We start from the raw sequence: 120,057 nt of genomic DNA, 5'->3' as shown, positions 1-120,057 counted from the left end.
GTGTCATGGCCCTGCCCCCACCCCAGCTTCAGGGCAAACTCATGCTATGCCCACACCTCAGTGGGAAGGTCACTTCCCCCAGGAAGCCCGCCCTGACCCTAGGTTTGCTGCCGTTGTTTTGTCTCCCACAGCTTCTAACCTGTCCCGCTTCTAAAGATGAGTCTAAACATGCATATCTTTAGATCCAATTCTGCAAGAAGGATTGCACCAAGATTATCACCTCTGAGTCCCTGGCACCGCCCTCCAATGCCAGCACATGGAGTGGATGCTGTTAAAATTGCCTGTGGGATTGCCTAGTGACAAAAGGAATGACATACAGCCTCCACTGTCCTAATCTGTAAAATGGGTGAATACCACCTCCCACAATGAGAATAATGACTGGCAAGTTAAGAGCTCAAACAGAAGAAATCCTTCTCCTGAGGCCTTGGGCGGATCTGAGGGCAGGCAGCCAGGCATTATCACCCGGTTCCTCCGCCATGGCACAGACTCACCTCAACAAGGGCAGGGGCGGGGGGGTGGCGGCTGGACTGGCCATGCAGGGTCCAGACCTCAGGGCACCTCACCCATCTGAGCTGCCTGCTAGGCCAGCATGCACCTTCTCAGAACTAGCATTTACATAGGATGTACAGAGAGGGGGAAATCCAAGTGCCTCAAAGCACTCCACAGAGGAGCTGCTGCTAAGTCACATCAGTTGTGTCTGACTCTGTGTGACCCCATAGATGGCAGCCCACCAGGCTCCCGTCCCTGGGATTCTCCAGGCAAGAATGCTGGAATGGGTTGCCATTTCCTTCTCCAGTGCATGAAAGTGAAAAGTGAAGTCACTCAGCAGTGTCCGACTCTTCGCAACCCCATGGATTGTAGCCTACCAGGCTCCTCCATCCATGGGATTTCCCAGGCAAGAGTACTAGAGTGGGTTGCCATTGCCTTCTCCACCACAGAGGAGAGGGGACCACAAAGCCCTGAGGATCTAGCAGGGGCTCCAGTAGTCAGCCCTGAGCTGACACCAGGACTCACCAAGATGACCCAGCTCCCGCTGAGCTCCTGAGCTGGTGGCGGAGGCCAGGTCCTACACACGTGACTGTCCTAAACATCACAGCCCTACTAGGAGGAACTCGAGGCATTTCTCACTGGACACAGAGAAAGTGAGCCTCACAATGATGAGGGAGCAGAACTGGGATTCCCACCCAACCTGCCTCCAGATGAGCCTTGAGCACTGAGAATCTGGGGAAAATGGACACACAGGACCTGTCAAGTCCCCAAGTTCTACCCCACTCAGCCCTGAGAGTGGGACTGGAGAGCTGGGAAGCAGGCACGGGGAGCGCAGGTGCACAGCTCAGAGACAGACATCAGAGGTGCAGGTCCCTAAATGCCCATCACAACTCTGCACAAAAATACACGCCCTTCTCCCTGCAGGGCAGTCAGCCTGAGGACCCCGGGGAAAATGGCAGCCACTTTGCAGCCACCAGCCCTGCACGTCCAGGGTTCCCGTCTGAGGGGACGACACCAAGGAAACATCAATATTTCATGGGCTGCTCCCTCCTGGCCTCCAACTGTGTTTTCAATTGTCATGAAACAATTCAGAATTTCCAACTCAGGGCTAATGGGCTGCCGTCAGCCACTCAGCCAGAGCAAGCTGGGGTAATTATTTTAAAAGCTTCCGACAGGGCTGCTCACCATGCAAGTTCCCCAAGTTGTCTGTCTGCAATAGTGGCCATGCCCTTTCGGACGCTCAGAGCCCTGTCTCCCCACGCAGCAGCAGACACCTAGAAGGCTCCCAAGGCAAAAGCCTGTGAGGATGAGTGAGACAGAGCAGGCCCACAGAGGGGTAAGCAGAGGGCCTCTAAGGGGCAGCTCCAGAAAGGAGGGGCCTCAGCATCTCACCTTCCTATTTCCTATGCCAGGCTGTAGCCTCCTGTGCTCCAGATGGATGGAGAGACAGACAAACCAAGGAAAAGATGGGTGAAACAGCTGAGTGAATGCTGTCGCAATATTCCACCCCTGTGTCACCTCCTCGGCTCCATCCTCCACTACCCAGACAGAGTAAGCTTTCTAGTATAAATCCCACCAGATCTCTCATTGTTTCGTGCTCCTCTTTGCCTTCAGGGGAACATCCTATCCTCCCAACAAGGACTATGAAGTCCTGTGGTGTCTGGTTCCCACTTAATTCTACAACTTCCTCTTCCTCCATTTCTATGTCTTACCACCTGTTCCTGTGCTATTCCGGGGCAGGGGTGGGTGGGGGGAGAGCTGTTCTAGGCAAACTCAATGCCTGTATGTCATTCAAGGCCCTTCAATACCAAAGCAGACTTCCTCTCCAGCCCCGTGCTCCAAATATGGGTGGCTGTGTCTGCCTTCCTATTAAAGTCACTCAGTCGTGTCTGATTCTTTGTGACCCCATGGACTGTAGCCCACCAGGCTTCTCTGTCCATGGGACTCTCCAGGCAAGAATACTGGAGTGGGTCGCCATTCCCTTCTTCAGGTATCTTCCCAACCCAGGGATCGGACCTGGGTCTCCAGCATTGTGGGCAGATTCTTTACTGTCTCAGCCACCAGGGAAGCCTCCTCGGCTCAACCCAAATGAGTAGGAGACATCTGTCTTTGTATCTCTGCAATCACAGGCACAGAATACATGCTTTCTAAACTGACATGACAGAGGCCTGTCCAGGAAGGTTCCAGGTCAGGGTTCTTTCCATTTTTCCATGGAAATGCTGATAGGTGTGCAATTAAAAAAATACTTGAGATGCCCAAATGGTTTCTAGTTTTGCTTTGGCTGCCAGAAAGCTCAAAGTTGCAATATAATAATGCTCAAAGAAATGAATATCTCATCTGAGCTTAGGGATTCCTCTCTAGAGGAATTAGAGCCTCTAATTCCCTCTTCACAGATGAAGAAGGGAGTTCAAATAAATGCACTCCCTTGATCTAAAGATCCATCCCGGTATGTGAGTCAGTAGATGCTGAGCCTCACCCCAGTCTTTTCACCTCTTCCCACAATGAATTCAGGAACAATCCTGATGGACTTCAGACTCTCTCAACAGAGCCAGCGCCTCCGCACTACTTTGGAATGAACGTCTTACCAACACCATCAGCAGCCCTCTGAGAACCTTCACAGGGCAGGGACTTCTTTGGGAACTAACCCACTTCCTGCCTCTTACAGCTTGAGAAGCTGTTGCAGGATGGCGGCCAGCCCTTTGGGGGGACTATGGTGAGTGTTCCCTAACGTGATGATGCTCCTCGTCCCATCCTCCAGGGGTGGGGCCTGTGACCCTAGCCTGGTTAATCACGATCCTGAACCACTCTTCCCCATGAAGTGATGGGTTCAGTGGTGGGCATATGAGCCACACTCAGCCAATCAACATAGCCAAATTTTTTCACCCACCCTCAGGAGGGTCCTGTGGTTGGCAAGAGCAGTTCAGCCTTGCTCTCAAAAAGCTTACACGTGGTAGGGGCACTAGGTTCCAATCAATCATTACATAAATACCAATTTCAACACTAATGAAACAAGGGCTACGAAGGGAAAGGACATGTTCTCCGCTTTTCTGGGTATTGATATAAGACACGCTGCTTGAAGAATTGTTATGCCTCTTTGTGTAACTGTGGTGGAGGACATTTGCCCACTATGTTGAGTGTGAATTAATGTGACAAATTCAGCTCAGAGTTCTGTACTAGGGAGAAAAACTTTTGACTAGAAGAAGCGTGTCGATTTGAAAAGAAAGACAAAGTTAATGCATCAGACAATTCTGCTGATGGTTTTTGGCTAGGTACCTGGAAACTAAAAGCTAAACTGATACTCAGGTACAAGGACTATGTCATTTCTGTTCTTCGTGGATCCAACTCTAAGCTTTTCCTCTCTGATACCTGATTCCTCTGCCTTCAAAGTGGAAATGTGTATGCCCCAAGATGTCAAAACCTAAAGGGAAAATGTGAAAAATTCTTTTTGGAAGAAGTGAAAATAAGATCATAAAAAGCATTTTGGGGCTACCTCAATTCGCCAAGGACTTCCAGGTTTTCAGGCCCTGGTCCCACTCCAACCCACCTCCCCTGTCTGGCCAGCCTCCCTGATCCAAAACCTCCAAGCAGCTAAGCAGGGAATGAGGGGCAGGTCTACTAAATCAGAGAATGAGCCTGCTCTTGTCTGACTCAACCAACATGACCATCGTGGGGAAAGACGGAAACAAAAATGAGAGCAAACTCTTCTAAAGAGCAAAGCTGCCTGGCAGGAATCACCACTTTGAGCCTGCTGCCCACCCCCAAACCAAGCCACACCCCTCACCTCCACCATCTCCTAGACTTCTCAGTGAGATAAAAATTCTATTCTCCCATTTCACAGGGAGGGAAGCTGAAGATGGGAGACATTATATGATTTACCCAAGGCCACACAGCTAGTAAAAGACAGACAAGACTCCAACTCTGAGGACTGGGTCTCAGAGGCAGCTTTTCGGGACCACAGGTTCTGCCTGGGAACAAGGGCAGACAGAGAAGCACATATGTGTACCACATCACCACTGAGAACAAAACTCAGAAAATTGCTGTTGTGCAGAGGTAGAAAGGTTTGATTTTCCAGCACAAGCACCAGACTGAATGCCACTGCAGCTAGACAAACGTCTGGCCCTCCATACATAGTAAAGGACCAGCAGTCACATTTATGCCCAAAGATGCCCAGGATGTGGGAGGAGGCTGCCTAGGACAAGGTCGGTAGCATCTTAGCTTAGTAGCCCATGGGCCCAGACTAGCCAGCAAACCAGTTTCAAACACAAAACAGCCAAACTATAAGCAGAGGCTAGAATTCCCGAAAGGCAGGGTCCCAGCAGACTGGAGACTGCGTTCTAAATCTGAAATCACAGGCATCAGGGACTCAGCTCTTAACCCTTAAGATCCAGTGCGCACCGAGTCCAACACACCCACCAAAGAGGTGTTCCTGTTGTTAAGTGTTGAGGGGAGGCTGTGGATTCCCTCAACAGCAGGACATGGTGCAGGGGCCGCCTTGAGGGCCTGAGTGCCGCGCAGTCTGTGAGGCTTGGTCGGGCAGGCTTCCTGCTTTAGGGGTTAGGAGGGAATCTGGGGTCTCCACGTTTCCAGCCAGATAGCCTTAGAGGTGGGGACCAGAGGGCGCCAGGGCGGGCAAGGGGCCGTGGCCTCTCCTGAAGCAGCTGTTGGAGTGAACCAGGCAGGGAGGCGCCGGCGGGTGATGGCACCTCATGAAACATTGATGCCCGGCCGCCACACTGCCATCTCCCGGCACCTAGAGCCAAAGCGGCAACTCTGAGTCCCTCGGCCGTCGGGGCAGGCTCAGCCGCTCTGGTCACGGGGGTAGTCCCAGACGGACTGCCCACCCGACTCTGCGTCCCATCCCAGGGCCCCAGCAGCAGCAGGCTCAGCCTGGGCGCTTAGGGGAGACAGGAAACCTGTTTGCCCAACTGCTTTCCCAACACAGGGCTTCACTCGGGATATCTGGCAATGGCTGACAGAACTCAGCTCCCCTTAGTCTGACTTATCTCCCAGTAGCCACCAGCCAGGGACAGGCCAACCTGGCCACATAGGTTGAGTCCTCTCCTGTGAAGGGGCCGAGCAGGACGACTGCTGTAGGATGTGCAGGCAAGGGGCTGGGCAAGGGGCCTCAGCAGTCTGTCCTCGTGGGATGGGTCTCCCCTTTCCTCATCAGCCCAGCCCCTGAGGAGAATGGCGGGGGGTGGGGTGGGGAATCCTCCAAGCAGAACAGATCGGGCGGTTGTCCCTCCCTTGCAAGCGCCCCTCCACCCTCCACAACCATACACAGAGACTGACTCTAGGGTCCGTCCACAAACCTCCCTTGGCTGCCAAGCTCTGCGCGGCGGACTCCCCTGGCCAATATGCAAGACCAGCTCCCTCCCGCAGGCTGAGCAGAAAGGGGGAAAAGTCGACTCTCAAAATCCCGGCTCAAACCTTCACCTGGCGGGACCCGGGGAAACTCCGACCAGACCCCGACTAAACCGAGATCAGGCCCAGCCCTTCGAGTGTCAGGTGGGAAACTGAGCCCGGGAAAAGAAGGCGCGTCGGGGCCAGGCCGGGACCCTCAGAGACTCCGTCCGCATGCGGCCAGGCCCCTCCTCCGCGCGCGCAGTCCCGAGGAGCGCTCTACGGCCTCGGGCCCCGGCCACGAGCCGCGCCGACCCCTGCCTGCGCCCCGAGGGAGGCCGGGACCCCTAGCCCGCGGGACTGCGCGCCGCCCCCTCCCCGCCGGTCCCGACGAGCGCCTCGCTTCCCCTCCCCCCTTCCCGCCTCCCCAGTCAGTGTCCCCGCCTTCCCCGCGGGCGACGGGCGGCGGCGGCAGCAGGAGGAGCGGGCCAAGCCGCGGCAGCCCGGTCCTTGCGCGCTGGGATGTAGCGAACCAGAAGGGGCAGAAGCTGCGCGCAGAGCCAGAGACACAGCTGGATCCGGGGCTCCAGTCGGAGTGAAAATCTAAGCCAGAGTCCGTGGCGAGCGAGCCCGGAGCCGAGGAGCCGCACGCGCCGCGCAGCCCGGGTCGGGTAAGAGTCTTTGAGCTAGGGGCGCTGGGTCCCTGCGGTGTTGGGGCGCAAGGAGGTGGTGGCCGAGTTGCGCGCTGTTCGCTCCGGGAGTAGGTGGGGTCCAGCCGGTGGCACCGGACTGAGCGCATCGCGAAGGCCAGGCGCCATCGAGGCAGCTCCAGGAGCTCGTTCCTGCGCCCAGCGCACAATCACAGCTGCCATCGTCAGGCACTACCTCACCTAACCGGCGGACCCACGCCACGCTGTAGCCCTGGGCACCCTAAAAGAGCAACAGTTTCGGGGGTGCGGGCCCCAGCCCTGCAAGGGCACAGCCCTGGACGCCCTTCGCAGCCCTTCGTGGTGGCGCGGACCGCCGGGGACCTCTGGGAGAACCGGCAAGCGAGAGGGCCGCCCGCCGCTCTCCGCTGCACCCAGGAATGGGGGCCCCAGAACGAGCGGAAGCGCTGGCCCCTCTTCACGCACGGGGAACTTTGGCCTTACTTCGCGTCAAGAGGGTATTTTTCCTAAACGAAACCGCTTCATTCGTTCGGTTGTTCGTTTGTTCGGGCAGCTATGATGTAGAAAAGCAACAGACATCGGCCAGAGCCCCGGCTCTCTTCGCGGCGCACCCCGAAGTCCCGCCGCAGTGCTTGGAGGCGCCCCCAGCCCAAAGCGGCCTGCCCTAGCCGCCACCGTCAGGCTTTTCCTTACCCTAAGAGAAACCCCAAGTGCTCTTCGCAAAATCCAATAAAGATATTCCCGCAGCTTCTCCAGGGTTTGGTTGTTGACGCAGGGTTCCCGAGCACGCAGCCGCTTCTCTAGAACCGGGTCTCGGAATTCTCAAATTGACCAGTCTCCTAAATCTGAGCTGATTCCGCCGTGGTTAAGCAGGGCCCCCGGCGGCCCGGATCGCAGAAATGGGAACCAACAGCGAATCTTGGTTCCAATGTTTTCTAATTTAGGAATTCCCTTAATCAAAATATTTGAATCCACTTTTCTGAGAAACCAGGGCTCGGGTATTCTCTTGGCAGCCCAGTGGCCTCTGACAGCCACGGGGGCCGGAGGGTGGCAACCCCAGGTTGCTGTCCACTTGGCAGAGGATACAGGTCAAGAATAATGACAAAAGCTACAGGCAGCGGGGGGCAGCCCAAGAGGTGGACTCACTGGCCTCCAGCCTTTTCCTCAGACTGCTGTGGAAGCCCTCACCTCTGTTGAAAAAGGAAAAGAAGTTGTCTGGGGTGTATAGACCCGGTGCCCAACTCTAGGATGTTGAGGTGGCTTTTGTTGACCTTCAGGCCAGGCTCAGCGTGCCCTTCCATTAGGAAGGCAGCTGCTGGGAAGAGGAGACTGTGAACAGCAAAAGCTGACCCTCTGCTTCCCAGCTGTGTGACCAGCCACTGCCACTTTCCCAGCCTGCTCGTCCCCTGGCTCAGCCATTCTCAGAAACTACAGAGTGACCAGTGGGCTTGGGTGAGCTGTGAGCCTGGAGAGCGATGGGCTCTACCAGCTGCTTTCAGCGAGTTCTGAGTTTCGTGCTCCCAGTACACCTCAGCTGTTCTCACTGGGACAGGCTGGGGAACCCCAACTGAAAGGAGGTTGCAGGCTGGGGACCTGAAAGCTGAAAGGATCATTCCCAGCCACCTACCTGAGCGCCCCTTTCCCATCACCCAGAAACTGCTTTCAGTCAAAGAAACAATGATTTTTATTGGGGAGGGGGTGTTAGATCTGGCAGAAGGAGGTAGGTGGTCCCGGCTGCACTCCCAAAACTGGGTTTTCTAGTTTGAACTTCTCCACGGCCTAAGAGGCTTAGGGCTGGAATGTCCCAGAGAGTCACGGATGGCCCCGGAGGCAAGCCATGGCACATTCCTTTCCTTTTCCTAAAATCCCTTGATTCTGGTGCAAAGATTAGGACAAGGTACCCCTGTGAGTGGGTGGAAGGATGCCCTCCATGAGGACCCTCCAATCACCCTTCCCAAATAAAATGACTAAGCCATTCTTGGGCAGAGTCTGTTTTCTGTAAGCTCAGCCTCAGGAAGGGTCCCTGTGGTGATTATTTCAACCCAACAAGAGCCCAGGCTTCTCTGCTGAACCCAGCCAGGACTCTAAGCCCCAAATTTCCTGAAAGTCACAGAATCATTGCTAGCTCTGTGTGGCCTGGAGGGTTGTTTCCAACCCCAGTAAGCCCCCTTCCCTTCTTTCCTCATGTCCCATCATCTGGTGAGGTGGAGGCTGAAGCAGCAGTCAGGGATCACTGTGTCATGTCAGACTTGGGAGCTGTAGCACAGTGTAGGTCAAGCCTTGCCCAAGGTCACACAGCAAAGCCAAGGGAATATTGAGTCCCTGCTCTTACTCCTGAAAGAGAGCTGCCTCCTGTCTCGTGTGTGTGTGTGTGTGTGTGTGTGTGTGTGTGTGTGTGTGTGTGTGTGTGTGTGTTGCATCTGTGAGTGTGTGCAAGAAGCCCCTATTCTGCCCGGGATAGTGGCCAGGGGAGAGAGCGGCTGAGGAAGAAGACAGAGCACCCCAGGTCCCTTCTCCAGCCAGCACCCGAGATCAGGCCAGGGCCTCCTCTGGATCAGTTCCTCACCCCTACTCCTTCAGTGCTGACTGGGTCCAGTGGAGAAGACACCCCTGGGCAACCCCCACTAGTCTCAGCCCCTCCCTAGGGCTCAGGGCCCCGGGATATGGAGCTTCACCCGCAATAGTCTGAGGACCTTTCAGTCCACACAGCAGGCATCAAGATTTCCAAATATAGGGATTATTGTGACCGCTTGGAGCACTGCCAGAGGCTTGGATCTGGAGGGGCACACAGCAGGTGCTCAATAACTGCATTAAATGCATCAACAGTGAGGGACACAAGTCCCTCAGACTGAGTAGCTAGAGCTGCAGAGTCACAAAACAGTCCCCATCCACGGAACGCCTGACTCTTTAGACCCTCTGGGGAGTGTGAGCTGTGATGGCCAGCCTCTGGACGCCCAAAGGCAGACCATTCATTTCACGACCCCTCCCAGAGGAGCACTGTGCTTCCCACCTTGGCCTGACACTTGGTGGGCTTAGAACACACCCCTCTCAGCCAGATTTCGTGCCAGACAGCATCAGAGTTCTGGAGCTCAGAGGCCTGGTTGTGTGTACATGTATGTGACTGTATTCAGCACTCCCATGTGTGGGCACAGTATGTGTGTGTGTATGTGTGCACAGCACACCTGTACAGGTTCGCAGTACATATAAGTATGTGCATGCTTCTGTGACCCTGGCAGGCTGGGTGGCTCACTGTCCTATCGAAGTAAGGCAGCTACCAGGAAGGTAGCATGCGGAGGGGCACTCACTGGCATGGCATAACACCTAAATACATCCTGGAAAGGAGGTATTGCTCCTTCAGGAGAGTCAACTGAAAACTGTGGTCAAAGATGGGGCTGAGGCCAAATGCTCAGCAACCACTGTTCCCTGTGTCCATGAGCCCCTCCCCATCCCCTACACACCAAATCTGCTTTCTCCCTGGGGGTCTCAGCCTACAGAAAATTCCCTTTGGAGAAGTTGGAGCCACTCCCCCAGCCCAAACTCCTGGATGCATTCTCCTCTGGCCCCAGCCTCAGAGTTTGCCCGCTGTGGTCACAGGCACCCAGGGAGAATGGGCCGGCCCTAACGAACTGTGCTTACTCCCCAGGACCCAGAGCTGGGGGCCTTGGGCTGGGGCCAAGGGAGTGAGAGGCAGGCCTGGTTCTACCCTGCCCATGCCCTTGCCCCCACAATCCTCACCAAAGAGCTCAGCCTGGGGTAGAGACAGGTGACTGCCAGGGTGATAGGGAGCCAGGTGAGGGCAGGGACTGCTGAGGGTCCCAGACCCTGACAGCCTGCACAGTTAGCCCCAGGCAGAGATCCCAGGAGAACATTAGGATGCCCTGGGCCCAAGCGTGAGGCACTGGGCCTGGAGATGACCACAGTGCTTCTCCGGGCCTCACACCCCACCCCCACCACCATCCTGCCCAGTGCTGCTTCTGTCTAGTGGGGCACACAGAAGAGGGGCAAAGGGCACCCTGGGGTCCACCTGTGGCTAGAGGAACAGGTCAGGGCTGCACCCTACCATCCCAGCTGTCACCGATTTGCTCAAGACTCTGACATCTCAGGACCAGTTAACAATTGTTAAGCAAAATCCTTCAACAAACTTCAGTGAAGGAGGAGGGTTCAAGGAGGGACTCATTCTAAGGGATGGAAAGGGGAACGTGTTTGTGCTCGTGGAGAGCCCACTGGTGCTGCAGCTTAGCTACCGTTGTAGCTAAGAGAAGCTCCAAGACTGTCCTAGGCTTCCTGGCCTGCTGGCCTAGGTTTAGAAACTGCAGTCACCTGGCCTGTCGGGCCTGTGCCTGCCACACTTGAGAAGCCAAAGTGAGGCCCTGCGAACCTGCCAGGAAGAGGGCAGAGAGAGGCCCACCTTGTGGTGGCCAAGGCCGGGACCTGGCGGATTTGGCCAGACCGTTGAAGGTGCAAAACAAGGGGAGAGAAGAGGCTGTGGGGGCCTGGCAGGGCACTTGGGGTCTCCTGCTGCACTCGACAGCGGCCTGGAGCCAACAGAAACGTTTCGTCTGATTAGAAGCCATCGGTTCTATCCCAATCCCGGAAAATTGACTGCGGTGCAGAGGGGGTAGGCCTGAGAAGCAGCCTTGGGGGAGAGGGTCCAAGCTAATTAGGAGGCAGCATCCGGGGGCCCATTAGAGCGCAGGCTGCTGTCACTCAGCCTGGCTCGGGTCCCGGGAGAAGAGGCCGGGGAAGGAGGGGCCGCGGCCCCTCGACGAGGACGCCTTTGGGAGCTGCCGGAACGAGCCCCGGGCTCTGCCCCCGCCCTGGCGCTGACTCGCAGGCGCCCGGTCGGTTGGATCCTGCTCGGTGAACGTTCACTCATCCCGGGCTGTTCTCGCCGGGGGCTCGGAACTCCGAGGCGGCCCAGACAGGAGTTGATTTCTGAGCGAAACAAGTCATTTGGGGCTTGAGGTGGGCACGAGCCGCGCGGGACTTGCAAGCCAGATGCGTTTCTTTTGTGCGGCCGAGGGAGAACTCAGTGTGCCACCGGGGAAGGAGGGTGAGGCGCGGCGAGGCCGCGGGAGGGGGGAGGCGGCGGGAAGGTGGCTGCGGAGGGGGAGGGCGCGGGCGAGGCAGGCCGAGAGGGAGGGAGGGCGGCAGAGAGGGCGCGGCGGCGCGGGCGGCTCGGGGCTGGATTCCGCCCGCGCTCCCTCGCTCGCTCGCTCTCTCCCTCCCTCCCAGCCCCCTCCCACCCAGGCCCACCCCACCCACCACCCCTGGCGCAGGGACTGCTGGAACCTGGCGGTGCGCGCTGTCGCTTTAAGACAGACTCTGCCGGCGCCGTCCGGAGCCTTAGAAACCGGCCCCGGATCGGGAGCCGGAGCCGGGGCCGGGCGGGCGGCTGAGGCCCGAGCGGCGGGAGCGCAGCGCGGAGCGCGAAGCCGGGCCCCCGGGTCGCGAGAAACCGCTGCCGCTGCCGCCCGCCTGGCCCCGCAGCCCCGGGCGGCCCATGGGGCGAGCGCGGCGTCGTTGCGGGCGCGGGCAGCCCTGGGGGGCAGCCGCTTAGGGGCTGCGCTCTTGTCCTCGCAGGTCGCCGCCGGGGCGGCCGGGCGCGCCCAGCCCCGGCCCCCGGAGCGCCCGCCTCGGTCCCCGCCTTCATGGACGCCTTCAAGGGGGGCATGAGCCTGGAGCGGCTGCCAGAGGGACTCCGGCCGCCACCGCCGCAGCCGCACGACATGGGGCCCGCCTTCCACCTAGCCCGCACGGCCGACCCCCGCGAGCCTCTCGAAAACTCCGCCAGCGAGTCGTCCGACACGGAGCTACCAGGTAAGAGCGGCTCCCCGCGAGGCGCGCGCGGAACCACCCGGGCGAGCAGGGCCGCGCCCCGCAGTCGGGCTCGCTCTACGCTCCAGGAGCGTCAGGACCTTGCCTTTTCCCATTCTCCATCTGACGATGAACGTGGACATGGACGCTCTTTATGAAACGGAAATTTTAGTGCTTTCCCAAGGCGCTTCCACGCGGTCCCGTCGCTCCAACTGACCGGCCGACGCACGAACCTACAACCGGAAGGTCGAAATGACAGCCTCTCTCGATCAGGAGCAAATAGAGCGGGGAAAAAAGTTAGGTTTGCGCAACTGGTTGTCCAGGGGCCGCTGGAACCGAAGGAGAGGAGCAGATCAGAGAGGAATGGGCGGGTGGGCGAGAGAAAGTGCCCAGAGAAACAGAGTACAGACACCCCGACAGACTGGGCGACTGACTTGAGAGGGGCAAAGCGGGGAGAAGGTATGGCGGGCGAAATCAGAAAAGCAAACTGGGGGGCAAAAAAACAACAACCTTAAGTAAAAGGAAAAGAGAGGACAGCGAGGGCAGGCGGGCCAAGAGGCGCCGCCCGGCTCGGATATAGGACCCCTCAAAAGAAGGATCCCCGCCGCACGTGCGCCGCGGGAGCCGGGAGCCGCCAGGCCGCCTATCCAGGGCTCCAACTCGGCTCAGGCACGTCTCCTTCCGCGCTGCGTTTTTGTCCGAGCTCAAGCTTTTTTTTTCCCCCAGCAACCGCTGGGCCGGCGGGTGGGCGGCGCGGGCAGCAACGAGGCTAACCCCCCGCCCTGTTCGGGCTCCCGGGTCTCCGAACGGCTCCGGCGCTCTCGGTCCTAATTCGGCGGCGCCGCCGAGCTCCCCACTCCCCGGGCCTTGGGCGCCTCTTCTGCGTTCACTTCTTAATCCTCCGCTGAGTGTTTCTCTACGCGTTTGTAATCTCTATTTGTTTCTGTTTTGCATCCCTAAGTGACTTTCTCTGAGAGGTTCTGTTTGGTTGGTTAAAAAACAATCAACGCAGGACGGTACTTTTGTTTTCAAAAGTTTTAACCGTGGCCTTTGGTTGGTTTTTATTTTTAAAAGCCCGGAGAAATATATAATTACAGTTGCTCTTTTAAAAAAAAAAAAGTCTATGAGAATAGATTTAAATTTTTAACTGTATATTTCGATGTAGAAAGAACTGCTATTCTAGGTACATTTTCAAATTAAAATTTCTACATTTTACAAGAGATTTTACTTATTTACAATAATATAAGAGATTTTAAAAAGTCAATCCAAAATGGCGCGTTTCTCCGGGGTTTTCTCAAAATCCACTTACAGTGGTGTTACTTGCGGAATTTGTTACCTAACTACAGTGTTGTATTTCCCTGGGATTTAAAAATTACCTGGGGAAGGGCATTATCCAGAAGGGGTTAAAAAAAAAATCTATCTACAACACTACGTTGATGTTTTAAAAACCCCGGATAAATAAATGCCTGTGCCTGCCTGGAGCTTATAAACGTACAGCACTGTATTTAGTTAGTGTTTGCATGGAGGTTTCTGACTTCTTAATTTGCGTTTGCTGTGTTTCTATCTGCCTATTTTTAAGAGTTTGTGACCCTTTCTGTGTTTTTACCCATAGAGCTGTTAGCTTTTCTGGGATTCAGTATTTTGGTTTTAAATCCTTTTTCTTTATGTTTCAGTGTTTCTATGACTGTGTTTTGTGTAGCTTGAGAGAGGGAGCGAGACTAGAGCTCCCAGGTCACCTAGACAGAGCCTGTGGGTCTGGGCTGCCTGGCAGCCGCCAGAGGGATTTTCTGGGCCTTGGGACTTGAGGCCTGGAGCTAAGGCGAGAAACCGGCTGTGCTGTGCCTGCCCGGCTCAGTGGGGCTCCGGCTCCGGCCCGGGGAGAAGAACTTGCAGGCCACCGCCTGGCTCTGGCTCCACGGATCCCCTAGCTTCAAGCTAGAAAAGTCTGATCCTAGTTCAGAAAAGCAGAGATCTCCGATTTAGAACCCCCAAGAGCCCTAAAAACTGTACATTTTCGGGTGGCATCAACGTAGGGCTCCAGCGTGTGCCGACCGGTGAGAGCAGGCCCTGCCCAGCTGGGAACCTTGGTCCGCGGCTCCAACTCCTGGGCTTTGCTCCCAGACGAGCCTGACCAGAAGGTGACTACTGACCCACCAGGCACAGACGGGCTCTTTCCAGCGGGGACAATTCCAGGGCCCCTGGCGGGAGGGCGGACGGCCAGCGCTGACCGCGGGCGCTTCGGTGGAGCCGGGACGGGGTGCAACAGGGCAAAAGCCCGAGGTGACCGGCGCCCCACCCTGCCTGCTTCAGAAAAGGAGCGCGGCGGGGAACCCAAGGGGCCCGAGGACAGCGGTGCCGGCGGCGCGGGCTGCGGCGGTGCCGAGGACCCCGCCAAGAAGAAGAAGCAGCGGCGGCAACGCACGCACTTCACAAGCCAGCAACTGCAAGAGCTGGAGGCCACGTTCCAGAGGAACCGCTACCCGGACATGAGCATGCGGGAGGAGATCGCCGTGTGGACCAACCTCACCGAGCCACGCGTGAGGGTGAGCGCGGGGTGTGCGCCTAAGGGGACCCGCGCAGAAGGCTGCCAGCCGGCCCAGCGCAGACCTTGAAAGCTTAGACGCGCGCCTAGACTAACACTCTTTCCAACACTCAGACCTTCTTCCTCCCTCCACCGGAGGAGATTCCACCTTAGGCCCAGTCTACCCAGCTGCTGCTGAGCCGTTTGGTGCTAGCGCCCATCGGCTTTTGTCTCCTGGGATCTTTCTGACCCACATCCTACCTGACCCTCTGGCTTCACCGCAGCCCCCATCCAAAGGCCTGTGGCCCCAAGGGACGTTCCCCTGCCCAGTAGAGCCTAGAGCCCGCCCGGACTTAACCACCCTAATCTGTGCAGAGGATTCCCCGCCGCTGGGGACGTGGGGCCGCTAGTGCCTTCCTGCAAAAACGAAACGGAAAGGCAGATCCTGCCTGGCAGTCTTAGAGAGGGCTGGGAAGAGCCTAGGCTTGGGGTCTCAAAACTTCCTGGGTCAGTGGCTCCATCCGCAGTTGGCTAGTTCACAATCTCAGGATACTCTCCACCTGACTCTTTGTCAGTCATCAGCCAACCTGTAGCTGAACCCTTTCCATAATGACCTTTCCTGTAGGGCTGGGGTCAGGTGGGAGGTGGGGGACAAATCTGGTGGACAAGTGAGCTTCAGGAGGAATCCCTTTGGAGATCTAAGGTCTCCAACCCAAGATGAGACTGCACACTTGCTCTTCTCACCCCTCGCTTCCCAGTGAATACATGGCTTTTCTGCCAGAGCAGCAAGAGAGTAGTTTCTTCTCTGGGTACTGCAAACATTTAATCAGATATTGGGAGCACGTCCCAAACTAAACCAAAGTCCCACCAGGGCCACAGACTCCCTGCTATAACCTCAGCTCTCACCCCGCCCGAGTCAGGCTGGCCAGCCCAGTGGGGTAGGGAGAGAAGACAGCACTCAGTAATCCAGAACTCACTAATCCTGCCCCCCGGTTTACGGTGGTAGGGGTGGGGTGGGGGGAGGAATCAGGCAATGTTAGTGCTTGGGATGGAGAAGGCTGACATGCACGGATCTGGCAAGAAAGGTCGGGGGAACAGCCCAGGGCAAGAACTGGGATTTGGGAATAAAAGAGGTTCTTAACTGAATTTTGTGGGGAAAAGTAGAGGGGGAAAGCAGAGAGAAACTAGTAAGAAGTGAAAGGAAATTAAATATTTGCAGAAAAACATATCTGGCATATATTTAGGTGGCAGGAAATAAATAAGGGAGAAGCAAAAGGATCAAGTATTTGAGAAAAATAAAGAATCGACTATTTAAGAGAAAATAGTGAGGGTCAAGATATTTGGAAAGAAGGAAAAAACTAAATATTTGGAGAAGAATCAAAAGGATCAAAAATGGGGGATAACACAGAAAAATGGCCTGAGGGAGAAAAAAGTGGTTCAGATAGCGGGGTGGACCCAATGAAAATAAACATCTGGGACAGAAATGAGAATGTCAAATATTACCAATAAAGATGGAAACAGACTGAGGAATGAAAAATAGACTGAGGAGTCGCAAGATACTATATTTGAGGTTAGAAAACTACCTTTAGTGTTGGAGAGGAAAATGGACGGAGTATTTAGGAGATAGGGAACCGTTTGCGGGAAAAGGCACAAGATAACCTGGTTGAGAGAGGAAGAAAGAAAACAAATATTTGTTATTAAAAAAACAAAACGAGGATCCGCCTTAGGAGAAGAAACCGGATTTAATTAGGGGAAGAGGATAAAGATCAGAAAAAAGAAAAGACTAGTAATATTTTCTGGGGACAGGAAAGGAACCATTGTGGGGAGAAGGCAGGGGCGCAAACATGGAAGAAAAGAAACGGTATTGGGGAGAAGGAAGCGGGTTGAGGCCTCGGGGTGGGGCGGGGGCGGTGGGGGCGCCTTCCCGCCCGGCAGCCCTGACCCTTCTCCGGTCCCCCTCGCCTAGGTCTGGTTCAAGAACCGGCGAGCCAAGTGGCGGAAGCGCGAGCGTAACCAGCAGCTGGACCTGTGCAAGGGCGGCTACGTGCCGCAGTTCAGCGGCTTGGTGCAGCCCTACGACGACGTGTACGCCGCGGGGTACTCCTACAACAACTGGGCCGCCAAGAGCCTGGCGCCAGCGCCTCTCTCCACCAAGAGCTTCACCTTCTTCAACTCCATGAGCCCGCTGTCGTCGCAGTCCATGTTCTCGGCCCCCAGCTCCATCTCCTCCATGACCATGCCTTCGAGCATGGGCCCGGGCGCCGTGCCCGGCATGCCCAACTCGGGCCTCAACAACATCAACAACCTCACCGGCTCCTCGCTTAACTCGGCCATGTCGCCGGGCGCCTGCCCGTATGGCACACCCGCCTCGCCCTACAGCGTCTACCGGGACACGTGCAACTCGAGCCTGGCCAGCCTGCGGCTCAAGTCTAAGCAGCACTCGTCTTTCGGCTACGGCGGCCTGCAGGGCCCGGCCTCGGGCCTCAACGCGTGCCAGTACAACAGCTGACCGCCCGGCCGGGCCACGCGGGCCGGCGGCCGGAACGGCGCCGGGGTCGGGGCCGGGGCCGGGGCGGGCGCGGAGGACCTGGCTCCTGAGCCGCCCCCTCCTCCCCACCTCCCCACCTCCGGCTTGATTTTGTGTTTGCTTCCCTGGACCTCACTCTACCCTCCAAAACGAGACAAAACAAAAAAGACGTCGGAGAAAAGTGCCGCGAAAAAAAAACGGATGAGTTGCAATTTCCCTCGGGATGGCGCGGGTGGTGCACGTTCGCTCGCTTGGGGCCCGGGTGGGCCACTCCGCGGAGGGGACGCGCGCGGCGCGGGAGGCGAGTGCCCAGGCCGGCGGCCCGGAGGAGACGCCCCCCGTAGCCCGCGTTCCCGCCGCGCTGGACCCAGACTGAGCAGCCGCGCCTGTGAACTGGAGCGCGGAGCCCAGGCAAACCTGGGCCCCGGCCAGGTGGGAACCAAGACGCCCCCTCCTAGCTAGGCCCGGCTGAGCATACCTTATAGCTCGATCCGGATCCAAGTTGGAGCGGGCGTTGCGCCGGGGATGATGGTACCCAGCCCAGGGTCGGGAACTCGCCGCGGAGCCGTACTAATGGCCCCGGCGCGCCTCGAGGAGCCCTCGCCTGCCCCGTGCCCCGGAGTCCTATTTTAAGGCCAAGGAACGGCAGCTGGCGGTGCGGTCGAGGCGGGAGCATGCTGAGTGCTTGTCTCCAAGCATCCCAGCCCCTAAGCTTCGCCGCAGACCCAGGCCCTCCGCTCGGCTCCCCCCGGGCCTAGGAGAGGGCCCCCCCCCTTTCCCGGCGAAGAGCCCCCTCTTCACCGCCCGCCGTGCAAGAGTCGAGCCGGGAGAGCTCGGGGCGCGGCCAGGGCCCCAGCCGCGCCCACTTTGCACACCCGCTCTCCGGCCCGCGCCCCTGTTTACAGCGTCCCTGTGTATGTCGGACTGACTGTATAGAATTATAAATCTGTCTATATCGACTTGTCCATGTACGTCTATTAAAAACCATAGTACGAGCGTGCTAACCGCTGCCGAGCCCTGACTGCTTCATTCGGCGAGAAGGAAGGTGGGTAGAAAGGGAAATAGGTCCCCGTGGGCTCTGCTCGTAGGAGGGAAGAGCCGAGGCCGACCCCGCCAGAGGACCCTACCCCTACGTCCCCGCCACCATTCCTGGCCTGTTCAGCCCAGCTCCCTTGAGGGCGCGGTTGGGCGCTACCAACTCCCTCTCCAAGCGCGCGCGCGCCCCCCCCAAGCAATCGACTGAGCCGCTCAGCCTCCGGCGCTGCGCGGGCTGCCCCAGCCTAGACCGCCCGATTCTGCAGGTTCTTCTCAGGCTGGGCCTGAATGGCCCTCCAGCCTCTCAGGGTGGTGCGCAGCCTTTGTCTGCCGGGAACCTTGGGGTGGGAGCCGCTAAAAGTTTCTTTAGGCCCGGGGTTGCCTTTTCTCTCATAGGCCCGGTGCCGCACCGTGAGCCCTGCTCTTGCTGTTAAGGAGGACCGAGGGTACTGGATCCGCCAGAGTCTAGCCAGGGCCTCCCTCTGCCTTTCCACATCGAAATCCCACCCAGGGGCATATGGCTATTCCGGTGAAAGTGTCCACTACGCAGAACTCATTTCTCACTTCCCTTCCATCCCAACGTATCTGTGGCTCCCAGCGCCACCACCCTCCCCCACTTGGGAAACTACTGAACAAGACCAGCCTGTAAACTGCCTGTAAAATTCTGCTTCCCTTAAGTAAGTCATTTCTAATGGCAAAACAAAATGTTTGCAGCTGCAGCGGGTGAGGAAGGAGGGGTTAGTATTCTGCTTTAGAGTCACCTTGTGATGGGCAATGCCCTGGGGCTGGGCCCAGGCAGGCCCTAGCTGGGATGCGGTATGGCCATGGGCTTAGTCATGGGTTAATAGCTGGAGAGCCCTGTGCACACATTCCCAGACCGGGTCAGTACTGACTCTGAGGTCAGGAGTGTTGGCCCTACTATACAGATGATGGAACTAGGGCTCCATCACACTATGCAGTGGGCCAAGGTCACACGAATTCCAAAGTCAAGCATCTTTCCATGGTCTTCTCACCTTCAGAGGAGGAGTAAGGAGGGGTCCTTCCTGCGGGATGGCTCAGCCTGATTCTGTAGGACTTGGAGTGCCGGGATCTGAGAAGGACAGGGCCAGATACACAGGCTGGGGAGGGAGGTGGGGGAAGGGAAGGTTGGGGCAGGGGGGCTGGAGCCAGACCACCCCTCCCCCAACGGCTCCAGTCCAGAGCTCCGACCCCTCACTCTCTGGAAACATAAACACAATCACATCTGGACTCAGAGTGCCTCCCCGACTCACACATCTGCCAAGGCCAGGGGGCCCTGGGCTCAGCTGAGGGCAGGAGGCAGGGGAGACCTAGAAGGAGGTGGGACTAGAGGGAAGTGGGAGGCAGAGAGGCCTCTCTGAATGTCAGGCTCAGCCTCAGGTGAGAGGAGGGCCGAAGAGGGGTTCTGGTGGAGACTTAATGTGGCTGTGGGGCCACAGGGCAAAGAACTGCAGCCGGTAGGAGAGGCAAAAGCTGAATGACCCCACTGTCCCATCAGGGACCATGGCCGAGGTGAGTGCAGGACCCAGCCTTGGGTCCCACCCAGCTATTCTGACCTAGGGAACTCTGTGGCTGCAGAGAGTAGCCAGCTCTCCCCAGCTACACCAGCTGCAGGGTCATCTCTGGAGGGGGTGCTAAGGAATATGCGGGGCTTTAAGAGCCAAGCCCTCTGAGAAATGGCAGAAAGTGCTAGTCCTGCTCTGTCTGAAGAGGACTGGGGAGGTTCATTCAACATTTACTGCACTCCTGCCCCTGGTGCTGGGGATGGAGAAGTAGGAAACAGACACAGTCCCTGCTCTCGTGGACAAGTAAACAAACACGTATAATTACAAACTGGGCTGAGTGCTTTTGAAGAAAAAGAACAGGGTGTTGTGAGTAAGAAGAGAAAAAAAAAAGTCCTGCCTCAAACAGGATAGCCAGGCAAGGCTTTTCAGTGGAGGTGGCGCCATCTCTGTCTTTAGTGGCAAGTGTCATCATTTACTGAGCCCTTCAGGAACTAGAGCCCCCTGCACTTCTCATAGATAAGCACCCTTACCTGCACAGCAGCCCTGCAAGAAGGATCCTCATTGTCCCCTTTCCCTGATGAGGCCCCAGAGGCTTAAAGAACTCATAGAGTAGGAGTGATGGAGTGGATTCAAACCCTGTCACTCCCCACTCTGCACAAGGCTACCACATGCCAATTACCATGGACAACTTCAGGGGTAGGGGGCGCTGTCTGATCTTAAAGAGATCATAATTTCTGCTGGCAACATAGGACTTGTTCAGTTGTTAAGTGTCCAGCTCTTTGTGACCCCATGGATTGCAGCATGCCAGGCTCCCCTGTCCTTCACTGTCTCCCAGAATTTGTTCCAATTAATGTCCATTGAGTCGGTGATGCTATATCTAACCATCTCATCGTCTGCCAGCCCCTTCTTCTTTTGCCTTCAATCTTTCCCAGCATCAGGATCTGTTCCAATGAGTCAGCTTCTCGCATCAGGTGGCCAAAGTAACATAGGACTGCCCCTCAGAAAACACAGGCAGACTTGTTCTTACCTGATCCTGACAAAGTGAGCCCTAAAGGGCTGCTACAGGCTTAGAGAGGCCACAAATGAGGGTTGGGGGACAAGAGGCTGGTGCCCAGCACTGCCTTGAAGGCACAGTGGGCACCAATGGAGAGTGGGGTGAGCCCCCATGTGCACCCCTCATAATGCCTGGTCATTGCAGGAAAGGAACGGAATTGCTCCCCTGGCTTCATGGCCACAGTCAGGCTGCAGGCCTCCGTCTGGGCCCCTGAGTCACCTGGAGCTCGAAGGGATCACAGCTGGAAAGGCTGCCTTGCCAGGGGGCACTGCCTGAGGAGTCCCTGGGGTGGCTCTGGGTGGCCCTCTCTCCACATGCCTCAGCCTGCTGCTGCTCCCTGGTAGGATAGTAACAGGGCCTCAGTCACCTTCTGCCCAGGGACCTCCCCTTCTCCTGGGGTGCTTACTTGGCTCTGGCATCCATGGGAACTTTTGCTGTGGTCTTTGAAAGCAAGAGTTTGAGTTCTGCCTCTACCTCTGAGTTGCCTTGGGCAAGAGAGTTAAGGTCTCTGAGGCTGTTTCCTCTTTAGTGAAAGGGAATAACAACAATCACTTAACACAGTTGTCTAAAAGGAGTAAATGACATCACGCACATAAAGTGTTAGCTGTGGTGCTGGCATACAGTAAGTGCTCAATAATTTGTTGCTTTTGATGGAACTGTGATTGTAGATGCTATTGTTATTATTAACGTGAGCTGTCCTGCCTCTTCTCCTGAGGGCCCTGTCCCCCACTTTCCACATTAATGAGGCTCCTGTAAGTTTCTCAACAGGTTATTTCTGAAAATGTCATTTAGGACTCACCTTGGTTTTCCCTCAGGCTTTGCTGAATGCCATGAACGTGAGTCATGATTGACAGTCCTTTGATTCCCCTACCCGCCCCACTCCATCCCACCCCCAGGAGCCCAGCCTGTTGTCCTGTGGTCCAGTCCTCCCACCACACTCCATGGGCAGACCCTGGGAGACCCAGAGGAACCAAGCCCACTTCCTGCTGTCCATTGTGTGTGGAGGAGAACATGGGCCGGGCCAGTCAGCACTCTGAGAGGTGAGCCTCGGGAACAGAGGGCACATGCCCAAAGTTCTGCCTGAAGGGCTCCCTGCAACGTGGGGTGAAGACGCCCAAACACTTCTTGTTGTGTTACTTCATTTTCCCGACAGCCAACATTAGGCCCTTTCTGAGTGCTGCGTCCCCATGCCAGCACTGTGTAAGAATTAGGCAGTATATAAGCATTCGCTCCTCACAGCGGGGAAGGGCTTGCTAGTCTCTCACTGGAAGAAACCGAAACTCGGAGAGAACTGAAAGCTCATCCAAGATGGCCCAGCTCATGGAGAAAAGGGCCAGGACCTGCACTCCAGCCCTCTGCCCAGGGTCCAGGTGCCACCCCCACTGCACTGTACACCCTCCGACTGGAAGCGCATTTGTACTGTGCTGGGGGTGGGGGGTGGGCTGCGGAGGAGAGAAACAATTATAATTCAGGTCCAGAGGACTCAGCTGTCCTCTGGGAGAGAGGAAAAGATCCCAGGTCTTGCCTTCACCGAGCTCACTCGGCTGTGTGGGAGAGAAGCGGGGGACCAGGTGACAGCCGGGACTGAGGAAGCCCTGGGGTGGGCAGGCAGGACACAGAGAAGCTGCCTGGCAAAGGCAGGGCCCTGGGATATCAACCATTAAATCCAAACTCCCATTCGGTGTTATGAGTTTCTCATTTCCTATATGGGTGCTGCCAGTCTGCCTCCCTCTGGGAGCTCTCCCAGGCTTCCTCCCACAGCCCGTGCTGACCCGCCTCCTTGCCCCTCTCCCCACAGGAGCTCCAGTCTTCACACTCCTGTGCTGTCTCTTCACCGGGCCTGGCCCTTGCCTCCCAGTTGACGGTGTAGCCCAGAGCTGGTGTCCACTGACAGAGAGGCTGCAGGGCCCCTAGGAGGCACAGCCCCAGAGCCCAGCCATGGGCTGGTGAGCCTGCGGGCCTGCGAATCAGGACGCTGGAGGGGAGCAGGTCTAGGGACAGGAGGCTGCCTGTGAAGCAGGGTGAAGGCTGAGGGCAGATGAAAGCTGCGCTGGGTGACTGGTCACATGGCCCCACGCCTCCCTCTGCACCGTCCCCTGCTATGGGCTGTACATGTTTTATTTATCTTGTGAGCCTCATTTTTAGATGAGGAAGCCGAGACTCGGGGTGTCCAGCTTGAGAGCCTTGGATCCCAGCCTGTCCTACTGCAGACAGAGTCCACAGCTTAACCTCTGTGAGTACCGCCTCCTGGAAGCAGGGCACTAGCAGCAGGGTCTCTTCAGCCCCTGAGACCCAGGATGTATTGGCAAATAGGTGTGGACAGTGACGTGTGGAGAAATGTCTGCACACAGTTGGTGCTGAAGAAGGATTTGCTAAATAAAAGAAGCGGAGGGCTGTCTTCCTTTATGCCTTCCTCCACTTGACATGTCCTGGCCTCCAGCCTCTCCCCAGTCCTTTCTCTCTTCTCTTGCTTCTTTCCTTATTCCTCTCACCATTCAACTCCCCACCATTCAGCACAAGCACTGCTTTTAAAAGTGTATCTGAACAACAACAGTTCAAACATGGGCAAAGCACTTGAATAGACATTTCTCCAAATAAGACATACAAATGGCCAATAAGCACATGAAAAGATGCTCAACATCACTAGTCATTGCTGCTGCTGCTGCTAAGTTGCTTCAGTCGTGTCCAACTCTGTGCAACTGCATGGACGGCAGCCTACCAGGCTCCTCCGTCCATGGGATTTTCCAGGCAAGAGTACTGGAGTGGGGTGCCATTGCCTTCTCCATCACTAGTTGTTCAGTTCAGTTCAGTTCAGTCGCTCAGTCATGTCCGACTCTGTGACCCCATGAATCGCAGCACACCAGACCTCCCTGTCCATCACCATCTCCCGGAGTTCACTCAAACTCATGTCCATCAAGTCAGTGATGCCATCCAGCCATCTCATCCTCTGTTGTCCTCTTCTCCTCCTGCCCCAATCCCTCCTAGCATCAGGGTCTTTTCCAGTAAGTCAACCCTTCGCATGAGGTGGTCAAAGTATTGGAGTTTCAGCCTCAGCATCTTTTCTTCCAATCAACACCCAGGACTGATCTCCTTTAGGATGGACTCGTTGGATCTTCTTGCATTCCAAGGGACTCACAAGAGTCTTCTCCAGCACCACAGTTCAAAAGCATCAATTCTTCGGCGCTCAGCTTTCTTCACAGTCCAACTCTCACATCCATACATGACCACTGGAAAAACCATAGCCTTGACTAGACGGACGTTTGTTGGCAATGTAATATCTCTGCTTTTGAATATGCCATCTAGGTTAGTCATAACTTTCCTTCCAAGGAGTAAGCGTCTTTTAATTTCATGGCTGCAATCACCATCTGTAGTGATTTTGGAGCCCAGAAAAATAAAGTCTGACACTGTTTCCACTGTTTCCCCATCTATTTCCCATGAAGTGATGGGACCAGATGCCATGATCTTCGTCTTCTGAATGTTGAGCTTTAAGCCAATTTTCTCACTCTCCACTTTCACTTTCATCAAGAGGCTTTTTAGTTCCTCTTCACTTTCTGCCATAAGGGTGGTGTCCATCTGCATATTTGAGGTTATTGATTATTTCTCCCGGCAATCTTGATTCCAGCTTGTGCTTCCTCCAGCCCAGCGTTTCTCATGATGTACTCTGCATATAAGTTAAATAAGCAGGGTGACAATATACAGCCTTGACGTACTCCTTTTCCTATTTGGAACCAGTCTGTTGTTCCATGTCCAGTTCAAACTGTTGCTTCCTGACCTGCATATAGGTTTCTCAAGAGGCAGGTCAGGGGGTCTGGTATTCCCATCTCTTGAAGAATTTTCCACAGTTTATTGTGATCCACACAGTCAAAGGCTTTGGCATAGTCAATAAAGCAGAAATAGATGGTTTTCTGGAACTCTCTTGCTTTTTCGATGATCCAGCGGATGTTGGCAATTTGATCTCTGGTTCCTCTGTCTTTTCTAAAACCAGCTTGAACATCTGGAAGTTCATGGTTCACGTATTGCTGAAGCCTGGCTTGGAGAATTTTGAGTATCGCTTTACTCGAGTGTGAGATGAGTGCAATTGTGCGGTAGTTTGAGCATTCTTTGGCATTGCCTTTCTTTGGGATTGGAATGAAAACTGACCTTTTCCAGTCCTGTGGCCACGGCTGAGTTTTCCAAATTTGCTGGCATATTGAGTGCAGCACTTTCACAGCATCATCTTTCAGGATTTGAAATAGCTCAACTGGAATTCCATCACCTCCACTAGCTTTGTTCATAGTGATGCTTCCTAAGGCCCACTTGACTTCACATTCCAGGATGTCTGGCTCTAGGTCAGTGATCACACCATTGTGATTATCTTGGTCGTGAAGATCTTTTTTGTACAGTTCTTCTGTGTATTCTTGCCACCTCTTCTTAATATCTTCTGCTTCTGTTAGGTCCATACAATTTCTGTCCTTTATCGAGCCCATCTTTGCATGAAATGTTCCCTTGGTATCTCTAATTTTCTTGAAGAGATCTCTAGTCTTCCCCATTCTGTTGATTTCCTCTATTTCCTTGCATTGATCGCTGAGGAAGGCTTTCTTATCTCTCCTTGCTATTCTTTGGAACTCTGCATTCAAATAGGAATATCTTTCCTTTTCTCCTTTGCTTTTCACTTCTCTTCTTTTCACAGCTATTTGTGAGGCCTCCTCAGATAGCCATTTTGCTTTTTTGCATGTCTTTTCCATGGGGATGGTCTTGATCCCTGTCTCCTGTACAGTGTCATGAACCTCCATCCATTGTTTATAAGGCACTCTATCAGATGTAGTCCCTGAAATCTATTTCTCACTTCCACTGTATAATCATAAGGGATTTGATTTAGGTCATACCTGAATGGTCTAGTGGTTTTCCCTACTTTCTTCCATTTAAGTCTGAATTTGGCAATAAGGAGTTCATGATCTGAGCCACAGTCAGCTCCCGGTCTTGTTTTTGCTGACTGTATAGAGCTTCTCCATCTTTGGCTGCAAAGAATATAATCAATCTGATTTCGGTGTTGACCATCTGGTGATGTACAAGTGTAGAGTCTTCTCTTGTGTTGTTGGAAGAGGATGTTTGCTATGACCAGTGCATTTTCTTGGCAAAACTCTATTAGTCTTTGCCCTGCTTCATTCCGTATTCCAAGGCCAAATTTGCCTGTTACTCCAGGTGTTTCTTGACTTTCTACTTTTGCATTCCAGTCCCCTATAATGAAAAGGACATCTTTTTGGGGTATTAGTTCTAAAAGGTCTTGTAGGTCTTCATAGAACCGTTCAACTTCAGCTTCTTCAGCGTTACTGGTTGGGGCATAGACTTGGATTACTGTGATATTGAATGGTTTGCCTTGGAAACGAAGAGAGATCGTTCTTTCATTTTTGAGATTGCATACAAGTACTGCATTTCTGACTCTTTTGTTGACCGTGATGGCTACTCCATTTCTTCTAAGGGACTGCTGCCCGCAGTAGTAGATATAATGGTCATCTGAGTTAAATTCACCCATTCCAGTCCATTTCAGTTCGCTGATTCCTAGAATGTCGACATTCACTCTTGCCATCTCGTTTGACCACTTCCAATTGGCCTTGATTCATGGACCTGACGTTCTAGGTTCCTATGCAGTATTGCTCTTTACAGCATCGGACCTTGCTTCTATCACCAGTCACATCCACAGCTGGGTATTGTTTTTGCTTTGGCTCCATCCCTTCGTTAGGGAGATAAAAATCAAAACCACTAGGAGATACCACTAGTGTATTATGATGGCTCTTACCAAAAAGGCAGAAAATAACAAGTGTCAGGGAGGATGTGGAAAAAGTGAAACCTTTGTGCATTGCTGGTAGAAATGTAAAATGGTGCTGCTGTGGAAAAGAGCACAACGATTTCTTAAAAAAAACAAAACGAAACATAGAATTACTATATGACCCAGATATTTCACTTCTGGGTATATACAAAAGAGAAACAAAAGCAGAGACTCAAACAGATATTTATACACCCACGTTCATAGCAGCATTATTAACAATAGCCTAAAAATGGAGCAACCCACGTCCATCAACAGATGAATAAACAAAATGTAGGATACTACTCGGCTTTGAAACAGCCGGAAACTCTGACAGACGCTACAACATGAATGAACCTTGAAGACACTGTGCTAAGTAAAATAAGCCAATCACAAAACAACAGCCGCTGTATGATTCCACCTGTATGAGCTACCCGGAGTAGGCAAACTCATCCAGACAGACAGGAAGATGGTGGTTGCCAGGGGCAGGGAGGAAAGGGGAGGGGGAGTTCGTGTTTAATGCGTAGAGAGCTTCATTTGGGGATGATGAAAAATTCTGAGAGATGGTGGTGATGGTTACAGTAAGTATGATATGAATGTACTTAATGTCACTGAATTCTGTTCTTTAAAAAAGGCTAAAATGGCAAATTTCACACTATGTGCATTTTCAACTTTTTTTTTTTTTAAGTGTATCTGTGTGTATGCCTCTGCCTACCCAGACAGGCATTCAGAGGGTGGTACCCAGGACTTCTGGAGGCTGAACCCACTACCAGAACCAGTCTGCTGCTTGCTGGAAGAACTTTCCCTGCAACCCTCTTCAGCAGGTACCCTTTGAGGCCCCAGTTACAGCTGAGCCCCATGTGGGCCCACCCCATCCTCCATCCCTCTGTGCAGCAGAGCACTAAGACCTCATTAAAGTCCCTACTAAGTGTCTGCTATATGGCCAAGAGAAAGTAAGTGGGGCTGATGACTTTGCTGTAAGTTTAGCATAAAATTAAATAATAGATTTGCCACTGCCTTTTCTTTTTAAACTGAGCTTCTCTGCCAAAACACTAAACAAGACAATCTACAGAACACTACATATGTACGGTACCATTTTTATTTTTATACACACACAGAGAAATTTCTGGATGTGCACAGTGTTAGCAGCAGCTACCTTTGGGTGGTAGGAAACAGGATTTTTGTTTCATTTTTCCTTTCCAAGTTTTTTTGCACTGAGCATGTTTATTACTTTAGTCATGACAGGATGAATCAAATATTATTTTTTAAATGCAAGAAACTGCGATCTGCAGGGCAGCGAGTGGCCTTCTGCCTACAGGTCCCTGTCCTTACCCTAGAGGGGTCAGTCACCACCTCCCCCAGATGAAGTGTCAACACCCAGGATTCAGTCTCACACATGGAGGGGGAACAGGCCAGTAATGACAGGTGGTGTCAAGTAAATCTTTACAGATTTTGACAGAAATGAAAATTTTTGTTTTCAAATACTTTCTTCTTTAAACAGATGTCAAATTAGTCGGTGCCAAGAGGAGTGTTCAGAGAGAAGAATTTGTAATGAGCTTGTGTTGTGAAGCAGAGAGAACTCAGTTTAAAAAGGCTCTCATGAGCGGGGCGCCCACCCCTGTCCCCTTTGTCCCCTCACCCTCTCAGTCCTCCAACTCAGCAGCCTATTTACACTCTCACCTTGCCTGCACACATACACGTGCACACACACACACACACACACACACACACCACGTGTGCCTGCCAGCCAGCATGATCATGGAATCTTTATTAAAGAGGTCCAAATTACCAAGGTTTTACTGCACTACTAAAAATAGTCATGCTTACTTAGCCTGTTTAATAAGCACACCATTTCTAATTTTTCTGCCTGAGTAAACTGAAACATCATTCCAGAAATACATTTTTACTGAAACAAGAAGGCTTGTTTTTTCCGTCTTCGTTCATACCCTCTTCTCCCTCTTTCCCCTTCTGCCTCTTCTCTCTGTCCCCTGTGTCCCCCTCAGCCCCCCACCCTTCTCTTTGTGAAATTTCAAAACACAAAGGGGAAAGGAACAGTAATTTGGACTTGGCTTTTACGCAAAATGGACCAATTTTTTTTAAGTGTTGGTAATTTGTCCCGAAAATGGATATAGGGAGTTGGGCTGGAAAGGCTTTGAAGAATGGGCTTTTATGAGTGGAAAATGAGGCCTGAGTGTGCGGGAATGTGAGCTCTGCCTCCCTGCGTGCCTGGGACGGTGCAGCACGTGTGATGACCGCGGCTGAGAGCGCCATTACCACCATTATCACATTATATGATTAGCATTCAGCAGAATCAGACAAAGCGTATTAACCCATTTAATTGAACCAAGGGCTTAACGTCCCAGTGACTTCACGGAAAGTGCTTGGCAAACCCTCCAAGACATTGCAGCCACAAAGCAGCCGGCCACTTTGCTGCTTGCCAGGCTGTGGCGGGGCCTGTGAGGGTTTCCCCAAACTGTTCCCTCCTGTGGCCTCTCTGGGAACTTTCCAGGACACACTGGGATGGATGCTGATCCCCACCCTTACTCTAGCCTTTTCACGCACACTCCTCTCTCTTCCTTTGGGCAAATCTGATCTAATAAAGGATATATTTAGACAAAACACACACATAGAGGACAGTGTGGCAAAGGACCCCTCCTGCATCTCCCAAACTAGCACTCCTGTTGAGTCACAGAGGCTGGTCCCTGAGTACAGGCACACCACTCATGGCTCCCCTGAGCCTGGTGTCCACACCTCCAAAGCTACTGCTTCTTCCCTGGTCTCTGGCTGAGGCCACTCCAGGGAAGTCCCCTAGGCTCGCAGAGACTGGCCCAACCCATCAAGGCAAAAATGCCCACTGAGCCCAAAGTTGGGGGAGGTGCCTGGGGGAGGGCTGGGACCCTCTGGATTCTAGCCCCTGGCCTGGGCTCCTTGTCCCTTCCTGGAGCCCAGCTTTCCTCTTCTGCCAGTGGGCACTGGACCTTCCTGCCTGCTTCCTGGAGTCTGCTGGCAGGGTTTGAAGGAACCATGGATGTGACCAGTACGTAAGGCTTTCGGTTGGGCTATTGCTTAAATTGTCCTTTATCATTTCACCAACTTCCTACCACTGGAGAATCTCTGAGTGGGAAAGCTCTTTCCTGGTCAACATGCCTAGCCTCCTCCCCATTAGATTCTTACCCAGTGCTCCTGCCAGCTGGCCGCATAGGGAAATATCTCACTTGATTTCACTGGGGACGATGGCCAGCAGGCCTCAGCAGGTATGCTGCACTGCCCCCACATCCTCCACCAGGATAGGAGCTACCACTTGAGTGAGACTACATCACCTTCTCACCCTGAAGTCCATTTCCGTGAGGTCTGGGCAGCAAGGCACAGCGAGATCCCATCACAGGCCCAGCCCAGCCAACCTCCAGGGGGTGAGAGCCAGAGACTAGTAGGGTAAGAGTGTGGACTTTGGAGTTAGACAGAACCTGGGTTTGTCTATACCCAAGTGCAACACTACCACTTACTGCCACATAACCTCTGTAAGCCTCAGTTTCCTCATCTGCTCAATGGGAATAAATGTGAAAAGCTATGTGTAGTGTCTGGCACTGTGCCTGTGACATGCCAGGCTCAAAACACCTCCTGGGTCTCTGCTGCCTGCTTTCTCCCTCCACACTGGGACTCTGAAGCTGACTGATGTCAGCTGGTCTATCACTGGCATCCAGGCAACCTCCAGCGTAACTTCTCAGTTCACAGCCCTCCTCACCTGGTCCTAGAGGAATTAAGGTCTGATCAAAGGACAGGTATGAAAGTTCAAGGGTGAGAGGATGAAAAAGGAGCTATCAAGGCAACCAGAGCAATCTGGGAAGGCTTCCTCTTAAAGGGGACCTGATGCTGAGTCATGATGGACAGGGCGATGGGAATGGGTGTGCAGGAGTGAAGGTGGGGAGAGGAAGCAGAGACAGAAGAGAGGAAATTTAAGTGCTAGGTACAGGGCAGCAGGCTGTTCTCAGAGAGGAAGCAGGGATCACAACAGGCTGGGTCACTGGCCTGCTTCCAGACTGCCACGCCCAGGTCCCTAGGATCCTGCTAGTATACGTGCCCAGTCTCCCCTGCCCTTGCTCGCACTGCGGGTGGCAGCCACACCAGCTTCTTTCCTGTGTGTCTGCAGTTCCTTCTGCCTGGAATGCCCTTCCATCTACCACAGGCATAGTTGTGCATGCATACACATGCACACTCACACACATGCACACTGTTTAACCTTTTTTGTTTTTTTGCTTATACCATGCATCATGTAGGATCTTAGTTTCCCGACCAGGGATTGAACCTGGGCCCTTGGCAGTGAGAGCATGGAACCCTAACTGCTGGACCACCAGGGAATTCCCAGAACATTTTTCAAGATGAAAACTGTTGTTTTTTCTGATTACAAAGACATATTGATTCTTAAAATTCAAAAGGTTCAGAAAAGAGTGAGGACAAAGTCAAGACCACCGTCCCAGCACTAAAATGATTGTTCTTCCAGACATCACTCAGCATACACACGTGTGCATGTACATGTGTTACCCACTCTCACTCACTGTTACATAAAAGACGTATCACAGGTAGCTTTAGAAGCCACTTTTTCAATCATATAATATCAGGAACATCTATTCTTATCAACAAATCATTGTTTTAAGGGCCGTATGTATGGACTCATACTAATTCGACCAGTCTCCCCACCAATGGGAGTTGATTTCTTTCGCTGTGTTTCCATCACATCTCGGTGCATTTGTCATTTGGCTCTTCAGGATAATTTCATAAGCAGAACTGCTGGCCCATGGGAACACACAAGTAAAATCTCATGCACATTGCCTTCTGAGAAAGCCACACCTCTTTGCACTGCCAAAAGTGGACAGGGTGCCACCTCATGCCCTGGCCAAGGCTAGGTTTTGTCAATCATATTTGCCACTTGAAAGGGAATATCTCACTGCCAGTGTGTGTGTGGTTTTATTTCTCCCTTTCCAAATGGTGCACGTATGCACAGTTCTGCACCTGGGTTTTTCCACCTGACACTTCTTTCACACCTTTTCCACTTGCTCATTTGTGAATCAGGTAAAAAGTCACTGACGCAGGTCAAGAACCTCCCAAAGCACCCCCTGAATGCCCACAGCTTCTCCCCTTGCTGATGAGGTGTCAGAAGGCACAGGAGCAGGCAGAGGGCCAGAAAGGACTGACCACAGCATCACCACCTAGGACGCAGCCTCCTGGGCCCGGGGCCGCTCTGCACAGCCCTGTCTGACAAGGCCGGCTCATCCTGCCTGCTGAGCTCATGCCTGCTCGGAGCGTCCCGTCAGCCCAGCCAAGCCTCCCAGGGCCTGCTTGACTGGAACCCAGGGAAGGGTGATTTCTAAGCCAAACCCCTCTTCTGCCCAGGCTATAATTTCCTGATTAGGCACCACAGTCACCACCCATCTGCACACACTGATTGCTTCCTGCTACCGTCTCCATCCCTGGAGCTCCCAGGGCTGCTAAGTCAGGACCCACTGGGCCAGCAGACTTCAGAGCCTCCACGAGGCAACAAGAAGGGGCCAGGAAACTGGCTAAATGAGGCTGGTCTGAGGGACCACCCCTTCTCCTCCCAGAGGCAGGCCCTGCTCAGGAGGGAATCATGGTTTGATTTTTAGAGTTCAAAAAATCGCTTTGATAAGAAAGAACAAGGCTGCTGTGAGACCACAGCGGGGGCCATGTATGGTCTGCGTTCAGATACTGACTCTGCCCTCCAATGATGATCTCACCAAGTAACAGTCTTTCTGAGTGTTGTCTGCCCACTTGTAAGATGAGGATAACATTTCCCTAGAGGATTGTTGCACAGTATCATAGCAGAGTGGTTAGAGCCAGAAATGCTTGGTTCTTCCCTCTTAGTTATACAGCCTTGGGTACATTGCCTCTGTGAACCTCAGTTTTGCCACCTGTTTAATGGGAATAATGAAAGTACCTAAGTGTTGTTATGAGATTCAAATCATGTATGTCAAAGTATTTGAAACAGAACTACTGATAAAACAGAAGGTGGTATTTTCCACAGTCAACAAAAAGAATAGGTCATACCTCTGGAGCCTCGGCTGGACCGCTGCTTGGACTCTTCCCTCGCTGGTCCAGCAGCATGTTTTGAAGAGTCTTTTCACCTCACGCCCCAATCCTAGACATCAAGGCCCCAGTGGGGAAGGAGGAAGTCAAGGGGCAGTTGTGCTCTCAGGATCCTGAACTGGGGCAGTGGGGGGCCTCTGCTGAGAGAGGCCATTGTCCCATTACCAGATTACAAAAGTTGGGGGTCAACCTAAGAATTTTACAGCAGACTTTTCATCCCCCATTGGCCTCTTCACACCTCCTGTTGAGACCTCAGTTTCACTTTGCAGAAAGCCAGTCACACTTAGTGCCATTGCCCTCAGGAGTACTGCATCTAGAGGCCTCAAATCGCAGCTGGGGGCTCAGTGGTGGTTTTTAAAGCCCTCTCAACGTATCCCAATTTTAGCCTAGGAGGTCCCTATGACAAATGGCCATCTTATAACATAGATCCCACATAATCAGATCTCTTCATGGGGCTCCGTTTTCAAAAGACAAGGTTCAGCAACCAGAAATCATCCCTCAATAAGTCCCATCATTAATGGCCTCTCTCCAGGAGTGTCACTGGGGATCCGGTTCTCACCCAACAAGGATGCCTGTCCCCACCTGTCCCCTTTCCATTCTCGCCCTCCAGCTGGGACAGAGTCTCGGTTCAGAGCCTCTGACTCGTGGCCTCAGATTTTACTTCCTTCTTCCTCCCTGTCCCAGCTCCTATCCTATAGGTCTAGTGAGCCTCTCCCATTATGCTGCTTCTCCGCCATGGAGGAGAAGCCAGGAGCCGACCAAGAAAGCACCAACGCTTCCCTTTCCTTCCGGCTCTCCAGCCCTGCCTCCCCCATATCCCCAGGGCTGCAATGCACCAAACCTCAGGTGAAATCAGAGCAAGAACTCGGAGAGGTACAGCACGTGGCCAACCACGCACAGAGGACATTCTTGGTGCAGAGTGTAGGGCAGAGTGTGGTGCACGCATGTTGGTAAATCTTACCCCGTTACACTGAGTGCCTTTCTCCCTCATTTCCCAACCCCTGTAACTAGAATCAACAATGATTACCTCTCCTTCCTGAGTAGCCTAGTTAGGAATTCAGATCCATCTTCTCCTGACCTGGTGAAGGGCAGTTTGTTATAGGTGTCCCGTCTGACCCACCATTTGGGGAAAATTTCAAGGTGTGCAGTCTCCAGCATCTCAGTATTGAGTTTTTAGGGACTGTTGGAATAAAGAGGAGCACTTATAGTCTCAGTCACTGCCTGGATTTCCATATTACAGAGACTGCTTCCTGCTGGTGGAATCAACAAGCAGTTAAAAAAAAAAAAAAAACAATCCGGCCACCTTCCAAATACCTCTAGCCTTGGATTCCATATTCCTTCCTACAAGAGCTGGGGGAGGGCCTGGGAGTGACCAGAAGACTTGAGCCCAGGTCCTGGGTATCCCACTGCAGCCCCAAACTACCCAGCTGGCAGGATGGAGATAGGCAAGCCATCTGGGGACAGCTCTGCCGGATCCCCGGGTAGGGGGGCGGTGGGTAGGAGGAGGGTCCTGCTTTCCACAGCCAGGCCTGGGCAAGCAGAGCCACTTGTGCCCGAAGCAAATCAACTGAAAGCCTTGGCCAAGCCTGTTTGAGTTGGTGAGAGCCCAAGTGGGAATTCCAATCTGCCAGTGTTTGCTCTGCAGGCAAATAGAGCCAAACAGAATGCTGCTTGGGGACTTTACGCCAAATATCCACTGGCTTGAGCTGCCAGCAGTGCTGAGCCAGCCCTCTGCACATCACCCTCTCCCAGTTCCTGCTCTGTGAAGGCCTTCTGCTTGCGCCCTGCCAGGCAGAGTGCCCTTCTACACCGCAGCCCTGCGGCCCATGCCTGGGCTTCCCTCCTGGGCCCCAGGCCCTGCAGGCCCAACGGGTCATCTGGCCACCCTGCACCAGCTCCACCTGGATGCCCATTCTCCCCGACTCCCAGGTTCCCGACCTCAGCTTCTTGCTCTCAGCTCCGTACTTTCCACCCCTGGTACTGTGTCATTGGCCCGGTCCCTCTCAGCCCCTGGCCAGGCCAGCCCGCTGCAGCTGGCCACATAGCAGAGGCAGAGCTGACAACCAGGAAGCGCGGACCACAGTTGATCGTGTCTTTTCTTTTTTTAAACACCCTCAGGTTTTTTTAAACACTCATCATCAAATAAAATGATCCTTATAGTGAGACGTGAGTTCAGTCCCTGGGTCAGGAAGACCCCCTGGAGGATGAAATTGCTACCCATTATTGTATTCTTCGGAGAAGGCAATGGCACCCCACTCCAGTACTTTTGCCTAGAAAATCCCATGGACGGAGGAGCCTGGTAGGCTGCAGTCCATGGGGTCGCTAAAGTCGGACACGACTGAGCGACTTCACTTTCACTTTTCACTTTCATGCATTGGAGAAGGAAATGGCAACCCACTCCAGTGTTCTTGCCTGGAGAATCCCAGGGACGGGAAGCCTGGTGGGCTGCCGTCTATGGGTCACACAGAGTCGGACACGACTGAAGCGACTTAGCAGCAGCAGCAGCATTGTATTCTTGCCCGGAAAACCCCATGGACAGAGGAGCCTTGTGGGCTACAGTCCATGGGGTCACAAAGAGTCAGACATGACTGAGCAACTAACACTATAGCTGGACAGTTTTATCAGCCCATTTCTCAGACGAAATAGCTAAGGTTTCAAAAGACCAGACACCTTGCCCAAGGCCACCTGATTAAGAAATCCATGCCTCCTGACTCTAAAACTGTGGTACTCACAAACTTGCCTCCCTGAGGAATTTTTAAAACCTTTTGTTCACCCACAGAGGCCTAGGCCAGTTCCCGCATGTTTCCTAGTGAAAGCAGGGGAGGTATTTTCACATTCCCCCAAGCAACCCTGGCACATCCAGAGTGGACAGTTGGCAACATCTGCCTTGTCCCAGCCCTAAATCAGAGCCACTGCCTGAGGCTGGCACGCTGGGCTGTCTGGGCTGTACACACTAGAGCCCCCCTAGAAGCCCCCAACCTGGAGTCACCCCCTTCACTGCTAGGCACTGGAGGCATCCCTCGCTTACTTCAGGGCCCCTCCAGGGCACAGAGTTCTCTCCAGTCCAGGAAGGGGCAAGGCCATGCTTCCTACCCTTGGAGGACTCCCCAGGGCATGGCGACGGGTCTCATGCTCTAGAGCAGTCCTTCTCGGTAGTTTCGCACGATGCTCAATTTGGTCCTGAGTGTGAACATTTGCAAATGGAAATGATTTGAGAATCTCGGAGGACACATGCTCTCTACAGTCAGGCAATTACTGTCACTTCCTCAGGGACATTTCTTCTCAGCCATTCTAGGCAACCATGGGAACGAAAAGGGCCAGGAGGAGACTGTGGCTTTCTCATCACGGAACCCCCAGCACAACTCAGGAAAGAGCAGTAAAGGCTTCCGCAGGCCCTTATCTTCCTCTGGCTTCAGGGGTGCCGTCATCCAGGCCTGGAGCTCACGGACCCCCATGGGGCCTTGTCCAGCCATTCTCAATTCTATGTGTTTTTCTACTTATCATCCTTCCCAGGGTGGGCCTGGCCTTTCTGTGCCCAGCGATAGAAGCTGGTCTCCCACCCCAGCCTAACCCAGAACTCAGCACTTGTCCAAGAAGAGGGCCCTGCCAAGATGACAGGCCTCAAGAACACTCCCCAGAAACAAGAGCAGAGCAGGCACTGATGGGCCTCTGGTTTGGCCAGATGCGAGCAAGGGGTGCCAGCCACCCCCAGCCACCACCACCTGGGCCTTCAGATGGCTCCAACACTGGTGGGCCAGGGCCTTGCTGACTGTGGGAGTCATCTGGCCGGGGATGACGTAGAAAAGGCTGCCTTTTGAGTAAAGGGCTCTAACTAAGGGAAGGGAGCAGCCCAAATGCCTGGTGCTGTCACCCTTCTGGGGCACCACTATCACCGTGAGCCTCAGGAAAAGCAGAGAAGAATTCCAGAGAGAGACCTCCATGGCACTGTGTGCAGAGAGAGAGCTGTGACCCTGCCAGCATGGGGGCCCACACAGGCGAGCCAGCAGAGCTTCCTAGGCCAGTGGGGCCATACCAGATCACAGGAGCCATGCCCTCTCATGGGACTGTGGGAGGCCCTTCTTGGTCCAGGGTCCAGGTGGCTTTCCCAGGAGCCCAGTGGGACCTGGCTGCGGGGGTCGAGGGAAGGGAAAGCCAGCGTGGCCCCCAGGTGCGGCCTCTGGCCAGGGTGAGCCTTGAGCTCCTCTCTCCCCACTCCCCATTCCCAAGGTCTCGCTGTGTCATGTGAAGAGGAATCAGACTTCATGGGCACCAACTCGGGTCAGCTCCCAAAGGTGGACAGATGTCATGATCACAGCAACAGCCGCACAGAGGTCAACCCAGAAAACAAGTGTTCAACGGGGGGCGGTGCGGTCGGGTCACAGCCCCCGCGGTCCACAGTGGCTGGGTGCCCACATCCAGCTACTTCTCGTCGACCTTCTCCGAGGACTTGGACTGCTTCTTCTGGGGCAAGTCTTCAAGCATGAGGCTCAGCACGTGCACAATCTCGTAGTACAGCTCCTGAAGCCTGGGAGTGGAGGAGGAGGGCCTTAGCTCACAGTGAGCTCCGCTCCACCTGGCCCTGCCCACTGCACGCTCGCACCTGCATGTCCACCACACCTGGCAGGTGTGGGGCAGGAAAGAGCACGGACCTGAGAACCAGACTGGGCTGGGTGGGAAGGCCAGGTCGGCCAGGCTCCCTGGGCTCTGGGAGGAAGTTCTCTCACTGCCCATGTTAGGTTGGAGACAGCAGACTCCTGGGCTCTGAGTTGAGGTGACTGCCTGAGGGCGGCCTGGACACTGCCAGATCCACTCTTGGGCCAACGCTGGGCATTCCTAGACCCCCTCCAGTGTACAAAGCCCTCCAGGGGGCTTTTGCTGAGACATCAGGCTAATTGTGCCCCTTTTCTTCCTGCAGTAGTGGCCAGTGTGACCCCAGCTAACTCACACTGAGCACAGCCCCGAGCTTTACACACACTGCTTTCCTAGTGTCAGTCCTTCCTGTGACAGGCGGGAAAGGGACAAAGACTTGGCCAGAGTCACACAGGAAGCAGTAACAGAACCAGGTCAGGAGCTTCAGCTTCTGACTTGCAGCCAGAGGTCTTTCCTCTGCCCCACTGAGAAGGGCTTGGTGAGGTGCTCTTGGAGAATCAAAGGAAGCAATGTTTAAAAACAGGTCAGTTTTTTAAACTGAGGAGGGCCAGTGGGCAGTGCTCCCCCCACCAGCAACAGGCCTGCCCATACAGCAGCCCAGCCCCTACACACCCCCCAGGAAGGACCTGGCTCTGCCTTCCCTGCACATCAGCCAGCACCCCACCAGGACCCGTGGGCCAGGGTCAGGGGGGCTGGGACTGACTTGTAGATGGTAGCATCCTGGTTGTCCAGGGTGGACAAGTAGATGTCAATGAAGGGCAGGCTAGTGCCAAAATCATCCAAGACCATGGGGTCAGTGTGCCGCAAAGTCTTCTTAAACTTCTCCACCAGTTCAGTGAAACTCTTGTGGTCAAGATCTTTCTAGAGAGAGGAGCATAAACAGAGCAGCACGACGAGAGTCTTGCTACACAAAGACCTGGGGCCCTCCACGAGGAGCACAGGCAGAGGCCTGACCCTGGCCCCCAGGTGAGTCCTGAGTACAAGCACAGGCCACCCCAACCCCTTCTGGGCCTGGACTCCCCTGCCTGGGGCCACCTGGTGAGCCACTACACCTGACGTGAGGACAACTGACCTGGCATGAGGACCGGTGACATGGAAGGAACTGGGATAGCCTGAGCACGGCTCAGCGTTTCACCCTGTTGTGGACAAGTCTCAGACACACAAAACAGGAGGACGTCTCCACCTCGGAGAGGAGGCTGAGGAGAGGGGCACTGGCCTCACGGGGAGAGAGGGGCAGTGGTTCAGGACCTGGCGGGGCACTCCAGGCAGCTCAGAGGGCTTCAGCCCTCACAGTGGTATCATGCTTGACAGAAAATCTCCAGCCCATTGAGCTCATTCTTGTTCCAGTTTAGAAAAACTGAGGTTAGTAACACCTGTCAGTAACACCCTGTGACCTCCCCCACTCAGCGACCGGGAATGGAGCCTGCTTGGCACCCAATGAATCCTCGGGAACAAGACTGCTCAAGGCCAAGGGCCCAGCAATGGAGTGTTGCCCATGAAGGAGGGAAATGTTAGCGCTTCCCTCGTGGCTCAGATGGTAAAGAATCTGCCTGCAATGCAGGAGACCTGGGTTCAATCCCTGGGTCAGGAAGATTCCCTGGAAAAGGAAATGGCAACCCACTCCAGTATGCTTGCCTGGGAAATCCCATGGACAGAGGAGCTGGGTGGGCTATAGTCCATGGCCCAGCAATGGAGTGTTGCCTATGAAGGAGGGAAATAGTATAATCACAACACTCAACACTTAAAGAGGTCCAGAGAAAATACAAAAAGGTAGAGAACACAGTCTGACTCTGAAAACTAGACAGAGGTGGGCAGCCGACTCTCCAAATGCACAGATGCCTAAGGCCCCCCACCTTCCACCCCGGCCCCCAGGCCCGTCTTCCTGACCATCCCTTCAGCCCTGACTGTCCCTCTGCTTGTCTGCCTGCCCACGGAGACAGCCTACCTGGGTCTGCATCAGCTTGCTGACCTCTTCTTGCTGCCGCTTCAAAATCACCTGCTTCTCTTCCATGAGGTTCATGCGTCTCTCCAGCATCAGCTCCCGCTCAAACTTTTTGATGGAGTCCTAGAGGGCAGGAGGATGGAGGTAAGATGCAGGGCTCTCCCTGTGCACCATCCCCACCTCCCCTCTTCCCCAGTCTCCCACTGCCACTCAGGCCCCTCAGCAGGAGGACCCCCTCACAGGGCCAGCCCCCAACTCAAGCTGCCCGCTGCAGCTGCAATGACCTCCCAAGTACCTGTCCTGCTGGCCACCATCATGAGGGGGGCTCAGGGAGAAGGGTTGCGCCGGCATAGAGATGGGCCCACCTGGTCCCCTCCCTTCCAATTCCAGAGCGAGACGGCTCAGAGATGATCCACCTGCCACACTTAACCAACACCACCCGCCCCCGCCCCACCAATCCTTACAAGCGCCACCTCACCTCAGTGTGGATGATCATCACACCCACAAACATGCTGAGGAAGACAAAGGAGGCAAGCAAGATAAAGATGATGGTGAATGAACGGCTCAGAATCAAATTCCGGGCATCCAGCTGCTCCTGCAGGTCTGTCCAGCCATCGACCTACTCAGGCAGGGCAAGTGCCAAGGCTCAGGGGGGCAGGCCTCCTGCTCACCTGCCCTAGGGGAGCCCTGGCCCTACTGAGGAGCAGGCTGGCTCTTCTTCCACATCAGCCCCTCCACATCACACCCCCTAATCCACCGACTCCAGTGCATACAGGCTGGCAGAGATGCAGGGCACCACTGGGTGTGGGCACTTATGTCCAATGTGCCCTAAGGGCTCTTCTCCAAAAGGCCTTCCAGCTTTCCCCAAGAGACACTGCCCCTCTGCCAGGCCCTCCTTTGGAAAAGACCTCAATCTTGCCAGAACCCAGTAGAATCTAGACTTTGAGACAGGTTTTGCAGACTTATTCTGCATGGATTTGTGACAGCCTATTCCCCAAAAGGCTTTGTGATGTGGGTTTTCCTCCTAAATTACACTTCAATTAGGATGAATTATCTTTTGAGAACTTTTGAAAAGTTTTACCACCCCATGGGGCAAATAGGAATGCTGTAGGGAGTCACAAGATTAGAGTCAGTGATGGACTCTTGGCCAGGGTGCTAGCCTGTGCCTTGTCCTGGGAGACCATTCCTCAGCTTCCCCCCAACCCCAGCTAAGTGTCTGAGTGTGGGAAAGACCCCAAGTGAGGCCCAGCATGTCCACACACTTGCACCAGCTGCCAGTCCCCTTTCAAGGCCCCTGCCTGAACCCCACCCCCACCACTGTTCCCAAACATGGTACCGTGGCCAAGCTGAAGAGAGTGAAGAAGGCCAAAGCCAGGTTCCCCCAGTTATTCATGTCACCCCCTTCTGGAAGTCCAAACAGGCAGAAGCCCAGGATGGCAAAGATGTACATCAGGACGAAGAATAGGATGAGCACGGAGGCCACGGTGTAGGCTGTCTGCCCCATGGCAGTGATGAGTGTCTGCAAGGCAGAAGCACAAGGGCTAGGTCAGGCTGCCGGCCGGGCTGGGCTCAGAGGACAGCGGTTCAGCCTGTCCCAACCATAGCTGCCCCGGTATCTGGTGCCTTGCCTAGCACATGGTAGATGCTCCATAAATGGTTGAATGAACGAATGGGAGCAGTGTCCAGATTGAGGGCTGGAGCAATCTAACAGTGGTTCACCAGTGCACGGCCTCCATGCTCAGTCACCCATGGGGGGATTGCCCGTGCTGCCCCAGGGCTGGAGTAGTTGCCCCATCAGCACCCCTGAGCACTCTACTTGAATCCAGCCTGCCTCTGTTCATCCCAGGGTGTCCTGTTTCTGCTCCTCAGCTGAGGGCCAGCCCTGAATGCTCTTCCAGGTCCAGGAGGAGCAGGGGAGCCACCTTGGAAACAGGAATGAAGAGGGCTCAGAGGAGTGGGGCTTCCCAGGTTTTCTGGGCCCCATCTCCCAGGCAGGTCCTCATCTTGTGATCTCAGTCTTCGTCCATGACATGGGTGTTGGTCTTATCTCCCACGCCTCATCGTTCATTCTCCCTGCCCTGGAGTCTTGCATATACGTGTTCAGCTACCTAGATCTGTCCCTGATACCTTGTCAAGGTAGGGAGATGCTCCTATTTCAAGATGCAGGATCAGAAGCTCAGAGAAGCAAAACGCCTCGTCCACAGTCACATTGTGATACACCAGCAGGGCTGGAACCCACTCTCTAGCCCCTTGCATTGTGCCACCATTGTCAACTGCAAAAAATCTTTTTTCTAAGCTGAGAAACTATTAACATAGAAAAGGAGGTACTGGTAGAGCTGGGACCCAGGACGGTGAAGTTCTGACAGTTCGAGGTAAAGTGTGAAGCAGAGAGACAGCCAAGGAGCACTGGGGCTGCCCTGCCTGCAGACCAGTCTGGCAGCTGCCTGCAGGAATAAATGCCCACCCCACACCTCCCTCCTCTCCTTGGAGAAAGAAAACCAGTGTTTGGGGATTCATTCCAAAAGAACTGAGATGCTAAGAAAAAAAAAAAAAAAGCTGCCTCCACTCCTGCAAGAGAAACAGAACTTCTTTCCCAAGATTGCCAAGACTAAAGAGGTAAGAACTCATGAAGAACGTGGCAGTGGGACGCAGTGTGCAGGTGAGGTCTGCATGGTCAATAGGCCCAAACAAGCCCCTTCCCGGAGAAGCGTGGGCCTGAGCAGAGCCCGGGCAAACACACTGGGCCCAGGATGAGCGCCTGAGGGTGTGCTTGGGCCACCTCTGACGTGTGCTCTGACACCACTGAGCCAAGTAAAGACCGGCCACCATGTGTCCCCCAGCAGGAGCAGGACTTCCAGAGCTTCCTGAACAAGTCATGAGACCCTCCCCTCAAGAGAAGCTGCAGACTTTTAGTTTTCTGGGGGAAGACGTGAGTGGCCAGACCCATCAAAGAGCTGGAGGCTCCTGGGCACATACTCCAAAGGGTCTGGACCATAAGAAAATCAGTCACTCTGCAGCACGGGAGAGAGGGCAAGATGAGATGGACTCGAGTCAGAACAACTTTCAAAGGTCAGCTCCAGTATCTAACTGCTGAGTGACTGTGGGTCTCAGTTTCTTCATCTGTAAAATGGAGCTAACACCTTTCCTAGAATCATTTAAGGGTGAAATGAGATAAAACAGGTAAAGATCAACCTCCCACACAAGAGGACTCAATCACCGTAGGAGAGAAACAGAAGTACCATTTCATCGGGGGCCCAATCGCCCGCACATGCACAGCCACAGCACTCCAGGCCACTCACCCGGATGCCGCGGCTGTAGGTGATAAGCTTGAGGATGCGCAGGGACTGCACACCGTCGGCGATGTTGAGGTAGGGGTAGTGCTTGCCCTTGATCTTGCGGAGACTGTAGGGGATGAAGATGATGATGATAATCACCACATCGAGCAGGTTGTAGCCATCCTTCCAGTAGCTGATGGGGTCCACATAGAGTTTCATGCAGAACTCAGAGCTATAGATGGACACAAAGATGAGCTCTGAGACCTGCAGGGGTGGCGAAAGTGGCAGGGTCAGACCAAGCTGCACACCTTCCCCTGCCTGGGCCACCCGATGAGGGGTGTGTGTTGGCAGGGGGAGGATGCTCCTAAGTCAGCCACAGGACAGAGAAACCCAGGCAGAGTCCCGGGCACACAGTGGACACAGCGTGCCTGATTCCCTTCTCCTTCGGAGTCTTCCCCTACCCTGTGGCCCTGACCCAGAGAACTTGGGAATGATTGACCATCAGAATGACTATCGAGGTCCAGTGGGAAGTATACATCAGGCAACACAGAAGGAAGGTTCCCAAAGAGAAGATTCCAAGAGCCTTCTGGCCAACTTTAATACCCAGATGAACAGAGATGAACTATTCACACATCTACTTATATTTACTCTATTATCACACCCACTTAAAATCAGTTAACTAATCTGCTTCTGAAGAATGTTCTGCTTATTTTCAACTGTTACACCTTATGAAACAACCTTATTCAAATTCTTCTTATGTATGAACAATTCCAGGGGATTTTATTTTACCAAAACACACTTTTTGAGGCATCTAAGTTTTTGCTTATCATCAATGCATTCATTCATTGAGGAAGTGTTGATTAAGCCTCTACCACATGCCAAGCGCTGTTTCAGGTATAAAGAAACACAACAGTGAATGAGACAGAGAATGTCCAGCCCCCATGAAACTGACAGTCTAGTTGGAGAGACAGAAATGAAGGTTTAGACAAATACATATATCCCATCACACAGGAAGGAAAGTGGAATGGCCACAAGGGAGAAAGGGACTGGTCAGGTGGGGAAGGGCGGTCATGACAGCTACTTAGAAAAGGTGCAGAGCGGAGGCCTTGCTAAAGCCAGGAATGCAGCCATAACAAAATCTAGGAGAGTACTTCCCAGGGGTGTGCACAAGCGTCCTAAAGTGAGAAAGGAACAGCAGAGCCAGGGTGGCTAGAACAGAAAGGGGCGAGCAGAGCAGGAGATGAAGGTGGAGAGGCCAGCTGTGTAGGGAGGGCCTGGCAGGCCTGGGGAAGGCTGTGAACTTTAACCTCAGCCTTGGAGCTGGAGCAAGGAAGTGAAGTGAACTGATTTACATTTTTAAGAGATCTCCATGGAAATGACCTAGTAGGGAAACTGGCGGGAATAGCGACTGGGAGACAAGTTAGGAAGGAGGTGAGAGACAGTAGAAGAATTAATTCTAGCATCACTCAGGCAAGAGACTGGGTTAGATTGCATTGGACTGGGGAACAGTGTGGGGCTGAAGAGAAGAGGACAGATTCCAGATGTATTCTGTTAGCAGTGATGACAGGACTTTCTGAGGGACTCAGGGATGTACAGAAGGCAAGGAAGATTCCTCACACAGAGCAACCAGGTAAATGCTGATGCCTTTAACGGAGATGAGTTTGGGGTGGGTTGAAGAGGGGAGCTAGCAAGAGTTTCTAGAGGGAAATAGAAAAGGTTTTGAGATACACCACCTTTTAAATATGTCAGATGCTATCACTGGAAATTATAGCTCAAGCCACAACTATCCATTTGGATTACATTAGGGCCTCTGGTGGTGTTATTTGTCCTGTACACTTCTATTTGTGGTCTCCACATGGCAACCATTTATATACACTTTTATGTTTGTTAACTACAGTGAAACATTTAGATACACAAAAAGACGTAAAAGAATAATATAATGAACAACCATATACTATTATACCATTTAGCTTAAGAAATAAAATATTACCATTACAGACAGAACCTCACATTGATCAAATCCCCTTCCCTTTCCACAAAAGCAAGCCTATTTCAAATCTGGAGTATGCCTTGCTCTTATATTTTATACTTTTACCACATATGTATCCCCAAAAGTGCATGGTATGGTTCTGCATCTTTCATATACTACATAAATTGCATATACACTAAAGCATCCTTTGGGAAATTTTTTTATTTAAAATTATAAGATTCATCCATGTTGATCTATGTAAACCTAGTTTAGAGTTTCCCCACTATTTAGCAATTCCACTTATGAAAATATTAAAATTTTTTAAATCTAGATACCCATTGGGTGATATTCAGCTTCTTTGTAATTTTTTACCTATAAAAGCACAAAAAGTTTGAGCAAAAATACAGGGCCATTTAAAAAGCAGACTTGAGGTCCTGTGCCCCTGGGCCCTCCTCTCAGCCAGAGCATAGGTAAGATGCCTGGGAGTACAGTATCCTTGAACCTATGAATAGATCCTCCATGCCCCCAGGGACTCCTGCCCACACCACAGCCAGTTCTGAGCACCCCTTGGGCTCCCAGCTGCTGGAGCACCCAAAAGGGAATTCTCCTATTTGCTAAGATTCTACTGTGCCTGGTGATTCTGATCTGCCTCAATCGGTGATTGAATGATATTTTCTAGTATCTTATTTATCATCTATGTGTATTACCTGTACATCAAGATAGAGATTACCAACTGGCCTTGGAGTGATTTCTTCCAGACCCTCATAGTAGTCACCCTCTACCTGATCACCCGTCTTGTTGTCCTTGTTGAGAGAGGAAATCACTCCAAAATCATCACGGGGTAACTGGGTCTAATCGTGGGTGACTATGTGGCTCTAACAGCCATGTGACCTTCCCCTTGTGACAGTAAAGACACAGCGGCCCCACTAACCCTGTAGAATGCCGGGTGTAGGTGAATTTCTTTCATTTATCTCTGAAACCTGCAAATAACACCTCCACCGAAATAACTGCCTGCCCCTACGACACCCCCAGCCAACTCGCAGCCCCATGCTTTATTGTACACACATTGTCCTCTGTTACAACATAGGAATAGAATTACCTGATTGTAAAATATGAGCATCTTCAGCTTCACTGAATATTGCCAAATTGTATTCTGAAGCGGTTGTACCAACTTACTTTAATAGCAACAATGGTTCTTTTTTTTACATCCTCACCAACACTTCCTACTGTTGGACTTCTTAATTTTTATTAATCTGATGGAGTGATATCTTATTTTTCATTTTGTCTTTCCTCTAATTATTCATAAAATTGGGCATCTTTTTATGTGTTTACTGAACTGCCTATTCCTAATTTGTCCCCAGATTTTTTGCTGGATTGTCTTTTGCTTCTTGATTTGAAAGAAAATATATCCACATACTTTGAATCCTAATCCTTTACCTGATACATGCAGGTAAGGTTTCAAATAGCTTCTCCTACACTGACTTATCTTTTCACCTCTTTAATGATCTTCTGATGAACACAAGTTTAAAGTTTTAATGGAATCAAATTAACCAAACTTTTTCTTCACTGCTTATATATTTCATACCTTAAAATTCCTTTCCCTCCTGAGATCATATAAATCTTCTATATTTTCTTCCAAACATTCTGAAGTTTCACTTTTCAAGTTAGGTCTTTAGCTGTGTATGCTGGAAGGTAGAGATCCAACTGGAGTGTTTTCCTCCATAGGTACTGTTTAATGAAGAAACCCTTCCACCACTCATTTGCAGGGCCATCTTCTCAGGGGCCAGGTTTTCATCCCAGCCAGGTCTGATTCTGAGTACTCTGTCCTGTTCCCCTGGTCTATTTGTCTATCTGTGTTGTCTATTCATGCATTGTCATCCTGCTTAGTTACTAATAGGCCTTACAGAAAGACTCATAGAAAGCCTTATAGAAAGACTTCTCCCCTTTTCACTTTAAAAACCATCTTGGTTTTCCTTTCTTTCATTCTTTCATCTAAATTTTAGCATTGGCTTTTGGCAACCCATAAAAAATCCTGCCAGATTTATTACTGGAATTGCACTGATATTAAATAGTTTAACCGGGGGAGACTGCATCTTGAAGAAACTGGGTCTTTCTATGCATGATCTAATATATCCTTCCATTTCTCTATATCTTCTTTAATAACCTTTATATATTTCTTTCTCTTTAAAAATCTCACAATACTTTTATTAGATTTGCCTCTAATACTTTCTGTATCTTATAAGTGCTATGTCTTTTGTTGCTGATATATTAAATATATTTTATTTCTTAATCATATATCTACCAAATTTTCTGGACTTTATTAACTTATTAATTTTATTAACTTTATATTTATTCCAGATTCTTTGAGGATTTCTATGCAGAAATCATAACACCTGCGAATAATTACAGTCTTTTAAAACTTTCTAATTCTTAATTTTTTTTATTCCTTTTCCTTGTATTATACATTGGCTAAGACACTGATACAAATCTTGTCAAGAATAACTGGACTACAGCTTTCAAAAAATACTGTTACAATTTCACCATTGAGTGTGAACTTTGATATAGGTTTTTCATAGGTACTCTTAATTACTTTAAAACAAATCCTTTCTATCCCTAGTTTGATAAATTTTTATCATGAAAGATACTCAAGATAAACTGTTTTATGCATCTCTTAAAGTGATTTTATTGGACTTTTTTCTCCTTTAGTATTTTAAGCTAGTTAATAAAATACCTAGATTTTTATAATACTTGCATTCCTGGAAAAGCCCAACTTGGCAATGTTATATATTACCTTCTTCATATATTTTTAAAACTTCAGTTTCCTAATATTCTGTTTGGGATTGTAATGTCCAAGTTCATGATATTGGGCATAATTTTCCTTTTTCATTTTGTCATTGAGTAGTTTTGGCATGAAGGTTATACTAAGTCGTCCCTTAGTATTCCCAGGGGATTGGTTCCAGGACTATCCCACAGATGCCAAAATCCAAGGATGCTCAAGTCCCTTATAAAATATGGCATGGTATTTGCATATAAGCTACACATACTCTCCCCACATACTTTAAAACATTTTTAGATTACTTACATTGTTGTTGTTCAGTCGCTAAGTTGTGTCTGACTCTGCTACCCTATGGACTGCAGCACTCCAGGCTTCCCTGTCCTTCACTTTTCGGAGTTTGCTGAAACTCATGTCCATTGAGTCAGTGATCCTATCCAACCGTCTCATCCTCTGTTGCCCCTTCTCCTTTTGCCTGCAATCTTTCCCAGCATCAGAGTCTTTTCAAGTGAGTCGGCTCTTCCCAGCAGGTGGCAAAAGTATTAGAGCTTCAGCCTCAGCATCAGTCCTTCCACTGAATATTCAGGGTTGACCAGGATTAACTGGTTAGATCTTCCTGCAGTCCAAGGGTCTCTCAAGAGTCTTCTCCAGCACCACAGTTCAAAAGCATCAATTCTTCGGCACTCAGCCTTCATTATGTTCCAACTCTCACATCTGTACATGACTACTGGAAAAACCATACCTGGAACTTTGTCAGCTAAATGATCTCTCTGCTTCTGAATACACTGTCTAGGTTTGTCATAGCTTTCCTTCCAAGGAGCAGTACAGTTCAGTCGCTCAGTCGTGTCTGACTCTGCAACGCCATGGACTGCGGCACACCAAGCTTCCCTGTCCATTACCAACTCTCGGAACTTGCTCAAACACGTGTCCATTGAGTCGATGATGCCATCCAATCATCTCATCCTCTGTCGTCCCCTTCTCCTCTTGCCTTCAATCTTTCCCAGCATCAGGGTCTTTTCCAATGAGTCAGTTCTTCGTACCAAGTGGCCAAAATATTGGGAGCTTCAGCTTCAGCAGCAGTCCTTCCAATGAATATTCAGGACTGATTTTCTTTAGGATAGACTGGTTAGATCTCCTTGCAGTCCAACGGAGTCTCAAGAGTCTTCTCCAACACCACAGTTCAAAAGCATAAATTTTTGGCACTCACCTTTCTTTATAGTCCAACTCTCACATCCATACACGACTACTGGAAAAACCATAACTTTGACGAGATGGGCCTTTGTTGGCAAAGTAATGTCTCTGCTTTTTAATATGCTGTCTAGGTTTGTCATAGCTTTTCTTCCAAGCAACAAGTGTCTTTTAATTTCATGACTGCGGCCACCATCTGCAGTGATTTTGGAGCCCCCCAAAATAAAGTCTCTCACTGCTTCCATTGTCTCCCCATCTATTTGCCATGAAGTGATATGACCAGATGTCATGATTTTAGTTTTGAATGTTGAGTTTTAAGCCAACTTGTTCACTCTCCTTTTTCACTTTCATCAAGAGGCTCTTTAGTTCTTCTTCGCTTGCTTCCATAAGCGTGGTGTCATCTGTGTATCTGAGGTTATTGATATTTTTCCAGGCAATCTTGATTCCAGTTTGTGCTTCATCCAGCCCGGCATTTGGCATGATGTATACTGCATATAAGTTAAATAAGCAGGGTGACAATATACAGCTTTGATGTACTCCTTTCCCAATTTGGAACCAGTCTGTTGTTCCATGTCCAGTTCTAACTGTTGCTTCTTGACCTGCATACAGATTTCTCAGGAGGCAGGTCAGGTGGTCTGGTATTTCCTTTTCTTGAAGAATTTTCCACAGTTTGTTGTGATCCACATAGTCAAATGCTCTGATGTAGTCAATAAAGCAGAAACAGATGTTTTTCTGGAACTCTTGCTTTTTCAATGATCCAGTGGATGTTGGCAATCTGCCTTTTCTAAATCCAGCTTGAACATCTGGAAGTTCACAGCTCATACACTGCTGATGTCTGGCTTAGAGAATTTTGAGCATTACTTTGCTAGCATGTAAGAGGAGTACTGGAAAAGGTCAGTTTTCATTCCAATCCCAAAGAAAGGCAATGCCAAAGAATGCTCAAACTCCCACACAATTGCACTCATCTCACATACTAGTAAAGTAATGCTCAAAATTCTCCAAGCCAGGCTTCAGCAATATGTGAACTGTGAACTTCCTGATGTTCAAGCTGGTTTTAGAAAAGGCAGAGGAACCAGAGATCAAATTGCCAACATCTGCTGGATCATCGAAAAAGCAAGAGAGTTCCAGAAAACCATCTATTTCTGCTTTATTGACTATATCAAAGTCTTTGACTGTGTGGATCACAACAAACTGTGGGAAATTCTGAAAGAGATGGGAATACCAGACCACCTGACCTGCCTCTTGAGAAATCTGTATGCAGGTCAGGAAGCAACAGTTAGAACTGGACATGGAACAACAGACTGGTTCCAAACAGGAAAAGGAGTACGTCAAGGCTGTATATTGTTATTTATTTAATAACAATATTTATTTAACTTATTTAACTTATATGCAGAATACATCATGAGAAACAATGGACTGGAAGAAACACAAGCTGGAATCAAGATTGCCAGAAGAAATATCAATAACCTCAGATATGCAGATGACACCACCCTTATGGCAGAAAGTGAAGAGGAACTAAAAAGCCTCTTGATGAAAGTGAAAGTGGAGAGTGAAAAAGTTGGCTTAAAGCTCAACATTCAGAAAACGAAGATCATGGCATCCGGTTCCATGACTTCATGGGAAATAGATGGGGAAACAGTGGAAGCAGTGAGAGACTTTATTTTGGGGGGCTCCAAAATCACTGCAGATGGTGACTGCAGCCATGAAATTAAAAGATGCTTACTTCTTGGAAGGAAAGTTATGTCCAACCTAGATAGCATATTCAAAAGCACAGACATTACTTAGCCAACAAAGGTCCGTCTAGTCAAGGCTATGGTTTTTCCAGTGGTCAGGTATGGATGTGAGAGTTGGACTGTGAAGAAGGCTGAGCACCGAAGAATTGATGCTTTTGAACTGTGGTGTTGGAGAAGACTCTTGAGAGTCCCTTGGACTGCAAGGAGGTCCAACCAGTCCATGGCCACCTCATGTGAAGAGTTGACTCATTGGAAAAGACCCTGATGCTGGGAGGATTGTGGGCAGGAGGAGAAGGGGACGACAGAGGATGAGATGGCTGGATGGCATCACTGACTCGATGGACATGAGTTTGGGTAGACTCCGGGAGATGGTGATGGACAGGGAGGCCTGGCGTGCTGTGATTCATGGGGTTGCAAAGAGTCGGACACAACTGAGTGACTGAACTGAACTGAACTGAACTGAAGAGGAGTACAATTGTGCGGTAGTTTGAACATTCTTTGGCATTGTTTTTCTTTGGGACTGGAATGAAAACTGATCTTTTCCAGTCCTGTGGCCACGGCTGAGTTTTGCAAATTTGCTTTCATATTGAGTGAAGCACTTTAACAGCATCATCTTTCAGGATTTGAAATAACTCAACTGGAATTCCATCACCTCCAATAGCTTTGTTCGTAGAGATGCTTCGTAAGGCCCACTTGACTTCACGTTCCAGGATGTCTGGCTCTAAGTGAGTGATCACACCATCATGGTTATCTGGATCGTTAAAATTTTTTTCATATAATTCTTCTGTGTATTCTTGCCACCTCTTCTTAATGTCTTCTGCTTCTGTTAGGTCCATACCATTTCTGTCCTTTTTTGTGCTCATCTTTGCATGAAATGGTCCCTTGGTATCACTAATTTTCTTGAAGAGATCTCTAATCTTTCCCATTCTATTGTTTTCCTTTATTTCTTTGCATTGATCACTGAGGAAGACTTTCCTATGTCTCCTTGCTATTCTTTGAAGTGAAGTTTGCTCAGTTGTGTCTGACTCTTTGTGACCCCATGGCCTATACAGTTGCATTTAGATGAGTATCTTTCCTTTTCTCCTTTCCCTTAAGCTTCTCTTCTTTTCTCACATGTTTGTAAGGCCTCCTCAGACAACCATTTTGCCTTTTTGCATTCTTTTTCTTGGGGATGGTCTTGATCACTGCCTCCTGTACAATGTCACAAACCTCCATCCATAGTCCTTCAGGCACTGTCTTTCAGATCTAATCCCTTGAATCTATTTGTCACTTCCACTGTATAGTCATAAGGGATTTGATTTAGGTCATACCTGAATGGTCTAATGGTTTTCCCTTCTTTCTTCAATTTAAGTCTGAATTTGGCAACAAGTTCATGATCTGAGCTACAGTCAGCTCCCAGTCTTGTTTTTGCTGACTATATAGAGCTTCTCCATCTTTGGCTGCAAAGGATATAATCAATCTGATTTTGGTATTCTTGGCAAAATTCTGTTAGCTTTTGCCCTGCTTCATTTCATACTCCAAGGCGAAATTTGCCTATTACTCCAGGTCTCTCTTGACTTCCTACTTTTGCATTCCAGTCCCCCATAATGAAAAGGACATCTTTTTGGGGGTGTTAGTTCTAGAAGGTCTTATAGGTCTTCACAGAACCATTCAAGTTCAGCTTCTTCAGCATTACCAGTTGGGGCATAGACTTGGATTACCCTGATATTGAATGGTTTTCCTTAGAAATGAACGGAGATCATTCTGTCATTTTTGAGATTGCACCGACCGTAGTGCATTTTGGACTCTTTTGTTGACTATGATGGTGACTCCATTTCTTATAAGGGATTCTTGCCCACAGTAGTAGATATAATGGTCATCTGAATTAAATTCTCCCATTCCAGTCCATTTTAGTTTGCTGATTCCTACAGTGTCGATGTTCACTCTTGCCACCTCCTGTTTCACCATCTCCAATTTACCATGATTCATGGACCTAACATTCCAGGTTCCTATGCAATATTGTTCTTTATAGCATCGGACTTTACTTCCATCACCAGTCACATCCATAACTGGGCGTTGTTTTCACTTTGGCTCCCTCTCTTCATTCTTTCTGGTGTTATTTCTCCGCTCTTCTCCAGTAGCATATTGGGCACCTACCGACCTGGGGAGTTCATCTTGCAGTGTCCTATGTTTTTGCCTTTCCATACTGTTTGAGGTTCTCAAGGCAAGAATACTGAAGTAGTTTGCCATTCCCTTCTCCAGTGGACCTTGTCAAAACTGTCTATCATGACCTATCCGTCTTGGGTGGCCCTACACTGCATGGCTCATAGCTTCTTCTTAAATAGATACTTTCTATTTCCATATCATTTTATTTCATAAATTTGATGCTAATTGTGATAAAAATGTTTCATTGCTTTCAACATGACAGGAAATATGGGAATGGCATTTCTGTTTCAGCAATAGAACCAGCAGCTTATCTTTCCAGAAAATGTATTCAGAAGCATTCTTCATCTGGTAAATGACACCCAGAGCAGTCCGGGGACAGTTACATAACCTACATCATTGTGATGTTTCTTCCCAACCCGACAACCAGCACCGTGAATGACAGCTCACAGCTTTTGCATGTAGATAACAAGCTGTCCCTCCATCATTTGATGAAGAGATTATTTTTCTCCCCCCTGAAAGGTTGTGGCACCCTTGTCAAGAGTCAATTGGCCATAGGTATTTGGATTTATTTCTAGAATGTCAACTCTATTCTATAGGTCTGTATCTGTCCTGTGAGTACCACACTCTTTTCATTATTGTATCTCTGTAGAAAGTGTTTTGGGGGCTTCCCTCATAGCTCATTCAGTAAAGAATCCTCCTGCAATGCAGGAGACTCAGTTCTATTACTGGGTCCAGAAGATCTCCTGGAGAGGGACATGGCAACCTACTCCAGTATTCCTGCTTGGAAAATCCCATGGATATAGAAGTGTGGCACGCTACAGTCCATGGGGTTGCAAGAATCAGACACAACTTAGCGAATAAGCCAACACAGAAAGTTTCTGAAGTCAGAAAATGCAAGTTCTCCAACTTTTGTTCTTCATTTTCAATGTTTTCTTGGCTATTCACAGTCATATGGATTTAAGAATCTGGTTTTCAATTTCTTTTTTTAAAAGGCCATTGAAATTTTGATAGGAATTGAACGTAATTTGTAGTTCACTTTGGATAGTCCTCTTAACAAGTTTTTTAATCCATGAATATAGGATGCTGTTACATTTTTTATTTAGGTTTTAATTTCTTTTAGCAATGTTTTATAATTTTCAGTTTATACATCTCTCATCTCCTTGGCTAAATTTATTCCTAGGTATTTTACTATTTTGAATGCTATTGTAAATGGAATTTTCTTAATTTCCTTTTCATAATGTTCCTATCAGTGTACAGAAATACAACAAATTTTGGTTGTTAATCTTGTATCCTGCAATTTTACTGAATTCATTTAATAGCTCAAATAGTTGAGTTTGTGTATGGATGTATTTTTTAGAATTTTTTATATATAAGATCAAGTCAAATTTAGGTAATTTTGGTTCTTCCTTTCCAATTTGGATAACTTTCAGTTCTTTTTCTTGCCTAATTGCTCTGGCTAGAACTTTCAGTACAATGTTGAATAATGGAGAAAGCAGGCATTTGTCTTGTTCTTAATCTCAAAGGAAGGATTTTCAGTCTTTTACCATTGAGTATTATGTTAGCTGTGGGATTTCTTCATAATTACCCATTATCAAATTAAGAAATTTCCTTTCCATTTCTAGTTTGTTTGTTTGTTTTTTAACCATGAAAGGGTGTTGAGTTTCGTCAAATGCTTTTTCAGTTATCTATTGAGGTAATTTTGTTTCCTTCATTCTACTGATGTATTACATTCATTGCTTTTCCTAAGCTGAACCACCCTTGCATTCCTGGGATAAATTCCACTTAGTCATGGTATATAACCTTTTTAAGTACATTTCTGGGCTCAGATATATCTTGAGGATTAATGCATCTATATTTGTAGGGATGTTGGTCTCTTTATTTCTTGTGATGTCTTTGGCTTTGGTCTCAGGGTAATGTTGGCCTCATGGAATGAATTCAGAAATATTTCCTCTTCTCCTACTTTTGCAAGAGTCTGAGAAGGATTGGTGTTCATTGTTTTTTAAATGCAGGGTAAAATTAACCAGCAAAGCCATCCAGTTCTGGGCATTTCTTTGTTGCGAGGCTTTTGATTAGTGATTCAACTTCTTTATTTATAGGTCTGTTTCAGTATGTCTGTTTTCTATTTTTTCTTAAATCAGTTTGGTAGGTGGTATGTTTCTAGGACTTTGTCCATTTCATCTAGATTATCTAATTCATTGGTGTACAAAGTGTTCACAGTATTCTCATATAAAACTTTTTATTTCTATAAGGTCAGTAGTAATGTCCCAGCTTTTCATTTCTCTCATTATTGAGTCTTCTTATTTTTAGTCAGTCTAGCTAAAAGCTTATGAGTTTTGCTGATCTCTTCAAAGAACTGAACTTTAATCTTTTATTTTATTGACTTTTCTCTATTATCTCTCTATTCTCTATTTTGTTTCACACTCTAATCTTTTTTATTATTATTAAAGAATTCATGCAGCCTCCCTGGACTTGAGTCTTGCCAATTTTTTCTTTTGTGTGTGTGTGGCTATGCTGGGTCTTTGTTGCTGTGCAGGCTTTTCTCCAGGTGTGGGGGCTACTCTGTAGTTGCATTGTGTGGGTTGCTCATTGCATTGGCTTCCCTTGTTGCAAAGCACAGGCTCTAGGGCATGCAGGCTTCAGAAGCTGCGGAGCGTGGGCTCAGCAGCTGAGCTTCCAAGCACAGGCTCAGTGGGCTTAGTTGCCCTGTGGCATGTGGGATCTTCCCAGATCAGGGATCAAACCCATGTCTCCTGCATGGGCAGGTGAATTGTTTACCACTGAGCCACCAGGGAAGTCCATTCTAATCTTTTTCACTTCTTTTCTTCAGCTAGCTTTGAGTTTAGTTTGTTCTTTTTCCAGTTCCTTAAGGTGTAAAATTAGGTTATTAATTTAGATCTTTCTTTTGTTATAATGCAGACATTTACAGGTATAAATATTGCTCTGAGTACTGCTTCTGTTGCAACCTGTAAGTTTCATTATGCTGTATTTTCATGTTCATTTGTCTTAAAGTATTTTCTAAACTCCTTTGTAATTTCCTCTTTGACCTATTATTTAATAGTTTGTGGTTTAATTTTCATATATTTGGAAAATTTTCAGTTTTTTCTGCTTTTGTTGATTTTTAGTTTCATTCCATAACTGTCAGGAAAGGTAATGTGTATGATTTCAATATTTTTTAATTTATTGAGACTTGTTTTGTTGCCTAATATGTGGTCTATCCTAGTAAATGCTTCATATGTACTTGAGAAAACTATTATATCTTCTTGATGAACTGACTCTATTGTCAATATATAATATCCCCCTTTGTCTCTTGTAACAGCTTTCTTTAATGTCTTTTTTTGTGTGATATGAGTATATCCAACCTAACTCTCCTTCGGTTTCTATTTTCATGAAGTAACTTCTTTCATTTTCAATCTATTTGTATCTTTGAATCTCAAGTGACAGCATATATTTGTTTTTTTTTTTTTTCTAAGAATCAATTCTATCTTAATTGGAGAGCTTCACTTATTTAAAGTAATTACTGATAAGAAAGAAAATATTTCTCCATTTTGCTATTTGTTTTACATATGTCACATCTTTTTTGTTCTTCAATTCCTCCACTACTTCTCTCTTTGGTGTTTGATTTTTTTGTAGTGTATGATTTTGGTTCTTTTCTCACTTCTTTCTCTGCATTTTTAAAGTTAGTTTTTTGGTGGTCTTAATCTTCTATCTTTGCTGCAGCATGCAGAATCTTTTAGTTTTGGCATGCCAACTCTTAGTTGCAGCATGTAGGATCTAGTTTTCTAAGCAGGAATAGAACCCAGGTCCCCTGCATTGGGAGCGTGGAGTCTTAGCCACTGGACCACCAGGGAAGTCCCAACAATCCATCTTTAATTAATACAACCTTAGCTTCAATAGTACATTAACAATTTTGTTCCTATACAATTCCATCCCTCCCCCACTTCATGTTTCTGTTGTCACAAAATACACCTATATACAGTGCATGCCCATTAACTATAATTATTTTAGACCATATAGAAAAAGAGAGGAGTTCTTTTTCAAACCCAAAATACAATACTCGCTTTTATATTTGCCTATGTAGTTACATTTATCAGTGTCCTTTATTTCATCATATGGCTTAACACATTATTGACCAGAGACATATTAACATCGTAGGCATTAGTTTCTGCAAAAATCCCCTGGTCAATAATGTGTTAAGTTACTGTCTAATTTCATTTTCACCTAAAGGACTATCTTTAGCAATTCTTGTAGAGCAGGTCTACCAGAAGCAAATTCTCTCAGGTTTTGTTTACCTGGAAATATCTTAATTTCTTCATTTTTTTTTTTGGAGGATACTTTTGCTGGATATAGAATTATTGGTTGACAATATTCTTCTTTCAGTACTTTAAACATGTCATTTCACTGCCTTCTCTCCTCACAGCTTCTGAGGAGAAATCAGCTGCTAATCTTATTGAGAACTCCTTCTATGCAACAGGTGCTTCTGTCTTGCTGCTTTCAGAATTCTCCTTGTCTTTGACTTCTGATAATTGATTACAGTGTGTCTCAGTGTGGCCCTCTTTGTTTCTCCTCAGAGTTCACTAAGATTCTTGATATATTCTTTATCAAATTTGCAAACTTTGGGGCCATTATTTCATTTCTTCCTCTTTCTCTCCTCTCCTGGAACTCCTACTGTGTGAATGTTGATATGCTTTATGGTGTCCCACAGGTCTCTTAAGACTCTGTTCATTTTTCATCATTCTTTTCTCTTTCTGTTCCTTAGGCTGACTAAGTCCAACTGATTTGACTTCAAGTTCACTGATTATTTCTTTTGGCTGCTCAAATCTGCTCTTGATCTTTCTAACGAATTTTTAAATTATTATACTTTACAGTTCCAAAATTTGTTTCATTCCTTTTTATAATTTCTCTTTATTGACATATTCTATTTGCTGAAACATTGTTCTCCTAGTTACATTCAGCTTTTTGCCTGTGAATTCCTTTAGCTCTCTGAGCATATTTTACAAAGTTGACTTAAAATCTTTGTCGGTGTGTCCTCGGGGACAGCTTCTGTTTATTTCTCCTGTGTAAGAGAATATCTTTTTGAAAACTGGACGTTTAAAAATTTACAATGTGGTAATTCTGGAAATCAATTTCTTTCCTCTCCTTATTGTTGGGTTTGTTGTTTTCCACGGATAGTAGTTGTTTGTTTAGTGACTTTTCTAAACAACTTTTGTAAAGACCATATTCTTTGTAATGCATGACTTCTGAAGTCTCTTTTTCTTTAGTTTCTGGTCAATTAGTATTTAAACGGAGGTTTTCTTAAATGACTCAGGCAAAAAAGAGGGGAAAAAGGGAAGGAGAAAGAAGAAAAAAAGAGAGAAGGAAAGAAAGAGAAAGGAAAGAATGAAAGAAGGAAGAGAAAAGGAGTAAGAGAAAGAAGGAGAAGAAAAACTCTCCTCGTCTTTGCAAATGGCCTCTTTGTTGAGGAACTCCCTCCATGTTGAGCTGGCCCACTGACAACTGAAACTGAGTGTTAATTTTGAGCTTGTGCTGAGCCTGAAGCTCAGTTACAGTGAAAGCTTGGTATATTCTCAGGTCTTTCCTAACCATGTGTCCTGCCCTGGACATGTATGGCAGACAATGTCCTATTTTTCCAAAGAATCTCTCTGCCTGGATTTTCCTCTCAGGCTTTCAACATACCTATTGTTTGCTTCAAGCGCTGTATTTTTGCTCCAGGGAGCAGTGGATCAGTCACTTGCTTTTCAATGGTTTTGAGAAATGCCCAATGCATAGCCACTTTCTGCCCTAAAAAAATTCCAGGTTAAGCAAAACAAAGAAAATAGCTTAGGACCAGTCCTTGGGACAGCCCTCTGATAGGCCAAAATAGACAAACACAATTCTTTATGAACAAAAATCTTCTCTGTTGTTTCTAGACCCAGGGGCCAAGGTCCCACTCTGGGAACACCGGCTGCCATCTTCAGGACCATCACCTTGATGAAGAGGGATAGGGCCCAAAGCAAGTAAAAATGCTGCAAAGCTTTCCTACCACCTTTTTCAAGTTCCCCTTTCTTGACTCAATGTTCACTCAGTTTCTGTAAACCTCTGGCTATTTTGCAGAGTTCTGACAGTTTTGTCTCCTTTTTAACTGTTTCTCTGAACAGATGGATTTTTGAAGCTACCTACTCTGCCTTTCCGCTGGCATCACGCCTCTACATTTTTGAAGAACAGTTTTTGCTAGACTTTGAATTCTAGTTTGATAGTCTTTCTTTAAGCATTTTGAATATGACATCCTTTGCCTTCTGGTGACTGTAGTTTTAGATGAAAAGTCAACTACTCATTTTATTGAGGATACTTTGTATGCAATGAATCACTCCTCCATGATGATCTCAAATTCTCCCTTTGTCTTTGTCTTTCAATAATTTGTTTACAATGTGTCTAGGTGGATCTCTGAGTTTATCCTATTGGAGTTTGTTGATTGTCTTTGATGTTCAGGTTGTTTTTCATGAAATTTGGGTAGTTTTTGGCCATTATGTCTTCACATATTCTATCCTTTTTCTCCTCTCCTTCTGTGACACCAATTGCATGCATGTTTGTATGTCTGATGGTGTATCATGGGTTTCTGCTCATTTTTATTCATTCATTTTGCTTTCTGTTCCTCATACTGGAAATCTCAATTGACCTGTTTTTCTGTTAATTCTTTCTTTGACTACCTCAAACTTGCTCTTGAATTCCTCCAGTGAATTTTCATTTCAATTACTGTACTTTTCAACTACAGGATTTCTATTTGGCTCTTTTTAATAATTTCTCTTTACTCATATTCTCTTTTTGGTGAGACATTGCTCTCATACTTTAATTTAGTTCTTTAGATGTGGGGTTTTTTCCTAGCTCTTTGAACATAGCAGCCAATTAAAATCTTTGTCTAGTAAGTCCAACAGATGGGCTTTCCTTGGGGTGAGTTTCTATTGTTTACTTTTTTTCTTGTGTAGAGGCCATTCTTTCTTGTTCTCTGCATGTATCACAATTTTTTTCTTTTTTTTTTTTTTTGGTTGGAAATTGAACATTTTTAATCACATAATATTGGAAACTGTGGAAATCAGGTATTCCCCCACTTCCTAGGGCTTTGTTGTTGCTGCTGTTCTTTTTTAAGAGACTTTCTTGACCTAATTCTACATGACTTTGTCATGTGTGGCCACCAAATTCTCTGCTCAGTTATCTTAATGGTCTGCTAATAACTGAACAGAGTATTCCTTAAATTCCTGAAAGCCCTAAGTCTCCCAGCCTTGCCAAGGGGCTCTGTATGTTGGGGCATGTATTTAATGCCTCAGAAGTTTACAACCCTGCCTTAACATTTATTTGGTGCTCGCACAGAATCTCAAGATTAGTTCGAGGTGACACATCAGGCCCTTCTGTGTGCTTTCCTCATATCTTCACTGGGATCCCTAAGACTGTTAATAATTTCTCAGTTTTATAGATAACCAGGGACTTTCATACATATTATTTTCAGTGATCTCAATAGCTACCCTGGAAGGTGTGTGTTAATACTATTTTACAAATGTAGCTGAACCACGTAGAGGTTAACCAGCTTGCCCAAATTCTCACATGTAGTGAGACAGTAGTAAAGCTAGGGCTTGAACCTAAATCTGTGTAAGTCTGCATCCTTTCCACAGCACAGAATTCCCTTAGGCTTACAAACAAAGATCACTATTGAAGCATGTTTAATAATCATTATGGCTTCTGGAGAACAATCAGGGGATTCAGATCCCTCAACTCATCTCTTCCCCAATCTTTACCCAAGCCCTATACTTAACATAATGCTCTACAATCCGTGACCAAACTCTGGGATGTTGGTGTGGAATGTACTGCCATACCAACACATTCACAGAAGTGGTGCCAAGTGGACACTGCACATTTAAGACACTGATTAGGATATTCCATCACCTCCACCTCCTCTGACATCACATTATGTTGATGTTAACCCTTTTCATCACCAAGAAGCAATTTGCTATTTACCGTAAATGAAGATAAAAGTGCCTCTTTAATGTTTTTTTATTGTAGAATAAAATACACATATAGAACCACACAAATACATAGCCTAATGGATTGTTCCAAAGCTAACAGCCCTGTAACTACCACCTAAGTCAAGAGTTAGAACCTTGCCAACTATCCCAGAAACCTCTCCATAAGCTCCATCCCAACCACAACTCCCTCCCCTTCCCCCAAATTAACCATTGTCCCTGTATTTATAGTGATCACTTTCCTGCATTTCTCCATAGAAACTCATGTGTGCATTCCTAGAATACTTTTTTTTATTAAAAGCTTTTTCAAAATTTGATATGCCTTTTAAGTCTCCTATTCATTTTTTTCTTCCTTTCCTTAAAGTTTATTTGTTGAAGAAACCGGGCAACTTGACTTGTAGAATTTCATCATCTGGAATTGTGCTGACTGCACACTTATATTCTTCTGTCTTCTATTTCCTAGAAATAGGATGCTAGATGAAAAGACTTGATCAGATTCAGACCTGATCTTTTAATATTTATTTTTATTATTGATTTATTTGGCTGTGCCAGGTCTTAGTTGCAGCTTGTGGGATCTTTGATCCTCATTGTGGCATGCAGGACCTTTAGTTGCAGCAGGTGGAATTTAGTTCCCTGACCAGGGATCAAACCCGTGTCACCTGCACTGGGAGTGCAGAGGCTTAGCCACTGGACCACCAAAGAAGTCCCAGGTTTGATCTTTTTGGTAAGATGATAGGTTCTGTTCTTTTATAGGAGGCAAAAAAATGTCTGGTTGTCTCTCTTTTTATGAGGGAAGCAATCACTAATGCTCAAAATGCCTAAATCCTGTAATTCACTAGTGGTTGAAAAACTGATATTTTAATTCTATCATTTATTAACTGGGACATTTCTATAAAGAGATGTTTCCCTTATCTACTATGTTGTTACACAATAATACAATTCATATAAGAAAGTCAGTAAAGCTTGATTCCTTCCCTTAATTTAACAGTTTTTTGGAGATAAAGTATTAGTTCCTTGTGCTGCTGTTCTCAGTCACTTCAGTTATGTCCAACTCTTTGCAACCCCATGGAAAGGCTCCTCTGTCCATGGGATTTCCCAGGCAATAATACTGGAGTAGGTTGCCATGCCCCCAGGGATCTTCCTGACCCATGGATCGAACCTGCATCTCCTATGTCTCCTGTACTTCAGGCGAATCCTTTACTGCTGAGCCACCAGGTATCACCCTCCAAAAGTGACCCATCAGCTTTTTTTGTATCATTATAAACTTACAGGGAGAAGGCAATAGCACCCCACTCCAGTACTCTTGCCTGGAAAATCCCATGGATGGAGGAGCCTGGTAGGCTGCCGTCTATGGGGTCGCACAGAGTCAGACACAGCTGAAGCGACTTAGCAGCAGCAAACTTACATATTATTTGGTGAGTTTAAAAATCCACTATAATTATTATCCTTATTAAAGCTCAAAGAGTCCCATCTTTAGCCAGCAGGAGTCTCATCAAGTTGTCTCCCGAGTCCTTTTGACACGACCCCAGTAATCTTTGGGCTTCCCTGATAGCTCAGTTGGTAAAGAATCCACCTGCAATGCAGGAGACCCCAGTTTGATTCTTGGGTCAGAAAGATCCCCTGGAGAAGGGATAGGCTATCCACTCCAGCATTCTTGGGCTTACCTTGTGGCTCAGCTGGTAAAGAATCCACCTGCAATGCAGGAGACCTGGGTTCGATCCCTGGGTTGGGAAGATTCCCTGGAGAAGGGAAAGGCTACCCACTCCAGTATTCTGGCCCAGAGAATTCCATGAACTGTACAGTCCATGGGGTTGCAGAGTCAGACACAACTGAGTGACTTTTACTCACAGTAATCTTTGATAACTTCCTTGCCTGGAAAATCCCATGGATGGCGGAGTCTGGTAGGCTGTGGTCCATGGGGTCACTAAGAGTCGGACATGACTGAGCGACTTCATTTTCACTTTTCACTTTCATGCATTGGAGAAGGAAATGGCAACCCACTCCAGTGTTCTAATCCCAGGGATGGGGGAGCCTGGTGGACTGACGTCTATGGGGTCGCACAGATTCGGACACGACTGAAGTGACTTAGCAGCAGTTGCTATGTGTACAAGATATTCTGAGTTCATTTGGTATAGTTTCAGGCCTAAACCTGCAATCAATCACATCTCAAAGAATCCCTAGCTCCTTCTAGTGATAAACAGTATTTCAACACCACATTATGGGCACTAAGGATGCATAATTGTTAAGTTGGTCAGTGTTCTAGGTTTTTCAATGGATAATGATAAAATATCTTAGGAATTTATACTGATACTTCCAATTTAAATGCAAAACTACAGGGTTTTACATTGTCTATGTTATATTCATATTTCCTTTCTTCCATGAGTAACCTGGTTCTCAAGAATACTGAGGATAACAGAATTAAACTATCCCATTACTCATCTGCTTTATCCTGTATTACACAAACAGCAGTCTCAGAGTAATACTAAGAGCATCACCACAAAGTTGATTTCTGACAAATGGTTTAAAATTTTGCATTGACTCTCCATTCTTCCCCATTTTAATCAATACTATATCTTCATTGTCAGAGTATATATTCATTTGTAATATATTCTCTCCTTGTTAACCCATAATTATGATTAGTTCTATAAATAAAAACATATTTTACTGTTCATTGCCTTTCCAATGTTGATACTTCTTTAATAATTTTAGTTGGCTGAAACTTATTCCTTATTAAACAGAGTCCTAAGAAAGGGCTCATGGAAGCAGTATTAGTCAAGATTTTTTTATGTTGATGACAGTTTGTCTATGCCCTTTAAACCTGAAAGTCAGTTCTGCCGGATCTAGAAATCTTGGTTCACATTTTCTTTCCTAAAGTATCTTAAATGTTTTGCTCCGTTTTCTTTTCTTTATTTTTGGCTGTGCTGGGTCTTCACTGCGGTGCAGGCCTTTCTCTAGCAGTGGTGAGCAGGCACTACTCTTCACGACAGCGCACAGTTTTCTCATTGCGGTGGCCTCTCTTGTTGTGGAGTCGCAGGAGGGCTTCAGTAGTTGAGGAGCGTGGGCTCAGTAACTGTGATTCCTGGGCTCTACAACACAGGCTCAAGAACTGTTGTGCACGGGCTTAGTTACCCCACAGCATGCAGGATCTTCTCAGACCAGGGATTGGATCCATGTCTCCTGCATTGCCAGGCAGATTCTTTACCACTGAGCCACTGGGGAAGCCCCATTTTCGTTCAGCATAAAGCATTACCATCAGTTCAGTTCAGTTCAGTCGCTCAGTCATGTCCGACTCTTTGCGACCCCATGAATCGCAGCACACCAGGCCTCCCTGTCCATCACCAACTCCCGGAGTTCACTCAGACTCACGTCCATCGAGTCAGTGATGCCATCCAGCCATCTCATCCTCTGTCGTCCCCTTCTCCTCCTGCCCCCAATCCCTCCCAGCATCAGAGTCTTTTCCAATGAGTCAACTCTTCACATGAGGTGGCCAAAGTACTGGAGTTTCAGCTTTAGCATCATTCCTTCCAAAGAAATCCCAGGGCTGATCTCCTTCAGAATGGACTGGTTGGATCTCCTTGCAGTCCAAGGGACTCTCAAGAGTCTTCTCCAACACCACAGTTCAAAAGCATCAATTCTTCGGCACTAAGCCTTCTTCACAGTCCAACTCTCACATCCATACATGACCACTGTAAAAACCATAGCCTTGACTAGACGGACCTTTGTTGGCAAAGTAATGTCTCTGCTACCATAGCAGAGTTTAATAATTTTCTTTTCTTTATAAGCCTCTTAACTTATATGCTAACAATTTCCTCCACACCTCTTTCCTTCAAAGTGAAAGTGAAAGCTGCTCATTCGTGTCCAACTCTTTGTGACCCCATGGACTATACAGTTCACGGAATTCTCCAGGCCAGAATACTGGAGTGGGTAGCTGTTCCTTTCTCCAGGGGATCTTCCCAACCCAGGGATCCAACCCAGATCTCTTGCATTGCAGGCAGATTCTTCACCAGCTAAGCCACCAGGGAAGCCCAAGAATACTGGAGTGGATAGCCTATCCCTTCTCCAGGGGATCTTCCCAACCCAGGAATCGAACTGGAGTTTCCAGCATTTGCAGGCAGATTCTTTACTAGCTGAGCTACCAGGGAAGCCAAAGAGATTCCTTCATATTCTTTTACTAGAATATGTTCTGGTGTTTGTTAAGTCCATATTCTCAATATACAACGAGTGCTCTTTCAATATATAGTTTCAATTCTTTTATTTCAGGTAACTTATCTTAGATTTTACATTTGAGTGTTTATTCCGTTTTATTACTTTGCTTCTGTTTCACATTTAGAGATTCCTATTATCCTTAAGTGGGATCATTTTTCTCCAATCTTCAATGTTCATCATTTTCTCTTGAATTCTTTTTAATCTCTTCATTTATTACTGATTTTTAATTTAAAGTTACTGATTTTATTTTTTATTTAAAAAATAAAATAAAATTTTTATTTCTCCCATTTAATCCTGTATTTCTAAGTCCTTATCTGCTGTATTTAATTGCTCTTAGTCTAATTTGGTCTTTATTTTTTAAATGATTTTATTTCTAATTCTTCTCTGAGTTCTATCACTTCATTCTTTTCTTTCCTAATATCACTTTTGTAAAAATATACCTTGTTCTGAAATAGTACAGGTTTTATCTGCTTTGTGAACATGTCTTTGTTGTGGGCTTTCATTATCTGTAGTGATACTATTCTCCACTTTGTTCTTTTGTTCTTATAATTTTATATGGGACTTTACCACAATCTTTTTCTATTATACTTTTTTGTATGAAATTAATTTTCCTGAACTTTTAGGAGAAAGTGTGATTCTAACTTTAAATATCTATTCTTGATTTAACATGTGGTAGCTTGATTCTTCAGAGAAGGCAATGGCGACCCACTCCAGTACTCTTGCCTGGAAAATCCCATGGACGGAGGAGCCTGGTGGGCTGTAGTTCATGGGGTAGCTAAGAGTCAGGCACGACTGGAGCGACTTCACTTTCATTCTTCACTTTCATGCACTGGAGAAGGACATGGCAATCCACTCCAGTGTTCTTGCCTGGAGAATCCCAGGGACGGGGGAGCCTGGTGGGCTGCCGTCTATGGGGTTGCACAGAGTCAGACATGACTGAAGTGACTTAGCAGCAGCAGCAGCAGCTTGATTCTTGAGGTTTCCTGGTTCTGTTTCCCTTTTCCAATTTTATCTGAACCTCTCTTCCTTTCTCTGGGTCTTTTACCTGCTCAATTTTCATTCTACTTCCAATATTTCCCATAAGTATGGAACTCTATACTTGAAAGTAGCCTTGGACAGTCAGTTTTAAAAGTTATGGGGTCTGAACCATTCTAGCCCCTTCATAAACTGCAGGAACCTCTTGTGTTACCCCACAAGTAACAGATCAGGCAACACACTCTTTGGTATCAACTGCTATTCAACACTTATTGGTGTCCCTCTGCTTCCTCTGCTACAGATGCTAATACTATGCAGTGTGGTTCTTGTAAGGATCTCTTATAACTAGTTTTTGTTGTTGCTGTTGTTTTAGTTTTGGTTTTTTGGTCACATTGCGTACCATGTGGGATCTCAGTTCCTTGACCAGGGATCAAATCCACATTCCTTGCACAGGAAGTGTGCAGTCTTAAACACTGGACAGTGAGGGAAGTCCCTCTTGTTAACTAGATTTGATGTAAATGCCGCTACTACTGCTGCCACCATCTTCTTAGATTTTAAGGTATATTTTAATAGTCCTTAGAATTTTTCTATAGAAAACTTTTTGAACAAAATGCCTTAAGAATCTTAGAACAGTTTCAGAAATAAAACAGAAGGAAATGGACCCATTTTGTTTGCTTACCTCAAAAAGTCTGAACAAGTTGTATCTTGTTTTATAATCAGTCCACAAGACCATAAAAAAGGCATTCATTGAAATGGTGCTAATCATAATTATCTTAAAGAGATGACTCATTATGACTTTCTTCACAAATGCCTGAAACTGAGTATCTTTCCTCCTGTCAAAAAGTTGAATAAGAGGTGTGATTATCTTGCAACAGAGTTAGATCCCCAAATGATGCACACTTTTTTAGGAACTAGGGTCTGCTTTCCCCCTTCTGTGACTATAAATCTAAACTATATATATACTTTAGATTCGCAATGAAATGCTGACTAGATGACCACTGAAATATGTATGACAATCAATGGGTTCGGGCTGTCCCCACTCAGTTAACTCAGTTCATTCTCTCTAGACTTATGGGGGAAAAAATGATTACCACTTCTTCTCAAACAAAGCATCATCTTCCTTTACTCATTCAACAAATTTTCAGTGAAAGTGAAAGTTGCTCAGTCGTGTCCGACTCTTTGCAACCCCATGGACTATACAGTCCATGGAATTCTCCAGGCCAGAATACTGGAGTGGGTAGCCTTTCCCTTCTCCAGGGGATCTTCCCAACCAGGGATCGCACCCAGGTCTCCCGCGTTGCAGGTGGATTCTTTACCAGCTGAGCCACAAGGTAAGCCCAAGAATACTGGAGTTGATAGCCTATCCCTTCTCCAGGGGATCTTCCTGATCCAGGAATCGAACTGGGGTCTCTGCATTGCAGGCGGATTCTTTACCAACTGAGCTATGGTGGCTCAAAATTTTCCATAAGTAACTACTATTCAACTCACTCATTTATTCACTCAACAAGTTTTTATTGAATGATTACTATATGCCAGGCAGTACAGTAGGCCCTTGAAATAAGGTGACGTAAAACTATATACAGTCAGTCTAGTAGGGAAAACTGCTTATCAAATAATCAACCATACAAGCACTTACAAATCAATGATTTTAAAAACTGACCACTCTAAGAAAAAAGGGGCAAACACATAATCAATTCATGAAAGAAAAACAATGGTAATAAAGTCCCCCTCCCTAGAATGTTCAGTGGCACTACTAATCGAGGAGGTGCAAATTAAGTAAAACCATTAACTTTGCTTATGAAATTAGAGAAGACTTAAACTTGATAATATTTAATGCTGGCAAGAGCACAACATGATGGAGCATTCTCATAAACTTCCAGGGGAATGTAAACTGACCAATTTTTCTGAAAAACATTAGTTGTATTCATATCCTCAGATCCAAGGAATCTACCCCAAGAGAATACAACTGGAAATGCAAACAGTGACTTTAGCCTAATGTGATTATCTCACCATTATTTGCTGTAATAAGAACTTGGATACAATTTAAAAGTTTAACCAAAAGAAGACAGGCTGAGTAAACTATGGCACATCCAGCTAGTGGAATATTGCACAGATATCACAACATGTCTACGTATTTTTCATGATTTGAGAAAAATGCGTATGATCCACTGGATAGCAAAACATAGAAACAACGCAAAATAAAAATTCTCTATTTAAAATTATCTCAACTCTGCAAAGCAGGTAGAAAAAAATTCAACAGGAAATATGCCAAAATGTTGCCAGTGTCTGCCTACTGATGGTAAAGTTATAGGTAATTCCTTTTCCTGTTTATATTTATCTGTGTTGTTCAGTTTTTCTCATGTAAGAAATGAACAGTCTCACACAGTAAAAAATATATAGAATGTATATACTTCTATAACCTATAAAAATAAAATATATAATTTCCATTATCTGATTTGAGATCATGTCTATTACCAAAAAAAAAAAAAGCCTTCAAATTATCTAACACAGTATTGAACAAAAAGGGAAAAGATGGAACAAACTAGTCATTTGGTCTACAGGTCAAATAAGAGTGTGACTGAATATCTGATTAACCAGCTATCTGTGACAGTAAAGCTAAGAAAATTGATTGGCTGAGACTTCAACAACCTCACCAGTCAGAGAAATCAGATTATCCAGGATGAATCCCTCAGTTTGGGAAGTATAAGAGTGCCTATGAGAAGCCGCTAAGAGCCCCCAACACTGCCATCTGCATACTTGTTAATCAAGAGAAATAAAGAATATTTACTGAAATTTCCATAACTTCTCATAGAACATATGTGACGCATTCTCCAACAGTGAGTTAGAAAGGATTCTTGCATGGTCCTGGTGATAAAAGTGCTGAGACATTTTCCAAATTTTCAATTTTTATTCCTTGCTTTAACCATCCAACAGAAAATCTCTGCTTAGGAATCTCCTTGCATCTAGATTCCACAAGGCCACGGAGAAGGGTCCACAGAGGGAATCCTTGCTTTATGAGGTCACTCTTCACAGCCCAGTACGTTACTAGCCAGCAGGCCCCTGTAGGGGAGAACTCCCCACTGTTTTACCCACAGATCTTCTCTTCCCAAGGAGACCAAGCACCTCTGTTCAGCAGAAGAGTCATGAGTGAGTGAGTGAGTGAAACTCGCTCAGTCGTGTCTAATTCTTTGTAACCTCATGGACTGCAGCCCACCAGACTCTCCTCTGTCCATGGGATTCTCCAGGCAAGAATACTGGAGCAGATTGCCGTTCCCTTCTCCAGGGAGTAGAGTCAAGAGCACCCTGCAATTGTGCAGCTCTGGGATAAAACTAGAAGACAGCAGAAACAGGCCAGACAAGAGCCTTCCTTCTTCAGGAAGTACCCTCATCTGCCCTTAATAATGTGTTAGAATAGGTCAAGGGTCATGGAAGAGGGGAAAGCAAAACTCTCTGGGCTTCTAAGAGCAAGAGTGAACAGCCAGGGCACAGCAGTTGGAGATACCTGGAAGGACAAGGAAAGATTCTGATGGGTTTGGGGCTAGAACACCAGAAACAGGAAGTGCAGAGGTTATCCATGCCCAACACTGGCTAACTGGGGACACAGAATATACACATATGAACCACCTAAAGAGTGTAAGGGACGAGTCTTGGGGTAGAAATGTTTTAGGTTCAAGAGCAACAGGCACTATTCCTCTGTTCAATTCTTGGGATGAATATATTCTTCTCATTCTCCTACTCCTAGCTCCTTTGATTTCCAAGGCAAATCAATATATAGGCTTCTGGGTAGTCCTGTATTGCATTAAATGGTTAGTTAGCCAAATTGGTCAAATTCCTGGAAACTTTATTTCTTGGACTGTAATAGGAGGTAAACACCTCATCACCTCCAACATCCTAAGTATTCTGGAACAAGTGTTTTCAACTAGTTCTCGTAGAAAAATACTCTTGCAGGCAAGCAGAATACTGAACTGGGAAATAATATCTTATCTACTCAGTCTCTCCACTTAAAATCATCAACAGCAAAGCTTTAAGCAACATTGATTTATGTTCTCAGGATTCACACTTTGGCCTCACCTTTTTATTCTACATTCTCTTCCTCAGGAGTCAAGTTTCTCTGATGCCTCCTACCGCCTCCTTTGATCATATGCCCCCAAGACCTTCCGGGCTTCTGCCTACACCCATAGTGGTCTCCTGGAAGAGCTGCTCAATCAGTTCTCCATCTCTGTTTCCACGTGCCTCAATACATCAGTGTGTCTAATTCTGTCTAGGCATACAGGAGGCCCTCGGTAACGTATGCTATGTGAATACATGAATGTCCTCAGGGATTCTTATGCTCACTCAAGTAGCTGAGCAGAGAGGAATTTTATTTCCAGGAACCCCAAGAATATACTCCTATACCTCCCGTCTTTAAGCACCAAAGCACTCTTTAGGGAGAAACGAAGAAGAGACTAAGAACGTAAAAAATTTGGGGGACTTCCCTGGTGGTCCAGTGGTTAAGAATCCACCTTGCAATACAGGAAATGTGAGTTTGATCCTTGGTCGGGGAACTAAGATCCCACATGTCATGGGGGAGTTAGGCCTGCTGGCTGCAGCTACTGAGTGGATACCACTAGAGATTCCATGTGTCACAACGAAAGAGCCTGTGTGACCCAACAACATGACACTGCCCCCCAAATAAATATTTTTAAAAAAGAATATAAAAATTCTTCCATGATGCTTGGAGGGGTAAGGAAAGATGGCAGGCTGGAAGTATTCAAGAAGAGACCAATTGATCTTGGTATATGACATAAGCACAGCCAACCAAAGCTGAATGTGGTTTCTAGAGTCACTGATGAAGAAGTCTGGTCTGTGGAACCAAAGGTGACCAGCTTCTCTAGGCCTACTGAAATCACCTTCATGGATAGGTGGGCAGGATAAATATCTTGGGATGAGAAGCTAAAGGGCCACCTGTTATGCCCTGTTAGCAGCAACTCACCCTCTGCCTGACTTGCGCAGCACCACCTCAGCTGCACACAGCCAGGGATGGTCAGAAGGCACAGCAGCTTGTTGACTCAAAGTCTTCTAGCCAAGTCATTCCTAATTCCAAGTAACTGGAATTGAAGCACAAAGCTCACATATTATATCCAAACCCTATTATAGTTCCTGCTGTTTTGCAGGAAACTTTACAAAACTGAAGTTATTGAGTTCAACTAGTATATTTTTGAACAATGGATTAGAGGGGAGGGAGGTGGGAGGGGGGTTCAGGATTGGGAACACATGTACACCCATGGCGGATTCATGTTGATGTATGGCAAAACCAATACAATATTGTAAAGTAATTAGACTCTAATTAAAATAAATAAAGTCTACAAGCAAAAAAATAAAAAAGAAATTATACAGACTGCTCCACATTAGTAGTCCAATACTTCAGTACACTGATGGAAGTTAGGAATGTGTCCATATACAACATACATGCTACTGCTTTTTTGGCTCAAGCAAAAACATAAAGAGTCTTGCTTACCCTATTTATCTAAAGACTTCCTAAATCCTATCAATGTCAGTAATCACAATTTTCAAAACTTTCACTAACTTCATTTTAGAAAAGAACACTGTCAAACATCCTGCTGCTGCTGCTGCTAAGTCGCTTTAGTCGTGTCCGACTCTGTGCGACCCCATAGACTGCAGCCCACCAGGCTCCACCGTCCTTGGGATTCTCCAGGCAAGAATACTGGAGTGGGTTGCCATTTCCTTCTCCAATGCATGAAAGTGCAAAGTGAAAATGAAGTCACTCAGTCATGTCTGACTCTCAGCGACCCCACGGATTGCAGCCCACCAGGCTCCTCCATCCATGGGATTTTCCAGGCAAGAGTACTGGAGTGGGGTGTCAAACATCCTAGTCCTGATTTATTATCTATGGAAGTCACGCAAACAGTCATAGGTCAGGTCTATTTAACTCCCCCTTTACTCCAGTGATCATTAAAAAAAAAAAAAAAACAAAAACAAGGGAAACCAAAGCTTGATGTAGAAAAACCACTGTTATCACAAAGATTTGGAATAGAAGAAAACTTGGGGGCCTCAAACTTTGACAATGCCTCCTTTAAGTTGAAATGTCAGTTACTTTGAGCAAATCTGGGGATTTGTTCTATTGGAATTTACCCCAGGGAGTATTTTCATAGACTTGTGATATGAGATCTTTGATTCTCTAAAGTTTCATGAGTTCCAGCAGATGTGACATCCCTTAACATGGACCCTATTCGAAACCCTCATGTAGACGCGAATTACTAGCTACATTCTCAGGTCCTGACATAGCAGTTATTAGCTATACTTGCTCTCTCCACTGGAGAAGGCAATGGCACCCCACTCCAGAGAAAATCCCATGGATGGAGGAGCCTGGTAGGCTGTGGTCCATGGGGTCGCTAAGAGTCGGACACGACTAAGCGACTTCACTTTCACTTTTCACTTTCATGCATTGAAGGAAATGGCAACCCACTCCAGTGTTCTTGCCTGGAGAATCCCAGGGGCGGGGGAGCCTGGTGGGCTGCCATCTATGGGGTAGCACAGAGTCGGACACGACTGCAGTGACTTAGCAACAGCTCTCTCCACTGTGCCATATGCACTATATAGGTTAATAGTTTAGCCTCTCAGACTTACATTCAAAATATGGTGAAAGGTATCCATTCAAGGAACAGTGAAACAAGTTAAATGACACCACAAGGGAACAAATAAACAAATCCAGAAGGTTGAATATTCTACAGGACCCAGGTTTTACAGTAGGTCAATGACATAGAAAGAGGGAACTGAGGGCAGGGGGCTTCCTAGTTCTAAGTCTGAAAGCTTAAAGAGACACAACAACCAGATGTGATGGGTAGATGTCATGCAGATCTTGATTAGGACAAAATTACTGTCCAAAGACATTCTTGACCTTCAAGACAACTTTATTTTGCCCAGGTATTAGGTTGATACCAAGAAATTATGGTTTATTTTTTTAGGTGTGATAAGTACATTTTGGTTTTTATAAGAAAATGACCATATTTTCTAGGGTTGTTTACTAGAGGATGTAGGGAGAAAATGACATGCTATCTGGGATTTGCTTTTAAATACTTAAGCAAAGAAAAAAGAAATGGGAGACTATATGAAGTAACTGGCAAGATCTTGGTAATTGTTAAATCAGGGTGATCAGCACATAAGGTTTGAATGGACTATTTATTTTAAAATACATTTAAATTTTTTCATGTATAAAAATTTATGTAAAGAAATTTGACACACTGATCTAGAAATCTTTGGTAATCTACAAAAGCTCCCAAATCTACAGTGCAGGGAATAGTTTATAAAAACATATGACTTTGCCTTTTACTCTTAAAATTTTCAAATAAGTACAAGATCCAGGCTCTGGAACTCCCAGCAGCCACAGAGCCTGAGTGGCTCTTCCACTTCCATGCCCCACTCCCATGTACACTCCATACCTATAGAGCAAAATGAACTTACCTGCCTCTCCTAGGCCAACAGAACGAGCCAAAAATTGACTTCAGAAAGCTCAGCCTCTTTGTCATGTTCCCAAATGGCTCTCAGACTAGGGGTGAGGGCTGTCGGGGGTCAGGGGTGAAGCTTTGCTTGTAACATAAAGTGATTTTTTCTGGCCTCTGATGTGAGGCAAGAGTATAAAGATGATCCCTGTTAAATCCTACTACTATAAGGCATGTTCCTTGGATGGATATGTACACATTCTTTTAATCTACATTTTAATCTCATTAATAACTACATTCCTGAGTTCCTTCAAAGAATAGTTACTGCAATTTTTAAGCAACAGCTTACTTTATATTCCATTTTACTCCCATCAGTGACACATGGAATAAATAGAGCTTGTAACTGGATAATACCCCAGTAGCTTCAAGCTCAGTGGCTACAGACTCTCAGGTCAGGGCTCACAACACGCAAATGATGGGGAAAAAATGACCCTTGGTTCCTCTTCCCTCAGTATGTCAGCTAATGATGTGAAACCCTGGTCACTATGACAGTGAATCCTTTTATTGCCTCACCTTGCTGGAAGCCATGAACAAGACACTTGTCTTCTCCTTTCTCCCTGTCTGAAAATGAAGGATAAAACACAGACAGCTCAACCAATTTATGTAATCTCTATAACTTAATTAACTACTTAAGTAGCAACAACAGGTAAACTCCAAATCAACTTTAGTGTCACGAGAACCCTTACATACAGTTAAAACCCTTTACCTATTGAGTTCATCGTTCTTTTTCTACCTTACAACTGCTTTCCAATACAATGCATTTGTAAAGTCACCATAATCACTTGAATTTCTGGGATATAAAATGCTCGCCCATATGAATAATGGGAATGAGAATGAGAATCCTCCAGATATGAGAATGCTCCTGCATATCCATTTCTATTCTCTAAGAATGCTACTTGTCTTTTTAAATATTAATAGAATTACCTGGGTTGATTTACCTTATATATGTGATTAGATATAATGAAAAATACCTCAGCCTCAAGTTTAAATCATTTTTATTTAAGCACTGATTTTACAAAATGTGATAGTTCAAAAGGTGAACTAAATTTATAACTTAATTTATTCATGTAAATTGCCTTCAAAGTCCATTGCAGCTAGATGTGTATGTAAGATTCTACATGCATTTTAGAAGGAGTCACACAGAAGCAGCTGCTTTTTCAATGAACTTGGCCAGTTTCACATCTCTTTTGGTCAGTCCGCCACAGTCATGCGATGTGAGCGTTATCTGGACCTAAGAAAAAGAGAAACAGTTTTTAAAACCTTGAGCTGCAATTCATGGTACTCTCCTTTGGTGGTTCAGAAATCAATCTATTACTCAGTATTTATCTTTGAGAACTGGGGAGATTAAATGATTTAGAAAATACTACATTATGAATAAGCAATGCATTTCCAAAACCCAGTAAACTCCAGGCTGAGCTCAGCAGCCACCCAGGGATAAAAAGGTTCTCTCATAAGGGCAAATGAGCTGCCAGAATCTCAAATCTTGACTCTTGGGGGAAAAGAGAGAGAGAGAGATTGAAGTTCCATTTTAACTCCCATTACTTTAATTACACTCTTTTCAGGCCACTGAGAAAAACTAAGCTATCAAATGTAATACCTTAGCAACCATGTTAAAAAAAAAAGCCCATTTCCAAATTAGAGAAGTTGGGGAGGGCAGTGGAAGAACAGACTGTTGCCTCTTGACAAACCAATTAGTAAGCAAAAGCAAAATTATGGGTAAAGAAAGGCAACTAGGAAATAAAAGCTTATGCTGGTACCTGCATCCTCTGAATTACTGCAATAAATCACAAAAATATGAAATTTTATTTTTTTAAAGAGGACTTTCAAGAGACTATAGAACCTCACAGAAAGCAGACGATAAGAAATTTCACATGGCATAACCATGAAGGTAAGGATACTTCGGGGGCAAGCATGAGTCTTCTCACTGTGCCCCCTGCTGTTACGAAGATCAGTTCCAATTGAGAATAGAGAATTTACTTGAACAAATTGATTTCAATGAGATTAAAAAAAAACATATCTTTCTGATTTGCTACCATTTCTTTCAATAATTTACCTTAAGAGGGTTTAAAAAATGTTATCTACATGACTGATATTCAAGCTTAATTCAGGAGTCTAATTTGGCCTGTTTTTCATAGTTTCAGTAGAAGACAAGCATGAAAATAAGGAACTTAGTCATTGTTCTTTTGAGTAATCTGAAATTTGTTACTAATTTGCAATAATACACAGGGATTCTGAGAGAAAGAATAAGAGAGTATTTTCCTAAGCACAATGAATGACACTTAGCTGCACAGGATGACAAGCAAGTAAGAAAGAAGTTTCTTAACTCCAAAATTAAGGTGATCCCAAAATAAGGCAATTCAGTTACCTTGTTGTACACATTGAACCATTCCGGGTGGTGATTCATCTTCTCTGCTTGTAGGGCAACTCGGGACATAAAGCCAAAGGCCTGCATAAGACGAAGTCAAAAGTGATGACTGACACTGCCCGTGCCCCCCTGAGAGGGACCCCAGAGCAACCCGATAAAGACAGGGTTAGGAAAGCCTGGAGAAGCAATAATAAAAGGGAGTGCTCTCCACAGAGGTGGGATAGCAGTGTAGCAGGACTGTGACCTGCTGCTGTATGTGAAAAACACTCAGGCTCAAATAAACAAACCGGGAAATTGGTCTCACCCAATGACCTGTCTGGACTGTTTAACTGTCCTCAGGATGAGACTCTATAAAACAGGGAATAATTTCCCTTCCACTCAGTGTCCTGGCTCTCAAATGGGGCCAGTGTACCTGGCCCCAAATCTTAGCAGTCTCTTTTCCTGCAGCACTGCTCCTTTTGTTTTTAGTGACTGGGTTGCTAAGGTACTGACCACAAAGACTACGGGAAAATGTGAGAGTGTGTCTTAAGCGAAAGCTCTGGTAGAAGTGAACCACCATCCCATCCCCCAGGCAGGACAGAAGGGGATGAGAGACTATTTTCACTGACATCCAGAGTGGAACAGAAAAGAAGGGCTTGCCTGCTTAGGATCTTCTCGCTACTGCCTAGCACTGCCATTTCGAAGAGAAAACACTCCGCTTGGGGCAGACGGCTGCAGAGTCAGCCACAGGCCTGAGTGGGGACCTGCAGGGCACTGACTTCATACCACTGGGAAAGTGCAAACCTAATTTTGTTAAGCAGAAGGCAAACCTGTCCTGAGAGGAAAGAAAAACATTTTTTTTTTTTTTTTTTTGCTTGCTTTGCTTACTTTCAAATTTTTATGAGGGTAATTGCAAACAATAGAAGAGTTTGTCTCTTTCGTGTCCAGAAGGCAGAAATACTTGGTAAGGCTCTAAGGTAATGGCACATTAATTATAAAGTTACAGTGGAATTCACAGGGCAGTACCCATCACAGCCATATAAATATTTAACTTCTTTACCCCTATCCAGAAAAACCAATCTGATGTTACTTGGGCTATGTTTTTTTGAATCACCAAATGACATAGGAGCACATTTCCAAGTTAACAGAAATATGGAAGATGTCATTTTCAAACAGTTCTGTCATTCATAATGGTTCTTATCTCACAATCGATTTCATTCAGGATAAAGATTTCCATTTTGACACTTAATGCCTGAAGGTTTTCCCTACTAAGAAAAGGAAGGAAGTTCAAGAAAAATCCACTTAACCATGCATGGACTTATCAGTGGACAAACAATATTCACTCTCCCACCCCTTCTTATTTCAATCTGATTCTCCATATTATGTGAGGCGGAAGGGGCAAGTCGAATGAGAAAGTTTGTTTTAACTATTAAAACAGAGTAAACCTGTACTAAATTATTATGAGAATTTTTACTCTGCTTGCTTCTAATGCCTTATTCTCATTTAGCTTTAGAAGATTTACAATCATATCACCACCCCTGAGAGACAGTAATACAGACATTAAGGACATGGATTTTTGAGCCAGGGAGCCAGGGATTCAAATCCCAATTCTATTACTCAACTGTCATGTGATTTAACTCTGAGCCTCCATTTTCTTCAGTAAAATGGGGATAATAATAAAAAGCTCATGTAATTATTTTAATTTTTTAAAAAGAGATGGGGATATAAAATTACTCAGCACAGCACCTGGCACAGAGTCAGAGATTACTAATGCACACAATGCTACCACTACAGCTTCTGGCCAAATGCACACCACAAACCTTACAAAACATAACGATAAGTAAAAAGCCCTCCCATGGTCTTGAGAACCTAAGATTCTAGTTGCTGTCTCTAGGAAGAATGGCCCTCGCATTTTCCCATGGGCCTTAAACAGAAACTGACACACATATATCAGACGAATAACACACTGTGGGATAACATTCTGAGGCACACTGACTGGGGAAAACTAGTGAATAATAAGAAATCAGGTGGCACAGTGGGTCACTGTCCAAGTTTTTAAGCCCTGTTGCCACAATTTCTTTGAACAAAGCCATCCAAAAAGGTCCAAAGTGATGCTTAGAATACTTTAACATTCCCAAGAGCCAAATGGACTGAATGAGTGTCTGATCTGAACATGGTCAGAAGTGATCCTCAAATCTCTGACCACCCAGCATGCTATCAGCATAGTAGCAAAATCTATTCCATCAAAAATATGACTTATAAGAGAACAGCCATATCATTAGAGGTATACTGATCAAAGAAAAAGCATCTACCCTATCTATATACAATGCTTAAAAGAAAAAAGGCACATCCAAAGATTCTCCAAATTTGCATTTTCCTTTCTTTTACATATTTCCCTTCAACTGTCACCTAATATTTACATTCAATAAAACATCACAAAGCCTAATAAACTATTTACACAGGATTTGCTCCTAATTCTTCCTTAGGAAAAGAATATTCAATCTTCTCTGGGAGCAAAAAGATAATTCCATAATTTTTCTTCCTTATAACAGAACCAAATAATCCTCCAAATATTTATTTTTAAATCTACAAATTAAAAACATCTATATCAGTACACATTCAAATTAAAGTAAAAGAATTTTTGCAAGGAAGTTAGATGAGTATGTAAGGAGAGGGAAAAAGAAAAACTTCAAAGGGGAATTCTGATTATCTGGAATATAATAAAGAAGGAATATGACTAAACAGCAGACTTGGCAAATCGTGAAAAGCATCTGTCCCTTCTTTCAAAGATTTATTTTTATAGCCGTAGCTACTTGTTACCAGGATGCCACTTGGAATCTAAAGGCCTTGAGCTAGCTAAATCACAGGCTTTCTAAAACCATTCCATCAAAGAAAGTTGCTAACAGGCCAAGGCAGAATAGACACCAGCAATTAATAAGTTTAGAGAACAGGACTGAGAAAATGGACAGATGAAGTAGAAATCAACTAGAGTCAATAAGAACTAGAAAATAGTAAGTACAGAAAATGAAGTATATTTAACTTATAGACAATTGTTGTCAATAAAAGAACTTAAAAAAAAAAGAAGAAAGAAAAAAGAAAAAAAAAAACCCTGGAGATTTAATTCAAGAAAAACTTCCAAAAAGAAAAAATTTAAATCCATAGACTAAGAATTCATCCATTTCCATACATTCTAGTAAAGTTAATGAACTATGAAGATTTAAAGAATCCTTTTGGCATCTAGTCAAAAAGATCAATTCACCTATAATGATGAAAAGAATCTTACTGACTTTAAACTTCCACATATCAAATTCAACATACAAGCCAGAGGAGCAATGCCTATAACGACTTTAGGAAATCAAAGTGTGAAGAATTTTATACCCAGCTAAACCATTGCTTGAAATTAATGCAGAGGACATATGTTTTTTAAATGCAGTAACTCAGGGAATAATTTCCATTCACCCTTCTTGAGGAAATTTTTATTAAAGGATGAAATATATGTAACTAAGAGTTTAATGGAGAAACTATACCAAAAGTATTGGCAATGAGTAATAAATTCACTCAGCTCTAGAAATACATTTAAAACAACTGTGGGGGTTTATACTTACAGAATAAAATATAAATGTTATAAACTATTATTTTAATAGTTTTCCCTGGCAGTCCAGTGGTTAAGAATTTGCCTTGCAATGTAGGGGACACTGCTTCAACCCCTGGTCTGGGAACTAAGACCCCACATGTCATGGAGCAACTAAGTCCATATATCCCAGAGCCCATGCACCACAACCAGAGAGCCCATGCACCACAACAAAAGACCCCACATGCCACAACTAAGTGGAGAAGGCGATGGCAGCCCACTCCAGTACTCTTCCTGGAAAATCCCATGGATGGAGGAGTCTGGTAGGCTGCAGTGACTCAGTAGACTGAGTGACTTCACTTTCACTTTTCACTTTCATGCACTGGAGAAGGAAATGGCAACCCACTCCAGTGTTCTTGCCTGGAGAATCCCAGGGACGGGGGAGCCTGGTGGGCTGCCGTCTATGGGGTCGCACAGAGTCGGACACGACTGAAGCGACTTGGCAGCAGCAGCAGCAGCCATAACTAAGACCCAACATAGCCAAATAAATAAATATTTTAAATAGTTGAAAGAAATAGAAATAGGGAAGGTAAATGAAAGTTTAAAAAAATCTTTAAAAGCTGAAATATCAAATGTTAAAGATACATGTATATTTAAAGGTGTAAAACATAAGCACTAGAACTAAAAAATAATATGTACTAAAACTGTATGGTAAAGGGATGAGAATGGGGAAGTAACTACAATTACAAGAAAAATTTTAAAACATACAAAAAATGATTTTTAAACAAAGTTGATACAAATAAACTTTAAAACATAAGATAGTTCTCTGAGACAGAAAAATGATCAAAATTGACTTTAGAAGAGAAAAAAATTAATTAAATAACTGTAAAAGAGAAATGTGTCTAAGAGTAACACCCAAATGTAACCCTTCCCAATCATTTCACAGAGGAATTCTACCAAACCTATATGGAACAGTTAACTCTAATACTGATTAAACTATTCCAGAGCAAAGAAAAAGAAGGATATTTCCAGATTACTTCCCTAACCTATAATAACAGTCTCCAAATTCTCACATAGATAGTACATAATAATGAAACTATAGATTTCATATTAATTGAAATCCTAATAAATAAAACTTTGAGTACACTGGAACAAAACACCATGAGCAAATAGGATTTTTTCCAAGAATGCAAGGATAGTTCAATATTGGGGACCTGTTAATATGATTTACCATACTAATAAATCAAAAGAGAAAAATTATATATGACTTCTATAAATTCTAAAAAGATATTTGATACATTCAATATTTTTTATGCATGAAAACTCTTAATGAAATAAAAACATATGGGCTCATTAAATGAGAGAATATATTCTCAGTTCAAAAGGCAACATCTTTCTTAACAAGGAAACACGGGAAGAATTCCCACCGAAGTAGAAAATAAACAAGCCCCCACCCCCACAAAAGTCAATAGTCTTCTTATAAAAACAATGAATTAGCAAAGATACTATAAGAAAAGTTCCCACCTAAAATGGCACCAAAAATTATCTAAAAGTAAAGCTTAACAAGAAATGCATAAATTCTACATGCAGAAAACTTTAAACCACTACTTAAAAAAAGATTACTACATTAAATGTTTTTCTGTATGACAATAAAAATCAACAAACAAATTAAAAGACAAACAACAAACTTTATTTGCAGTACACATTTCCTCAGCATGTAGAGAGATCTGATGAATAAGAAAAAGACCAAACATGCAATTTTTTTTAATGGGTAAGGACATAATAGCTAACAGAAAAGAAATCAAATAGTTTTTAAACATAAAAATTGCCTAACTCCATATATGGAAGTACAAATTAAAACTAAGTTATTTGTCAATTTTATCTCAAAAAGTCAGGGTGTGGGGAACTAAGTTAAATCTCTTGTTTGGCAAAGATCAAAAAGTTTGATAATATTCTGCTAGTGAAGGTACAGGAGAAAAGGCACTTCCATATATTTTTGGTGAAAATAAATTAATACAATAATCACTATGGAAGAGAACATGACAAGATCAAAATTAAAAATGCCTATGCCCTTAGGAAAATAGGATTATGCCTTTCAGCCAAGCAATTCCACTTCTAGGAATTTTTCCTGCAGACATACCCATACAAAAATTACAAGAATGGTCACTGCAACACAGTCTTTAACAGTGACAGGGCTGAAAGAGCCACATGTCCATCAATAAAGAACTGACTAAACTATATTTCACGGTATATTTATTCACTGGAATACTACGTAGCCATTAAGAAGAAGGAGAAAACTATTTATCCTCTGACTAGAAATACCTCCAAGATATATTATTAAATAAGAAAAAAATGGGTAACAATAGTCTATAAGTTGTATGAAAAGGAAAGAAAAGAAACCACGTGAATTAACATCTCTGGAATGACATACATAAGGATCCGCTAACAGTGAGTGATGGGGGTTGGGGAGAGGGAGAACTGGACGGTTAAGAATCAGAAAGAGGAAGAGGAAGAGGCTTACTATACTCTTTGGTCCCTTTTAACTTTTGAATCAATATATACATGACCTATTTTTAAAGCTGGGTAGGGAAAAAATGAGGAAACCATGCAAATGAAGGTCTCACTGTAAAGGGAACTGGGATCCTGCAATGTATGTAACCTGGTTCATATTAAAATATTTTGGCTCACATTAACTTCTTAACATATGCCTACCTGTTTAGGTGGGTTTTTAGTGCCAATTTACAGCATAGTTTGTCTATGAGCCATATTCTGTTGAGCCACGGCCATTTCAAACAAACATATGTCCAACAAATAGCATATAATGGCTGATAATGGTTTCAGTCTTTCCTCTATTGCAAATTACAAACATTTTATGAACAAGTCCATGAATGCATGATGAAGTATGACTTTTTAAGTCACTCTGCCATTTTAAGGAATGTAAGCATTACAATCACAGTAAATCGGGCCAATGGAGTTTGTCATTTGGAAATCTCCAAACCATCAGCAATTAAAAGATTTTTCCATGAACCCCCAAATCAAGTATTCTTTGGGAACCTTAATTTTTCTTAAAGTTCCTTTTGTTTCAGTTTACTCCATGAAAATATGAAAGACTATCAGATGCACAAAACTGAAACAAAACCCTGTATTGATCTGTGAAATGTTTAACAGCATCAGCTTCAGTCCAAATAACATGTATGATTTATTAAAGTTCTAAGACTTAACTTCTAGCACATATTTACAATATGAATCTGTCATTACTCAGAGCAATTCTCTTTGATATGTTCTTTAAGTCAGCTGCCTTTTATATTTTGATTATAGACTATTTTAATTACACACTAAAAAAGAACACATCTCCCACTAAGAAAATGAGCACCAGCAACTCCAAAGTAATTTCCCCAGTACAATCTCCATTAAGCCTCTAAATACTTCCTTTACTAATTCAATGAATTAGAACTCTATTGTTTATGAATCACCTTCATGTTTGTAGGCCTATAACCCTTTTTTTTTTTTTATAAAATACAATTGCTATGGAAGGAAACGATATTTATGTCTGATTAGAAATGAAAACACTATTACATAAATCAGTTCGGGCATTTCTTCACGTCTTGAAACATGATCGGCAATTTAGTCTAATTGGTGATCAAGGAAACTATCTTGTGATCAATTAAAGTAATTACCAGATTCCGGCAACACAACCTACCTTAATTTTAGCTAGAGTCTGCACTTCTTCAACTTTAATTAAAAATAATGAAAATTATTAAGCAAAATGCAGAGCAAGATCATTGCCAAGCACGCACATGTCACAGGACAGGACCTTCTCTTGGTGTTGATGACTGATCAACCACATAAACATTGCTTGGTACACCAAGGAAGGCATTCTTTGCCCTAGAATATGACTTCATGTCTCACAATGACTTTCTCTGAAAAACACGGGCAACTATTCTAGTTGCTGCAAAGAGAACACCAGATCTTAATCTGCAGGCAACAGAAGAATATTCTCAATTAACAACACAAGAAATGTGCAGAGCAGATCCAACCAAAGATGTATTTGATCATGTTTTTTCCCTCTAAACTGTCACTGGTATGTTGACACAGTGGTCAACTGCAGAAACTTCAGGGTCAGAGACCTAGGTTCAAGTCTAGCTCTTTTGTTCACTAGTTATTTGACCTCAGAGAAATTACTTAACATGTGAAATGAGCCTCAGTTTTCCCATATGTAAAAAGGCGATACCTCATGTAGCAGACTTTACAGTATGACAGGCATTCTACTAGGTGCTCAGTTAACGCTATTATTAATTATCATCACCACCAACACTTCAACATTATAGTGCCTAGACTCTGGAAGGGAAGGATTTCTTTTCAAACTCAGTACAAGAACAATAGAAAGACCAAAGAAATTCATCTTTGCAAGGCTGAGAAAACCAGCAACATATTTAAAACTATTTCTCTACGTGGGTACCCTCAAAAGAAGATTTCCAGTGGAACTGGCAATCTGTCAGGAAGCATCTTAGCCAAGCAGGTGACTCACATCTCCCTGAGAAGCCAAACGAAAGGCCTTACCTGAGGACCATTCCCTAGGCAGTCCAGCATGTGTGCGTCTGGGGCAGACAACCCCCACCAACACGGGGCCTCTAGTCTACCTGCCTTTTACATGAGCCACTGCAGAGCCCAACATTCCCAATAACCCACCCAAGAATATCCAACTCTGAAATTAAACCGGCTTCCCCAGGCTCTTAAGACAATGTCCACAAGCTACTGAATGAGCAGACGCTCTGCTGTGCCCTAGGCTGAATTAGTGCCCTTTCAGCTGTTGGTAATAAGTACACCACCTGTGAGAGAGCACATACTTCTAAATATTACCTTCGAAAGCTGTACTCACAGAACCATAATATTTTTAGAGCCTTAAAAATAAGTTCCTCAGTCACCTTTTTTTTGCAATAATCATAATATCTTAAACAGCCATTTGGAAAAAATAAGGCAGCTCTTTTAGCTAATTACACAGTACTACCTTCAATACATACCGTTAAATGAAAACACAAGGTACAAAACAGTTTTCTTTGCAGAATTAGGATTTATAATTACATTGGTAAACACCTCCTGAATTCCCAGGCTAGGGAGATGACTGTTTGACAGAGGTCCACCAGCATGAATCCACTCTTCTCAAGGCAGCGGAGATAAGCAACATAAACACCTGTACACACAATTTTACCTAAGAGCCCTTCGTTTCTGTTCTATTTTCAGTGAACGTTCTCTAACTACAATAGTTAGACTTCACACAGCTCTCTCTGTGCCAAAAAGACATTCTGACCAAGACGATCACTCACTGAGAATACTTTATCCCTGAAAAGACACCATTCATTTCCGAATTCCTCTGCACGTATATTTAAATCATATGTCCCCATGTCATCAGTAGCTACTACTGGGCAGACAAACAGCTCAGTCTGATTAGTTTCCTCTAGAATTTCTCACAATCCATTAGTTTTGCTCTCCTGGAATCAGGAGAAACAATGGTTTCAAAATCACTCGAGAAGTCATTTACACCAAGTTCACCAACGTCAAAATAACTTTTGATGCCTTGCTGTTGACTGCTGCTATTCATTATTGCCAATCAATTGCCTCAGAAAAGTTCTTTTGGAGGTTTTCTTCCCTAATCTGCTGATAATCCATATTTGTTAGCTTTCAGGAGTCTTATAAAGGGCGAGTATGGCAAGGACTACCAAAGTTTTTGTTTTGTTTTAGCAACCCTTTGAGAATTACAATTTACACTCCTTTATACTGTGATCATCATAAAATTTATAAAAATTCAAATTTATATAGAAAAAATATCCCTAGGCTTCAATGTCATGCATCCAAACCATATATGGGGAGTATCTGGCCAAATACATTTTTTTTAATGGAATAATATGCAAAATAGCAGTTTATTCCCTATCTTTTCTTCTTTATAATCAACTGTTTCCTTTTAATAGATGCAACTAGTACTTACACGATATAATTCCAGTTTATATCTGATAGGAAACTTCCTTGCCTTATTTTTTATATATATGCACTTAATTTTAAAAAGAGAAAGAGAGAAAAGGTGAAAAGGTTTCTTTCTGCCCAAACTGGATGTGTTAAATTAATCTGAAAGTCAAGATCCAGTAACAATAACCAAAAGGGTAAAGGAAGAAAATAAGGGCTCAGGGCAAAAAGAACACCCGATCCCCCACCATCTGGGGGTGGGAGCACTCAAAAAGTATTTTAAAGAAACAAAGTAGTATCTAATCTGGCTTAATGGTACAGTAAATACATTTTCTACAAGCAGTATACATTTTGTAAAACAGTCTCATTCCACTTCACATCACAAAATATCCGATGGTATAAAAAGGTCTGTACAGCATCAGTGAATTCATACTTATCCTTTCTTTCACTATTTTTAAACAGAATCAAGTCTCCTTGTAAGAGTTTTTAAGTACAGTTTCAGCAACACTTGCCAATATTTTCTGTAGGAAAAATATATCACCCAACTATTCAAGCCCCATCAGACATCCTGATCATTCCACAGAGGACATCCAGTGATAGACGGCTGCAATGAATCACCGGGAGAAAACAGTCTGCCAGACCCACATCTCAGAAAACGATGCCAATCCTGAAGAAGCCGGTGCAGATAGAGACCATCCCATAAGTCGTCTGTATTTATTTGTTTCAAAGTGCACACACAGGTTATGAACTTGGAAAGGTCCATGAACTTGTCAGTCTTCAGACATTGAGCTGAAGCAAACCACAAGTATACTCCGAGTTTATCCTCAATCTGTTATGATGAGGCTTAAGGAGAGCTCTATTCCTACCCTTATTGATGAAACTAGGGACTTTTTCGGTTTTATGTTCTAAACAGTATTACTAAAGAATTAAAAGAAAAATATCAAGGTCTGAGGCACAAAAAGTAGAAAAAACTTAGCACTTATCCTATTTTTGGCATCAAAAGATCACAAGGTCTGTTGGGGAGTCAGACGGTGGAGGGTGGGAGGGGGGCCCAGGTGTCATCATATTCCAAAAAGTTCTAACCCCAGCTCTGCCTCATTCTATGGCCTCAAGCAAATCCTTAATCTGTCTCACCTCTCCCAGTCCCTGTAAACCAGAGGCTCTACTACTTCTTAAGCTCACTCTCAGTGTAAGGAGGTCTGATAAGAACACGTAGAAAATGTGCTACTGTGGGACACTGAAAAAGCTCCAATTTGTTTAAATCCCACACCAAGTAATTTCATGCCATTTTTTTAATCTAGAAAATTTGTCCTGTGTGGCCAAATAAATTTAGATGCCTCCCGAATACAAACGAAAAACCGTTTCTTGTTTAAAATTCACAAATAAGGCAACTAACTCAGAAAACCAGTAATGAGAATTATTTAAAAGAATAAATGCTTACTTAAATCAATTCTTTTTGTAATATTCTTACATAAATTACCTTAACTTTAGTTGTTGATCAAGTACAGTTTTGAGGTTTGGGTTGGTTTTTGCCTTTTTTTTTTTTTTTACTAATCCACAAAGTCCTGAAAGGAAAAAAGAAAAAAAAGGTTTGTTTTCCTGGACGTATGTAAGGGGGAAAGTTTTTCTCCACCTTAGAGCAGGCTCCCATACAGTTCCACCCCAGAGCAGTTGCCTTCTCTGTGCAGGTGAAGGCTGGCGGGCAGGCAGCACACAGCAAAGCTTCATCTCTGCACCAAGACCTGCGCTCACGATCCCACTCACAATCACGTCAGAGGAAAGGACCACAAACTGGCTTTAAGACACGAGGACAAAGAAAGCATACGGATCCCAATGGAGTGAGAGCACTTCGCCATTTGATGCAACTGCTAAAGAGAATTTCTTCCCTTTTGTTTTTAAAAGTTTATTATTTCATACCTTATGCAAATCATACTTTATATATTAGGCAATAATATTTGAGAAATACTCAAGTCAAATTAAAGGCTTCAATAGCCTTGCCAAAAAGCACTGTGATTTTCCTATAAAAAAATTATTCCAATTTGTTGATCTTACATAGGATGAAACATACTGTAACAATCTTCATAATTTATGTCCTGTTGGGACACAATGATTTAAAGTAACATAATACAGAGCCGCATCATGGCTAATCTAAACCACCTGACCAGATAAACACCAGCTTCCCTTCTCTCTTCAGCAAGGGCATTTCTGTTTATTGTCATATCATTTCCTCATTCTAAGAACATGCAGAATAAATGCAGCCAACCTGCATTTCAGTGGAAGGCTGAGCTGGCCTTTCCCATGTCAGGAGGTTTGTGTGCACACAGGTACCAGTACAATGTCAAGGGCTTACAAGACACAAAACAATCCAAGAATTCCACCCTCAAAATCATTTACAGCGAAGCAAATATGGATTCATCCAGTACAATGTGGACCAGGTGTGGTGTTATAAACCACAATCTTTGGGCTTTTTTTCCCCCAATATATATAATGTCACTGAAGAGGTAATTCTTTAAAACAAATTATGTGGCTTACTATGAGCCAACTTTTTATAAATGCTTCAATCATGCCTCTTGCCATGCTCACAGGCACTCATGATCTGATTAACCGAAGTGAAATGCCCGCATTAACCAACGTCCTTCGGGGGTGAGGAATCTTGGTAGAGGAGAAAGACAAAGAGCCCTTATGGCACGAACCACAGCCATTTCTAGTACACAACTGCACAGGCAGATTTCAAATAGCAAGCTTTCTCCAGGGTCCCAATCCCTTCACCCTCCTCCCATACGCAAACCTTACTGGGCAGAGTGAGGTTTTCAGGGGGACTTCAGGGAAGGGTTTAAATTTCAGTCATGAAAGAAAAAGTGCAGGAACACATGTGCATTCGGCAGATAACAATTCACTGAAAATATTTTAAATCAAAACAAAACGCCTGTCTGACCAAATTTTTATAAACTTGGTTAGGAAAGAGGAAAACAAACAATTGTTTAAGGGTGGTTTCAAATATTGCTTTCTGCTATTACTGAGAATTTTCAAAGCTTTCCATGCTCCATTGGAAACAGCTCTGCTTCACAAACTGTTCTGGTTGGTCCTGCCAAAGAAATGGTCTGATACACTTTATTACAAGTTGATCGATTTGCTTACCCAGGCAAATATATATAATTATCTTTGCCCATGAAGACCAGAGTAAAATAGGATTCTTCCACTGAAAGCAATGAGATTACTTAAACACAGCTGGGTAAGACAGCACTAGCAGATACTCAGCATCTGCATCCCAACCCCAGCTCCACTGAAGTCCACACTACATCCTAGTTTAAGTCCACCCGTTCCCGAATGTGCAGAAGCTAACCGACCTGACTAGCGCCATTTTTCAGTCTCAGCCACGCATATCTGCAGAGCAAAGGAGACAGCAAGTAGTTACATTTTTATCACAATCTGGAGCTTTTTGATTTGAGAAATTAAAGGGAAAATATCCTTTTGGAATATCGTTTTTCAGGCAATAGACATTTATAAAATAACGAGTTTAAACCTAATCTTTGCACATTTATAAACAAGTAAGGTAGCAAGTTACAAATCTGCAGTATCATGGATGACATTCCAAGTTAGCGCTCTCAACAGTGAATTTCGGTTAAAAGTGGATCTTTTCCACCCTAAAGTACTCAGTACGTGGACTGAGGCCCCACTTGTGCTCTATCTTGGCACCTTACGCACACCTTCCCCAGATTTCCAGAGCCACTTCAAAATCAGCTCCTACTGCTCTGAGGTCTTAAGGGCTTAGATCACTACAGATTTCACTGGCTTCATGTATGGGTGGGGTTCTTTAATGACAAACAGCCTTGCCACTGGGCTTATATGTGAATGTCTCCAAGTCCTGTCCTTCACACAATCCTGAACCTTAATTTTTTATTAATCTGTATACCAGAAGGTTGTCCCAGCAATTTCATTTTTAGATCTATACCTTAAGGACACTCTCACACCTGTCCACAAGGAAATAAAAGGATGCCTGTTAACAAAACTCACTGTAGTAATGAACATCAGAAAAAACAAATGTCCATCAATAGGGAAACAGATAAAGTGTGGTTAACTTATTCATATTTTAAAACTGTTTTGCAGAGGAAATGAACATTTTAAAAACACATCTACTGTAACAGAAGCATACAATGAGATGGAAAGAATATCAATCCAAGAATTCAGAACCTGTGTTCTAGACCCAGATCTTGAGCAAGCTACACGTCCTGCCTAGGCTGAGATTCCCCCATCTGGATACAGGGAGATGATGTGTACCAATCACACAGCACAGTGCCCTCACACACAAAGTGAAGTTCAACAAAAAAGAATATTAGCTAATTACAATAGCGGCAGCATGCGATGGAATACTACTCAGCCATAAAAAAGAATTAAATAATGCCATTTGCAGCAGTATGGACAGACCTAGAGATTATCATACTAAGTGAAGAAAGAGAAAAATAAATATAATATTACTTAAATGTAAAATCTAAAATATGACACAAATGCTGCCATATTTAAAATAAAGTTTTTCCATGAAAAAAATAAAATAAGAACTTATCCACAGAACAGAAAGAGTCACAGTCATAGAGAACAGACCTGTGCTTGCCAAGGAGGAAGAGGGTCGGAGAGGGATGGATTGGGAGTTTGGGATTATGCAAACTAAATAGATGCAAACTATTACACAGAGAATGGATAAACAACAAGGTCTTACTGTATAGCCTAGGGAACTACATTCAATGTCCTGTGACAAACTATAATGGAATATTTATGAAAAAGAAAGCATATATATGTATAACTGAGTCACTGTGCTGTACAGGAAAAATAGTGTGCCCTGTGGAAGGATCAATCCCCAGAGCAGACTTCTCTGGGACCTGAGGTCTTATCCTCAAATATTTCTCCCAGCCATGCATGTGACTGTGGGCACACCACCCAACCTTCTTTTTTTTTTTTTGGCCACACCGTATGACTTGTGAGATCTTAGTTTCCCAAAGCCCCTTGGCAGTGACAGCACAAACCACTGGGCCACCAGGAAAATTCCCACTATCCAACTTTCACACAGTTTCCAATCTGCCCAGGAGAGGACTCATTGAGGGGTAGAGAGAAGGCCCAGGAGTCAGCATACAAAAGAGCTCTCTCTGTTTTTGTTTTTAGTGCTTAGAAAACAGAGTACTGCTCTGAAATGATCTGCATCTTAAGTTTTCAAAATTATAATATCGGTAGAGTTTCATAATGAAGTTAAAGTCTCCATTACCCTCTTGGTTTGCCTAATCTTCTCCAAGCACCCAGTGGAAAACCTGGGGCCATGCCTACCTGGTAGTCTTACTGTATTCTTCATGGAAATCTTCAGAATTATGGCCAGTTGCAAATCCAGAGTTATAGTAAAACAAAAAAAAATACGCTCATCTGTAAATATGGGGGGTGGGCATGAGACCAGAAATAAACTGGGGGTGGTTCTGAGAGAAATGAGCAACGCCAACAGCCATCCTCCATGAGATTAACAGGGTCAGAGTTGCCAGAGCCTGAAACCCCAAGGCACAGAAAAGCATGCCTTACAATTTTTAGCCTGAATTCATTTTCTTTACAAAAAAAAAGTGTGCTACTTTAACGTTAAGTCTTATCTGGACTCACGCAGTATGTTATGGGAAAGTGCCTGAAAAGTCCTGTGATACAGAAAGACCCAGAAAGGAAAATGTACACTCCCCCTCCCGCTCAGCCTTGGATTCCTCTTGCAGGAGGAAGAGGGTGGACCAGGGCGGCAGGGCTCCTCCCACTTTGTGACTTGACAACCAGCATAAGGAGCTAAGTGCTATGTTCCCTGATGATTAACAAAACATAGAAAAGATTCTTCTCATTGCACAGACTGGGGTTTTCCTAGGCCAGCAACCATATTGTTTAGGAAGTGAGAGTTTGTTTCTTCATGGTAGTCAAGAAAGAACCTAGAGCTCTCTGTCTGGCATAAATGACCTATTTGGGAAGGCAGAAGCGATTTTACAAGCTCCAGTAAAACTTTACGGTAGTTAAGTGTTCAACTGATCTTTCGGTTTCATACATTGTGAGAGCAGACACCAAGTCACAAATACCTGTCTCAGCCTTTCACAGAGAATTTTGAACCTTCTTGTGTGTTTGTTTTTCTTATGAGTTTCTGTTTCCTTCCTTAGATGCACCGAAAGTTTTAGGCCTAGAGGTTGTGCTGACACATGGTAGATGCTGCACAGGATTTAAGTAGTCTCTGTGTTTTGGCAGACTGGGGCACTCTGCATCACTTTCTCCTGACTGCCTCAGATGTGGGTAAAACTCCTTTCAAAAATGGTAAAGGTTCCTATGACCCAGAAGATGACCCTCACATATTTAGGCATTAACAGGTTATGGACATAAGGTTCTAAAAATTTCAGAATCTCAAAAAAGAAGAAGAAACAAAAACCAAAACCTGAAGATAAGAAAATCATCTGGCCACCTTCTTATTGTGTACCAGTTTCTAAGAAGGCAGGGCCATACTGATTAATGACAATGAAAAGACACACACATGCCTTTTTTAGAAGGTTCAAGGTTGGTGTTTTCTCACAAAATTCAATACTATTGAGTATTTTCTTCCAATATATTTCCTTTAAGCAGAAAATATGATTAGGTATATTCCAAATACGTTTTTTGAAAGACTAAAAACATAATAATGAATTTAAGAAAAATCTGCTCACAAATCTGACAAGAGAGAAAATAAAAGTCAAATTATTGTAAATACAGGTAGGCTCTATTTTTAAAACTTTAAAAATTAAAGCTAAATAAAGAGATTTTTTTTTTCTTTTTGTTGCAACACCTTTGTTTTGCCACTTGTAACTTTATGAGTTAGTAAGAAATGACTTTGTTTACATCAAAACAAATGGGGAATAGTTTGGGTTTTGCAATTTTTAAAAGTTGGTAATAAGTTCCTTTAAAAGCACTCTAAATATACATATGTGTGTGTGTGTGTGTATATATATTAAAGTAATTAAAACTGCCAAACAAAATGTTTGAATTTCAGACAGCATTTAAATATCCTTGAGTTCACAGCCTCCTAACCCTATTCCTTCCTCCGCCCCACAGTACCTCCACTCAGCACCACTTTTCTGCCTCTACCCTCACACAGAAATGAGTCAAAGGTTAATTTCCAATCTAAGTCAAATTCTAATCCAATGTGCTCCCAAAGTACCCCACCCAACACACAAAACTACCATGCAAACAGTCTTCTCCAAAGTGGGAGGTTCACGAGAGGGTGACAAACACTCGAAAAAGAGTGAAAATCAGCTATAAAACTCCAAAATCCCACTGATACCCACTCCCTACTATACATAAAATGGTCAGTTCAGGGAAAAACCTACTTCTGTATCTCTCTATTGCCATTTCTTAGTGAGAAAATGACTTTTGAAAGCTAGTCAAAGAACCACGAAAGACACGGCTGACAGCCACCTCTGATTTCACTCTGGCGCCCAGCATCTACGGCAGCAGTGATGGAGCTCGAAGCATTCCTGGCGATCAGCACCAAAAGGCAGCGACATCACAGGCATGAGTGCTCCAGGAACTGCAGACCAGAATCAAAACCTCGAACCCTACACTCAAGAGCTAAAACGTTTCCTCATGTGAGCAAGAGAACCACCACTAACAATCTTTGGAAATAATATTTGAGTCTTGGCTCAACTGGATAATTTTGTTCTGCACCAAAACCGTTCAAATTCCCAAAGTCTACGGGCAGATTCATACTAATTTCAAGACACAGTTTCCTTCCAAACCCAATGAAATGAAAGGCAAAAACCAGCAAAAGGAAAAAAAAAAAAAAAACATAAGATGGCTTGCCATTTTATGAAAAACAAATGAAGAATTACATTCACATCACACTGATAAACTGAGAGGCTGCCAGTGGTTTTCAGGGCAGATGTAACATTTTAACAAATGTGATTGTTTGTGAACGAAATAATTCTGATCAAAAACTTAATTGCAGCCAAAGTGAGCCCTGCGCTGTGTCACCATAATCCATTCTGACAGGAAGCAGTGAGTGGAGATTCCTACTGTGAACGGAGCACATGTGAAAGGTCAGCTTTGGCCTGGAACTTCAAAACCGTTAACGTGTAAAACAGTGTGCATTAGAGCCCGGAACGGCTAACCACTGGATTAGCGGATGTCCGCTATGTGGGTCTGATGTGCTTTTGGCAGGTAATGGTTAATTTGTAAATAGGCAATGTATTATAACTTTCTTCTTTGCCTCTTCCCAACATTTACCAGCAGAACTCACTCTTAATTACAGACTCAGAATATTACAAAATTAGATTTATAGCATGGTCTCATTATAACAAAGTTCTTGTTTGTGAAATGAAACTTATTTTTAATAATTTATGAAGGAAAAGTTACATGCATTTTTTAAATGTTTGATGAATGAAAACTTTTTTCATGTAAAATGAATATATCTGTTCACCAATAGCAACTGTATTATAAAAGCCAAAATTTGCCAAATGAGGATTTCATTATAAGAAATGGATAATTTACTCACATATTATAATCTGAAAAACCAATTACATGATACTATTTTGCATGGCTTAAAAAAATTCTGAATAAAAAAGCAGTTAATAACAGTTTTCATTTTCCAATGAGCTGTTACTTATGAAAGAACCAAGCTAAATATTGCCTTATAAACCAATGCATATGAAAGTACTTTATATATATTTAATGCTATAAAATCGGTTCATTTGGCTTTAAATTAGCCATTTCTCTCATATATAAACCACTTAAAGGTAATATGGCATTAATGAGTGAGAAAAGTCGACACTGTGCACTTCCTTGATTATTTTAGGATTTAATTCATTTCTGAGTTGAGGAGAAACAGCACTTCTCAATGAAAACAAGTAGGTCTTCTACAATAAGTTTTATTTCTATTCTCAAAATCAGCCTTCTAAAGCTACATCTCTGGCCATTGGACAGATGCAGCTCCTGGGCCCTCTACAGACTAAATACAGAAATCTTGAAGATGGCTACATGGGAAGGGTAGCCTCATCACCAGCAATCTCATGATTCCTATCCCCTTGAGAATGTCCACAGACACCTTTAGAAACAAAATCATACATGTGCTACTAACTGCAATGGAAGGCTGAGAACATGGTCAGCAAAACAAGTTACCAAATTATGTTTCTGCTTTCCATACTGGATCTGAAAACAAAACCTTCAACATACTTAGAAGATTCAGAATCTCCCTAATACTCTGCTTCTGAAAGTATGGACTGTGTACATTTACCAACCACCTTCCTAGACTCTAGCCCTTCAAGGACCTTACAGTGTGGTGGAAGAGGGCAGACAATCAACCATAAAGACCTGGCAGGAAGTAAAGGAGGTAGGGAGGAAGCAATCGAGAGAGGCTGTGTGAGTGAGCGGTGCTGGGCATCATACCCATTTTACCCTCCTCTCCACAGACACAACAGCAATCCACATTCCTAAGTAGAGCACCTAAGTCACCATAGGAGCTAAATTTATCCCAAGTACAAAACTTAAAAAAGAGATGTGTAATTCACACATAAAAAAATATTTCCGAATTGGTCATTAAGGTATTTTCTTATACTGTTATGTGATTGACTACACCTGGTAACACACTAAATATATATAATTTTATCTTCACTCCTAATCATTTTTTCCATCACCACAACCTTTTCAGCATAATAATTCTTGGCCACCATTCCACTTCCTTGGTGAGGCTCAGGCTCAAAGAAGCTCATGGACTTCCCTCCGGAAAGGTTACCAACAGAGCAGAAACTGCCCCTGCACTGTTTCAACTTAAAATGGGCACGCCCACCCAGGGACACGCCCACTCACGGACACGCTCACTCACGGACACGCCCACTCACGGACACGCCCACTCACGGACCCCTGTGCCCAGGTGCTTTCACCGCACCTGCAATCCATGCTTAGGATTCTCTCACTCAGGAGCAAGATTAGTACTAAGGCAATTACAACTATTGATTCCGAAAGAGATGTTGCTTATTTCTTAATTGGCTTATGTTTGTTTACAAGTCTTAAAAACAAATGTCCAGAAGGCTGAACTTACACTTTAATTCACAAACACAAAGAAATATGTTGTTACGGGTTTCTTTTTAAGGACCCATGTTCAAATGGGAGGACACTAAAGAAATTCATCATTCAATTCTTATTTGTAGGAGCAGATTCTCTGTAACCTGTAAATTATTTTGATTTACAGTGAATCATTATTGTATTCATAAATGCTGGAAAGTTGGTGAACAACATGATATAATGACACCCCAAAATAATTTTATAACTGCAGGTGTGCAAATCATAACATGTGGGAGATGACTCAAAGGATAATGGGGAATAAAACAGTTTAGGAAGGGTCACATAAAGAAGGGAAAGAAGCGAGGGCATGTACCGCAATTTTCCAAGATGTCTTTAAGACCAAACTACTCGTTTAGAGGCAGATGCAGTGGAGCAGAGTCTGCACGGGCACCAGAGTCAACAGTTACATTTAAACAAGCAAAGGCAAAATACTCCATAATTTACAACAAGCCAATCACATTGCTCATTCTTTTGAGGTTAAATGCTACTGACATAAGCTACACCTGAATCCAATCAGCGCAGAGACGCTGAGAAGATTCACACGAAAGGACTAAATTTGTCACAAATGGGTTGGTTTCCGATCTTAATGTAGCCAAGTTGCTTTACTCTGACCTCCATTGAACAAATCAACTTAATGGGCACTAGGAGTGCTATAAAACTTAACAATGGAGTGATTTTTAACTTTTAAAATATAGTTATGAAGCAAAATGTTGGATAGCTTCTACAATACTGGAAATCAAATTAAATCTAGATGTTTTTTAACAGTCTTGACAGATATAATCCTAGTTACCATGTAAATTTATGGTAAGCTGCTGTGATATTAGCCACAGGTGCTACTTTTAATATATGAGCCGCATCTGGCTGGGAATAGAATTTCTCAGAGGACTGAAAATGACCTCACTATCAGACAATGGAAGGGAAAAAAACAAGACCACTGTGGCATATAAAAAGCTGAAGATGTGGTCCACAACTAAATATTTCACATAAAATTCATTTTAACTCTGCAGTTGTAGGTTAAAAGATATTATGCTTTCAATATTTAAGAGGCGTAGATATATTTCAACCAAATAGCCAAAAGATTAAGAATGTAAGACAGTTGTGAATACCCTGGCTACGTATACAGTACTAGTGTTCCATCCTTTGATCAATGTTGGGAAAAACGATGCACTAAGACTTGAAAAGAAAATTCTTTCATGGTTCCCAAGCACACAACATGATTAGACACCACTAGGCATACCAAACCAAGACGTAACAACTACTGATCTCTAAGTGCCTGGCCAGCATCACTGGTTGGGCTTTTAAAGTTCTTTGGAGCCATTCATAACGTCCAAGAAAACATTTTCATCAGGTGAAATTTTTAAAAAATCATTACAAGTAATCACTATTTCAAGTCTGAGAACCAGCAATATCACTACAGACAAATACAAAGAGAAAACATAAGTTTCTCTTACATACTCAATTCAAAAATAAAAAGAATATGTATAAAATATACAATTGTTCCCTTTTAAGAAACCCTTTCTGAACCACTCAAAAGCCATCATTTGCCAGAGAACTGGCAAGTGTGGAAATGTGATAGAGGATTTACAAAGATTTAATTTCCTATGAAATAACTCTTCCCGAATTACACAAGCCTTCTTTATCTGGAAAAAAAAAAAATCTCTAAAAGAGAAATATTTCTATGAAAATATTCCCTACCCCATTGCCCTAAGCTGTGAGAATGTTAGCTATAAAGCCCTATAACAAAACATTTTCCTTCTGACCTTCTCAAGTAACTTGAAGGGCTTGATTTTTTAGCTTCAACAGGTCAATGCAATCTAGATGATGACTTCCATTTACTTTAACAAATAAATGGATCTATGCCAGATTTCAGTGGGCATGAAGATCCTGGGTATCATAAGCAAGAAGAACCTGGTATGATACTCTTGTGATAAATGGACAGCATTTATTAATATATGGAGCATTTAGAAAAGGTAGGCTCACCAAGTCTCATCTGTGCTACGAGGTTAGTTATGATAGAAAGGCACTGGTTAAATTAAACAGGGTCTTTCTGTTCAATGGAATACTCTATATACCCCACCATTAAAAATCATGAAGCAAAATATTTTACTGACAGGAAAAAATGTTCACCATGTATGAAGTAGAAAAAAAGTGACTGAGAAAAGTGTCCACAATATGACTCAAAATATATATATATAAACATATGTACATACATAGGAAATTCCCTCATAGCTCAGTTGGTAAAGAATCTGCCTGAAATACAGGAGACCCAGGTTCAATTCCTGGGTGGGAAAGATCCCCTGGAGAAGGAAATGGCAACCCACTCCCATATTCTTGCCTGGAGAATCCCATGGACAGAGGAGCCTGGTGGGCTACAGTCCATGTGGTCGCAAGAGTCGGCCACAACTTAGTGACTAAACCACCACCATGTACATACATGTATACTCACAAAATACGTGTTCACGCATATTGCTTCGTAAGTGGGCAAAAGACAGATTTTTCTTCTTGGTACTTTACTGTGTTTTCCAAGTTACAAAACATACTATGCAATCAGGAAAAAAAAAAGTATTTATTAATAAGCTAAACAGACCACACAAACCTAACAGGGTGCTATCGTTCCCGTAAGAGAGAGTGGCCTGGTTAATCTCTGTGGGATATGAGGAATCCACAAACGTTAAACCCTTCTATTTAAAGCTTACAGTTTTAAACAAATAAGAAGATGGAAGAGACTCATTTTCAAGCTTACATAACAGAATCATAGATGAAGACATTTAGAATTACAATGGCCCTCTCTTCTACACATCTGTATCCACAGCTGAATGGTCAGAAAGCTGGCATCTCTCAATGCAGAAGTGTGTCTTCTCTGTGCAGAGTTCTAATTTACAAAGTTAAGTTTTTAGAGGCTCTCTGCAGACGTTCTATCTGAATGTGACTTTCTCCTCCAAGTAGAAGTTGACCCCCAATCTACAACTGACTTAGGACAAGTAACTGGTCAATCAACTAATGCTTTCAGGACAGGGCATGCAGAACCATGTAGCAATTTACAGGTCAAATTCCTATCAGTAGCCACCTACCCTCTCCTTTAAAATATGCAAAGAACATATCGCCTCTTTGAAGCCCTCCAAAACAAACACCATTCCTTAAATATAACAAAGAAACAGACTCAATTTTGAACAGTTAAGTTGTTCATTCAAAGGTCTAGGATGTTCCTAAATAGAATAGCATCCATATCTTGAATTATTCCACAATCCTTCAAAACACAGACTTGGGTTAGAAAAGAGCTGTGGCCTTAGAGTAAGTAGGAAGCAGGGCCTTGGAAGGACGGCTCATTGCTGCTTCCTCTGTGAGTCTGAGCAGCTTCCTTCCTACCACTCCTCAACTTGGCTTCCTAATACCCAAACTCACAAGGCTGCTGGGAAGCTTCAATGAAACCACCTACGTTATTTCCCAGGTCACCCAACAATGAGCTACTAATGCCTAGAAAACACTCACTGGTTCGTAAAATACTTTGTGACTCTCCAAACTGTCAGAAAGAAAACTGACTTGGCTGCATTTCAGGTAAATAATGCAATATTAGAATTACCTATCAATATTAAGAAAGACCTTAAAGTAACATTTTTATATCAAAAAATGTTTACATTAAAAATATATCAAATTTTTAGGGCTGGGCGGGGATTGGCTGGAGGGGCGGTAATTCAGCGGTTTCAAAATAAATAAATAAATAAAATAAAATAAAAACATATCAAATTTTTAAAACTTTTCTATCTGGAAGACCACCAAGTTACGATTTAAAAAAAAAAAAAGAAAGAAAGAAAAGAAAGTCAGCCAAGAGGGCTGAACCAGTGGCTACAGAAAAGGAAAGGGATCTGAGATTAAAAGAACTGTCTGGAAACAGAAATGAGTGCCTAATTGATAACAGGTAAAAGGCCTTCAGCAGTGTGACATCTGTAGTCTTGGAAGAACCTGCCATGGTCCCTCAGGACACCAAGATTTATAAAAGTCTGGGTGTGTGTGGCTGAACTGTGGAGCCAAAATATCAAGTGCCAACCCCAGCCATTCCTCATTGGAGGTGATTTACTAGAGATGCCACAAGTGGCCTGTTTCTTTCTCCAACACTTTTAAACTGCCTGCAGAACAAAGGCACACATCAGTGCTGTTCTGCTGGGAAGGGCGCCATGGCCCTAAAGAGCATCCCATCATACACAGCAACTTAGGCGCCAATAAGTTGGTCACCATTCAGAAACATCTGTGTCTAGGAGTAAGGAATGAGAAGTCCCTGGTGAGAGTTTTAGGTAATAACCCGTAGAAGACAAAAAGATAAAAAACACTATGTTCCCCTGAGGCTAAGGGCACTGACCAGGGTCACCTATATGAGCCCAATCAAGGGGCTTCATGGATTCAAAATACCTAGACGATACAGGGAGGACACTGTGGGAGAAGTTCACAAGCGCACCCCAAGCCTTGGCCCTCAAGGTACTTACTTACACGTGAGACGCACAGAGACAAAGCTAAGTCGTCGCATTCTTCTGTTACATGATCTAAGCTGCACTTACATCCTAATTCTGCCACTGGTTCTCTGTCAGCTTCACCCCTAGGCCTCATTTGCTTCATCCCTTTCAGTGCTAATGTTCACAGGTTGAATATCAAACAAGGCTGAAAGAAAATCACAAACAAATAAGACCATGCAAGGGCTGAATTACAAACAGAAAGAACAGACAGGAGACTAACATTTGTGGCTACAAAGACGTATATAAGGCACGTGGGCTTCACTTCCTCTGCAGGCTGGCCTGCACCCCCCCACCCTATCTGAATCATCCTTCTGATGGCCATGAATGACTCCAGGCTGCTTCATTTGTGATAATCTTTCAGAACTCACCTTACTTGGAGTGTTGGCAGAGCGGATTCCACTCTCCCTTTTAAAACACCGTCTTCCTTTGGATTCTGTGTACAACACTGGCCTGACTGTCTTCCTATTTCACTATGAAGTCTTTCTCAGTGATCTGCAAGCACCTCCTCTTCTATCCAACCCCTTAATGGATTGAGTTCTGAGTCCTCCCCTCTTCTCACACTACAGTTTCTGCCTGGGTGACCTCATCTATTATATTGGCTTGGTTCCATACACATCTATGTCTCCCCAGTTATCTACAACCCAGACATAAAGCTACCTTCTTGGAGGTGATTTAGGGATGTCTCATAGCAACTTACACTTAACAATATCCAAACCAGAAACCTTGATCCCCGCACCCAAATCCTGTTCCTTTGCCACACTTACCCAACTGAGTAAATGTCACTTCTGACCACTCACTTCCTCAGGTCCTTAACCTGAAAGTCATTCTTAAAATCCCCTGCTCTTCTTCCTCACCACCCATCACCATTCCTCCCTACTCAGGGAAACTTGGGTTTTCTCTTGATATTTTTATGCCCTGCAAGAGTTGTGTATGGCATCATTGGTTCCCGCTCATGTAAAGAATGGAAAGCAGCTCCAGCCTCCAGACCTTTCTGCTTCCCTCCATCACTCCCCAGTCCACCATCTCCTGCTGTGTCCACCAAGCGAAGATGCCTCACCTGGACGAATGCAACAGCCTCCTTGCTGTTCCCCTCGTGTGACTCTTGCCGCCTTCTGCGTCCACTTCACCCTCTAGGTCCCCACAGTCTGCCCACTGTCCATTACACTGCACCCTCACCCTTCCTGTCGCCTTTCTGTGCGGCCACCACGTCCTATGTACATGAATGTCTTGGCTGACGCTCTAAGAACACCGATGATGCCAAAGAGATGCAAACACCAGGTTCTTACTAGACTGTGCTCCAAAGTCATCGTCCAGTTTCTAAGAGTAGTAAGGAAGAATGGTTACACTGGCAAATTTGAAATCACTGATGATCAGAGAGCTGGGAAAATCGTTGTTAACCCCACAGACAGGTTAAACAAGTGTAGAGTCATCAGTCCCAGATTTGACGTGAAGCTCAAAGACCTAAAAATATGGCAGACTGCCCATTTGGTTTCCTTACGCTGACAACCTCAGCTGGCATCATAAGAAGCAAAACAAAAACAAAGGAAAGAAAATTCTGATATTCTTTTCCTAGGGATGCAATACACACGTGCAAATAAAATACCAAATGGACAAAGGAATAAAAAGAAAAAGAAAATGCATCAACTTATTGGTTCCTTAAAGAGGTCTTCCCTGACAGCTCTCCTCCAGCTGAATTTGGGTTTCCCATTTTCCTCTCCCACATTTTTCTCTTTTCTGCAGGAGAGGTGGTATCCACACTAATAAACTGATGCAGGGATTGACTAGCTCAAAGCCCAACTCCACTGTGGGGCCTTGGGCAAGTTCCTTAATCTAAACTTTCATATCCTTATCTGTAAAATGAGTCAAATGTTCTCTGTGAATATAGGGATTTGTGAGGATTAAATGAGTAAATACGTGTGAAGTCCTCACCACATAGGTCCTGGCCCAAAGTCTGAGTGTTCATTAAGCATTAACTATTAGGATGTTCCTTCATGGCACTTATCACCATGGGCAATTCTATATGCACTATTTTCTTTGATTATGCTCTCTCTCCCCCTACTATACTGTAAGCACCACGGAAATAGGGGAAACACCTGCTCTGCTCACCAAAGCACCTCTGTGTCCAGCACAGTGCCGGCCTACAGTAAGTGCACAGTAACTGTTTATTAGTGTTGAGTGCATAAGATTAAAAAAAAACAAAAACCTTTCTCAAAATGTGTAGCATGTGGTCAGATGGGGACACGATAGGCGTAGGTGAGATGCAGTGTAGGAGGGGGAAGAACAGCTTAGATCAGGAAAGAAATGAACCGAAACATTCAGGGAGGGAGCTCTGGCTCCACTATGGACACTACTGTTCCTACTCCCCCATCCCTGCTTTCCCCACTTCTTCAGTGGAGGGCATGACTAGGATGACTCAGGTACCTCACCGTTCTAACCTCTAACAGACTCAAGAGGTAAGGTTAGGGACGGCAGGCGGCTTTGAAATCCTCTGAGAAGATGATGTCCTAGAAAACCTAACAGGAAGGAACTGGGATTTTCTGAGCAGAGACCAACTTGGTTACAGTGAAGCAGCACGAAAGCCAATGAAGGCAGAGGGCCTAGAGACAAAAAGGCGTCAGGAAAAAGCCATGGCCTCCAGGAGAGGAAGGCGCAGGGGAGGTGCACCCAGACGGGAAGCACAGTCAGGCCGGTCCCTGGTGACTGACTGCCAAGCCAACTCTTCAGTTTCAGGCCTGGGGGCTTGAGAGAATGGTGGTCCAGCTGAGACAAACAAACAGGTCTCTTTGAGGAAATCTCCCTGTAGGAAAGACAGAAAGCTAAGAGTTTGCTTACAGAGATGTTAAACCCGAGGCAATGCTCAAAGAGGGAGAGAGTGCCACAAGGACCCTCCTTGCCAGCCTTCAGCCCAGCTCACCGCCCCCACATGTCACAGTAAGATGTGCCCTCTTGCTCCTCGTCCTGACCTATGCCACCTGCCGACCCCTCCCCCGTAACTCCTGCCCTCTATAAAACCTCTCAGATTTATTAAACCCCCACCCCCGCTCCAGGCAGGCTTCCTGGATGACACCTCTTTCAGCATCTTAGTATTTCATATTTTAGTGCCTGGTTAGCACGGCAGTTTAAAAGATCAACTATCCATATCTTATACAAGTCAGATGTTCCACCTCCACAACAAAACTGGCAACACTTCTGGGCAGGGACAAAATCAGGTATTTCTTCTGCATCTTCCTCCATCCAGGCCTTGGGCCTAGACAGTGCCAGTCTTTCAGTGGGTGCCAGCCCAGAAATCTCGCTACACTCACTGATCCTGCCGGAGACAGGCCTTCTGGCTCTCAGTGGGGAGACCACGTGGCACCCAGCCCCAACTGGGCCTGCTTCGGGCACATGGTGCATGTCCATGGCCAGGGTTGTGGTGGCAAGGACAAGGCGTTCAAGCCAGTTTGATGAATGATATAGCAGAAGGCCACAATCCTGCCTTACCAGCTGAGAGCACAGGAGCAAACTGATTCATCAGTAGCATTTGCTATTTTGTTAAAACTGATTTTAACAATACAATTAAACTATGCAAATAAACGTAAAGGTCTCCTTTAAATCATTTTCCATAACCTCCGATTGCTCAACAGTGATATCTGGGCTGCTCCCACACAAGTACAGCTTTGTTTGTTCTAGCTGGTGAACAGTCCCTTTCTCAGGGAAGTATTGTCAAATCCATTTAAGGCAGAAAAGTAATCCAACAGACAATCCTTGGAAAACAAGGAAAACACAGAAGAAATAAAAAAAAAAAAAAAAACATCTTTCTATACCAGAGTAGGATCTAAAAACATTGCTAAGGGAACCAGAGATGAGTCTGGCACCTAGTAACTGTGATGCGATCCTAAGTGACCACGGCCAGGCCATGATCTCGGTCTGGTTCAGTGTCCTTCTGTAAAATTCAGGAGACTAATTCTAGTGAATTAGTCAGAATAGCTCAATCCAGCCTGGATCACAAGGGCAATATGATGACAATAAATTACCTGCAAGACAGGGGAGAGGGTGTATTGCTTTGTTATATAAAGGTTACACAGAGAAGAGCACAACACGGAGAGCTCAGAGCCAGGGAGAGCTCAGGTGGGCCACGTGCCTCCTGAGGTCGGAGAAGCACTGGACACCACCTGGCCACAGAAACCTGAGTGTGGAACTGACTGCTGCTTGCAAGAGCTGACTAGTTGAGAAAGCCACTTCATCAGGCACCAAGGCCTGTATTTCAGAACAGCTGGATGCAAGTTTCTGTGTCATGGCTCTAATGCACCAAAACTCTACTGACCAAATTCTTGCTGTGCAAACCTCAATGCTATTGATAGAGGCTGCACTGAAGCAATGGACTGGCGTACCAAAGAAAAACAGAAAAGAACAAGACCAAAATATTTTTAAGTGGTTACTTAAGGTCTCCTTTAAATTATTTTCCGTAATTATCGAGCCAGCAGTCCATTGTTATTAATTCATATTCAGCCTGTTTAAGCGGCACCAGCAACGCAGGCTAAAATCAAATGCCTCGGTAATTTCCTAACTTTCGAGTGTTATTTTCTTGTCAGTTAAATTTAAAGCAGCCCATTTGTGACCACATTATACCAAGTTAATCTCATCTAAAGTGCTTCTCAAACCCTAAGAGCTACACTAAGGTTTTATACTAATGAAAGCAATTTACATAAATGAAATTTATGTCAATGCATTTCATGACAAATTTTTTATTTTATAATAATTAGAGTACTTATATGATAACATCTGTTGATATTCACAGTCTAAACCTGGCAAAGATTTAAACCCACAACATTTTCCATGCATCATGTACATTATCTGTGAAAAGCAATAAAAAAAAGCAATGAATGCATTAATCATACCAATATCATCTGCAAAGCATAAATCTGAAATACCTTTCACGTCAGCTCAAACTGCTTTTTATTTTTTACACACCTGATTTTACGCCATCTGTAAAAGGGCAAGACAAAGACTTTTGAGGAAATTATATTTCTTGGCTGTTTGACTTTTACAAAATACTCAGGCAAAGTTGTGTAAACAGAAGATTTACTATACGACTAAGAAAAAACGATGCAGTTAAAAGTCCATTTTTATTAAAGGACGGTGTAATGACCACAGCGTTTTCACATTGCAGCGTGGTGTCATATTTGCATTTTTTACACCTGTTTTACATTTCCCCTCGTCTATCTATCACATGTGTTTTTACAAATACACATCAGGCCTAAACCTATTCTATGACATAAACAGCAGAAGCAAGACTCTGAATGACAACATTTTAGGCTCTAATTTCCCTATCTTGATGGACATCAAACCAACATCCCAGCCACCACCTGACAACATCAGCGTGTCCTTCCCAGGGCTCCAGGAACAACTTCAAAGTGAAAACCAACATGAATACACCACACAGATATTCTTACTAGCTTCTTAAATTTTAGGTAAGTTTGCAAAAATGCTTACCAAAAAAGTTTACATAAATGTGAGCATCTCTACTCTCTACTCCAATGATAACTATGAACACTTTCTTAGGGTTCTAGCTGGCTAACAAAGCCCATCTGTGAGCACATGTTATGAGCAAGCTACTGGTGTGATCAAGTTTTCACTTTACCTGGCTCCTGAGCACACAGATACTAGTCTAAACTTTAAAAGCAAAATGATACTTTCTAACCTCCATGGTGCTGAAGCCTCAGGAACATTCCCACTGAAGTGTTTCTCTACCTTCACCAGGCAGTGAACACCCACTTTCCAGAGTGTCAGACGTGACACTTATATTACAGCATTACTGACTCATAGCTTTGATGCGCACCAAGATGTGGTACACAACAATGAACAATAAAACCTGAACTAATTCTTTCACAAGGACAGCGCCTGAGACCTCCACCCACGTCCTTTGAGGACCGTTAAGATTTTCATTAACAGTTGTCTGTCTGCTGGTATCAACAAGCCTTTGACTTCACTAAGTGTTTCAAAATGTTAACCATAAGCCTATTAACAAATTCCTCAATAAAACATCTTTACAAAGTAAGTCAGTGACAGTAACTTTCAACTGTTTTACAGCAGGAGCTCCGGACACAGGAATAGAAACCAATTTACAAACCCCAAACTCACATATGGTGCTACTGCGGCTAGACGCACAGAAACCTCCCCCCACTGCCGCTGCTGCCACAGCCTAGGCCATTCTGAAGGCCTCTCACCACCCCAGTGCCTGAAATCTTTTAATGGCAGCAGTTACATTAACCAAAATGTGATGAACAAGATATAGCATGAATAGAGCTTGGACCCTGCCCTGCGAGAGAGAGTCTAGTTGGACCAGCTGTTAGACTGAACCATGTACTAACAAAAGAGCCATTTTTGTGGGTTAAACCTGGCCGGGCAGCAGCCAGTTCCTAAGAGTCCCTCTAACAAAATCGAATGCCCTGCAGGCAGGCCCACCCAATAAACCATAGACAAGGTATAGGAGCTCCTCCAGGAATGCAGAGAACTACAGTTCTTTCTCACAAAGCTCAGTGAATCAAAAGTGCATTCCATCACCAAGTGGAAACTCTGTATCTCCTGCACCCAGAACTCTTCATTCACTCAAAGGTACCAAACTAGGTCAGCTGCCCCATCCCCACTCTTTATCTATTTCTGATACAAGTTTGTTTCTGTGCTGAACACCAGAGGTCCAGTATCCATGAGTGAGAAATCAGACAGCCTTCCCCCGTGGCGGGGGGAGGCCTCTGATGCTGCCGGGACCACCTGGCTCCTGCCCTGGAGGGCTCCACCTGCTGGCATCTTGGGTAGTTGGTGCCTGGGTTCCAAAGCTTCACCCTCGGCACCTGCTCCCAAAGCATAAAATTTCCTGATTTTGTAAGCTTCCCACTTGTCCCCACATGACAGTGCCTATTAAAATGTATCTTTATGGAAGGCTCACACCCACATTTCTAACTGACATTTTGTTCTTTCAATGCAGTCACCCTGCAGTTGCCAAACACCTCAGAATACATTTACATGTCACTTCGAGACCTCTCCCTCCTTGTGTCTACACGAAGAGAAAGAAAAGCAAAACTCCTTTACAAATGCTGACCCCACCCTGAGTCTAAGCACTCCAAATGTCGAAACTTCCTGCCTCAGCCTTGGCACTGCTGTGCTCAGAGAACTCATAGAGTCTCACCATGGCCTTTGCATCGCCACCGAGGAAAGACAGTGGGCTGACGGCAACTGAAACCCACGGCCACTTCCTCCACCTATGCCATGAGGACCCCTCGGGAATTTTCACACGTATAGTCACTAAGTATCTGCACTGATCTGAGCTACCAAATGCACGTGAACTATTTGGAACTAACCATATCTTGGAATAAAATGTATGAAAGGAAAAAAAAAAATCTTCTTTATAGTAAAACCTAGTATAACCCAAAGCGTTGAGAAGTAGGTTTTTCATCCAGGGTAAATGAAAATCCTTCTAAAATGTGTGGTTCAATTTCTACAGCAATAAAATAAATGAATTCTAAAGCAAACTTATGCTACCGTTTCACGTATACCCACCACATAAGCAAAGCATTTAAAAACTGTAACACCCAACAAAGGTAATCTCACTTCTGAAAGATTTATTATAAGTAAAATGACAAGACTGTGTAAAGAACTGAAAAATGTTCACACCCTACTTAGCGAACAAAACAGAACATTTTTTACCTACATATTCAGCAAAGACCAAATATATATATATGCTAACACCCAGTGTGGAGTGAAGTCTTTTAAGGGAGATGTGGGTCATCAGCTCTGCCCACAATTCCCTCCAGGGTATAAAGTCAAGGCCTGGAGAGTGCTGTCACATGGAGCACAGCGGGCCTCCCATAACTCTGCTAAGGGCAGGGCTGCAGTGAGGGAGACATGGGCTTAGCAAGGTGTACACATGCATGTGGAAATGCCTGCTCACAATAAAGAAATTACAAGCCCACGGGGCTACAGTGGACATCTTGTCATATCCATCTGGCATACACGGGGAGCTGTACCTAGAAAATAAATGTGTAGATTCAGACAATGGGTGTGTTTTAAAAGTTGATAAACGTCACTTAACTGCCGTGCAGAGACGATGCGTTAGTTGACGCTCCGACCTCTTCACTCTCCATCTCTCACATCCAAGGTCCAATATTCTGACCCCTTATCTGCACATGTCCTTAGTTTCCTTGCCCTCTATTCCGCCACTGCACTCTTCTGGCAAAAGTTCAGTGCTTGTTAAAAGTTCATGCAACTCAATGACAAAAAACAAATAACCTATTCCAAAAATGGGCAGAAGATCCAAATAGACGTTTCTCCAAAAAAGACATACAGATGGCCAAGAGGCACATGAAAAGATGCACAAGGGCACTAATCACTAGAGAAATGCAAATGAAAGCTACAATGAGGTGCCGGCTCACACCGGCCAGAACGGCCACCATGAAAACGTCCACAAGTAAACGCAGAAGAGGGCGTCCAGAAAAGGGAACCCTCCCCGTTCCTACTGCTGGGGGGAATGTAAATTGGTAAAGCCACTATGAAAAACAGTTTGGAGGTTCCTTAAAAAAACTAAAAACAGAGTTGCCATATGATCCAACAATCCCACTCCGAAGCACATATCTGGACAAAAAGATAGTTCAAAAAGATACACGCGCCCTACGTTCACTGCAGCACTATTCACAACAGCCAAGACGTGGGAACGAGCTAAGTGTCCATCAACAGATGCAGGAATAAAGAAGATGCAGTGTATACAAAAAATGGACTACTACTCAGCTATAAAAAGAATGAAGTAACGCCTGTGCAGCAATATGGATGGACCTAGAGATTATACTAAGTGAAATGCATCAGAGAGAGAGAGAGAAATACCATATGCTGTCACTTACATATGGAATCTAAAATACGACACAAATCTATCCACAAAACAGAAACAGACTCACAGACGTAAAGAACAGATTTGCTGACGGGTAGGGATGGACTAGAGTTTGAAATTACTTGACGCAAACTATTACATAGAGGGTGGATAAACAACAAGGTCCTACTATACAGCACAAGAAATTATACCATGATAAACCATAATAGAAAAGAAGACGAAAAATAATGTGTACACAGACAAATAAAACCGAATCACTGAACAGTAAGAATACCTTGTAAATCAACTGTACTTCAATAAAAGAATTAACAAAAAACAAAACACTTCAGCCTTCATTAAGCCCAACCCAGCACCTTCTCCAAGCCTGTGTAAAAACACACAGGATCTTCACCTTAAATGTTTGCCCATAAATCTCCAGTGACACTGAGAATTGCTCAGCAACCAACCACACTTCACTAGTTCCTTCACTGTCTTAGTCTCTGAGAGAACTGTTTCTTGCCTATTTTCCTATTTCCCCAGATCTCCAACACCCCTCCCTCCCACCCTGACTCATTCTCAGTTGATGACTTCACTTAAAAAAAATAGAAGCCATCAAAAGAGAAAACCACCTCTTCTTCCCAGGACAAACGTAGCAACCTACCTGCACCTGTACACGTACACTCAGCATTCCTTCCTATCACAATGGACACGGCGTGCCTGCACCTCCACCTGCTCGTTCCAGCCCATCCCATGCACGATGGTGCTCTCAGTTACCCTTTCTGGAGGCTCCCTGTTATCGCCTGCCTGAACTCTGATCTCATATCTCCAGCTGCTGACTGACATCGCCACTTAGGTGTATCTCAAACCTGACATGTCCAACACAGGGATTCATAATTCCCTACCCTGATCTCTGCCCCACTTTCCTCAGCCAAGAAAATGACACCGCCCTTTACCCTACTGCTTGAGGCAGAGCCTTGGGATCATCCTTGACCCTCTCCTTCTCCCCACATCCAATCTGATAGTCTGGATTGTCCTACCTTCAAAATAAATGAGAAATCCTTCATTTCTCTCCACATTCCACTGCTACTGCCACGGTCTCGCACCATCTCTTGCCTAGCCTATTACATGGCAACTTCCACACTCTGCCTGCTGCCACTCTTGCCCTTCCACCATCTGCTCATAGCGGAACAGCCAGGGTGAGCTCTTTAGAACCATGGCACTTCTCTGCCTGCAATTCTCCAAGAGCTGTCTTTCACAGGATTAAACCCAAACTCCTTGTCAAGGTCACAAAGTTCCTGTGCTTGGCCCCTCCCTCTCTTTAACCCCTTCTCCCTTCTGTCCCCTCCAGAATGCTGGCCTCCTGGCTCTTCCACGGTCACACCAAGATCCCTGCTGCTCTAGGAATCTGGTCCCTGATGTCTCTTTACCCACAGTGCTCGTTCTCCAGTTCCTCACGTGCTGAACTCCCTTGTATTACTCAGGCCTCAGAGTCCCCTCCCCAGGCCCCTCCATCATAAACAGTGTGCTCACCTCTTCACCCCTCTCCATGCCAATACCCTGCTTTACTCTCCCTCATGACTTATCACTACCTAAAATTACACTATCTATTCATTTGTTTATTGCCTAACTTCTCCACTAGAATGGGAGCTACATGCACTTAAAATAGTGTCTGGCACAGGGGAGGTGCCTAATAAATATTCGTTAATGAGTATTACCTTTACAATAAAAATTAAACTACTTTTTAGAAATTTAAATGTGTGTACAATTGTCACATTGTGAATAAACTATACATGTGGAGAAAGACCACAAGAGAATAGGAAAAAAAAAAAAACTGGAAGTAGTTGCAATAGGAAACATTTTTTTATTTATACCACCCTATTTTAATGTTATATAGCATTGCTTTATAATTTAAAATGTACCTTTTCTATATTGAAAAATAAGTGAAAGATAAGCGAGGATCTAACAGGGCCAGAGGGTCACCACTCTAAACATTAGTTGTGAAAAAGACAAATTCAGCCCAATACGTGGCAGCTGCCTGGACTATGACTGCCTAAGCCTCTAAGTTGCTAGAAGCCTTCCTGGCACTCACATCTAGGCCATGGTGTTGAAAATCAACATCAGACAGGGTTGCCCTGTGACCATGAAAGATGAGAACAAAAATAAAACCATTCCTGTAACAATGACTGTACTCATGACAATAACAGAGTGGAATACAGAGAATCACGGACACCACTCCACAATATCTCAACACAGACAAAACCTAAACACTGTCCAAATCACAAAATACCAAACCCCCACCCCCTTCCCCAGGCTAATGAGAGACTGCTGCTGCTTTACCAATTTCAGCTTTGGTCCCACTGGAGTCCATTCTCCCTACAGACTAGATTTATTAAAATAGTGAGTCATAGAAGAACCCATTTTCTGACAGCATCCAACCCAGATCTAAGCCCTGATCCTTAAAGACTCCAAAATCACTAGCACCAGCCCAAACCCTGTGATAAATTTTTCCCTACACCATCCTCCGGAGATGCCCCAAGGCCCCCCGTATAGGGTAAGTGCTCTCCCTCACTGCAACAAGCAACAGCCCAACTTGTTCAGCTATGGCCATGTTCCTGGTGGTCTCTGGATGGTGGGCGCTGACATTTGTCATGACATCAGTTGCCATTACAGGCCATTACATGCTGAAGTCACAGGAGCCTGGCTGGAAAACTGACCCCAGGACATAATCTCAGGGCTGGTTCTCTGAGTATGTGCCCTGATATCAGCTGATCTTCTTGTCACCTGCCTCTTTCTCCTAAAAGGTGAATGAAGGTAGGGTGAAAAAAAAAGTCAAGTTAATTAAATGTCCTGGTGAATAATATTACTGTTAATCAAGGATGCCCTGCACAGCTTCCAAAGGTACCCTGAGCACAGGGTTAAGAGTGGGGCTGGATGACTGACTCATGGGCAGAGCCTTAGGCAACACTACTCAAGTACTTTAAGCCACATGTTCAAGCCCAATAAATTAGCCCAGGCTTAAAGAAGTCAGGCTGTACACATGTAAGAATTTTAATAAGCTTGGAAAATGCTACCTAGAGCTTATGCACAAGCTTACTGTACCAATGGGATTCCCTGCCACCAGCCACAGAGTGCTAAGCCCCTGACAAGAGCCATCAAGCATGTGGGGCAGCAGGGACAAGGAGCCAGCTTGGTCCAGGCTTCCTCAGGAGTGGGAGACACAGCAGAAGGCTGGCAGCCAGATGGATGGAGAGCAGAATGGGGCGTGCAGCACAGTGGAGCCAACGGCATTTACTAGGAAAACATGTCGAAGGTTTCTTTGGTGGAAATCTGGTCCTCACACACCCTTCCAGAAACTAGCAAACACTGTAATCAATGTCTGCATTTATCCAATGCTTGTTTGTACCCAGAACTGTGTTAGGTACAATAGACAGTTATTTGAGCAAACATGGTCTCTGCCTTCTAGATGCTGACACCTAATATAAATAAAAACAATAAATCTGTCCAGAGGATTACCAAACTAACTGAACAAACATGGAACAGTCTAAAGCATGGACCTTATATAAATGCAGTGGAGTAAGAACTGAAGGCTAAGTCATGGGAGATGACTCTCTAAACAGGGTGGGGCCCTAATGGAACAGTTCCCCTGTTAAGGCTCAATCTTCAAGGTTGAAGAAAAGTTACAGCTTTCAAGAAAAGTTACAAGGGCCGGCTATTGGACTTGGAGAAAATGAACCAATCAGAGAAGAGGGTGCAGCCTGGGGAATGATTTAGAGACAGAAATGCAACTATCAGGAGAAAGAAAACTTGACAACCATACAAGAAACCTAGAGGAAATCAGTCAAGCAGGTGTATGTTTCTCAACCGTTTTTATTCATGGCCCCTTGTGATAAATATAAAAAGCTGACACTCCATTCGTGTTATTTAAAATTTGAAAGGGAATTAAATATCCTAACCAACACCAAATCAGAGCAACAGTGGTTTCAGAATTTGATTTTTCCAAATCACACAAATCATCCCCTTCCTCTAGAGTTGAGAATCACCCAGTTGGGTGGCAGTAACTGTCAACAAGGAAAGAGTAATTATCACTGAATTATTTAGGAAGAAAAGATTTAGATCCTGGATCCACAGGGCACCAGACAACCAGTACTAATAGAAACAGTTACAGCCTAAGGTGACCAAAAAAAAAAACCATGGCACAAGCAAGAATATGTACTAATTACCTGATTAAAATTTTTGAAAGAGAACTCTTTGTAGATGGCATCTCTCTCACTTAATTCCAACCATCCTGCTGCTTTAAGGTCAAGTATCATCTGGCTCCTCTCCTCTGCAGTCAACTGGTGGGTACCTGCTGACTATGAAAAGAACACATTTAATACCTGAAATGTAGAGGTTTGGTTAAATTCAAATACATGTACAGCTCTTTACTTATGTAGAGATACAGAAAAAAAGTGTTAAGGACAACAATTTCTAACTATCTCCGATTCTTTTGTTCTCAAAATACAAAGCTCTCTCAAAAGAGATAAAAACAAGACTAGCTCTGTGCAAAATAAGTTGCCTCCATGGTATGTGGGCTTATCACCCCTTATAAACGCCTCTAACTTTACAACTCAGTTTTCCTGGTTTCTTACAGATAAAGCTGAGATTGACCATTTGGACATCTTACCAAAGATCATAACCAATGGCCAACATTCCAGGACTTAGGAAACTGAGGTAACACACTCACCCAAGGAACTCTGCAAGTCCAGCAGCAGAACCAGGATTAGAACTCAGGACTCTCAACTCCTGGTCCACTCTCTTTGGATGGCCCCATATCACCTCAGCAGCCTTCAGTCCTTACTCACATGGGTCTCAACTATCTGAGCTCATCATCCCCTTTCAATTCTAGTTAAGACCGATCAATCCTCAGAGAGGAAAAAACAAATGCACATTTACAGGGGATTTTGTAAAATAACTTCTGGGCGTTCATACACCCTTTGGGCTATAGGTTAAAAAGCCCTTGCTTTAGCGGAGTGAGTTTTCTCAGAAGCATCAGTAAGACAAACTCCCTCAACCATGTGGCCACAGCACTGCCCACTTGGAAGCACTTGTGCACAACTGTCCACCTTGTTCCTATTCATCCTGCTGAGGACACTCCACCCAGAGTTCTGTTAGTTAACAGGCCCACACTTGCCATGCTACTTGTTTTTTAACTGAAAGAACTCTAAGCAGCATGACAGACAGAAGGAAAGAACACCCTAGGAGAAGTCAGAAGAGGCATGTTCTCATTCTGGCATAACTGCCCACCAGCACCTCCTGTCTTACCCGTACGCTGGGCTACTACCTGCTCAGGTGAGGGAGGGACTGGCCCCAGAAAGAATGAACTAACTTAGGGGTTCCTTATCAAAGGGCAAACACGAGGCTGAGCTGGATACTCTGCCATGAAATTTCAACTCATTCCCACTTCAGAAATCCTAAAACCCTTTATCAGTGTAATTAAGAAGGCAAAGTAAGTAAATTTATAGACAATCTGCAAAAAGGAAAAAAGGATGCTAATGAGCCAACCTTCTAGTTTCTCTTCCTTGCTTAGTCAGCTACCCTTCCCTACAACAGACGATAATGAGAATGCCTCTTAATTAAATAAAAATGCTTAAAGGCTTGTTATCAAAAACCACATACCATTTTAAAAAGTATCTATTCATTAGCTTTTTAATGACAGCTATGAAAAATTTCACAGAAGACCTATTACAGGAAATTACCTAAAAATTTTAAACATTTAAATATTTTAATTCAACTAAGACTATTTTGCCAAGGAAACAGAATTATCATTGAATAGCTGCAAAGAAAACTATTAACTATGCTGTAGGTTATGCAGCAGTCACAGGGAGTCTATGGAGCATACTCTGAGCTGTTTTCCTCTTCCCTAAACCTCCACATCTCCAGTGAGGTCCATGAACTGTGGTCACTACTTGTGTCTACCTAGAAATAGGAACCACGTACAGAACTGTAAAATGGAGTCACTTCACCCATATAACATAAACAGTCCCCTTAAGGACACACATTCCACAGAACCCTTCGTGGTGGACTTAATTTTCTTTCTGTGGGAGCTATGCAGAGAGACAGGGAAAGCATAGGATCTGGAGAGCAATCTTCAATCCAAGCCTAGCTTTGTTACTTTCAGCGTGGATGCTGAGTAAATCTTAGCCTCTCTGAAGTGCAATGTTTTAGAGTGTGGATGTTACAACATACACCTGCCAAGATTTTTAAAAGGCTTAAAGAGATCCTAAGTGTGGAGGCACCCAGCACAGAGCCTGGCACGTGGCAGCCACTCCAAACGCACCTGTTTATTCACCCCTCCCCAATGCCACGACTGTACTCGATCACCAGCGCCCGAGATAGAAGTATGCCTTAGGACACGCCTAGGTGACAGTAAGCACTCAACTTGTGTTCTCACCTTAATGGCCATAAAGCAGAATGCTTATCTTCTCCATCATCGACTCACATTTTTTTTCTATTAAAAAAAAATTCAAACTGCCAAATGGGCTCTAACAAGCAATTTAAGAAAATGAAACGGTGAGTTTAATACAACATATTCCCACTAGGTGGTGCTGCATGTTAAAACTTTCTCTCAAGTCAATTTACCCCCAATATGTTAATGTATAAAACGGGGAAACGGACCGGGCGCCTCTAGGTATTTAAAAAAAAAAAATCAGTGTGCAACTCAAAAGATAATTTATTAGTAAATACTCCAAAAAATTAACACCGAGACAAATGAGTTAATTCAACACTCAAGGCCCCGTTTACAGAGAGCGAGAGACGGTGCCTGCTCTCACCGAGCGGACAATCTAGACGACCCGACAAGCAGCTTTAGTCACACCACGAGTGAAGAATTTTCACAATTGCTTTGCATACTTTTTTTTTTAACACTTAAGTCGTGGTGGTTTGTTTTCTGGTTGGCAATTTCGGAAACTACGATGAAATTCCAAGCAAGAGAAAACTGGAATATGCTACGGCCACCCCTGTCTCAGACCAGCGCGTCGGCAGGAGCCGGGTGCCCAAACGTGGCTACCTGAAGTCCGGGGCCACTTCGGGGCCTGCCCAGGCCCCTTCACCCCTCGGCCGGCATGGCTGGGCCTCGCCCTCCTCCCGCACCGCGGGCCCTCGGCACTCACCATGGCCGCGAGGCTCTGGCTCCTGCCTCTCAGCGCCGCGAACCAGCGCCGCGTCGCCCCCCGCGTCCCCAGCGCCGCCGCCATAGCCTGGCGCCGAGGGCTGCCCGGCGCGCTGCCTGCCCGCCGCCCGCCGCCCGCCGCCCCAGAGCCAGGGGCCGTGCGGGAAGCTCCCAGCTGCAGCCTAGACCGTCCCGCAAAGCCCTGCCCCGCCGCGCAGGCCCAGACGCGGACCGGCCCCGGAAGATCTCCAGGAGCTTCGATGGCGGGCGCACCCGCAGGCCCCCGCAGGCCCCCGGCGCTGTCAGCCCCGGTTTGACGGGCCTTCGGCGTCATCGCCGCTCGGGTGCCAGGTTTCCTGCCTGGTGCGGGGCGGGTAGGAGGGCTGGCGCGGCTCTGAGGATGGACCTGCGGTTCGCTTTTCGGTGTCCGGCCCTCGGGTTGTCGCTGCCTCGCCCACTGTCTGACCTCGTTGGGGCAAACAGCACCTGCGGGCTGAAGGATGTCGCGGACGGCGACAGGAAGAGATGAGCTGCAGGGGGGTCGGGGGGTGACTGGAGACCACTGCACTCTACTAGCGGTTGTGGGACAGTGAACTACAGTGATGCAAACAGGGCCTTCTACGTAGGGGAGCCACCGGTTGCATCTAAGCTCTGCTTTGTTATTACTTAGTTGCCAGTGTCCTGGGCAGACTAACTCATCTTTGTCTAGATAAAATAATTGGGAAAACCTAGCTCACAGTGCTTTCTAAAAGGTAGCACACTCAACACATAGTAGGCATCCCGGAGATAACATGTGGACAGATTTAGATAAATTATATATATATATATATATATGGACAAAAGTCTTTAGTCTTTCTTTTATATATTAGTATTTTATTCTTATCGTTCCTTTTTTTTTTAATATATAATTCACATACCATAAAATTCATCCCTTTAAAGGGTACAATTTAGTGGGTCTTAGTATATTCTTGTATTTTTTTTTTACTAAATAGTTCAAGCAAATTAATAATATGTTTTGCAGAGAACATAGCAATATACTCAGGAATATACTTTTGAAACTATGAGAGTCCAATTAAGTTCAGCTTAGCAGCTGCTAGCATTTTATTTCCCATGTGGACTTGGAAAAAAATAAAGCCTTTCACCTAAAATAGTCTAAAATTCAGACTTATGGCCCAACCCATCTTCTTCACTCTTGCCCACCTGATGAAAACTCAGCAGAGGAATCTTGCTGTAGACCTTCATCAAACATCACTGGTCTCAAGGCATTTATCTGAGACATTCTGGTTTCCTTTGCCTGATGCCATACATGGATATATACAAGAGCTGGAACTGTAGATTGTATTTCCAATATTTACTTTGGGCATTTGGGATCATGAAAAATGTCCTACTATCTTGCTCATTAAAGTGAGAACTGAGAAATTAACTGGTAGTTGTGAAATAATAGGTTGGAGACCCCTCATCATTTTCAGTGGCTTGCTTTCATCATTTTCCTTCCCTAATACCGCTGGACGAGACTGTGACACGTCAGCTCTTGTCATGAAAGCATTAGCAGCAGGATGCTGGTTAGGGTCCAGGGAGAGTGATGTCCACTGACAGGGGCTGTGAATGCCCTGCCCTAACACAGAGCTCTCTTACTAGGATCTAATTTCCTTAGCAAAGATTTACTGGGCACGTCCTCTGCCATGGACACTGTTGAGAAAAACAGCCTCCTGCTCAGTCTTTCATGTCCTGCTTGGCCACATGGACTAGGCCTTGGGCCTGGAACACTTCCTTACCAAAAAAGAGCCCACACAGCCTGTGCCAGCGGAGAAGGCAATGGCACCCCACTCCAGTACTCTTGCCTGGAAAATCCCATGGACAGAGGAGCCTGGTGGGCTGCGGTCCATGTGGTCGCTAGGAGTCGGACATGACTGAGCGACTTCACTTTCACTTTTCGCTTTCATGCATTGGAGAAGGAAATGGCAACCCACTCCAGTGTTCTTGCCTGGAGAGTCCCAGGGACAGCGGAGCCGGGTGGGCTGCTGTCTCTGGGGTCGCACAGAGTTGGACACGACTGAAGTGACTTAGCAGCAGTAGCAGCAGCAGCCTGTGCCAGGCTGATCGGCCTGTGAGAGTACCCTTCCTTGTTTCAGACTGAATGTGTGCTCCTTTGTTCTGCTTAAGTATGGATGTCAATGACCCTGGGGCACACACCCCCATTTCAGAATGTCACATTCGGTGGGGGAGAGGGTTCTTCTGCTGTGGCACTAGATGGGTGCTCTTTGGCCATAGGCTGGGGGTGAGGGACATCCTTGAGCCATGAGGGACCTATGCACACTACTGGGGCTGACCTTGATGTCTCTTCTCATGAGAATAAAAACACTGTTCTATCCCATGCTTGACCGTGTTGTTTTCCTAGATAACTCTAATACCAAGAAGTCAGGGACAGAAGGGTTGGGCTTACATCCCTGGTGGCTGGCATTGTGGTGATTCTTGCTATCCTCCATGGAGTTGCAGTCCCCTCCTGGCACGGGTTCCTGGTATAGTGTTCTCAACAGACAAGTTTTACTGGTCTTGGACCACTTCCTTCCCCTCTAGTTCTCTTTCCCTCAACACCAGTGCTTCCCAGCTGACCCTCTACACTTGGACCTCCCTTCCAGGAACCAGCTCTGTTCCATATTTCCCTCCAGGGGAACCTCTGTAGCCTGCCTCAGCTAAGTGTCAGAGGCAAAGCCATGGATCTGCTGGTCATCCTGGGAGCCTTTCCTCACCCTCCAGACTAGTATTGGGCCCCACTATATATGAAACCATAGGAAAACTCCTGTTTCTTTGATAGGATAACTCCCACTCTGGGACTCTGCCACCAAGAGAAGATTATATCAGTCCAGTTCAGTTCAGTTGCTGAGTCGTGTCCGACTCTTTGCGACCCCATGAATCGTAGCACGCCAGGCCTCCCTGTCCATCACCAACTCCCGGAGTTCACTCAAACTCATGTCCATCGAGTCGGTGATGCCATCCAACCATCTCATCATCTGTCGTCCCCTTCTCCTCCTGCCCCCAATCCCTCCCAGCATCAGAGTCTTTTCCAATGAGTCAACTCTTCGCATGAGGTGGCCAAAGTATTGGAGTTTCAGCCTCAGCATCAGTCCTTCCAATGAACACCCAGGACTGGTCTCCTGTAAGATGGACTGGTTGGATCTCCTTGCAGTCCAAAGGACTCGCAAGAGTCTTCTCCAACACCACAGTTCAAAAGCATCAATTCTTCGGCACTCAGCTTTCTTCACAGTCCAACTTTCACATCCATACATGACCACTAGAAAAACCAGTCTTGACTAGATGGACCTTTGTTGGCAGAGTAATATCTCTGCTTTTGAATATGCTATCTAGGTTGGTCATAAGTTTCCTTCCAAGGAGTAAGCGTCTTTTAATTTCATGGCTGCAATCACCATCTGCAGTGATTTTGGAGCCCCAAAAAAATAAAGTCTGACACTGTTTCCACTGTTTCCCCATCTATTTGCCATGAAGTCATGGAACCAGATGCCATGATTTTAGTTTCCTGAATGTTGAGCTTTAAGCCAATTTTTTCACTCTCCTCTTTCACTTTCATCAAGAGGCTCTTTAGTTCCTCTTCACTTTCTGCCATAAGGGTGGTGTCATGTGCATATCTGAGGTTATTGATATTTCTCCCGGCAATCTTGATTCCAGCTTGTGCTTCTTCCAGCCCAGCATTTCTCATGATGTACTATGCATATAAGTTAAATAAGCAGGGTGACAATATACAGCCTTGACGAACTCCTTTTCCTATTTGGAACCAGTCTGTTGTTCCATGTCCAGCTCTAACTGTTGCCTCCTGACCTGCATATAGGTTTCTCAAGAGGCAAGTTAGGTGGTCTGGTATTCCCATCTCTTTCAGAATTTATTGTGATCCACACAGTCAAAGGCTTTGGCATAGTCAATAAAGCAGAAATAGATGTTTTTCTGGAACTGTCTTGCTTTTTCGATGATCCAGCGGATGTTGGCAATTTGATCTCTGGTTCTTCTGCCTTTCCTAAAACCAGCTTGAACATCTGGAAGTTCACGGTTCATGTATTGCTAAAGCCTGGCTTGGAGAATTTTGGGCATTACTTTACTAGCATGTGCTGCTGCTGCTGCTAAGTCGCTTCAGTCATGTCCGACTCTGTGTGACCCTATAGACGGCAGCCCACCAAGCTCCCCCGTCCCTGGGATTCTCCAGGCAAGAACACTGGAGTGGGTTGCCATTTCCTTCTCCAATGCACTAAAGTGAAAAGTGAAAGTGAAGTTCCTCAGTCGTGTCTGACTCGTAGTGACCCCATGGACTGCAGCCTACCAGGCTCCTCCATCCACGGGATTTTCTAGGCAAGACTACTGGAGTGGGGTGCCATTGCCTTCTCCATACTAGCATGTGAGATGAG

The 120,057-nt window shown here is 45.3% G+C and overlaps 3 protein-coding genes and 1 long non-coding RNA gene across 9 annotated transcripts; 2 read left to right on the top strand and 2 right to left on the bottom strand.

Moving 5' to 3' along the window:
* Positions 1–5,774: 5,774 nt before the first annotated feature.
* PITX1 (paired like homeodomain 1) lies at positions 5,775–18,369 on the top strand. Of its 2 annotated transcripts, XM_070793605.1 has the most exons (5): positions 5,775–5,997; positions 6,264–6,503; positions 12,084–12,320; positions 14,628–14,860; positions 16,805–18,369. In XM_070793605.1, exons 3-5 carry the CDS (start codon positions 12,152–12,154, stop codon positions 17,345–17,347), a joined length of 945 nt encoding a protein of 314 aa, XP_070649706.1. In that variant the 5' UTR covers positions 5,775–5,997; positions 6,264–6,503; positions 12,084–12,151; the 3' UTR covers positions 17,348–18,369. The 2 variants fall into 2 exon arrangements, with proteins under 2 accessions (XP_070649706.1, XP_019820506.2); XM_019964947.2 differs by lacking the exons at positions 5,775–5,997; positions 6,264–6,503 and having other exon boundaries at positions 11,797–12,320.
* A 4,290-nt stretch (positions 18,370–22,659) lies between these two features.
* LOC139184167 (uncharacterized) lies at positions 22,660–29,028 on the top strand. The gene is made up of 3 exons (XR_011567688.1): positions 22,660–23,210; positions 27,448–27,583; positions 28,261–29,028. It is a non-coding gene; the product is annotated as an uncharacterized lncRNA (long non-coding RNA).
* Position 29,029: 1 nt separating this feature from the next.
* Positions 29,030–74,051, bottom strand: CATSPER3 (cation channel sperm associated 3). 4 transcript variants are annotated; one of them, XR_011567687.1, is made up of 9 exons: positions 73,164–74,051; positions 66,382–66,535; positions 42,750–42,989; positions 40,787–40,969; positions 39,929–40,069; positions 39,454–39,573; positions 38,212–38,369; positions 35,887–37,383; positions 29,030–34,038 (listed from the first exon to the last, which is right to left on the bottom strand). XR_011567687.1 is itself a non-coding variant. In XM_070793601.1 (9 exons), exons 2-9 carry the CDS (start codon positions 68,589–68,591, stop codon positions 37,278–37,280), a joined length of 1,203 nt encoding a protein of 400 aa, XP_070649702.1. In that variant the 5' UTR covers positions 68,592–70,789; positions 73,164–74,051; the 3' UTR covers positions 29,030–37,277. The 4 variants fall into 4 exon arrangements, 3 of the variants coding, with proteins under 3 accessions (XP_070649702.1, XP_070649700.1, XP_070649701.1); XM_070793601.1 differs by adding an exon at positions 68,491–70,789 and having other exon boundaries at positions 29,030–37,383; XM_070793599.1 differs by having other exon boundaries at positions 29,030–37,383.
* A 128-nt stretch (positions 74,052–74,179) lies between these two features.
* Positions 74,180–115,955, bottom strand: PCBD2 (pterin-4 alpha-carbinolamine dehydratase 2). Of its 2 annotated transcripts, none has more exons than XM_070793602.1 (4): positions 115,647–115,955; positions 112,719–112,850; positions 75,567–75,647; positions 74,180–74,432 (listed from the first exon to the last, which is right to left on the bottom strand). In XM_070793602.1, the coding sequence occupies exons 1-4, from the start codon at positions 115,728–115,730 to the stop codon at positions 74,337–74,339; spliced, it is 393 nt and encodes a 130-aa protein (XP_070649703.1). In that variant the 5' UTR covers positions 115,731–115,955; the 3' UTR covers positions 74,180–74,336. The 2 variants fall into 2 exon arrangements, with proteins under 2 accessions (XP_070649703.1, XP_019820504.1); XM_019964945.2 differs by lacking the exon at positions 115,647–115,955 and adding an exon at positions 114,929–114,955.
* Between the last annotated feature and the right edge of the window lie 4,102 nt (positions 115,956–120,057).

The sequence above is a fragment of the Bos indicus genome, chromosome 7 (genome assembly GCF_029378745.1).
Source record: "Bos indicus isolate NIAB-ARS_2022 breed Sahiwal x Tharparkar chromosome 7, NIAB-ARS_B.indTharparkar_mat_pri_1.0, whole genome shotgun sequence".
Classification (NCBI taxonomy): Eukaryota; Metazoa; Chordata; class Mammalia; order Artiodactyla; family Bovidae; genus Bos; species Bos indicus.
Note: the sequence above shows the minus strand (reverse complement) of the source record. Positions and strands in the feature narration are given on the sequence as shown.

Coding starts and splice junctions, on each gene's coding strand:
- PITX1 (XM_070793605.1), top strand. CDS start 12,152: ATGGACGCCTTCAAGGGGGGCATGAGCCTGGAGCGGCTGCCAGAGGGA. Junction 12,321..14,627: donor GTCCGACACGGAGCTACCAG/GTAAGAGCGGCT, acceptor TGCCTGCTTCAG/AAAAGGAGCGCGGCGGGGAA. Junction 14,861..16,804: donor TCACCGAGCCACGCGTGAGG/GTGAGCGCGGGG, acceptor CCCCTCGCCTAG/GTCTGGTTCAAGAACCGGCG.
- CATSPER3 (XM_070793601.1), bottom strand. CDS start 68,591: ATGTCTCAGCACTTTTATCACCAGGACCATGCAAGAATCCTTTCTAAC. Junction 66,536..68,490: donor GAGAAGTTATGGAAATTTCA/GTAAATATTCTT, acceptor ACTTTTTGACAG/GAGGAAAGATACTCAGTTTC. Junction 37,384..38,211: donor CAGGATGCTACCATCTACAA/GTCAGTCCCAGC, acceptor CTCCACTCCCAG/GCTTCAGGAGCTGTACTACG.
- PCBD2 (XM_070793602.1), bottom strand. CDS start 115,730: ATGGCGGCGGCGCTGGGGACGCGGGGGGCGACGCGGCGCTGGTTCGCG. Junction 112,851..115,646: donor GCCAGAGCCTCGCGGCCATG/GTGAGTGCCGAG, acceptor TTCTTTTCATAG/TCAGCAGGTACCCACCAGTT. Junction 74,433..75,566: donor GGTTCAATGTGTACAACAAG/GTAACTGAATTG, acceptor TCTTTTTCTTAG/GTCCAGATAACGCTCACATC.